The following is a 144,179-nucleotide window of genomic DNA, read 5'->3' as shown; positions in this document are numbered from 1 at the left end:
CAAAATGAGCTGCCCGGGCCCTTCCGAAGGCCGGGGCCTGGGACAGCTGCCATAAGGCCATCTTGAAGAAATTCCAGTACTCTAGACAGATTAAATCAGAAAGTATGAACTTTCTGACGCTCACACCACTGAATATATTTCTTCCACACCCTATTGATAGTTGGTGGAAGAGCGCTGGCTGAAAAAAGTGTAAACAAGAATGAATCTGGAAATGACTCCCTCCTGTAAACCTGTAGTTAGTAGTGTTTTGAGGTCAGATTGGAAGGTGGTAGTGGGGTCATGAGAGATGATGTTGTAAAATTCTTTATCTTTTAGTTGCCTGTCGGCTTCGTTGATATAATCTATTCTATTCATGACCACCACTCCACCTCCCTTGTCTGCCTCTTTTATTATCAGATCCTTATTCTCGGTAAGTTTTTTCAACGCTATTTTTTCCTGTTTGGATAAATTAGAAGGAGGTGTGGCTTTATGAGAATTGGAGCAAAGATTCTTGAAATCTTCTAAAGTTATTTTGTAAAAGGATTCAATACTACTGCTTTTGGCAGATATAGGAAAGAATTCCGATTTCTTTTTAAAGATGTTCTGTGATGTTTGTAAATCAAAGACTTTTTTATAGGGTTGGGTATTATCTGTGTTGTTAGATTCCCATAAATCTTCCAATATTGTCAGCAGTGCGTTGTCGGTAGAATCGAGGATTATTGGTACTGAGCTATCATTAGCTTTGTCCAGGTGTTTTTTGGCAAAAAATCTTTTGCGGCATAGAGTACGGATGTATCTATTGAGGTCCACATATAAATCAAAAATGTTTGGACCCGATGTTGGAGAGAACTTTAGTCCCTTTGATAATACCGACAATTCACTGCTGTTTAACTGTTTATCAGATAGGTTATAAACATATTTTTTATCATTATTTTTATTGTAAATTATCTGTAATTTCTTTTGTAGGAGTTTCCCCCCTCGTCTTCCTCTGGGCTTGGTTCTCTTCTTCTTTTTGGGGTCCCTCTTTGTTGGTATGCTGGAATATTCCAGCGGGTGTTTTGGGGTCTTGCCCCTAAAAAATGATGGTGATAGGGCTCATCATTTTTGTTCATGATGGATTTTTCTTTATGTATATTCTCTCTGTTTCCCTCTATTAGATTGGAACCACTGGATGAGTGATCCAATGTTGAATATCTATTCATTACTGGAATCTCGTAATTCCGTATGTCCACATGTATATTTATACATTTTTTACATTATTGTAACCCCCCTTTATGAAGTACAAATTTCATATGATAATCCGGTTTTTCAACTATATTTTTAATAAATCATATTTTGTACAGGATACCGTTCTGCAAATTCTTGTTTACACTTTTTTCAGCCAGCGCTGGTACACGTTTCTTCTATTTTTTCCTACACTTCGAGGACCTGACAAGTCCTAGTACCAGCTGCAGATAGTAGCGCACTGATCACCTCCCCTTTATAGTTGGTGGAAGAAACCATCTTCTGAGCCTGTAACACCATCTGGACCATGACCTCTGAAAACCCCTTTTTTCTTGACAAAGAGGCCTCAACAGCCATGCCATCAAAGCCAAATGAGCAAAGTTCTGATGCAGAAATGGACTCTGTAGTAACAAGTCTGGTCTCAGAGGAAAATGCCAGCCCGGTGCTGCTGACAACCTGAGAATTAACACGATAATTTGTAGTTTTGGTTTGTAATTTATGCCTAACAGAATTGCACTATGTTTTGTATTGGCTTATGTCTGAACAGCTTGAGGTCTTGAAATTTAAACCCTCAGTCAAACAGGTGGATTTCAAAGTGTGTATGTATATATTATTATTTTTTCTAATTGTTTTATCACCTAAGCGCCCATAAGACAACCTGAGAATGTCTGAGTACCAAGCCCTCCACGGCCAATCCGGGCAGGGAAACGCATGAGATTGATAATTGTTTCGGCCACCTTACATCATTGCCAGCCAGCATTACAGCTACAGGACCTACCCACGTGCAGTGATCACACGTGTGCTGTCCCCAGGGAGCGCAATACCCAGAGAACGGGAAGGGTCTCCAACACTGAGAACAAAAAGGGTCCCCCAGCTCTCGACCTATTGAAGTGTACTGCATATTCCCAGGAGCAATAATTATACCCAATTAAGAGGAGCAGGGCCAGACTGGCCATCTGGCACATCTGGCAAATGCCAGAAGGGCCGATGGCCTTGTGGGCCGATTTTGTTCATAAAGTTCTTAGAACTTAGAGGTTCTTAGAACTTTCTACAGCCACGCCGCCACCCCCCTTCCCCCAGCCGCCCATCATGATGCGGCGCCACTCCCATCATGATGTGGGTTGACAGTGTAACTGAAGGATGCTGTAGACTTCAGCTACAGACCACATCACCCACAAGGCACCACTAAGTCTCCTCCACCCAGTGAGTTGAGCACACCGACGTGGCTGTGACGAGCTCTATGAACCGAGTCCCGCAGGCCGGCATCCTTCAGTAGCACTGTCACCCCGTCAGTGGGGATACAGACGGCATCTCAACGTGTGGCCACGGGAAGGTGCACGGCAGTGGAGTGTGCACCACACCCGCGACGCCTCCCGCCCCAGGACAAGTTATCTCCTGCCCAGCCAGGTACCGGACGGAGCCGCAGCGCACACCAGGAAGAGGGTAAGAGGCAAGTGGCGGGACGCCCCCCCTTGCCCATCCGTATCCCTCTCACCGCACAGCCACATCGCACATTGCGCCCACCAGTTATTGGTGATAACAGCGCGCAGTATGCAGACACCTGCAAACACTGGAGACATAAATCGACTCACATCCGCAGTCCGCGCAGTCCACCCCATCTAAAATACCATAATTTGCCTCCTTTTTTTGATGCCACGCCTCCTTTCTGTGAGGCCACACCTACTGTGTGTGAGACCACGCCCCTTTTTGCTGCACAGCAACACCGCCCAAGGATCCTGACTGCTTTAGGTGGGCCTATGTACTGAAAATTCCAGGGACGATTTCTGGTCCCAGCCCAGCCCTGAAGAGGAGTGAGAAACTACTGCTATTCTAATGCTGAACTTTTGCTACTAACTTATGAGTATTAATATCATACTAATATGGCTGTCAGATTTGTTTAATGATCACCTTGACTATTTAACTAATCAAGTAACTATTTAACTAATCAAGACAGAGTAAGCATTTTAACCATTCTGCATAAAATATTCAATAATAATTTTTTAAACATAAGGAAAAGAGGCAACTTACCCTTACCATTAACTGGAACTAACATCTTTATAAGAAGGATTTTTTTGTCCTTTTACCTTTCATCTTTTTTATTTTATTTCTTATTTTATTTTTATCTTTGTATACCGTCGGTATGTGTATGTGATATTATGTTAAATAATACTTTTTATGGAATTAAAAAATTGTTTGTACTTTATACTAAAAGTAATTGGCTATTATTGACAAAACATCTGCAAACACCTCTAGCGCTGTCTAAAAACCTGTTACAGTTTCTTCTTTACACCCCATTGGGATTGAGTAATCCCATTTAGACTGCAACTGTAGTGTTTGCTCTTTAAGCGCTTGGATTATTACTTTGAAACAGCCAGCAAAGGCTAGCCTTCGCATCGTCCATTCACAAGGGGTACCTACACATGCGCACAGCGTCCCATGTACATGCGCGGTCTGTTGATAATAAGTTCATCGTCTGAATCAGGCTCATTGGGTGGTTACAGATTAGAAGGCAGAGTTGGGTGTTGCATAAGAGAGTGTCTAGGCATGGGAAATACCAATAAGGTTCTGCTTTAATTATCTGCTGTCCTTGGCCAACAGATTTTAGATTGTGTAAATGCCCACCAAGTAAGCCATGTCGCCTAAATAATGATCTGGGCAATTGTTAAAATACACGTATGCATTGTTTAATAAACAGTAACTAAACTGTAAATTGGATTTTATAAGATCCATCCTATTAGGCCCTTCACTTGGCTGAATTCACTTCCAATTGCTTTCACCCCTGTGGAGGTGCGAGTGGTTTTAAGCAAATTCAGCCTGCTGTAAAGAGAGCCTGGTGCCCTGATGATTCGAGAATCATCCGCATGGAATTGGATTGACCCCTGAGAGTCCTAATATCTTGGTCCTTAAAAAAGGTTCAACAACAGAATCTCTTCTGTTTACAGGAATTAAAGTTGTTCTATAGCCAGTGGACAAAGGTAGTTGCAGATACTGAATGACAACTGTGGGCAGGGCCGCCTTAGCAGACCATTTGTGTCATTTGGAATGCCCAGCTGATGCTACTAGGGGCATTCCGTTCTTTTGTGAATGTATTTCATGAAAAATTAAATACATCTTACAGTTATGCTGTATTAGAGGTTTTTAAGGTGGCATTAATAATTAGAAGTGACTGCATATTTATTTAAGAAAAAGAAATGGTAAAAAAAAGAATGGTGTAAATGTATGAGCTATATTACTGCCATAGCTGGGCACATATACAGTACTACTGGTGCACATTCCAGAAAATATAAGTAAATAAGCTTTTGGAATGCAGCTTTGTAAGAGGACCCCATACACTACAACGATTTTTCATGATTTTGGGTTCGTCCAATATATCATTTGTAAAGTGTTAAATTGTAGGTGTTTTCCATCTGATCTGATCCGATCCAATGCGCTGTCCCTTGAGTGTCGCTTGTACTGCACCAGTGATTTATCGGAACAGTCGGGATCCCGACAGTCATTAGCCCGATGTCGGAATCCCGACTGGCCGGACTCAGGCAGCATGGCAAGTGCAACAAAGACCCTTGCGGTCTCGCTGTGCTCGCCACGCTGCGGGCACGGTGGCTCGCTACGCTCGCCACCTATTCTATTCTCCCTCTATAAGGGTCGTGGGCCCCCTCTAAGGTAAAATAGCCGGTGGCCGTCGGGAACCCGTCTGTCAGTGTTTTAACAGTCAGGATCCCGGCGTCGGGTAAATGACTGTCGGGATCCCGACTGTCGGGACCCCATCTGGCACCCGTAATTTTGCACTATATGATTTCCTTTGAACTCCCAAGCAGCTTCCCGGGAGTCCTGCACTATGATTTTGTACATCACTGCTATTTTCACATACAGTATATATCACATGTCATTTATCAAGTAGCAACAGATCGCATGCGATATATCATACAGCAGACACATTACACATTTATCAATGCAAGTCAAGTAACTCAAGTGACAAATTGCATGCGATATACAGTACTAAAATCCTTGTGTCAGCCATGATCAGGGCAGCCGAGAGGTATGCCGGGCCTCGGTAAAATGTTGAGGATGTGGCCTAATCGTGGGAGGCGTGGCCACCTCCCACGATTAGGTCATACCCCCAAAATGTTTAGGGGGGGTGAAAAACACCCCAAAGTCGAGGGGGGAGTGTTGTCGATCTGTCACAAAAGCTGGCGATTCCCTGCAGAAGCCTATGGGCTTCTTACCGCAGCACTGTTTGAGGGATCCGTCACGGATCCCTCCCAGCATGCCCTGCGGCCGGCGCGTCACTCTGCGCATGCGCAGATGGACTCCCGGGTCATAGACCCAGAAGTCCAGTGCCGGCACCGCATCGCATGGGACAGCTCTTATCGCAAGAGCTGTCCCTTGCGTTAACAACCGCATATGTTAGAGCATATGCCGTTATTAATAATGTGATGCCCGGCAATAGAGGGCTGCGGATGTTACAACATCTCTCATCCTATTAAATCTCACCCATAGTATCTGATTGGTTGCCTATAGCAACATTCCATGTGAAATAGAACTTGCATCTTATGCTGCTTCGTTTTAAACGGGTCTTTAAACGGGTATGAGCCATAAAGACCCGTTTAAAGCTGTTTTTGTAACATTCACATTTAAAAACCTGTTTAACCCATATTAAAGGGGGGGATTTAAAAAACGGTGTGGGATCCCTCCCCCCACTGCCGTGACCAGCACAAGGCTGAAAGAGCTGGGGCTGGTATTAAAAAATCAGAAAACCCGGCAAATAGGGGCTTTGCTGATTTTTTTAAACCAGTCCCAGGCTCCAGGGCCGGGGCTGGTTCCCAAAATACGTATGACAAAATGACTAGGGGTCCCCTGTATTTTAAGAACCAGCCCCAGGCCCAACCAGCCAGTAGGGTAATGCCACAGCCGGGGGGAGACTTTTTATACAAGTCCCCCCGGCCAAAGCATTCAGCCCTGTGACCAGTCAGCCTGGCCAGGGATCCTGGTAAAGTGGGGACCCCCCAATAAAGGGGTCCCCCCCTCCAGGACTTACCTGGCCAGGCTGAAACCTGGTGCTGTCCCCGGTGACCCTGGAGCGGTGGTCACTGGGCTGATTAAATGGTGTAAAAAAATAGAATAAACTAAAGTCTTATACTGTGGAACTATGAGTCCCAGCAAGCCTCCCCCACATGCTGATACTTGGAGAACCACAAGTCTGAGCATGCAGGGCATTAAAGGGCCCGGTGGCACTTGTAGTTCCACAGTACAAGAATAGTTAAATAAACACACTGACAACCAAGAACAATAAAAGTTTAATACATACATTACACACACAGCGGAGTATTTAAGGGCACACTGGCACTTGTACAGTAGTTCCACAGTACAAGAAATAGTTAAATAAACACACTGACAACCAAGAACAATAAAAGTTTAATACATACATTACACACACATACTGATACTTACCTATCTTGAGCCCGTAGGTAGGTCCCTGGGTCTGGGGCTCCATGGTCCTGAGTCCGGGGCTCCGTGGTCCGGGGTCCAGGATCCGAAGAAATCCATAGGGGTACCTGTGGAAGAAAATCGTACTCACCAAGGTCCTCCAGCGAAGATCCCGTCCTCTTCTTTCCACCGTATCACCCGGCCGGTACCCGCTCATGGACTGAGGAGAGACGCTGATGTTTCATCTTCAGCGCCTCTCCTCTGAATGATTCTATTGGCCACATAGCGGCCAATCAGGAGCCGAAAACTTGTATTAAAAAGTCTCCCCCCCCAGCTGTGGCATTACCCTGCTGGCTGGTTGTGCCTGGTTCTTAAAATACGGTTGACCCATAGTCATTTTGTCCCCAGTATTTTGGGAACCAGCCTGGGCCCTGGAACCTGGGGATGGTTTTAAAAAATCAGCGGAGACCCTATTTTCTGGGTTTCCTGATTTTTTAATACCAGCCCTGGCTCTTTCAGCTTGGTGCTGGTTATGGCAGTGGGGGGCGGACCCCATGCCGGTTTTTTTTGTTAACGGGTAGAATGAATACCCCTTTCCCACTGCCAAAAAAACGGCTTTTAAACAGGTAAAACACTGCTTTTTACCCGTTTAACAAATACCGGTATTTGTTAAACGGGTAAAGCAACCTGCAGCTCTTCCCACTGCAGCTCTACTCGTTTAAAAAGGCTAAAAAACTGGTAATTTAACACTGCAGTGCTACTCGTTGTTTAAAAAGGCTAAAAAACTGGTAATTTACCGTTTAAGAGCTGCAGTAGCAACACTAATGGGTATGGAAATATATTCCCAGGTGCAACCAAGATAAACAATTGAAATCGGTATTAAGGAATTAATATAATATTTTTGGTTTTACAGCATTTTGTTTTGTTGTAATTTTTTGGTCTGATTTGGTTTCTTGTGCGATTTCCAGACATGTGCGATTATATTAAAAAAAAAATGGCATGAGGTCCTCCCTCCCAAGCACAAACAGCCCCGGGATCAAAGAGCCGGCCCTGGTTTCATAAATTCACGGGGAAAAATAAATAGGGGTCCCCCGTATTTCAAGAACCAGCACCGGGCCCAACCAGCCAGCAGGGTAATGCCACAGCCGGGGGGAGACTTTTTATCCCCCCCGGCCAAAGCATTCAGCCCTCTGACCGGTCAGCATGGGCAGGGGTCCTTGGGAAGTGGGGACCCCCCCAAAGAAGTGGTCCCCCCTCCCAGAACTTACCTGCCCATGCTGAAGCCCGGGGCTGTCCTCTATGCCCCTGGGCAGTGGGCATCGAGCTGATTAGTGTGTAAAAAATAGAACAACTATTGTGTATTTGTGACCGGACGCCTGCCCTTACGCGCTGGCTACACCCTTCGGGTCCACAGATAGTGGTTCCTGGTCTCAAGGGACCGGGCCAATAGGGGATTCCCTGTTACCGTCAGCAACCACCTGTTACTGACTCCGCCCATTACGCAGTGGGCGGGGTTATAGCTGCCACCACCAGACTCCTCCCATGTGGCATCTGGAACCATGGATACCGACTCCGGCCCAAACTTGGGCACCTGAATATTACCTTCTGGAATGTGTGCGTCGACACGCGGCTGATACCTCCCCCCCCCCCCTGACTGGCTTCGATTGGTTCCCCACTGGTCCCGGACCAGATCTCTGCTTCGGTAGCAGGCAGAGCGGAACTCGGAGACGCCGGAGAACAGAATTATTGCCGTAATTCTGTTGGTCACAAGATGAAAGTAGTCGTCTTGAGGCAATTGATGGTTTATTTGCTCAAAGTAGAAGCTCATAAAAGAGCCCTCTCCTAGGTCCCTAGGAGGTACAGCATACAAGAAATGTTACAGCATTCAGATCAGGTAGATTGTACAAAAACCGGGCAGACTTGGTGCCTTTTTATCCAAAATACAACACACATCACCACAGGGGGTAAGCCCATCCTGTGGTCTTTAACCAATCAACTTTAGTGCATGAGACGTGCATGCACTGGGCACATGCACGGTCAGCATTGACCCCTATGGACAGAGGGGAGTGGTTACTCCTCTGAGCCACAGTCCACCTGGGGGACCAGGTACCACCCAGGTGCCGGTCTGTCTGGCTAGGGAGAAGGTTTCCCTCCAAAGCCTACTTCCTGCATTCTGCCAGGGGACAAGCTGAACACCTCTGGCCAAGACGTGAGCTCCAGAGATGGGCAGCCCTTATCCCCTGCCTGCCGACGGAGAGCCCCATGGAACCACTCAGCTTGTTGGAAAGCTGATGTTCCCTGCTACCTTCCCTGCAGCTCCCAGCTTGGAGGCTATCTGGGAAAGCAATCCGTTTTTGGGATAAATTCTGGGGGGAACCTAGCAGCCCACACAAGACTCTGGACCCCCTGGGACACAGCAGTACAGTAAGTGCACTTTTCCTTTAAAATACATTTAAAGCACACGTGTTACTCTGTACACACTGAGACTTTGCACTGCACAGGCTCCACAACCAAACAAAGGGATTTTTGTAAGAACTTACCATTCGAATCCCTTTCTCTGATATGGTCCTGGTGACACAGCTCAACACTGGGATGTAGGAGGGTCCGAAGGAGCCAGGCACCTATCCTAAAGTTTTCAGAGGGTAGGCTCCTCTCCTACTGCATCCCAGACTCTTCAGTTCAATCTTTCAAAGCCACTGGAATACATTAACTCAGTACAAACGTCTGCACATATTATATGCACATTTTTTAACAATAACTGTTTATTAACCAATTTAACATGAACATCATGAACACTGGCATACTTACTGAGCGTAAGGGAGGGATCGCTGTGTCACCAGGACCATATCAGAGAAAGGGATTCGAACGGTAAGTTCTTACAAAAATCCCTTTTTCTCTTTCAATGGTCCTGGTGACACAGCTCAACACTGGGACGTTCCAGAGCCGGTCCTTTGGGTGGGTACGCTCAGGTCTGCAGCTCTCATTACTGCTCGCCCGAATGATGCGTCCTCCGACGCGAACTCATGGAACCTATAGAATTTGGCAAAGGTATGAACAGATGACCAAGTGGCAGCCCTGCAAACCTGCTCAGCTGTTGCCCCATGTCGAACCGCCCAAGAGGTGGCAACCGACCTGGTGGTATGCGCATTAATCCTGGCCGGAACCGGCCTTCCAACTTTTGTGTATGCAAACGCTATATCAGAGCGCAACCACCTTGCAATGGTCTGCTTAGATGCAGGCCAACCAATTTTGTGTATGTCGTACAATACTAACAAGGTATCAGTCTTTCTGACACTCTTAACTCTTTCCACATAAATGCGTAAGGCACGCACAACATCCAAATTCCTCAATTTGTCCCTTTTCCTAGAACCCTCTGGGGGTTGAAACACAGGCAGAACTATCTCCTGATTTAGATGGAAAGCAGAGACTACTTTTGGCAAAAACTGAGGTACCGTCCGAAGAACTGCCCTATCCTCGTGAAATATCAGGAAAGGAGACTTGCATGACAATGCTCCTAACTCTGACACCCTTTTTGCCAATGCCACTGCCAACAAGAATACCAGCTTCCATGTGAGAAACTTAAGGTCCGCCGACCTTAATGGTTCAAAAGGTGCCTTCTGAAGGCATTCCAAAACCAGTGACAAGTCCCAAGGTGCTACTGGTTGTTTGTAGGGAGGTTTCAACCGAGACACCCCCTGTAGTTTGAATTTCTGGTAATATAGCAATCTTTTTCTGGAAGTAGATGGACAAGGCCGATATCTGCACCTTTAATGATTGAAGGCTTAACCCAGAAGAAAATCCATCCTGCAAAAATTCCATCATTTTTGTCAACTTAAAACGTGATGTATGAGCCTTTCGTCTCTCACACTATCGAATGTAGGTCTTCCAGACCCTATAATAATTTGCCGCAGACACTGATTTCCTGGCCTTTATCATGGTGTTAACTACCGCATCTGAGAATCCTTTATTCTTTAGAATGGTGGTCTCAATAGCCAGGCCGTCAAAGTTAATCGAGCTGAATCCAGATGATTGAACGGTCCTTGTTTTAGAAGGTCTGGCCTCAGAGGTAGACGCCACGAGTCCACAGACAATCTCTGAAGCCTCGAGTACCAGAACCTCTTTGGCCAATCTGGGGCCACTAAGATCACCGGGATCGCCTGGGCCTGTATTCTTTTCAACAGTCTCGCCAGCATTGGAACTGGTGGAAAAACATATAGGAGATTCCCCTCCCAGGGGATAGTCATGGCATCCACTGCTTCTGCCAGTGGATCCCTTGTTCTGGCATAAAATCTGGGCACCTGATGGTTGAACCTGGATGCCATCAGGTCCACATCCGGAGTTCCCCACTTCAAGGTAATCTGATAAAATACTTGGGGATTTAGACTCCATTCCCCTTCCTTCAGCTCCTCCCTGCTCAGGAAGTCGGCCTCTATATTCTCCACTCTGTCAGGACTCGGGGGTCCGTGGACACACCTACCGGCAGTGATCGGGTGGTCACACGGACGCCCCGGGTCTCTGCGTCTCTTAGGCGCCGCGAGTCAGGGCAGGGGAGCAGCCGGACGCCAGAAGCTTCCTCTGTGGCTTCCGGACGCCGGGCATCGGGGGTTGCTAGGCAACCAGCCCGGCGCGCTACTTCCGGCAGTAGTGACAGAGCTCCCCGGCGGGTTGCTAGGCAACGGCAGACGCCGGGCGGCTCTAAGCTGAGTCCTGGCTGTTTCTAAGCAGTCAGGACGCTGGGTAGTTGGCGCCTTTTCTTTTGCACCTATCACCAGGGTAGGGACTTGGCCGTTCTGCCTCATCTCATTGGCTCAGCTCACCTTATCAGGTGTCTGAGAATTATCTCAGACGCCGGTGATAGAAGCCTGTTAATTGCTGCTCAGTTGCCTCCGTCGCAGGCAGACTTCTCTGAGGACATTTGGCATACTACGGTCCATCCCAAGACCTTCATCCATCTCACCCTCTGGGTGCCGTGAGTTGCCTTGGGCTACCGCCGTGTAGCATTGTTACTCTTTTGTGCCCTATTGGAGGTGGGCCTTGTTCCTCCTTATCATTTGTGGGAATCGTTCCCTATGTTAGTTGTGGTGGTCACAACTTCCTTTGGCTGTGGATTGGTCTCACAGTTATAGTGTGACTAGGGTCACTGATCGGTTGCGACAGTGTCGCAGTTTCATTTGCATGGTTATCAGTTCTTTGGTATTTTGTTTGTATACCCCTTTTTGGATACCCTGAGGGTTCAGTCCACATACCCCTTTGTATTTACCCTCCCAGAGTTCCTGGGGTCCCCTGCCTCGGGTACATTTTAGTTAGTCATCCCCTTGTTCTCTCCTAGCTTTGGTGGGCGCGTTGTCTCCTCTCAAGACCAGGTGGCATCGGGGTTGGAGCCTGACTAACGGGCTCCTTCGGACGCGGCTATTATTGGCGAAGCCTAGTACCGCACGTGTCCGCCAACGCTAGTCCGAGACAACGGAGGTAGGGTTGGCAGGGGAGTGCCCCAGGATCCTAACAGTATCACCGGCCCTAATTATTGTTGGAGTTTCTCTCTGTAACATCTTCCAACATGAACCCTGCTGAGCAGGTTCAGGGTTTAACCCAGATGATGCAGGACCTCACCCTCCGGGTATCAGTACAGGAAGGTATTACACGTGCCGCCCAGAACACGGTCCCTGAACCAAAGTTAAACCTTCCTAGTAGGTTTTCGGGTGACCGAAGAGAGTTCTTTAATTTTCGAGAGTCTTGCAGATTATACTTTCGGTTAAGACCCAGATCTTCAGGCACCCAGGCCCAACAGGTGGGGATCATAATATCTTTACTTCATGGAGACCCCCAAACATGGGCATTTGGTTTAAAAGCAGGGGATGAGGCGTTGTCTTCAGTGGATAACTTCTTTAAAGCTTTAGGGCTGTTATACGATGACCCGGATCGAGAAGCATCCGCTGAGAGTCATCTAAGAGCTCTAAAACAGGGCAGAAATCCCGCGGAGGCCTATTGTACAGAATTTCGCAGATGGGCTAACGATTGCGGGTGGAATGACCCAGCGTTACGAAGCCAATTTAGACTGGGGCTATCAGAGTCCATCAAGGATAGTCTCTTACAATACCCAGTTCCTTCCACTTTGGATAAGCTCATGGAGCTAGTTATTAAAATTGACAGACGGTTCAGGGAACGTAAAGCGGAGAAGGTGTCTGCAGCAATCCCTCACCCTGCTGTCTATTCTTCGGCAGAAGAGCTGGATGAACCCATGGAAGTGGGCCTGTCTAGGATCCCAGCTGGAGGAGGGGTTCGCCGAAGAAACCTTGGTGTCTGTTTTTTATGTAACAGAAGGGGACATTTTGTCCAAAATTTCCCTCAGCGTCAGGGAAACTCTCGGACCTAGTGAATGGTGAGGAGGTTCGCTCAGGTCTTCAATTGGTCTCCTCGCAGAACTCTATGATGGTACCGGCGAAAATTTCCTGGGGAGATTCCGCTGAGCCTCTTATGGCTTTTATTGACAGCGGAGCCGCAGGGAATTTTCTTGATATTTCTTTGGCTAAAACCTTAGGTATTCCTCCAGTGAAACTAGACAGGGCTATCTCCATTCGTGGTTTGGACGGTAATTCGTTACCTAATGGCCAGGTAGTTAATTGTACACCGCCTATGCAGTTAAAAGTTGGTGCGTTACACCAAGAACACATAGTCTTTTTTCTCACACATTGTCCTATGGTTCCCCTAGTACTGGGTCATCCGTGGCTTGTCAAACACAGTCCGGTAATCAACTGGCAAACGGGGGAGATTGCTAGTTGGGGTTCTGATTGTTTTTCTCAATGTTTATTACACCCGCTTCGGGTTGCCACAGTTTTGAGTGAAGGTCTTCCAGAGGTTTATAGAGACTATGTGGATGTGTTTTCCAAAGGAAAAGCAGATACTCTTCCTCCGCATCGACCCTATGATTGTACCATTACTTTAATTCCCGGGTCCCCATGGCCTAAAGCTAGATTATATGCCCTTAGTGCTCCTGAGACAAAGGCCATGGAAGAGTATGTGTCCGAAAGTCTTTCCAAGGGGTTTATACGACCATCTAGGTCCCCTCTCAGTGCAGGGTTTTTCTTTGTTGGGAAAAAGGATGGTTCTTTGAGACCTTGCATTGACTACAGAGCTTTGAATAAGATTTCTATCAGGAATACCTACCCTCTCCCACTCATTTCGGTACTGTTTGATCAGCTCAGAAGAGCTACCATTTTTTCCAAGATTGATCTCAGGGGGGCGTACAATCTTATTCGTATTAAATCCGGGGATGAGTGGAAGACTGCTTTTAGCACACTTTCTGGTCATTACGAGTATTTGGTAATGCCGTTTGTTTTATCAAACGCCCCAGCAGTCTTTCAGGACTTCATCAATGACGTACTCCGAGACTTCCTTGGGAAATTCGTGGTTGTATATCTCGACGATATATTAATCTTTTCGTCTTCAGTCACCCAACACTACTCTCAGGTCCGTCCGGTGTTACAAAGGTTGCGGGAGAATAAGTTATACGCCAAGTTAGAAAAATGTGAGTTCCATGTTTCTGAAATAGCATTTTTGGGTTACATTATCTCACCCAAAGGGTTCTCCATGGAACCCAAAAAACTTAAAGCCATTTTAGAGTGGGAGCGGCCTAGGAATCTCAAAGCGGTGCAGAGATTTCTAGGTTTCGCCAACTATTATCAGCGTTTCATACATGCATTCGCAGAGTTGGTGGCGCCTATTGTAGCGCTCACCAAAAAAGGAGCCGACCCCGCGGAATGGTCTCCTCAAGCGGAACAGTCCTTCCAGCTTCTCAAACAGGCCTTTGTGGCAGCCCCGGTGCTGCGTAATCCCAACCCGGAGTTACCTTTTTTGGTGGAGGTAGATGCCTCAGAGGTCGGGGTTGGGGCCGTCTTGTCACAACAGGATCCTAACTCAGGAGAAGTACATCCATGCGCCTTCATGTCTAGGAAGTTCTCTCAAGCAGAGGCTAATTATGACATCGGCAATCGGGAGTTGCTGGCAGTCAAATGTGCGCTGGAGGAGTGGAGACATTGGCTCGAAGGGGCTAAACATATGATCTCCATCCTTACTGACCACAAAAATCTCCAATACATCGAGTCTGCCAAACGGTTAAACTCCCGTCAAGCCCGATGGGCATTATTTTTTGCCCGCTTTAATTTCCTTATCACATACAGGCCAGGCGCAAAGAATATCAAGGCCGACGCCTTGTCGCAATCTTTTATGGCCTCACAGGAAGTTCGGGCCCCAGTAGTCCCCATCATTCCTGCCAGATGCATTCATGCGGGGGTTTTGCAAGACTGGCAGACCCAGTTAGAGCAGGTTCAGGGGCAAGCTCCGGAAGAGACTCCGGTCGATCGCCTTTTTGTTCCCTCTTCTTTAAGAAAAGATATTCTTCTTGAGTTTCTCTGAGTTATTCTACAGTAAACTGGCAGGACACCCCAGGATTTGGAAAACACACAAGCTTCTTTCTCGCTCTGTGTGGTGGCCGCAGATGTTGAAAGATGTTAAAGATTTCGTTTTGTCATGTCCGGTGTGTGCTCAACATAAGGTGCCCAGGTCATTGCCATTGGGCAAACTATTACCTTTGGGAACTCCGTGGAGGCCATGGTCTCATGTTTCCATGGATTTTTTGGTGGAATTACCGTTGTCCGCAGGTCACGAGGTGATATGGGTGGTCATGGACCGCTTCAGTAAGATGGCACACTTTGTGGCACTTCCCAGGTTACCGTCAGCCAAGGAATTAGTCGGCTTATTTATCCGGCATGTGTTCAGACTGCACGGTCTGCCCACGGACATTGTGTCAGACCGGGGGCCACAATTTGTTGCCCAATTTTGGCGGTTGTTCTGTAAGGAAATGGGGATCAAACTCAGTCTCACATCAGGGTATCACCCTCAGTCCAACGGACAGACTGAGAGACTTAACCAATCCCTCAAGCAATATTTGCGTTGTTATGCCTCTAAACTTCAGGACAACTGGGTGGAGCATCTTCCGCTAGCAGAATTTGCCTACAATAACGCCTGTCATTCTGCATCTAAAGTCTCTCCTTTTTTCGCGGTGCTGGGATGTCATCCCAGGGCTAATGCTTTGGATCCAAATTTTTTTTCCTCTTCCTCTTTGTCTCCTGCCACGCATCTCAAAAAGATTTGGCGAGAGGTCCGTAATGTCTTGCAGAGAACCTTGCTCAAGGAGAAAAGAAGAGTGGATCTTAATAGGCGACATTGCCCCTTTAAAGTCGGGGATAAAGTATGGTTGTCAACTCGCAATATCAGATTGAGACAACCTTCGACCAAATTGGGCCCTAGGTTTATAGGACCCTTCAGGATTATAAAGAAAATTAATCCTGTCGCCTTCTGTCTTTTGTTACCCCGGTCTTTGAGAATCAATAACACGTTTCACTGTTCTCTCCTAAAACCGTTTGTTGCTTCCAAAAAGTTTCCCCGCAAGACTGGTCAAGGTTCTTCTCCTGTCATGATTCGAGGACAACAGGAGTTCCAGGTGGAGAGAATACTGGATTCTAAAAGGTCTCGCGGTCGACTCCAATTTTTGGTCCATTGGAGGGGCTTTGGACCAGAAGATAGATCTTGGGTCACTGACGAGGACCTACATGCTCCTAGGCTTAAGAAACTGTTTTTTAGACAGTTTCCGCATAAGCCCGGATTTAGGGGTTCTGTAACCCCTTCTCGAGGGGGGGGTACTGTCAGGACTCGGGGGTCCGTGGACACACCTACCGGCAGTGATCGGGTGGTCACACGGACGCCCCGGGTCTCTGCGTCTCTTAGGCGCCCCGAGTGAGGGCAGGGGAGCAGCCGGACGCCAGAAGCTTCCTCTGTGGCTTCCGGATGCCGGGCATCTGGGGTTGCTAGGCAACCAGCCCGGCGCGCTACTTCCGGCAGTAGTGACAGAGCTCCCCGGCGGGTTGCTAGGCAACGGCAGACACCGGGCGGCTCTAAGCTGAGTCCTGGCTGTTTCTAAGCAGTCAGGACGCCGGGTAGTTGGCGCCTTTTCTTTAGCACCTATCACCAGGGTAGGGGCTTGGCCGTTCTGCCTTATCTCATTGGCTCAGCTCACCTTATCAGGTGTCTGAGAATTATCTCAGACGCCGGTGATAGAAGCCTGTTACTTGCTGCTCAGTTGCCTCCGTCGCAGGCAGACTTCTCTGAGGACATTTGGCATACTACGGTCCATCCCAAGACCTTCATCCATCTCACCCTCTGGGTGCCGTGAGTTGCCTTGGGCTACCGCCGTGTAGCATTGTTACTCTTTTGTGCCCTATTGGAGGTGGGCCTTGTTCCTCCTTATCATTTGTGGGAATCGTTCCCTATGTTAGTTGTGGTGGTCACAACTTCCTTTGGCTGTGGATTGGTCTCACAGTTATAGTGTGACTAGGGTCACTGATCGGTTGCGACAGTGTCGCAGTTTCATTTGCATGGTTATCAGTTCTTTGGTATTTTGTTTGTATACCCCTTTTTGGATACCCTGAGGGTTCAGTCCACATACCTCTTTGTATTTACCCTCCCAGAGTTCCTGGGGTCCCCTGCCTCGGGTACATTTTAGTTAGTCATCCCCTTGTTCTCTCCTAGCTTTGGTGGGTGCGTTGTCTCCTCTCAAGACCAGGTGGCATCGGGGTTGGAGCCTGACTAACGGGCTCCTTCGGACGCGGCTATTATTGGCGAAGCCTAGTACCGCACATGTCCGCCAACGCTAGTCCGAGACAACGGAGGTAGGGTTGGCAGGGGAGTGCCCCAGGATCCTAACACACGTCTGGTATGAATATAGCTGAAACTGATGGAACATTCTGTTCCGCCCACAGGAAGATTCTGGACACCCCCCACATGGCCAATTTGCTGCGTGTACCTCCCTGGTGATTCAGATACGCCACAGCTGTGAATCCTTAAAGGGAGTCTGTGAAGCCTGTCTCCCGCCAGAGAAATCACTTTCCAGACAGCTCTCAGTTCCAAGATGTTGATCGGTAAAGCCGGCTCCTCCGGGGTCCACAAGCCCTGAAGACGCAGGTCCAAGACCACTGCCCCCCAGCCCCTGAGACTGGCGTCGGTAGTTACTACCAGCCAGCTCCAGGACTGCAGTGACCGACCCCACTGAAGGGAATCCACGTCTGTCCACCATTTCAGGGAGGACAGCAGGTCGTCCAAATAAGGTATTACTGTGATTCCCCTCAGCCGAAGCACAGCCGCCATTACAGACATTATCTTGGTAAATACCCTTGGCGCTGTGGCCAGACCAAAGGGCAACGCCTAAAACTGTAAATGCAGGTCTCCTATCGCAAACCTCAACAGGGCCTGATGTTCTGGGTGTATAGGAACATGAAGATACGCGTCCTGGACATCCATGGACGCTAAAAATTCTCCCTGGTCCAGGCTTAGCAGCACTGACCGTAGAGACTCCATTTTGAAATGGTCTACCCACAAATGGACATTTAGAGACTTTAGATTTAGTATAGGTCTGAAAGACCTGTATGGTTTGGGAACCAGAAACAGAGTGGAGTAAAAGCCTTTCTTCCACTCTGCCCTGGGAACCGGAATTACCACTCCCTTCTCTAACAGAGAGTGAGCTGCTCCTAAAAGAGCTGTACGAAGCCGAGCTTCCTTTGGTAAAGATGTGGTAATAAATCTTCTCGGAGGAAGACCTTTGAAGGGAATTTTGTAGCCCTGGGCTATAATGTCTAACACCCAGGCATCCTGGTCTAGAGAAGCCCATGCGTCCCTGAAAAGTGATAGATGCCCCCCCACCTTTACCACTGTCGGGCAAATCCCCTGACAGTCATGCGGAGGGTTTGTCCTCTCCTTTGGTGACAGGCTTCTTGTGAAAGGAGCCAAATTTGGACTTCGGGGCCTTACCCCTGGCTGACTGGAACTTTCCCCTAAATGACTGTCCTCGAAAGGACGCACCACCTCTAGGGGAGGGCCGAAAGGACGGCCTAAAAGCAGAGAATCTGGATGTCTGCTTTGCCGCGGGAGCCGGCAGGAATGTACTCTTGCCGCCCGTGGCCTGCTTAATAATCTCTTCTAATTCAGAACCAAATAATAACTTTCCTTTGAAAGCTAAAGTTTCTAAGGCCTTCTTAGATTCATTATCTGCTTCCCAGGCCTTAAGCCAGAGTACTCTCCTGGCATTAATAGATACTGTGGAAACTCTAGTCGCCATTTTGAGTGCTTCCTCCTCCACTTCAAACACATACTCAGCTGCTGCCTTAAGTTTCTCTGCCAGCAGCAATACACCAGGATCAGCATGTAAAATGGTGCATAAATCATTAGCCCACTCAATCATGGCCTTAGAGACCCAGGCTGAAGCAATAAGAGGACGTAGGGTGAATCCCACCCCTTCAAATATAGCCTTGAGGTTACCCTCCAGCTTTTTGTCCACAGGATCTTTGAAGGCTGCGCCCCCTTGTACAGGTAACACAGTAGCCTTAGACAGGCGCGCCACAGAAGCGTCCAAAACTGGCACTTTTTCCCAGAGCTCCGCATGAGACTCTGGCATGGGGTACAAGCTTAGGAATCTCTTTGGCATCTGAAGCCTTTTATCAGGGGTTTTCCAAGCCCCTTCCAATAATTCCTGTAAACCTTCATCAGAAGGAAATGTAACAGCCTCCTTACGCTGTCGTTTAAACACACCTTTAGCAGGAGTTTTATCCTCCACTGAAAGTTTTAAAGCCTGTTTTACAGCTGTAATAAGATCCTCCACCCCTGCAGCTGAGGAATCTTCCAAATCATCACCCTTGTCCCAGGGGATATCAGTATACGCTCCCTCCTCTTCATCTACCAATAAAGGCACCGAGTAAGCCCTCTTAGGAGTCCCTACAGTATCAGCATCCATTTTGTCTAGTAATTTACTAAACCTGTTGATCCCTTTTGCAGTATCCTGCATCACCTGTATGAAGGCAGGATCTGCCTGGGTAAGAGGCAAGGAGCCAGAGGACTGCTGAGATGATGGCATAGGTCTCTGAGATTCTACCAAGACATCACTCTGCCTGTCCAACAATTGCACTAAAGCGTTAACAGACCTGCCCAGAGCACTAGCCCACGCGGGTTCAATCTGCTCTGCCCTCTGGGATTCACTTCCCATGGGTCTCACAGCAGCGCAAGCAATACACAAGCCCCCCTTGGCCATCTGCTCAGGTACAAATTTCTGTGTACACACATTACAAGCGCTCAGTGTAATAAGGGCTCCCTCCCCCGAAACCACAGCTTGTTGCTCAGACATGATGAAAAGTAACCCAAACAGTGCATACAATGTACAACAACGCTTATACAGGGTTAATGCACGCAGTCACTTATCTGTCTGTCGGTTTCAGATGCGGGGAAACGATGCCCAGTAAATCCAAACACTCTGTCAGGATCTGTAAGCCAGCTCAGCTCCGCTGCCAGCGTTCTGAAAGGCGCCAAAAACAGAGTGAGGGAAGGGACCAAGTCCCTGCTGCTGCGGGGTCCGTGACTTTTGGCGCCAACCACCCCCAGTCAGCCGCTCCCTTAGTAGGATTTCCTAGTTCCAGTATCTCCCCCTCGGCTGGGGACCACTTGGAACATGCCTGTAACAACACTGCTGTCCTCTCATAACAAGAGCTCAGTGTGTAAGCTCCGCAGAAAATGGCCGCCGCCATCACGGAGCGCCTGTCCCCCATGATCCCCACCTAAGCGTGAAGCCGGTTTCAGGACGCTCCGGAGCCCAGGCAGCTTCTTAAAAGAAGCTGTAAGCGCTGCACAGGGAGGCCAGACAGCGTCTCCCCTGTGCACAGCGAGCTGACAGGACGCGCTTCTGTCAGCTCCTGCTGCGCTAGCAGTGTGAGGATTCACTAGAAGAATCCTCACACTGTGCCTACCTAGCTAGAGTGAAAATTAATAAAATAATAAAAATCCCCTACTACTATTTCTTCAGCTGCTCCAGCAGCTCTTTAGAATAGCACCCACTCCAGTGGGCACCTAACACGAACTGAAGAGTCCGGGATGCAGTAGGGGAGGAGCCTACCCTCTGAAAACTTTAGGATAGGTGCCTGGCTCCTTCGGACCCTCCTACATCCCAGTGTTGAGCTGTGTCACCAGGACCATTGAAAGAGAAAACATATTTTAAATACATTTACAATATTATACATTGTCTAAAGGTGCCCACAGACGCTACAATTGTACTGTGCTATGCGTTTTTGACTGTACAATGGTTCTATACAATTTTTCTTCCAGCTTGCTATGAGATGTGCACTTGGATGCATGTGATGAACCCATGTTTGTAATGTTAAATTTCAGATGTAGTCTAAAAAGTACGTGCAGCACATACTTTTTTAGACATACAATATTGGGCTCCCGGGAACATAAACACCATCCAATAATTGTACATAAGATGCAATTTGTGCTTAAAAAGTATTCGATAATTGATGCGTCTGTGGGCACCTTTACGCCTGTGCCCAGCACAGGCTTCATTAACCTGCAGCACTGCAGCATGGGACATAAACATACTCACCGGATGTCTTCAGGGCTTCTCTGGGACCCCTGCACCTCTCTAACCACGCTCCAGTCTTCTGTTTACATCTGGGCTCCGCCACCTGACAGGGACTTAGGCACGCCCACCAGCCAATCCCGGACCATAATTGGCTGGTGGGCGGGCCTAAGTTCCCATCTTGGGGGCGGAGCCCCAGATGTAAACAGAAGACCGGAGAGGTTAGAGAGGTGCAGGGGTCCCGGAGAAGCCCTGAAGACGTCCGGTGAGTATGTTTTCTCTCCACAGGTATCCGAGTGGCAACACAGGTGAGTATTGGATGAATGGGCTTCGTTTGTAATAAAGATTTACTGTCAGTGCGTAAGTGTATTTATTGAACTATTTGTTCTACTGTGGGACTACAAGTCTTGAGCCTAATGCTGGTTTTATAAAAATCCTGCGGACCCCTATTTGTTTTCCCCCGTGATTTTATGAAACCAGGACCTGGTTTTGAGCCCGGGGCTGGTTATGCTCGGGAGGGGGGACCCCACGCTGTTTTTTTATTTTGTTTTATCTTTTTTTTACACCAGAACCATGCGATTTACGTTTGCACATTCCATTAAATAAGCGATTTGTATACCTTTCTATGCGAAAATATCTGGATTTTTCCGGCAAGTGAGAAAGTGTGAATTATCGCACAAAAAGTGCGATTTACGGGACTTAGCGCACCCTATTAAATTGGCAATTTCAGCAAAAAATGCGATAACTCCATTTTGTTGACTAATTATCGCTAAAAATCCAAAATCACATCCTATTAAGGGGGAAATTTACTAATATGAAAAACCTAGTTTTTCGTATTAGTATTTTCCCTACGACTGCATACGACTGTTTCAGTCGTATGCAAAGTCGTGTTCCGGAGGGGGATTTACAAAGCAGTCATATACGACTGCTTTGTAACCCTCCGATGTCGTAGGAATTCGTATTAGCAGCCGTATATACGGCCGCTAATACGAATTATTTCTAGCAGTCTGCACGGATCAGTCAGATCCGTGCAGGCTGCATGGTGTAAAAAAAAATTAAATAAATAAATAAATAAAAAAAAAACGGCGTGGGGTCCCCCCCACAGCCGAAACCAGCACCAGGCTGACAGAGCCTGGAGCCGGTAATTAAAAATCAGGGAACCCGACAAATAGGGGTTTCCTGATTTTTAACAACCAGCCCCAGGCTCCTACTCTGGGGCTGGTTCCCAAAATACGGGGGACAAAATGAGTAGGGGTCCCCCGTATTTTAAGAACCAGCCCCAGGCAAAACCAGCCAGCAGGGTAATGCCACAGCCGGGGGGAGACTTTTTATGCAAGTCCCCCCGGCCAAAGCATTAACCCTACCGACCAGTCAGCCTGGCCAGGGGCCCTGGGGGAGTGGGGACCCCCCCAATAAAGGGGTCCCCCCCCTCCAGGACTTACCTGACCAGGCTGAAGCCTGGTGCTGTCCTCGATGCCCCTGGGCGGTGGGCATCGAGCTGATAGAGGTGTAAAAAAAAGAACAAACTATTGTTTTTGACTGTGGCACTACAAGTGCCAGCAAGCCTCCCCAGCAAGCTGGGACTTGGAGAACCACAAGTCCCAGCCTGCTGGGCATTAAAGGGCCCGCTGGCACTTGTAGTGCCACAGTAAAAAAAATAGTGAAATAAAACACACTGACACCCATTTAAAATAAAAGTTTAATACACACATAACAAACATACTGATACTTACCTATCTTGATCCCGTAGGTAGGTCGCTGGCTCTGGTGTCGGCGGCTCTGGGGTCGGCGGCTCCGTGTTGGCGGCTCCTGTGTCGGCGGCTCCGGGGTCGGCGTCCTGTCCGAGGATAATCCATGTTGGACCTGTGGAAGGAAATCCTACTCACCAGGTCCACCATGGATGGTCTTCTGTCTTCATCTGTCGACATCCTGGAAGTCGTCAGCAGCTGCCGGCATCTTCCGCGACGCTCCCCGGCTTTCAGAGCCGGAGAGATCCTCTCTCTTCGCCGTCTGGGCTCAGAATGAATTCTGGCCAATCAGGAGGCGCCTAGCCGCCTAGCGGCCAATCAGGAGAGGTCTCTCCTGATTGGCCGCTAGGCGGCTAGGCGCCTCCTGATTGGCCAGAATTCATTCTGAGCCCAGACGGCGAAGAGAGAGGATCTCTCCGGCTCTGAAAGCCGGGGAGCGTCGCGGAAGATGCCGGCAGCTGCTGACGACTTCCAGGATGTCGACAGATGAAGACAGAAGACCATCCATGGTGGACCTGGTGAGTAGGATTTCCTTCCACAGGTCCAACATGGATTATCTTTGGACAGGACGCCGACCCCGGAGCCGCCGACACAGGAGCCGCCAACACGGAGCCGCCGACCCCAGAGCCGCCGACACCAGAGCCAGCGACCTACCTACGGGATCAAGATAGGTAAGTATCAGTATGTTTGTTATGTGTGTATTAAACTTTTATTTTAAATGGGTGTCAGTGTGTTTTATTTCACTATTTTTTTTACTGTGGCACTACAAGTGCCAGCGGGCCCTTTAATGCCCAGCAGGCTGGGACTTGTGGTTCTCCAAGTCCCAGCTTGCTGGGGAGGCTTGCTGGCACTTGTAGTGCCACAGTCAAAAACAATAGTTTGTTCTTTTTTTTACACCTCTATCAGCTCGATGCCCACCGCCCAGGGGCATCGAGGACAGCACCAGGCTTCAGCCTGGTCAGGTAAGTCCTGGAGGGGGGGGACCCCTTTATTGGGGGGGTCCCCACTCCCCCAGGGCCCCTGGCCAGGCTGACTGGTCGGTAGGGTTAATGCTTTGGCCGGGGGGACTTGCATAAAAAGTCTCCCCCCGGCTGTGGCATTACCCTGCTGGCTGGTTTTGCCTGGGGCTGGTTCTTAAAATACGGGGGACCCCTACTCATTTTGTCCCCCGTATTTTGGGAACCAGCCCCAGAGTAGGAGCCTGGGGCTGGTTGTTAAAAATCGGGGAACCCCTATTTGTCGGGTTCCCTGATTTTTAATTACCGGCTCCAGGCTCCGTCAGCCTGGTGCTGGTTTCGGCTGTGGGGGGGACCCCACGCCGGTTTTTTTTTTTATTTATTTAATTTTTCTATTTTTTTACACCGAAGCCTGCACGGATCTGACTGATCCGTGCAGGCTAAAACGCAAATAGAACAGGAAAATGGTGTTCTATTTTCCTGTCGTATTTGCGTGGGTGTTTTACACCACTAAGCAGCCGTATTATCAGTACGGCTGCTTAGTAAATTAGAAACCACCATTCTTTGAATGGTGATTTCTGTCGTATTCTATCGATGGTGTAGACATTCGTATTTGTAACTACAAATACGAATGTTCCATCTTTAGGACTACGAATTGTTGTATTTTTGGGATTGTAAATCCCGAAAATACAAATTCGTAAAAAAAAGGTGTATTTCTCCCTACGAATACACCTTTTTTCTACGAATCCATTTTGGTAAATGTCCCCCTAAATGTCACCTATTGTCTTTCTCCATGTGAAAAATGTCACTGGATCCTCTTCTTGATGATGTTGCAGCAGATGTACTTAAGCGTTTATCACCCAGTTAAAAAGGCAATTATTATTACCTTTCATGCAGGGCCGCCCACAGCACAAATCCCCCCAACCGGCGGCCAGGTGCGCACAATACACAGTGCAGCCTGCAGAGCGCCGAGCCTAGGATACAGAGGGGCTCGGCGCTCTGCAGGCTGCACTTTGCAGTGAGTGCTACGAGCCCTGGGTCCCAGAGGGAGAAGATGCTGCGCCGTGCCACCGCTGGTAAGTAATAGTAATTGGGGGGGGGGAGGCGGGGTGCCTGCGCGCGCAAGGGGGGGGGTGCCGCTGGGGGCCCGGGATGAAGGTCAGTCCCAGGCCCCAACATTACTAGTGGCGGCCCTGCTTTCATGAATCTTACATACAAATAAAATGTTTTTCTACCTAATTTTTGACCTATCCGTAGCTTCCATCCATTGTCATAATATTTCCTTTAACCCCTTCACGACATTTGACGTATATATACGTCATGGCCGGGAAGTACTTCCCGACACATGACGTATATATACGTCATGACTTTAAACTGTCACTGCGTCTCGAGACGCAGTGACAGAGGGACGATGTCTGCTGTCCCTGACAGCAGACATGTCCCTGCATGCCCAGGGGGGGCTGCGATGTCGCCCCCCTGTCGGCGATCGCTGTGATTGGCTGTTCAGTGTGAACAGCCATTCACAGCGTTTTCCTGTGTTACCAGCGAATCAGACGCTTGGTAACACAGGTGTCAATCACCGCCGGGCGTCAGGGGGCATGAGGGGGTCATCGGTGACGATGACACCTCACCCCACCCTCACCCCACCTGCCCCCAAGGCTGTGATTGGTCCGTGGGACCCACGGACCAATCACAGCCAAGGCGCGACATTTAAACTAACGGTGACTGCGCTGCAGACGCCATTCCGGTCTGGAATAGCGTGCAGAGCGGTCACCGTGCCTATCTGCCGTGATACTGACCTGATCCTTGCTAATACTTACCTGATCCTTGCAAATACCTTACCTGATCACTTGATCACTGCTTGTAGCGTGCTGGACGCTTCCTGGATCTGACTTCCTGAGACTTCCTGCTGCTGCTGCAGTGTGATAGAGAGATAGAGAGATAGAGAGAGAGAGATAGAGAGAGATAGAGAGATAGTGACAGAGAGAGCTATATTGTGTGTCTGCTACCCCCCCTTTTTGGGGGTGCAGGGTTTTTTTATATATAAATAACTGTCACTGCTGCTGCTGCAGTGTCATAGTGATAGATAGTGATAGATAGTGAGAGATAGTGATAGATAGTGATAGATAGTGAGAGATAGAGAGATTTGTGTCTGCTACCCCCCCTTTTTGGGGGTGCAGTTTTTTTTTTTATATATATAACTGTCAGTGCTGCTGCTGCAGTGTCATAGTGATAGATAGTGATAGATAGTGAGAGATAGAGAGATAGAGAGAGATAGTGACATAGAGTGATAGAGAGTGTATATTTTGTGTCTGCTACCCCCCCTTTTTGGGGGTGCAGGTTTTTTTTTATACATATAACTGTCAGTGCTGCTGCTGCAGTGTGATAGATAGTGATAGATAGTGATAGATAGTGAGAGATAGTGAGAGATAGAGAGAGATACTGTAGTGACAGAGAGTGATAGAGAGTGTATATTTTGTGTCTGCTACCCCCGCCTTTTGTGCTGATCACTATATCTGAGGTGATCAGCAACTTTTTGGGGGCGCAGAGGTTTTTTTTTTTATATATATACCTGTCAGTTGCTGCCAGTTGCACCAAAGGTTGTGCACCTGCTGCCCCTCACTGGTAATCAGTGTCGCATCACTGATCACCTTTTTTTTTTTTTTGTGGGTGCTGTGTGGTCTTTTTTTAATTTTTTTTTTACACACACTGTGATTTTGTGGGTGTCCTGTGGCCACTGTGCGCTGATCAGTGACGTACATCACTGATCAGCTTTTTCGGCACAGGGTTGATCTATTTTTTTTTTTTTTTCTGTTGCCTTTGAGCGCTGTTCAGTGACGGACGTTACTGACCAACATCTGTGCTCAATTTTTGGCGCAGGACCTTTTTTTTTGTTTTTTTAACCCCTTCAATTTTTTTTTTTTTGTATAAAGTATTTTTTTTTTCTGCACTACATACACACTACACACTACATACCCCCCGGGTTGAAATAAAGTTTGTACCCCCCCCTACACTATACACGTGTTGAAACATTTCACTACCAGTAACACAAAAATAAAAATGTCATCCCAAATTTCATCCCAAATGTCATCCCAGTCATCCAGAAGAATGTATTCAGTGGAGGAGGCATATGCCATGCTTGCTTCTGATTCTGACACAGCCAGTGAGGCAAGCGGGGAATTTGAAGGATTCGTCTTAAGCTCCTCTTCCTCCTCTGGTGATGAGGGACCCCCTCAAAGACGCCCCCGTAGAGCAGCTGAGACCCCCCCCCCCAATAATTGATCTCGTATGGACCCCACCACCAGACAATTTTGAGCCCCAGGTTCCTGAGTTTTTGGCCATCCCAGGAATCCAATTTGATTCCACAGATCTCAGAGAAATTGACTTTTTCAAATTATTTTTCTCTGATGATTTTATAAATTTAATGGTGGACCAAACTAATTTATATGCCCAGCAGTTTATTGCTCAAAACCCCACGTCATCATTTGCTAGGTGGACCCCTGTAGATGCAGTAGAGATGATGACGTTTTGGGGTCTGGTGTTACATATGGGCATAGTAAAAAAGCCACAAATTAGGCAATATTGGAGTACAGATGTTCTGTACAGCACCCCATTTTACCGTATGGCCATGACTCGGACTCGTTTTGAGGCAATCCATAAATTTATACATTACACCGATAATGCACAGTGCCCACCCAGAGATGATCCCACCTTTGACAGGCTATTCAAAGTCAGGCCGGTCATTGATCATTTCAGTGCCAAATTTGCAGAGCTATACATCCCTGATAAATGTATTAGCATCGACGAGTCCCTTATACATTTTAAAGGAAGGGTTAAATTCCGCCAGTACCTTCCCAGTAAGAGGGCAAGGTATGGCATAACAATGTATAAGCTGTGTGAAAGCACCACAGGGTACACCCACAAGTTTAGGGTATATGAAGGGAAGGATTCAAGAATTGAACCGCCAGAATGCCCCCCCTCCCTCGTAGGTGTTAGTGGAAAAATTGTCTGGGATTTAATGCACCCCTTCCTGGATAAGGGTTATCACCTCTATGTGGATAACTTTTACACCAGCATCCCCCTGTTTAAGGCCCTTGGTTCAAGAGGTACAGCAGCTTGCGGTACTGTGCGTAAGAACCAAAGAGGCCTCCCAAAAACGCACATTGCCCAAGTAATGAGAAGGGGTGAAAGCAGGGGAATATGCACCGAAAATATGTTGTTGGTCAAATATAAGGACAAGAGGGATGTCCTTATACTGACAACAATTCATGGAGACAGTACCACCTCCATCCCTGTACGAGGTACCAGTACCCACACCTCAAAACCAAATTGTATCCTAGATTACAATAAGTACATGGGCGGAGTGGATCTTTCAGATCAGGTACTGAAGCCGTACAGTGCCCTGCGGAAAACAAATATCTGGTACAAGAAGCTGGCCGTGTATATCATCCAGATGGCACTGTATAACGCTTACGTGCTATTCCGTTCTACCGGCCAGAGGGGGACATTTATGCACTTTCAAGAGGAAGTCATAAAGGGCCTAATATTTGGGAACCAGCAGGCAGAGGGCCCCAGTACTTCTAGTACTGGCCCCCGTATTGTACCAGGGCAGCATTTTCCCAACGAAATTCCCTCCACTGCAAGAAAGGGCAGGACACAAAAAAGGTGCAAAGTTTGCTATAAAAAGGGAATAAGAAAGGAAACTATTTTCCACTGTGAAACTTGCCCCGACAAACCCGGCCTATGTATAAAGGAGTGTTTCAAAATATACCACACATCTATGGATTATTAGGTTCATCATTTCACCGTGCTTCGGGGGTCTTGCTAATGCCACATAGCACCCACCATTCATTCCACCAGAATCTGAGCTGCAAAATCCAAAAATCACTCCTTCCCTTCTGAGTCCTGCCATGCACCCAACTGGTATTTTTTGGTCACATGTGAGGCATTGCCGTACTCTGGAGAAATGGGGGCACAGATTTTGCGGTGCTTTGTCTCCTTCATTCCTTGTGAAAATGAAAAATTTTGAGCCAGAACTGCATTTTTGTGTAAAAAAATTTAATTTTTCATTTTCACTGCCCAGTTGTATCAAAATTGGTGAAACCCCTGGGGGTTTGAAATGTACACTATACCCCTAGATGAATTCCCTGAGGAGTGTAGTTTGCAAAATGGGGTCACTTGTGGGGGGGTTCCACTGTATTGCTAATGCAACATGGCACCCACCATTCATTCCACCAAAATCTGTGCTGCCAAATCCAAAAATCACTCCTTCCCTTCTGAGTCCTGCCATGCGCCCAACTGGTATTTTTTGGTCACATGTGAGGCATTGCCGTACTCGGGAGAAATTGGGGCACAGATTTTGGGGTGCTTTGTCTCCTTCATTCCTTGTGAAAATGAAAAATTTTGAGCCAGAACTGCATTTTTGTGTAAAAAAATGTAATTTTTCATTTTCACTGCCCAGTTGTATCAAAATTGGTGAAACCCCTGGGGGTTTGAAATGTACACTATACCCCTAGATGAATTCCCTGAGGGGTGTACTTTGCAAAATGGGGTGACTTGTGGGGGGGTTCCACTGTATTGGTGCTTTGGGAGTCTTGCTAATGCAACATGGCACCCACCATTCATTCCACCAAAATCTGTGCTGCCAAATCCAAAAATCACTCCTTCCCTTCTGAGTCCTGCCATGCGCCCAACTGGTATTTTTTGGTCACATGTGAGGCATTGCCGTACTCGGGAGAAATTGGGGCACAGATTTTGGGGTGCTTTGTCTCCTTCATTCCTTGTGAAAATGAAAAATTTTGAGCCAGAACTGCATTTTTGTGTAAAAAAATGTAATTTTTCATTTTCACTGCCCAGTTGTATCAAAATTGGTGAAACCCCTGGGGGTTTGAAATGTACACTATACCCCTAGATGAATTCCCTGAGGGGTGTACTTTGCAAAATGGGGTGACTTGTGGGGGGGTTCCACTGTATTGGTGCTTTGGGAGTCTTGCTAATGCAACATGGCACCCACCATTCATTCCACCAAAATCTGTGCTGCCAAATCCAAAAATCACTCCTTCCCTTCTGAGTCCTGCCATGCGCCCAACTGGTATTTTTTGGTCACATGTGAGGCATTGCCGTACTCGGGAGAAATTGGGGCACAGATTTTGGGGTGCTTTGTCTCCTTCATTCCTTGTGAAAATGAAAAATTTTGAGCCAGAACTGCATTTTTGTGTAAAAAAATGTAATTTTTCATTTTCACTGCCCAGTTGTATCAAAATTGGTGAAACCCCTGGGGGTTTGAAATGTACACTATACCCCTAGATGAATTCCCTGAGGGGTGTACTTTGCAAAATGGGGTGACTTGTGGGGGGGTTCCACTGTATTGGTGCTTTGGGAGTCTTGCTAATGCAACATGGCACCCACCATTCATTCCACCAAAATCTGTGCTGCCAAATCCAAAAATCACTCCTTCCCTTCTGAGTCCTGCCATGCGCCCAACTGGTATTTTTTGGTCACATGTGAGGCATTGCCGTACTCGGGAGAAATTGGGGCACAGATTTTGGGGTGCTTTGTCTCCTTCATTCCTTGTGAAAATGAAAAATTTTGAGCCAGAACTGCATTTTTGTGTAAAAAAATGTAATTTTTCATTTTCACTGCCCAGTTGTATCAAAATTGGTGAAACCCCTGGGGGTTTGAAATGTACACTATACACCTAGATGAATTCCCTGAGGGGTGTACTTTGCAAAATGGGGTGACTTGTGGGGGGTTCCACTGTATTGGTGCTTTGGGAGTCTTGCTAATGCAACATGGCACCCACCATTCATTCCACCAAAATCTGTGCTGCCAAATCCAAAAATCACTCCTTCCCTTCTGAGTCCTGCCATGCGCCCAACTGGTATTTTTGGTCACATGTGAGGCATTGCCGTACTCGGGAGAAATTGGGGCACAGATTTTGGGGTGCTTTGTCTCCTTCATTCCTTGTGAAAATGAAAAATTTTGAGCCAGAACTGCATTTTTGTGTAAAAAAATGTAATTTTTCATTTTCACTGCCCAGTTGTATCAAAATTGGTGAAACCCCTGGGGGTTTGAAATGTACACTATACCCCTAGATGAATTCCCTGAGGGGTGTACTTTGCAAAATGGGGTGACTTGTGGGGGGGTTCCACTGTATTGGTGCTTTGGGAGTCTTGCTAATGCAACATGGCACCCACCATTCATTCCACCAAAATCTGTGCTGCCAAATCCAAAAATCACTCCTTCCCTTCTGAGTCCTGCCATGCGCCCAACTGGTATTTTTTGGTCACATGTGAGGCATTGCCGTACTCGGGAGAAATTGGGGCACAGATTTTGGGGTGCTTTGTCTCCTTCATTCCTTGTGAAAATGAAAAATTTTGAGCCAGAACTGCATTTTTGTGTAAAAAAATTTAATTTTTCATTTTCACTGCCCAGTTGTACCAAAATTGGTGAAACCCCTGGGGGTTTGAAATGTACACTATACCCCTAGATGAATTCCCTGAGGGGTGTACTTTGCAAAATGGGGTGACTTGTGGGGGGGTTCCACTGTATTGGTGCAACATAGCACCCACCATTTATTCCACCAAAATCTGTGCTGCAAAATCCAAAAATCACTCCTTCCCTTCTGAGTCCTGCCATGCGCCCAACTGGTATTTTTTGGTCACATGTGAGGCATTGCCGTACTCGGGAGAAATTGGGGCACAGATTTTGGGGTGCTTTGTCTCCTTCATTCCTTGTGAAAATGAAAAATTTTGAGCCAGAACTGCATGTTTGTGTAAAAAAATGTAATTTTCCATTTTCACATCCCAGTTGTACCAAAATTGGTGAAACCCCTGGGGGTTTGAAATGTACACTATACCCCTAGATGAATTCCCTGAGGGGTGTAGATTGCAAAATGGGGTGACTTGTGGGGGAGGTTCCTAACTTTTAGCACTTATGGTGCCTAGAAACCTACATGGTGCCTAAAAAAAAATCTCATAAAAAGGAGGCTCCAAAATCAAGTAGGTGCTCCTTCTATTATGAAGCCTGTGGTTTGGTCAACGTGCACACTAGGGCCACATATAGGATATTTTTGAAAACAAAAGAATTGGGGGAATCAATTTTTAGTCACATTTCTCTAGTAAAATCTACTGTATTCGTTAGAAAAATGTATTAAAATTGAAACTCTGCAAAAAAAAAGAAATTTTGAAATTTCACCTACACTTTGTTTTAATTCCTGTGAAACACCTAAAGGGTTAACAAACTTCCAAAATGCTGTTTTGAATACTGTGAGGGGTGCAGTTTTTGAAATGGCATCATTTATGGGGGTGTCTCACATACAAGTCCCTCAAAGTCACATCAGAACTGAACTGGTCCCTAAAAAAATCAGTGTTTGAAATTTTCTTGAAAATTTGAGAATTTGCTAGTCATATCTGAAGCCTCCTAGTGTCCAAAAAAATGAAAAGGAGGTTGAAATAATGATTGCAACATAAAGTAGACATATGGTCTTTGTTAGTTATTAACTATTTTGAGTGGTATGATTATTTGTCTCACAAGCAGAAAATGTGACATTTTGCATATTGCTAAATTTTCCATTTTTTCACGATATTTTGGTATTTTTCACAAAAAAACACAGACTGTATCGACCAAAATTTACCACTAACTTGAAGTACAATGTGTCACGAGAAAACAATCTCAAAATCACTGGGATAAGTAAAAGCAAAAAAAAGTTATCCCCACTTAAGTGAGACATGTCAGATTTGAAAAAAAGGGCTCTGTCATGAAGGCACAAACTGGCTCTGTCATGAAGGGGTTAACATCTTCATTTTTATTACCATCAAACTGTATGCCTTTCCCCATGCTCCATAGTGTATATAGCATAGCTTCCTCAGCTACTGTATTATTTCCCATAATCCTTTCTGGTCTTATTGGCCAGGCTACACCTGACAGACTCTTCACCTTCTGAGAAAATACATTTATATAACAAAGACACAATCAAGCAAAAACATTTTCAAAGAAATGCATTAAATATAAAAAGTTTAAAAGTATAATAAGACTTTTTTACTCTGCATTATAATTAGAAAATGATTGCCCAAGAAGTGTGAAATAATAACAAAAATGTTTCTCGTTCTGGGTGATGTGCAGTCGTTGCGTCGACATGCATTGGGTCGACCACTGAAGGTCGACATGGCTTAGGTTGACACCTGAAATAGGTCGACATGCTTAATGTTGACATGGTTGGAAGGTTAACACAAGCATTAAGTCAACAATCAGGTTGAACATGGGTTTTTCATTTCCTTTTTACACCATGTGCCGACCGGCGGTATTTCATAACTCCAGTCGAGAGCTACCAACAGGTAACGTTTTCCAGGTCTCCTCACAGAATCACAAGTGAAGTAATTAGCTCCACCTGTGGATCTTTTAAAATGTGTCAGTGAGTAACGAGTGCACCTGTGCAGCAGCTAGGTGATCTGGAAAAAGTACACTGTTGGTAGCTCTTGAGGACTGGAGTTGGCTACCACTGCACTAGGGCATGGAGGGAGAATAGAATAGTGGGAGTCTGCTGCTGATTGCTGGCTTCTGCTTTGTTAATTGTGGAAATGTAGTCTTCATAACTATCAGGGCAAATGCCGCTAGTGCAGCCACCCATCACTGGAGAGTCTCTACCAGAACATTACACCCACCCAAGTGTTAACCCGCTAAGCATGTCATGCTTCCAGGAAATCCATGGCACCTGGATCATGTTTACACCAATATCCGAGACGCATATAGAGTGTCTGCCCTCCCTCATCTGGGTCAATCGGACCATATATCTCTATTCCTCTCTCCAAAGTATATTACATTACGACATAGAACAGAGCCAACCGTGAAGGACATTAAGGTTTGGCCTGCGGGAGCTGATGCATTGTTACAGGAGAAGTTTGGACTTACTGACTGGACTTTATTTAGATCTTGGGGGTCCAATGTAGTTAATAGTTTAAACCAGTATGCTTCCTCTGTGCTTGACCATGTTAGCAGCGCTATTGATGGTGTCACCACCTGGAAAAAGGTAACGGTATACCCGAACGAGAAGCCGTGGATGAACAAGGAGGTTCGGCTTCTGTTACGGGCACGTAACACCGCCTTTAGGAAAGGGGACGCTGAAGCTTATGGTATAGCTAGAGCGGCCCTGAAGAAAGGCATTATCCAGGCTAAGCGCTGTTATAAGTCGAAGCTGGAGGATAATCTGGAAAAAGCTGATACCCGTCGTTTGTGGCAGGGCATTCGGGGTATTAGTAATTACAATATGGATAAAGCTAGCTCATCCCTTCATTTAGACGTCTCCTCATTAAATGAGTTGAACCAATTCTATGCTCGGTTCGATAGAGACAATAATGATAGGATAGCTAGAATGCCTCCTTCTGGTCAATCTCTTGTGTTAACATCTGCAGAGGTTCTCGCTGGTCTTGGTCAAATTAATGTGAACAAGTCAGCGGGACCTGATGGCATACCGGGACGTGTACTGAGAGCTTGTGCTGAGCAGTTGGCGGAGGTCTTTACAGACATTTTTAATATGTCCTTAGCTGCGTCGGCTGTTCCCACTTGCTTTAAAAGTACTACCATCATCCCGGTGCCAAAAAATTCCAGGCCGATGAGTTTGAATGATTATCGCCCTGTGGCCCTCACACCCATAATCATGAAGTGTTTTGAGCGGTTGGTGCTAGTACATCTGAAGGCTGGTCTTTCTCCGTCTCTAGATCCATTTCAGTTTGCTTACCGCAGCAATAGGAGTATTGATGATGCGGTTTCATTGCTAATCCATACTGTGTTATCTCATCTGGAGAACAGCAATATGTACGCTAGACTGTTGTTTGTTGACTTCAGTTCAGCGTTTAATACGGTACTGCCAACTAGATTAGTCTCGAAATTAGTGGAGTTGGGGATTGAGGGTTCTTTATGCAATTGGATAGGGGATTTTTTAAGTGATAGGCCTCAAGTAGTCAGGGTAGGTGCAGTGAACTCTGAAATGATTAGGCTGAACACTGGAGTGCCGCAAGGCTGTGTATTGAGCCCATTCCTTTATTCCATTTTTACATCAGACTGCAAACCGGTCTACAGTTCTAATACCATCATCAAATTTGCAGACGATACAACGTTAGTTGGGCTGATTGACAACGGTAATGAATTAGCGTACAGAAACGAGATCCGGCATTTGGCAGATTGGTGCGGTGCAAATAATCTCTTTCTGAATGCCGGCAAAACAAAGGAGATTGTGGTGGATTTCAGGAAGAGGAAGCCCACCCCAATCTTGCCAATTGAAATTAATGGTACATGTGTAGAACGTGTTCCTTGCTTCAAATTTCTGGGGACCCAGATCTCTGAGGACCTGTCCTGGTCAATTAACATTAAATGCCTGGTAAAGAAGGCTCATCAACGTCTTTTCTTTCTCAGGATGTTGAAAAGACATCAACTGTCACAACGTATATTAGTAAATTTTTATCGTTGTGCGGTTGAGAGTATCCTGACCAGTTGTATATCGGTATGGTATGGGAACTGTACCATTGCAGAAAGGAAACTCATACAGAGGGTGATTAAATCTGCCCAACGTATAATAGGCATTACACTCCCATCGGCAGAGGTGATTCAGAGTAAGCGTTGCTTACGTAGAGCAAATAATATTTTAAAAGATGTGACTCATCCAGCAAATGGTTTATTTGTGCTATTACCATCAGGCAAGCGGTTCAGGTGTCTGCGAAATAGGACAGCTAGGTTGAGGAATAGCTTTTTTTCCCAGGGCTATTGTTGAATTGAATAGGGAAAAAGGTGGGAGGGGGGGTTTTATAGGTTTTTAGTAATTATTGTAAAATCGTAACTTGTATTGTTATGGACTCCTGGTTTTCTATAATATGTATGTGTACGGATGGATGCTAAATTGAATTTTGTTGTCCTAAATTAGGATAATGACAATAAAGTTGTATCTATCTATCTATCTATCTATGACCAGCAGCCTTTCCTTGCTGTGACCCATGCACTCAGAGGTCCCATTGATTAGCCGAACATTCAGAGCCACGATCCACCTCTGACTAGACAGTATGTGCTATATAAGAAAATGTTAATAAATACAATAATACAATTTGTGAGTGCTGATCTGACTCCACTATAGCCAGGAGAGACAAGCTGGTATGATCCAAACATATGATGGGCTGATCCTTGAGCTGCAGATTTGTACACCTCCTGTTATTAACTATGATGTATGTAAGTATTTTTCATTAAAAATAAGAAATATCCTCACCTACTCCATCATTTTACATATCACTTATTTGATATGCATTTTAGAATGCAGATTAAGCTTTTCAATGCATTTATATATTGTAAACATAATAAATGGATGTAGAAGCATTCTGAAAAACACTACCACTATGCAAGTAAGACACCAAAGGCTATAGTAACACAAGAACCAAGGACTTATCATACAAAACCCAATCACAGGCTTAAGCACTATAATAAGGAACATAATAGAATGAAACCGTGCTTTTGAAATCGATAAACTATATTTTAATTGTTCACAACTATTTTAATTCCAAAAGCGCCATTTCATTCTATTATGTTTTTTTCTTCCTTAAAATATCAAGGGTTAAGTATCTCTTGTGAAACAGCTGCATATTGGAAAGGTTACAATATGTCACATTACATCAGCATCATATTTGAATAGTTTCAAACTAAAAATGAATTGTGTTTTACTGCAATGCTTTGCAGGTTATGTAGTGCATCTAATGGCTTTCCGTTGGTTCTTTTGTATAACATTGTACAACATGCTACATGTTGGAATGCCAATTTTATAGATCAATCAATACGAACTGATAAATCCGGATGGCTGGTGGTCAGAATGCCCCAACAGTGGCAGCCCAATGCTATAAATACCACCAGGGGTCCGGTAAGCAGGGGCGTAGGGAGGAAAGAACTCAAGCTCCAGAGCTCCTGCACCTCTAGTGTCAGTCAGGGGAATGCAGATAGCTCAGCTCTACCCAGAAGTCCTGATGCAGAGAACGCTAGTGCCTGCCTGCCAGCACTGGTCACGAGCATTTAAGCCAGGGGTGCAGTAGCGCACGCAGGGGGGGTTTCTGAGTACCCAGAAACCCCCCCCAGGAGTCTAAGGGCCCTAGGCGGAAAGCTGAGGGTCCCCTCTTTCCATGGGTACAAGAATTTTTTAAATCGGCCCTTGGAAACCGGAGATATCTGACTTCAAAGCAGCGGTCCCCATCCAAGCCTGTCAATTGCTGTTCCCAGTCAGATATTTCAGTTTCTGTCTGACTTAGAGTTTTCTGAGGGTATATTCCAAAAGCTGGGTCTCTCCCCCTTTGATGGACACTAGTAGCTTGTCTCTACTGTTCCCAGAACCAGAGATATCAGCCTTCCAGCAGCTGGTTACTGCTCCAGCTCCACACACCTGGTATGTAGTTTTATATACTCATTGGCAGATTGCTCTGCCTCCTGAACTCTGATCCCCTAGTCCCCAGTACCATTTGGTAGGTGGGATTCTCTAGTTTTTAATTCCATTAAAATCTTAGAAATCTATTTCTGAGAACTGCAGATATCTGCAGTCAAGCAAGATGTCCTCCCACCAGAAAATTATGAATAATAAGCCCACTCCACTATACACCCTTCCTCTGCATATTAAACATCCTCTACCACCCTGGAAGTTATGTATCAGGACCCCTTTATTCAGCCCAATGCCCCCCTCTCCCACCATCTGTGCAGTAAAGGGGTAATTGCAGGCCCTACATGCTGAGCGGTTGATATAATACCCCCTGCCACCCGGGGGACATCAAAGCTTCCCCCACCCCTACCGCTGGAGGATCGGTAGGGGCCCCAATACATTGCTATGCTCAGGGCTCTACTCTGCTGTTGACGCCCCTGTATGTATGTATGTATGTATGTATGTATATATATATATATATATATATATTTATTATTATTATTTATATACATTTGGTCTATCTATAATACTTTAACTGACCCGGCATATACTGGGTCACCTAAGTGTCCATCTCCGTGCTTTGCTCCGCCCCTCTGGAAACCCCCTTCTGAAAATCCTGCGTTTGCCACTGGGGTGGGGTACCTTTTTTGTGCCAAGGGCCCTTTGTATGGGGTAAAAATCCTTTGGGGGCCATATGTAAAAATTTCTCTTACAATTTGTCCTGCTGCAGCCGTCCCATGCTCCAGCGGCTGCCGATAAATATGACTGACAATCTCCAGCTGCTGTTGATTAAGAGGAATCTCGCGAGAACTACCAACCTCTCGCAAAAATTCCCCTGTACTTGACTCCCGGCAAAGCTGCCAGGCGGGTGGGAGGGCCACTCAGACCAGCTACGGGGGCCGCATACGGCCCCCGGGCCTGAGGTTCCCCACCCCTGATTTAAGCCATCTTGCAACATGCTTGTAACCCTCCTTGGCAACAAGTATGACCCCCCTCCACAAGAGTCGGGGAATGTAACAGAAAGTGCACATATTTTATGTCCACAGACAACTGATGATCTAGACTGGTGCTTTAGCCAAGTCTGGTTTAAACCATTACACCTCGGCAGATTGATGTATTGTATAGCCCCGTACACACGGGGGAGATATATTGCTCAGCCATCTATTGCTAGCAATATATTGCTCAGTTTCTCCTTTTCATCAGCGACCAGAGATGGTCGCTGATGAAAGGGAACCTCTGCCGGTGGTGCCGCAGAGGTAATCAGCTGGTCGCGATTAGAATGGGGCTGAAAACGGGAGCGCACACCCGGCGATTTATATTTCCAGCGATTTCAGCCCCTATCGCCCCTGTGTGTACACAGCTTATGGCTACATACTACACAGATCAGCACTATTAGTGATAGATCACAAGTGTATGGACATAATGGGTATTATAGGATCAACTGTAATTTAGTCAACCACAAAAGCTTGACAGTCACAAAGTCAACATACTGTAGACAAAAAGTCAAGATTAGGTTTTTTGTTTTAAGTTACTTTTTGTGTAAATTTGTAGATTTAAGCTGATAAAGCTGAATAGGTGTACCGCGTTCACTTGCCATGCTTCACACCTAGGCCCTTATTCAGATCTGATTGCAGTACAAATTTGTTCTCAAAATGGGCAAAACCATGTGCACTGCAGGTGGGGCAGATGTCACATATGCAGATAGTTACTTTTGGGTGGGGTGTGTTGAAAGTGAAATCTAAATTGCAGTGTAAATATAATGCAGCCAGTATTTACCCTGTACAGAAACAAAATAACTCACACAAATCTAACTGTCTATACATGTTACATTCTCCCCACCTGCAGTGCACATGGTTTTGCCCATTTTGAGAACAAATTTGTGCTGCGATCAGATTTGAATAAAGGTCAATATGTCTCAGGACACGTTAGTGTTCTCATTTGGATTCCATATAGATGACACAGTATGAAAGTTCAAAAGAAAAAAAAAAATGTGTCGAACTTTTAATGTGTTGAGCAGTGCCATGTCAACTTTTTGACCTATCTTTCAGATTTGTTCCTGGACATAAATACAAATCCTTACATAGAGTGTTCTGAAAGTAAATTTGATATTATTTATATCTGGTGAGGTGATAATTATTGGGGTTGAAGAGTGAATGAATTGAGGAGCACCCTCAGCAGATACATCTGGACTCCAATGAGGGGAGAGTATATAAGAGCTGTACTATATTCTGTAAATTATACACTGCATACTTCTGTACCTGGACTATTACACCTATTCGGATTAATGATATAACATACGGCACAAGCCCACACAGGACTATTACACGTATTCGGATTAATGATATACCATACAGCACAAGCCCACACAGGACTATTACGACAAACAGATAACCCTCTTGTGCTGTAAACTCATTTGCTAATGATCAACGCAGGCAGTACACTGATGAAAAAATACTAAATAAAAATGAAAAACCACCATCAACATATTCCGACTTGTGCAGTGTTTTTTCTTTTGCATAGTATTCTAACATCTGGTAAATAAATCGACAAACTAACAATAAACTACAGGGTTATTTTTTTCTCATAAAAAACAAACAAAATCATTACATTTAGAAAACAACTTTCAATACAGTCATTCTGTACATACAGAAAAAAAAATAACACTCCAGTATGAAGGAGGGGAACAAATATTTCAGTTTGTTCATTTTTAGCGCCTCAGGCTTCAACTCAATAATCTGAAGAATTTAGAGTCTTAAACAAAAATATAGAAAAGTAGATTCTGTGGATCGTTGTGGCTCCAAAGTGAATTTAAACTTCAGGACCTTCACCTCCAGGTACAAGCTATAGAGGAAAGAAAAAGGTGCAAACAGGAGGTTTAGTAATGAATGGATTTGTAATATTTTCTACATCTTCAAATAGCCCTGAATATCGGTTGAGGGTACAAAAGCTGTTCCATAGATGTATGCAATGTAGGCTAGCTGATATTTGCTCCATGATCACACCATAATTATTCTAAAGTGTATAGATATTAATAAGTGAACCTCCCTCTACAGCCTAAAGGCCCATACACACTGGGTGACTGAGCTGAAAGTCGCTCAAAACAACAGTGTGTATGCATCCTCCCCACTCCGTTGGCACTGGGCAGGGGGAAAGCCACTCAGTGTGTATGCACTGAGCGGCTTTCCCCCCAGCGATGAACGCGATCAATCACTGTCCATACACACTGGGCATAGTCGCCCAGTGTGTATGGACCTTAACACTAATCCTTCTCAAACAAGCAGATGTTGTAATGTTGCATTTGCAAATCAGTAAGTTGAGTGCTAAGAAAAATGGGAATATATATATATTTATTGAATAGTTTCTTGTATCTTACCATGGTTATGTTGTTTCCATTGAGCAGGATTTGATCTAGCTTTGTAATTCGCCTTCCCTCTGGTGTGATCTCACTAAAACGCATAAATGTTACAAATATAGTAACTAGTTTATAAAAATCACAAGCATTTTAATTGACTGAAAATTTTAGTCCGAACAAGACCTGAAAATATATTGTGAAATAGCAAATCAATCTAAAATGATAAGTGAGAAAATAGCACCTCCTAGGGTCATGTTTGCATAATTCCAATAAGTGCTTCTAAGCAAACCGAATAAGGTGTGCACACATTTCCAAGTATAATAGCGAGGCCTTACATGCATTCATCTGTCCATCATATATATATGAGAAACTGACTTTAGAACTGAATGGTATGCAACAAAATACTTAAATCCCAATATAACGGTGTACCAGCATATTCTTGATTTGTTGCCTTGCAAGTTATGGATCACATTATCCTATAGGGGTGTTTACATGGTGCGATTTGATTGGGATCAAGCTGAACGGCAAGCAAAAAGCATTTGATTTGGACTATATAGTACAGATCTCTACTATAAAGTCTTGCCCAGGGGCCGAAATACCGGCGGTGCAGCCGGTGCATTGCACAGGGCCCGCCGCAATGAAAGGGCCCACAACTGTGAACTTCATATTTGCCTATACTCTGCAGTCTCCCATTAATGATGTGCAAGTTCAGCTGCGACGGGGGGGGGGGGGGGGGTGGAGCTTGACTTTGGGACGCGCTCAGCAGGCTCCCACCTCATACCTGGAGCCGCCGCGGGAGAGGACAGCACCCAGCGGTGGGCATGGCCTCAGCCTGCTGCCGCTGAGCTGGGAGACCCGTTTGCCGCTGCCACGAACGATGTGCCCCGAGTGAAAGACCCAGCCACTGTGCTGTGCGAAGATCGTCGCTACAGCTGCGTGCTGTGCCTCACTGGGATGGTTGACCACGTCACAGCTGACAAGCTGTGATAGGTAGAATTACCATGTGCGCGCTGAATGTGGGAGAGCAGGGGGGGCTGTATCAAAACAGTGTGAGTGGGGGAGGTGGTGGGGATCTCCCACGGGGGACATCTCCCACAATTATTACTCTTCAGTATCCCACTATTCCTCCTCCCCTCTCTCCCACTATTCCTCCTTTCTCCCACTATTCCTCCTCTCCTCTCTCCCACTATTCCTTCTCTCTCCCAATATTTCTCCTCTCCTCTCCCGCTATTCCTTCTCTCTCACGCTGTTCCTCCTCTCCTCTCTCCCAATATTTCTCCTCTCTCCCAATATTTCTCCTCTTTCCCGCTGTTCCTCCTCTCCTGTCTCCCAATATTTCTCCTCTCTCCCAATATTTCTCCTCTCCTCTCTCCCACTGTTCCTCCTCTCCTCTCTCCCACTGTTCCTCCTCGCCTCTCTCCCGCTATGGCCAGTATTCAATGCCTCTGATTCACCATATTTTCTGGCGAATCAGGCAATTCGCCGGGTTTACAGCAAATTTTCTCACAGAAAAAACAATTCGCCCTATTCAATGGACACAATTCGCTGCAAATGAAGAGCGAATGTCTGGCGATTTGCCGTTTGTGATTCTCCGCGATTCGCCAGTGGTTTTCAATGGGGTTTTTAGTGGAATTCGCCGAGAGTGAAAATGCTGAAAGTGGAGGACTGCTTTCTCCAGTGATTTTCCCCCGGATTCTCCATTTTACATTCGTCATCTTTTTTAGGCGAACTGGAATGTGATCTTTGAAAATAAAGTGTTTTTTATTTTGGTGTAAAAAAATCTGATTTTTTTTCTGTGAAGGGGCATGCTATTTTTATTCATGTCCTTGCAGCACATATATATATTTTAATTTTTTATTTTTTTTTACACATTCACCAGCAGGGGGCCGAGCCGGGAGCCGCTCATTAATATTCATATATTCACTGCACACTGATCCCAATCATTACATATGCACGATCGGGACCAGTGTAGCGGCTCCCTAACACAGCCCCCTGCCAGCTCTAGGGGGCTCTCCCTGTGTCCCCGACAGCCCTCCTTCACCTCCACAGTATCCGGCGCAGGCAGGGAGGCTTCCATCTCCCTGCCTGCAGCCATCCTCCGGCTCCCTGCGGCATTCGCCGGGGGGGTGTGTGTGGGTTAAAATTCGCCGCCAGGGGCAGCAAGCCCCTGAGGTGTTGAATAGGGGGTGAGGGAGGGCTGCAGCCCTCCGGAAGCCGGCGATTGTGCAGCGATTCCAAAACAGGATTCGCTGCACAAGGGGAATTAAAGTATTGAATACCTGCCTATTCCTCCTCTCTCCCACTGTTCCTCCTCTTTTCTGCTCTCCTCTTTCCCACTATTCCTTTTACCAATATTCCTCCTTCTCTCCCACCTTTACGATAATATCGTGGCTACATCTATACTCCCGACCTGGCCACACCAGCAACCATGCTCCCCAATCACAGTGCCCTCCTGTCATTTTTTTTTTATATCTGCCTCTGCATTAAAGTACATTAGCCAGCTAGTCACTACAGACCCATAACTAAGGATCGGGCAGTTCAGGATGTAGGAGGGGAAGCCATAGTTAGGGGACAGTTTCTGCAGGACCAGGCATGCCGTCTTCCCACCTAACGCGATTAATCCCTACCATTCTGAGGACTAGACCCATCCCAGGTCTGCCCAGCTGTCAAATGCTTTGTTACAGGGGAATGGAGATCTGGGCAAAGTCAGTGGAGAAATGGTGTGTTATTACATTTACATTAACAGAATTGGTTCAGCAGGCAGAAGCTGGGCTGATAGAAGATGTGGGCTACGGCAGGGGCACTGCATTCTGCAGATTTTGGCAGTGTAGTGATGTATTGCAGCAACTTGTGGTGATGTTGTGTAGTTACTGTATGTATTGCGGTGATGTGTAGTTATGTATTGTGGTGATCTTGTGTAGTTACGTATTGCTGCATATTTTGGTGATGTTGTGTAACGATATATGCAGCATTTATAGGGATGTAGTGTAGTGATGTGGGGAACATGTTGCTGTGGAGGGGCATGTTAGTGAGACAGTGGGGCCATTTGGGGCACACAGGGGGTCATGTGAGGAAGACGCTGTTAGGTGAGCACAGCCATGGGCACTCACTGAAATAACATACTAACCACCTTGTTTTTCTTTAGTGGGGGCCCAAAGCATATGCTTGCACCTGGGCCTACCAGTTGCTAGTTCCGCCACTGGTCTTGCCTGCAGCGTCCAATTTTTCTATTCGATTTCGATGCAGCGCATCAGGATCGAATCAGCATCAAATGTGGCTGAAAATCATTCATGTACATTTGAATGCAAGTCCCAGATTTACACAACTGCCTATTGATGTTGGGGTTAAAAGGGGTGATGTTTTTTAGAAAAAAAGAACAGGGAAAGAAGACCTTTGTCTAGGGCACGACTTGTATTCATACACATTCAAGTTGTGCACCAGAAGAGAGAGAAAAAACACAACAAAAACTATTTTCTTTCCCTTTTTGTACAGTTTACCAAGACTCTTGGGAGCACCACCAACACATTTAGATAAAGGGAAAAAGTTGCCGGTTATAATTCACGTAAGTTGGATATTTATCACTTATTCAAATCATTAAGGCATAGCACTATGAGGAATAAAAAATCCCAAGACTCCCCAACAATGTTTTTTAGACCAGGTTGGAAAATAAAATGTATGCAAATTTTGACAAAATCAAGTGGATCGTGAGTAAATTTGCTGTTCCACTTTTCAGCCATGACAGCGGAAAAAAAATCAGCACTTTAATTGAATAGGTTGAATGTAAATTTCAGCCTAAAAACAGTGAAAAGTGCAGTTTTTTCCACTGACTAAAAACCCAGCACAGAATTGAATACCCCCTTAAAGTATCTACCAAATGTATAACCTTATTGTGTGCTAAAATTATGCTTTAGATCAGGCATGTCCAACCTGCGGCCCTCCAGATGTTGTAAAACTACACATCCCAGAAGGTCTTGCCACAGTTTTGATATTAGGGAATGCTAAAACTATGGCAAGGCATGCTGGGATGTGTAGTTTCACAACAGCTGGAGGGCCGCAGGTTGGGCATGCCTGCTTTAGATCATAATATGTAGCTGATCCAACACCTAAAACATATTCCAGGGTGCTTGTCTACAGATCTTCATGGGTGAACTTTCACAAATTTTGTGGAGACTTCCTAACTACTAAATCTTATATCTATGGTCTTTAAAACAAACTTTTGGTGCTACTGGAAATGTTCCTATGGTGGAGCAGCGCCTCCAGCGGCGTCATTAACCTGTGACACCTGTTTCGGCAGCAGGTATCAATAAGGATGCCAAATGCATGCGCTGGAAAAAAGGGGTTGTGGCCTCACTGAAGGAGGCATGGCTTCACATCCTCACCACTGTTTCTGGCACTTCAAGGGGTCCCCTAGGTGTGGGCTTCTCCGGTGACTCTCGGCTGCAGTGATGGTTCCTACACTATGACAGGAGCCAGGTGCTACAGGTAATGTTACAGTGCAGCACTCTGCCTGTCCTGTGTGAATGGGGTATTACTGAGCAGGAGTCAGCATTTTGGTGTCAGCACTCGGTGGGTGACACCTGGGGGTGGTTCCCACTGCAGTAGTGATGCCACTGAGCACACCTAATAAAAGCACATTTACTGGTAAAAAATAATATTTAAAATAATCACCTGCATTATATTCAGTTAACGTAGAAAAGATAGAAGTGTTAGTTTAAAATGTTTGAGGCAGCACGGACGGTGTAATGGTTAGCATTACTGCCTCACAGTGCTGAGGTCATGGGTTAGATTCCCACCATGGCCCTAACTGTGCTGAGTTTGTATGTTCTCCCTGTGCTTGCGTGGGTTTCCTCTCACAATCCAAAAATATACTGGTAAGTTATTTGGCTTCCAAAAAAACGAACCCTACAATGTCTGTGTGCCTGTACATGTGGTAGGGAACAGATTGTAAGCTCCACTGTGGCAGGGATCGATATAAATGTTCAACTATTCTCTGTAAAGCGCTGCGGAATAGGTGTCTGCTATATAAATAACAGAGAATAAATAATAAATGTACTTACAATTCTGTGACATCTTCCAGTACCATATCTATACGGTAATGTAAAGGATAAAACAAGAAATACTTTTTTTGGCAAAAGAAAAAACAAAAGCAATTATGTAGTGCAGCACTTACACACTAAAATATTATTAGAGATTTTTTTATTTCTTGGATACCAATCCTTATAATTCTTTTCTAGCCAGTGATACAAAAAATTTGCTTTTAGAGATCACCCCAAACCCAATGTATTCCTGCTGTCTGGAAAGGCATTTAAGACTGTACACAAAAAAAAAAAAAAAAAGGGAAAGCGGGAAATGGTCAGTGGTTTCCAAACTAAAATGTGGTGGTGGCATGGTTATGCTTCTGCCGGGCCACATATTTTATGATTAGCAGCCATGAGCACATTGATCATAAAAAGTTTATTTAGTACTGGGCCACCAATTCGTGGAACACCTGCAAGTGCCCCAGTTTGGAAACCACGGCTTTATGTTAATAACTAAAACTGAATGGAATGGATAACCTTTCCCAACGTTCATTTTGGCTTATTATAACTTTGCTTTGTTTCTTTTTAAAATAATGGCATAGTTCAAACTAGAACAAACTTAAATCAATAATGAATCTTAAAAATATCAAAGTATTAATTTGGTTATACTTAGAGAATACTTCTTGTGATCTAGGTGTGCATCCATCCAAGACTTAACTATCAAAATGTGGTTAAACTAGATTCAAGATGCCTCTAGTCAGGATATATTGAAACATGATTTACAGTCAAAGTTTTATTCCTAAAATGTAAAGATCAGTGTCACTCAGCAGTGGCTTATGGGTATCCCCTGAATGTGAACATGAAGGATCCAAATCAGCATGAAAGGTGCAATGTCCCATTGCAGTTTAACCCCATTAATATACACTGAATACTTACCCTTCAGGTCTGAATATAGCAAATAGCCTTAAAGAGCGGCCGCGAGTTCATCACGCAGAATAGGATTGACCCCCGAAGAGACAGATTAAATTAAGCATGTGGTTCCATCTGTATGGGTGTGGTATGAGCAGCAGACAGGTGCGATTCAGACAATCATGAGACAGACCTCGGAATCCCGACTGCCAGCAAATGGCATGCGATGCGATTTTTAATTGTACAAGCACCCTGATGGGTGCTTACAATGTTAAATGCACACCCATTGTCAACGCCACCCCCACTATCAACGCCAACCCGATTCATAGCGAGTGCAGCGAGCCCGCGAGGGGCGGCGGCACGCGTCCTCCGACCTTTTCATACCCCCACTATCCACGTCGGCATGAAGTTGATCTTAGATAGTGTGGCAATCGCAGCGAGCCACCGAGCTCCGCGAGGGGATGCGGAATACATGTAAAGTACTCCGTGTCCGCTCGCCACGCTTCGGGCTCAGTGGCTCGCCACACTATCTAATATCAACTCCACGCCGACGTGGAAAGTGAGGATAGTATGAAAAGGTCAGAGGATGCGTACCACCGTCCCTCGCGGGCTCGCCACGCTTTGGGTTGGCGTTGATAGTGGCGGTGGCGCTGATAGTGGGGGTGCATTTAACATTGTAAGCACCCATTAGGGTGCTTGTACAATTAAAAATCGGATTGCATCATATGGCGCTATATTGCATGCGATTGTTTAAGATGCACTTCAATCAAAATCGGGGGTGCCGTGCTAGGAAACAAGTACCAACATCGTTTTGCTATTCCAAGTGCCGGGACACAGCACATAGCCCCGCCCCATATTTTGATTGGACCACAGGCCAATCAAATACAATGGATGACGATCGATATGTAAAAATATTGATGGTCATCCATTGCATAGTTAAGCGCTATCGATGGCCAGTTGCAGAATTGCCATCGATGGCCATCCCTAGTAATCTATGATTAACATCACCCCTTTGGGTGCTAGGTAATTGATAAGAATGCATCACCTGTGGTGAAACCTTTCTTATCAATTACCTAGCTCCTCACAGGTGAGGTTAATCCTACATTACCAGTGAAGTCCAGGAACAGAGCATTTTCTCCCTAAAGGAGAGGGTCAGGTAGGCAACCATGAAATAAAAAACGCTGTAAGAGCATCAAACAACTTCAGCCATCACATGTCGTCACATCCGGGTCCTTTCAGTGAAGGGGAAACTAGTCACAACCCACACACACTACTACATATTATAACTTATATAATGCTCCTGCCACTACACAGGATGTGTGAGAGGGAGAGAGACATACACTTAATTGGAAAGGATACTAACAAAGTCATCAAACCCCAGCAGGGTGCCGACGATCTCCTTATCACTCTTCATCACAATGTGGATGCGGGAACCTATACATTTATCCACCAGCTCTGCGGGAAGACAAAGCACACACGTCAGTTAGCCTGGGACAGAAACGACATGCATACAATACGCCGCTAAGTGCAGCATAGCGGTGCCGGTGACTACAAGACACGTACCGAGCGGGAGCAACTGAGAGGGGTTAGTGGTTACGTTGGCCGCCATATCAAGTGAGTGACACCTCCAAGTCCCACGCTGCCGCTGATACTGTGTATAACTGCCCGCCGGTGGCGCCTCTTGGAGCCTCGACTAATCAACTGCCGATCCGGCCTCACTTGCAGCAACACAAAAGTTGCACACCATCAGACTGTATTAATCGAATGGCAGATCGTGCCTGACGGGGTATGGGCGGAGGCTGCTTCTCTCTGTTACTACATACACACTGGTGCTGCTGCTATTTTGTGTTGTTATGGTAGAGACTTGTTCCCATGCAGTATAGGTTACAGGAAGTGACGTTCAGTGAGGGCGGAAGTTGTTAGATGCCCTCACAACGTTTTTAAATTTATGTGTAATTCATGTAGGTGTCGTTTATTTTGTTTTATTTTTGCAGCATTGTACCCTCGCGGGCTCGCTTCGCTCGCCACAGATTTATATTCCCCCTCCAGGTATACGTGGACCCAGGGCATGATGGGAAAATTACCTAAACTGCATGGGATCTAGACACTACCGTGTTTTTGTTATGTAGTAGTAGTTAACGCAGGCGGCAGAGTCGAATAACAGCAAACAGCGCACCCCCCCCCCAGGGCACGTTGCAGCACAGCCAGTGGAACAGACACGTTTGCTAAATGCAGTTTAAGTTATAGCATATATATCAATTATAGGCATACCATACTTTAATCTGGGATGATCATGGTTAACACAGGTTCTGTGGCTTTAAAACCAGGTGAAATAAATGCTTGAAGTAACCAGCCACAAAACCTGTATAAATCATTAATTTCCTGCTCATAGAAAAGTACATAACAACTTTTGATATGCACACCATTCGGGACAAATGAACACGCACAAAAAATAAGGGGATATGGACTTGTTTTTGTCATGCAGTGGTACTATTGTCCAACACTCCGGGATCTGCTGTACAGCCCCCAATCTCCCTCAGAGCTGGCCCAGTTGGTGTGGATGATGGGCGCAATATACACTAAACATCGGCACACCCCTTTCCTAGTTTTGGGGTGTCCTATGGCTTGTGACCACATTGTTTAACAGAAATTATAGGGGCTCTGCACTCACTAAATTAACAGATATATATAATAAATAGTGGAGATTTGGTTCATGAATTGATCAATGTATTTAAGCCAGCAGCCCGCTTCATGGGACCCCACTTTTCTGCAGGTCCTAAAGGTCCATACACACTGGGCAACTATGCCCAGCGATGATTAAAATCATCGCTGCGGGGAAAGCCGCTCAGTGCATACACACTAAGCGGCTTTCCCTCTGCCCGGCACCGACGGAGGGGGGAGGACAGCATTGCATAGCGAAGCGCTATGCAAATCTGTCCTGAAAGCCGCTCATCTGCTGGTATAACCAGCAGATGAACGACTTTCCCGGCGATGCTGTGGGAGCGCGCAGCAGCGCTTATCGCCGGGCCATACACACTGACTTTCAGCTCAAAGTCGCCCAGTGTGTATGGGCCTTAACAGTATTGCTCAAAATGGCTACAATACACATAGCTATCACATTAATGTTAGATTCCTGACATGTTATCTGGTCTAAAGCTCACAGCAGACTATGATTTTGAAGGTGAGCAGTTACCAACACACTGGTCACTAATCATCTAGGGAAATAGTTAACATAAGCTATGCAATATAGGTTAAACCAGGATGCATGAGAGAATGCATCATAACGCCCAACATTACCCTCTCCAGGAGGGACACAATGCTCTGTTTCTGGATTTTCCTCTGAATGTGCGATTGCCATCACCTGTGCCGAACAGGGTAATTGATAAGAAAGGTGCTTCAACACAGGTGATGGCAGTTATTCAATCAGAGGGAAGTCCAGAAACAGAGCATTGTGTCCCTCCTGGAGAGGGTAATGTTGGGAGGTATGACCATTGATCAATTCATGAACCAAATCTCTACTATTTATTAATATCAGTTAATTTAGTGAGTGCAGAGCCCCTACAATTTATGTTTAAACAATGTGGTCACAAGCCATAGGGCACCCCAAAACTAGGAAAGGTGAGTGTCGATGTTTAGTGTATATTGTTTATTAGATTCATTTTTTAAATAGTCTTATTGTAGTCACATTCTCTCATGCACCCTGTTTTAACCTATATTGCATAGCTTCAGAGGCGTAACTAATAATTGTGCGCCCCCCTGCCGAAAGTGCAGGCCCCCCCCCCCTAAAAAAAAACAAAAAAAAAACCAAGCAGCGGGGAGCCGTGGCGCGCGGGGGGGGGGGGGGGGATTGCGGGGGGAGAGCGTGTGTGTGTGTATGTGTGTGTTTGTGTGCGTGTGTGTTTTACCTTGGCCCGCATCCGTCCGCGCCGGGTCCCGGCTACTGCTGCTAACGAAAGTGACACTTGGAAAATGGGTGCCCCCATACAGCAGACGAAAAACTGTCTGCGGTATGGGGGCAGCCATTTTCCAAGTGTCACTTTTTGTATCAGTGAGAGCAGCGCTGCGGCAATAGCCGGGAGAGCTGGGATCCGGACGGTGCACACTGGCAGCCAGACAGTGACTGTCGTCCCGCAGCCCCCCCGGCGCCCACATACCCTCAGCGCCTCCCCGCCACGGCGGGGGCTGCGGGACGATAGTTACGCCAGTGCATAGCTTATGTTAACTATTTCCCTAGATGATTAGTGACAGGTGTGTTGGTAACTGCTCACCTTTAAAAGCACAGTCTGCTGTGAGCTTTAAGGCCCATAAACACTGGGCGACTTTGAGCTGAAAGCCCCTCAAAACAGCCTGTTTGAGCGGCTTTCAGCTCAAAGCCACCCAGTGTGTATGTCCCAGCGAGTGCTGCTGCGCGCTCCCGCATCATCGCCGGGAATGTGTGTGTGTGTGTATATATATATATATATATATATATAATACACACAATGATGTTTCCCTAGAGTGGCACTGTGTACTCCTTGTGGCTCTGTTAAAATAAAAGTAAGTATTAAACAGCACTAATTTTAGAACAAATAGTTAGACCAAAAACATCAAGAAAGGCCAAAACGGTACAGTCCGGACCAGCTCCATGCAGCAAACTCTGCCCCTCGGAAACTTTACCATTTGTCCCTATCTGACCTCTCCTTGAGGGAGAAAATGCTCTGTTCCTGGACCATCCTGGTCATGTACGATTGTCATCACCTGTGTTGAACAGGTTAATTGATAAGGAAGATGTTTCACCACAGGTGATGGCAATCGTACATTACCAGGGAAGTCCTGAAATTCTCCCTCATGGAGAAGGTCAGGTAGGCATTGACAAGCATGCCCCAACGGGTGTGGATCAGTTGGTCTCCAGCAAGTTGTTAGACAGTCATTAGGTGGACATGGGTTAGATCGACAGGGTCATTAGGTCGACAGTCAAAAGGTCGATGTGTTTGTTTGGTACTTGTTTCCTAGCACGGCCACAACGATCATAATCGCGGTCATCGGGGGTAAAATCGGGGCCATCGCGGGCATCGCGGCCGCTAAAAAATCGGGTGCGATGGGCCAGACGCGATGCCCGCGATTTCCCCATAGAGAACAATGTTAAATGGCTCAATTTACCCACGATGACCACGATTTCCCATAGGAAACAATGTGAAATGGCTCAATTTACCCAAATTATCATAGGGAACAATGGTAAATGGGCCAAAAACACCCCTGAACATAAAAATGTCCCCCCAAAAGTACTATACGCCACCCCGCGATCAACATGAACCCGAAGCGTGGCGAGCGCAGCGAGCCCGCGAGGGTCGGCGGTACGCGTCCTCCGACCTTTTCATGCCCTACTATCCACGTCGGCGTGGAGTTGAGAATAAAATAGTGTGGCGAGCACAGCGAGCCACCGAGCCCGAAGCGTGGCGACGCGGACACCTGGGAAGGTATCCGCGTCCCCTCGCCATGCTTCGGGCTCGGTGGCTCGCTGCGCTCGCCACACTATTCTATTCTCAACTCCACGCCGACGTGGATAGTAGGGCATGAAAAGGTCGGAGGACGCGTACCGCTGCGCTCGCCACGCTTCGGGTTCACGTTGATGGCGGGGTGGCGTCAACTACTTTTGGGGGGACATTCCACTGCTCTGTGGGTTTTTTTGGGGTTTCTGGCCCATTTACCATTCTTCCCTATGCTGATTTGGGTAAATTGATCCATTTAACATTGTTTCCTATGGGAAATCGTGGTCATCGCGGGTAAATTGAGGCATTTAACATTGTTCCCTATGGGGAAATCGTGGGCATCGCGTCTGGACCATTTAAGCATTTTTAGGTGCACACGACGCGACCGACCCGATTTTTCACTGTTTTCAATGGAAAAATCGGGGGCATCGCGTCGGTCGCGTCGCAGGCCACTAAAAATTACCCCCGATGGCCGCGATTGTGGCCAAGCTAGGAAACAAGTACCGTTTGTTTTTTACTCAAATGTCAACATGGACACAGGTTAAAGGGCACCACGTGCCCTCGCATGGCTCCCCATTTATTAATCATTAACAATTACTTATATAGCGCATACATATTCCGCAGCGGTTTACAGAGTATAGTTGAACATTTACATCAGTCCCTGCCCCAGTGAAGCTTACAATCTATGTACATGCACACACAGACATTCTAGGGTTAATTTGTTGGGAGCCAATTAACCTACAGTTATATTTTTGGATTGTGGGAGGAAACCAGAGTACCTGGAGGAAACCCACGCAAGTACGGGGAGAATATACAAACTCCGCACAGTTAGAGCCATGGTGGGAATTGAACCCATGACCTCAGCACTGTGAGGCAGTAATGCTAACCATTACACCATCCGTACTGCCCCATGCTTCGGGCTGGGCAAAAAAATCTGAGTGGATGGTAGGGCATGAAATACCACCTGTCGGAACATGTCAGCTCAAAAAACAGTGAAAAACCCCATGACGACCTTTTGACTGTCGACCTAGACACATGTCAACCTAATGACTGTCTAACAACTTGCTGGTAACCCAATGCCCGTATCTCGCTCCATCTGTGTGGTGTCCCTTTTGGGGAAAAGGGTCCGGGTGATGACTATGCAGGGAGGCTGTAAACCTCTCAGTCTACACGACATACGAACGCGTCCACTTAGAGCTCCACATACCTCCCAACATGACCCATTCCAGGAGGGACAAGATGCTCTGTTTCTGGACATCCTTGTTAGTGGCAGTTGCAGGGCTGCAGCACAGTCCCAGTTTTCAGGGAAATTCCAGCGTCCCTCCCGCGGCCGGCAGTGTCCCGCAGCGAGGGGGGGGGGGCTGTTGGGAGTCCCCCCTGTCGGCTGGTGAGCAGCGGTGAATAAACGCTGTGCGCTGGGGGCATGGCTAGAGGCTCACAGAGCCTATGGGTCATGCCCCCATAGTGGCAAAATTGGGGCGTGGGTGAGCCGTGAGTACAAAACACGCCCCTGATATTAGGCCACACCCCCTGCGGCGCACAGTCCCCCGTCCCTCCTCCGGCTCCCAAGAAGGGAGGTATGTACCTGTCATTTTTCAAACCAAGCCTGTAACTTCAGTTCAGAGCTGTTTAGCTGGTGAAAAACCAGACACTTTATCACTTCACCAAGCTTAATAAATCTGCCCCTTTGTCCCTCCTGCAGTGGGTCATGTTTGGAGGTATGGCTCCAGAATATAAATTTATCTAGCTATTTATATAGATATACACACACATACCTACCTCCCAACATGACCCTCTCCAGGAGGGACACAATGCTCTGCTCCTGGACCTGATTACCCTCATCTGTGTTGAACAGATAAATTGCTAAGAAAGGTGCTTCAACACAGGTGATGGCAATTATAAATTAAGAGGGAAGTCCAGAAGCAGAGCAATGTGTCCCTCCTGGAGAGGGTCGTGTTGGGAGGTATGGTCACACAGCTTTATCTACCATATCGAAACTAGGACCCACCCACTCTATTAAACACAGGCCAGCAGCATGATAGGATGCTAAACCGCCATGACAGTACACAGTAACTCGTCACTCGGCTCGGGGCAGTGGGTGGCTGCTAGCGCTGCTAGTAGTGCTTGGTCAAGGGGCGCGTGCGTGGCGACGACACCAGCTGTCAATGTCACGTGATGGGCCCGCGGCACGCAGGGGGAGGGAGGGAGACCGGTGACAGCAAGTTGGGCGGAGGGAGAGGCGGGCACCGGCCGCAGAGTAACACACAGCATCACCGCAGCCAGTGACTGTGTGAGAGCTGCAGGTGGAGAAGCGACGCACCGTAGCCCCGGAGACTGCCCGCTCACACCCATCTTCACGCCGCCTGACAGGAGGGCTCCCCCTGCTGGCTGTGGCAGAACAGGCTGTGCCTCCTCACATATGGATGTCCAGGCTGGCCAGGAGAGCCCCGGGGGGAAAGGGGGGCCGGTGCTGCACATAGTGGTGGTGGGCTTTCACCACAAGAAGGGCTGTCAGGTGAGACGTGTGTTATTCCCCGTGACACCTGCATGCCCTGCCCCAGACACAGCCCCATCGTTCCCTGTCTCCTGTGTGCCTCACCTCCTACTACCACACTAGCCAGGCCTGCCTGCTGCTGTGTATGTGTGGTATATAGGGCACTTCCCTCTTACCTGTATCTCATCTATTCCGCCATCACGCTATACTGCTGTCATTCGCCCTTACTTTACTCTGCGCTGTCAGTATAATCTATTAAATAAGTTATTTTGTTGTGCGTGTTGCTCTGACTTAACTTGTGTATTTCCTGTACATCCGAGCCCTTGGTACTATGAAAATTTATATACAATTCTAGCCCTTGCCATAAGTTCTCCTACCTGACGCATGCATGAGGTTTGGCAGGTTACCTGGCATCCAGCATGTGCCCACTACACTCCTTTTCAGGGTTTTACGGGTGCACTGCAGGCTGCATTCCTGAAGCAGGTAACCTGGAGGAAGGAAAGTGTCACATGCTCCACTGTGGACATTTTTATTTTCTAAATATTATGGACTTACTAGTGCTATATAAACAAGCTGTTCATAAACAAAGAGTATATCTTTCATCAATAACCATTTCAGACCTAAAACCCCATCTTAAACCCGGCTTGGAGCTGGGATACTAAACAGACTGAAACTGGGGCATATGCCTTTTCGTGCATTGGTGATGACATAGGTTCCTCCTGGGTTGTCACCCTTTTCATCGAACCTGGGTCTTCTGACTTACAGTGGGCGCTTGGAGATGATGTAAGCTCCAAGTGCTACTGTCCCAAGTCAATCTGCTCCTTTTAGGCATGGCCTGTGTCCTCTTTCAGACCGGAGCTAGGGCACTGACCCAGGTTGCTAGTCTCAGGAATAATCCATTGACTTTGTTGCACAGCCGAAGCAACATGTCTGTGAAGACATATGCCAACAGACCAGAAATATATTGGTCATTCAGTTTAACAGCCAATTAATTGAGCAGGGTGTAAGCATCGGAACAGTTCATGTAGTGGAGAGCAGCCAATCCCGACAGCGATTTGGCCCAAAATGTTGTGATTTTAATCCCGGATTGGTGTTTCCATTTCTGGTATTTTGGGATTAGACACACACTCAGACACTGCCCGGCTTCTCCCGGCTCTGTGCAGCATGACTTGGTCTGAGGTCACGCTGCGCAGGTTGCACGGCTGAACCGCCCTCCTTACTCTCACCACCCGCACGTAAGTAAATATGTGTGGCCTCTGGCACATGTTTTATTTTTTATTTTCTATTAAGGATGCCAATCCGGGGATTGAAAAAAATGCCCTGGGATTGGCATCCCTAACTTCAGGTTTTATTGATATCATTGCTTGAGCACAGGTGACTTAATTAGTATTTCAGTTATTTTAATTTAACCATCTGTGTTGAAGCCTGGATATCACTTAAACTGGCACTGGTATACTTTATTTGCACATGCAGCTATAACCCTGGTTTTTGCACATGAACATGCGGCACATCAACCCTGGGATTTCTGCATGTGTGATAGAAAACTACCTGGGTCTCTAATACTCCATAAGTTTTTCAAGGGGTTTATTTTTTTGTGTCAATGTCGACACCTAAGTACATGCACCCCTAATTAGTGTACCGCGTTTTCTCACATGGCTCACTTCGCTTGCCATGCTTCATTCCTAATCGGATTCCACATGGGTGGTAAAGTATGAAAAAGGTCAAAAGAAAATCCCCCAAAACTTATGTCAACCTTTTCATGTGTTGACCAAAGCTATGTTGACCCTGCATTGATAGTTTCACCATGTCGACACTATACATGGATACCATAATAACACTTAACTCGTGATTGCAACATGTTCAAAGTATGTCCAGAAAGAGATACTGTATACTCTCTCTTTTTACCCTGCAATTAAAAAGAACCGCAATATTAATTCAATAATTGCAAAACATGCCTTAATTTGCACTTCATTTTACTGCAGCTTTAATTTTCGAGGACCAATAAGCAGAGAATGTGTGGCTTGCTAAATATATCCCAGAATTCCCATGTCAGGATGGTGAAGTGTGGCACGATTGTTTTTGGGATAAAACTATACATTTTCCATGTAGTAATCTTTTCATGATTAAGTATATACACTGGGGCTTGGTCTAAAAGGGATTGCTCTGAATGTGGTGATAGAGAAAATGTGTTTTATAGAATGGGTAAGAAAGCCAGAAGTACTGAAGTCACCATTGCTTCTCTTAGCATCATGTAATTGTGGAAGTACCCCAAAAGTGTATACCTAGATGACTATTGTTAGTTTATTATTGGTGGGAAGAGGTAGCCAATCACTTCTATATTACCTGTATTTGGTAATATACAGGTATTAGTATTGATATATTACAATAATAAAAAACAACTTTATTTTAGCAGAAATAAAGAAGCCAAACAAAACATCCAAACATAAGTAATTTTATTTGTGCTTTAGGGGGGTTAACATGTTCCTTAATATACTGTTGAATTAATTTGAATCTACAAATAGTTATTTTTGGTTCTTATATCCACATTAACATGATCAATTGGTAATGTGTGTTCTATTTTAAAATATGCATCTGAATTCAATATTAGGATTAGTGCAATTTTTGTTCCCCGTATTGTACAAATATCCTGAAACAAAGTAATAACAGGCCTACAACGTGTATGTGGAGGGCTGTCAATATTCAGTTCGAAGGACACACTTTCTAACTTGATTTGCTGCAGTGAAAAACAAGTACATCTGGTTTTTATGTAAATTATAGTATTTTTTTTAAATCCATTGAATGGCAAATGTTTTATAGCACTCATTTCCATTAATATAGGAGCCTAGATTGAGTCATTTTAGCAATAGGTTGCAAAGTTTTAAAATGCTAACCAAGTCTATTGTTAATAGACGGAAAACATTTCAAAATAGTGCTTTTGCGTTTAACAATGATTTATGTTTAATCACTGGCTAAGCATAAGGAAGCAGTGTGAATAATAAATTATAGGTACTTGTGTAGGATCACGGCTCCCACGATGGGCATCGTATAGGAAAAAATCGCATGCGATGTGATGCAATGCCATTTTTCACAGAAATCATTGACCTATGTTAAATGCACCCCAAAGGGCATTTGTTACTGTACCACCCCCACTATGAACGCCAACCCGAAGCGTGGCAAGCGCAGCGGTACGCGTCCTACGACCTTTTCATACCCCCACTATCCACGTCGGTGTGGAGTTGAGAATAGAAAGTGTGGCGAGCGGACACGGATAGCTGTGAATCCCACGAGGGGACACGGATACCTGTGAAGGTATCCGCGTCCCGTCGCGGGGCACGCTGTGCTCGCCACACTTCGGGCTCGCTGCGCTTGCCACACTTTCTATTCTCAACTCCACGCCGACGTGGATAGTGGGGGTATGAAAAGGTCGTAGGACGCGTACCGCCGCCCCTCGCGGGCTCGCTGCGCTCGCCACGCTTCGGGTTGGCGTTGATAGTGGCGGTGGTACAGTGTGAAAAATTACATTTGGGGTGCATTTAACATGTTTGCTACTAATTTAAATACATTTGGATGCATTTGTGATCAAAATCGCATGCCAGCGCATCGCATGGCATGCGATTTTTTTTTATTTATTTTTTTAAATGCATAAAAATCCCGGAAAAATCGCATTGCATGCCACTACATGCCACTACATATGGCTTGCAATGGGAGCCGTGAAAGTATACAAATTATATTTTGAATATGGTATAATCTTAATGAAATAAGCAAGTTGCAAGTTACAGAAAATCTATTGATAATGTATGTTATATTGTGTGATGTGTACAAGTAAATATTTTTACTCCTTTTGATAATACGCATCACAGTCCACATTTAGGGGCTAATTCAACATTGATCGGAAAGGTGCAAATTTAGCCCCATTCTGTTGGTGGGGGATTTGCGCATTTGCAGATGGGAGCAAACGTTTTAGGCAGATTTCACACTTGCCGATATTTATATTTTATAAAGAATTTATATAGGTGGTCCTTATTGAACCAATACTTCCTACCCTCTCAGGGTATCTGGTTGGAAACCTTTCATTTGCAATGCATGTTAACCTTGGCCAGCTGGTGTCAACCTATTGACAATGTAATGTCTATCCTTTAATCCATACCCACTCTCAGTGGCAGCAAACTCCCTGTTGGATCCCCAAGAACCCCCATTGGCAAGAATTCCCTTTGTGGAAATAACTCCTAACTATAGATGCCCCCAGTAATACTTACACATCCCACTCATTCAGTATTGCAGAGTGGGTCTCAGAGGGAACTAATAATCAGTTATCAACCTGATCCCTCAGATAATGGAAAAATAATGCTCAGAAGTTTCTTTTTGCACTGAGCAACATTAGTTGGTACTTGTTTCCTAGCACGGCCACAACGATCATAATCGCGGTCATCGGGGGGTAAAATCGGGGCCATCGCGGCCGCTAAAAAAATCGGGTGCGATGGGCCAGACGCGATGCCCGCGATTTCCGACGTGGATAGTAGGGCATGAAAAAGTCGGAGGACGCGTACCGACGCCCCTCGCGGGCTCGCTGCGCTCGCCACGCTTCGGGTTCACGTTGATGGCGGGGTGGCGTCAACTACTTTTGGGGGGACATTCCACTGCTCTGTGGGTTTTTTTGGGGTTTCTGGCCCATTTACCATTCTTCCCTATGCTGATTTGGGTAAATTGATCCATTTAACATTGTTCCCTATGGGGAAATCGTGGTCATCGCGTCTGGACCATTTAAGCATTTTTAGGTGCACACGACGCAACCGACCCGATTTTTCAATGCATTTCAATGGAAAAATCGGGGGCATCGCGTCGGTCGCGTCGCGGGCCACTAAAAATTACCCCCGATGGCCGCGATTGTGGCCGTGCTAGGAAACAAGTACCCATTATTTTTTTTTTATTTTTTTTTGGCACATGCTCCATGGGAATACATACAGGTGACCTAAGGTGGGAATGCTGGTGGTCAGAATACCCGGAGGGAATCTGAACAGGGGTCAGGTAATACCCCTTTCGCACCAGAAATGCAGAGACAAACCCGGGAATTAAATTCCAGGGACATTCCCAGGTTGGGACCCATTCACACTTGCTTTTGAAGCGGGACAACCCGGGTCGGCACCTTTCACACTGAACCCTGGCTGACCCTGCATTTCTATGAAAAAAAGCATTGGAAATTAGATTATTGATTATTAATAATTAAGAAACAAAACATTTGTAGTGTTTCAACCTTTGTTTACTTGTATAAAACAAATTAAAAGACATATGAAAGCATCTTCCCCTCTAATGATTAATAGCTCTCTCACCTCCTCATTTGTCCAAGACATGTCACACATTGCAGGCTTTCAGGGGTTAAAATGAACTTCTGGGGTCTGTGGTGCTACAGAACATGCACACTGTATGCTGTCTCTGGGCGTGTCTGTGAGTGTCCACCACAACAGGAAGTTGCCCTGCTAGCAAATCGGCACTAGCAGAGGCAACACGGGAAGCAGGGACATGTCCCTGCACCTTTCACACCAGCCAGTAACCCTGGAAGGACCCGGGAGCAACCCTGCTACCTAGCAGGGTTGAATTGCCGGCAAATCAACCCGGGAATTTGTCCCTGGAACCTTTAACACCAGAGCTAGTCCCGGGTTGTTCCCGGACCCAACCCAGGAATTTAGGCTGGTGTGAAAGGGTTATTAGTATACTTACACTGCCCCTCCCCCTCCTGGCCTAATCCTAATTCTACCCAGGTTCGGTATCCTGACAGTTAGGATTCTTTTGCCAGCATTCTAATTAATGTTGGGAGGCCGGTGTCTGTATAGTGAATGCTGGCATCTTGACCGCCGGGATGCTGAATGAATTCCGCTCTAGTATGCCAAGCACATTGCATTCTTGGGTCCAAAATCACCATATTACAGATACATCATGCCAGTGGTGCAGTGTGGACCACAAGAGGAAATCTGACTATTTAAAATGTATGGATCAGGAGGGAACAGTTCAATAAAATTTGAGTGTATATGGTCATACCAGTTAAGGTGCATGTGTTGGGAACTGACCTCATAGAAGGAAGTTAGGATGTTTAAGGAATATGTGGAGGGGTAGGATGGGTACTTCAGAGTATTTTACATGTAATCAGAAATTCCGATTGGACCCAGAAACTGAACTACTAGGACCAACAATATATATCATTTGGGACCCACATAATTATGACCTCCATGTGATCATTGTTCTGTGCCCGCTTTCTGCATTCATATTCACTTGATAGTTACACACAGCATATCAAACACACAAAGTGTTAGTGTAATTATCCCTTGTTTACTGAGTTGTATATTGACATTCCGAACTGTGAAGACGTCTTACTTACATCCGTATTTACTGATCAAACATTCCTAAATATGACCCCAGACATTGTAATGGTGCAATCTGTGACCTGGTAGTTGAACCACACCTATATATATATTTTTTTGTGAAAATAATACTTTACTTTATGGCTATAAAAAGACGCGTGCATGGTTGTGAAACCTTCACATGATCACTTATCTGCTATGCTAAGCTGCTTGGAATAATAATTACAGTGTGAGTTGATTTTCAGGAATTTCTTTTGTTTTTCTGTCCTCTGTTTCTAGTTCACCCTCCCAGAGCTGATTAAGAATTACTTGTTTATTTACTGCCCTGCAGCTGTTTGTATTTTATTGCTAGTAGAAAAGGAAGTTCTGATATTACAGATTGAGAACAATCCTATCGTACAAAGGTGATAGTCAATGAATTTGACCAGTTTAACATCCTAGTTGTTTTATGCCAATATTTTAGATGGATATTAAGGCACAATAGAGTTCTGGAGGCATATGTAATGGCGTTTGAGCTCATTTTCATGGCATAAATGCTGGTTCAGAATATGGGGAATATGTAATAGCAGTCAAGTTTGTTTTTCTTTTTTGTGTTAACGCAGCATTTACAAGGCATGGTTTTGTGTTGTTAATGATTGCTGCTTCAAAAACCATGACTTGTAAATGATTGCTGCTTTAAAATATGTCCATTCGGATGGAATTGCGCGCCTCCGGTGAACTTGGATGCAATTACATATGCACCTGTATTTAGGCATGAAGGTACACATTCAAATGTAGCGCCTCTCAGCCAGCCCAGGGAATCACCAGATTCCCTGAGCTGGCGAATGCTGGTGGAGTGGCGTTGCTTCTGACTGGGGACGCACAAGCGTATCACACGCACACGCATCCCCTTCACTTGGCGGCGGATGGCAGAAACCCTGCCTGTCTCTGCTTCTGGGAGACGGGCAGAGTTAGGGAGGGGTGGGGGGAGGCGGCGGTGGGCTCGGTCAGAACGGGGCGTGCACGCGCCTCCTTCTGCGGGTTGGCGAACGGCAGCGGATGGCAATAGAATCACCAGGAGCAGCTCTAATGAGAGCTGCTTCATCTCTATTACTATAGTTCTATTCCATGGTAAATTTGTAGTTCCCACTTTCTGGGATTTCTTCCTCGTATAATACTTTATTAATTATTTATGGAAATACACACATTTTATTTAATTGCAAGTTTACAACATTTTGTGTGTAATATATTTACTTTGCATAATATTTAACGTTTAGTTGAGAAATAAATTCTTACAACAAATTATCTTGAAATATCCAAATCTAGTTTTTGTCTTTGCCACATCTGTTTGTTAATTTTAAGGAAATGTAGTGTTCATTCTAGCACCTGCCATCTTGAAAACCCATGTTCCTGTTCCCTGCCTGGGGTGTCGCTGCCTGCTGTGGTACAGGTTGAGTATCCGGTATCCGGACATCCCTTATCCGAATTATTCCAAAAACCGTGGTTTTTGTAATCATTCGAATTTTTTTAACCCCCTAACCCTCTTTTCATACTTACCAAGTCCCCGGGCGTCCACAGCAGGCCTCCGGCATCTTCTCCAGCGGTCCCAGGAATGCATTGCGCGATGTGACGGACACTCGCGCAATGCATTCCTGGGATCGCTGGAGACCCAGAGAAGATGCCTGAGGCCTGCTGTGGACGCCGGGGGACTGCGTGGACGCCGAGGGGCCACCGGACACCATCAGGGGACAGGTAAGTATGCTTTAAAAAATATATTCCAAAAACCGAAAAATTCCCCTATCCGGAATGCTCGTGGTCCCGAGCATTTCGGATAGGGGATACTCAACCTGTGTTTGTAGCACAGGTCTGGTTTGCATATCAGTGCTGATATACAGACCACACTGTGCTAGATGCACTACAGCAGGCAAGAGGACCTGCATGGGTTTTCAAAGATAGCGGGTGCTAGAATAACACTAGAAATGGGTGATATTTATATGGTTCATTTAAGTGTGTTTAGTGTCATTTGATCATTTTAAATGTGTTTCGACGAAGAGTAGCGTGTATTGGGAGAGGGGTCTGTTTGCTATTTTGGAACACAATTCAAAGCCATCAATAAATAGTACTAGAACCTTAGGTTAAAAGTAGAGATGCCTGGCATATTAGCCAGCAGAAGTCAATGGATACCTACAGTATATTACTATACAGGTAGTGACTTTCCTGCTGGAGTAGGAAGAAACTCCCAGGGGTCTGAACAAACCTGACTGACAGATGGAAAGGCCATTGATACTTCATGTTCCTAATTGCTAGCTGTCGTGACATATAACTCCTTATTCCAGTGTAATGTTCTCAAACGCTCGCTATCCAACTGCTCTGGAGATAATTATAGGTTTGTGTTACCCAGAAACAAGGAAAAATGGTATCTAAATGTGTATGAACCATGGAACATATAAAGGAAACTGGAAACTCCCCACATTACTATTAGATTTGGCCTGATGAGTGTAAGCTAAATACTTAAACACATGTATCAGCAGAACTGTCCTTCCATTCAGAATGTATTTAGGAGAACCATTTTTATAGTTGCTGCATACCTGTTAGTTCTAGTATAATGCTAAATGTATTAGTACATGTAATGTTCTAAATTTGAGGTACATTTCTTGATATCAACTAGCAAACCGGATTGTTTGTTATTTTGTATGAATTTGATTTGTTTATATTCAATATGGTATTTGCTGTGCTATATAAGAAATTCTTAATAAATGCAATATATTGTTTCTATTCTAATGATATTCAAGAATCCATTTAATCTATACCACTCTTTTGTCTTTGGAAGCCTTAATTTTTTTCTTAAAACGTATGTGTTTGTGACTGATTGACTGACTGACTGACTGACTGACTGCCTGCCAAAAAGGGATATTAAAACTGTATTGGATTGCTTCAACTACTGCATGTCTCTTATGAAACTACAGATATGTATATGTACAGCAGGATATTTGGTGCTGCCATGTTGTTAAATTTTTGTGCCTTTCTGCTGTCCCCTACAGGACATGCGGGGTACATGGATGAGATGAAATTAAGGCATCACATCTATTCTCTCCCATAAATATTTTTAGAAATCTACTACAAGATATGGGTTGTTTGGTTAACAGTCAAAAGGTGGCCCCATATTGGTCGACTTGCATTCGGTCAAAAAGTCAGCATGGCATGAAACTCCCCCTGCGTGCGCTACTGGCAGGGAGATTTTTTATTCCGAGTTGACAGGAAAGGACCGTTTGGGGGAAGAGAACGGGGAGTGGGGACAAAAACGCAATTTGTCATGACCGTTTTCTGGATGTTTATCTGCCTTCAACTGTGTTCATGTGCACAGAGAAACATAGTGTCACTTTTGTACACACTTGTACAATTTAGACTATATATACAATTTAGACTATATATTGCAGATCTGCACTATATAGTCTATGCAGCCAAGACTTTCTGGATGCGATACTGGAGCGCGCATCGGGATCGCAAGGGTTAAAACCTGTGCGATCTGCATGCGATCCAGATGAGATTTTGACTATATAGACAAAATCTCTTGTACATTGTACAAGTGTGTACACACCATTACTCATTATTACATCGATGCTGCATAGGATTCAGTATGAAATACCGGCGGTCGGGATTCCGGCGTTCAAAATCCCGACCGCCGAAATCCCGACAAGAGGGGGACGTGGAACGCCCCCCCTTGCGGGCTCGCCACGCAGCGGGCCCAGTGCCTCGCTACGCTCGGCACGCTAATTTATTCTCCCTCCAGGGGTGTCGTGGACACCCACGGAGGGAGAAAGTGTCGGGGTTCCGGCGTCGGGATTCTGAACGCTGGGATCCCGACCGCCGGGATTTTAACTGCATCCCGCTGCATAAGTGCACGCAGTTTCTGATGACAGGCTCCGGAAAGCATCTATATTTTCTAAACATCAGCTTCACTAGCAATTTTGAGCACGTCCATAACCTGAAAGATTGCAGCTACGTAGGCATGTGTGTACATGAGTTAGGCCCTTTAAAAAAAAACAACAACAAAAAAAACCACCCTTTTTTAAATAATATAATATGCTATTTATTGTCAGTAAACCATCACATGTACCTCTTACCCTTACTAGCTGGGACCTGGGGTCTTTGCAACTGCTATTAGGGATAATAATCACTAGTTATTGTACATAATAAATGTTTGAGAATAGAGGGTCATGAGTACCCCTTATAACTCTAGACATGACACGTGTTTGGTCCCTTTTCAGCTTAAACCTGTCCAGTTGTTGTAGGGTGGGTGTGTGTGTGTGTGTGTGTGTGTGTGTGCAGGGCCGCCGAGAGGCAGGGGGGGCGGGTACATTTTACCTGGGCCCGGGCCTACCAGGGGGGCCCGGGTCCCGACACACAAAAAAAAAAAAAAAAAAAAAAATATTAAAGGGGGCGTGGCCACGGGTCCGCGATTAGGCCACGCCCCCGAATGTGCCTAAGCCCGAGGCGGGCTAGGCGGGGGGCAGGGTGCCATCTGCCCCCCAGGCCAGTATAATTTATGTGTTACAGGGCCGCCCACCTGACTACCAGAGGCAGGTACATGTCATGATGCTCCGTCCTGCCTCCTGCTGCTCCCCATGCCACGGCCGATTCTCACCCATGTAGTAGTAGCAGCACGGGGCTAACAGAAAATGGCTGCCCCCGTAGCTGGCTACAAAAAGATGGCTGCCTTTGACCAATGGAGAGCCAGGTTTCCTCTCCCAGCAATTCCAGAGGCAAAAGAGTGAAAAGGGGCGGAGCTTATCGGGGTTTGCTGCACTGCGTAGTGCTAACTGCACTTGAAAGAGGAGCAGCAGCATTAAAAGAAACCTTATGGAGCCCCCAGAGTCCAGACTGCAGGAGAGAGAGGGCAGAGGTGAGGACAGACTACTACTCCACTCCTTTAGCAATCAATGGCAGGGGCTCGGTTTACATAATAAAGTCTATATATATATATATTTTTTTTTGTGTGTGTTTGTATACAAGTTATATGTGTTGGTATCTTTGTTTTTCCCATTACATATGTTTTCCAATTAAGAAAAATTAGTTGCATGATTTTTTTTTTTTGCAGACATAGGGCCAGAAGCACTAAGCTTTCAAAGTGATAAAATAGAGAGTGCTAAACAGCCAGCCAATCAGCCCTTGTCTGCCATGTCACAGACTGTGTTGGAAAATGTCAGACGGGAGCCGAATGGTTGGTTGCTTATCACTCTCCATTTTATCACTTTTAAAGCTTAGTGCAACTCGCCCCTAAATCCTGTGGGTAAGGGATTTTTTTATTTTTTTTTATAAGCAGCCTGCCTGCCAATGGTGTGTGCGGGTGCAGGGTGGTGGTGGTGTAGTTTGTAGTTAGGGGTAGTGTTTCTGCAACTGCAGGGTTAGGGGTGGTGTAATTTCTGCGGGAGTGGGTGCAGGGTAGGGGTAGTGTAGTGTGATCAGGTACAGGATTAGGGGTAGTGTGTGCGGGGAGCAGGTGCAGGGTTATGGGTGGTGTAGTGTGAGTAGGTGCATGATTAGGGGTAGCGTAGTGTGTGAACAGAGCAGGAACATGGTTAGGGGTGGTGTTGTGTGTGCAGGGAGCAGGTGCATGATTAGGTGTAGTGTGTAAATGGAGCAGGTGCAAGGAGCGGGGGGGTGGGTAGTGCATGCAGGGAACAGATGCAGGGTTAGGGGTGGTATAGAAGAGCAAGTGATGGATTAGGGGTAGTGTATGTGGGAAGCAGGGTTAGGGCTAGTGTTGTGTGTGTGTGTGTGTGTGTGTGTGTGTGTGTGGAAAGTACGTGCAGGTCAGGGGTAGTTTAGGTAGTGTGTGTGTGAGGGATGTGGGGTTAGTGGTAGTATAGTGGGGTTAGTGGTAGTATGTAGGGAGCGGGTGAATTGTTAGGGGTAGTACCTGTCCTGTGCCCGGGACATGGAAGCTGTGTGCAATGCATGGGAAGAGACTAATTAAGCTAATCGGAAACTTTTAATTGCATAATTGCGTGGCCAGAGATGTCAGAGCAAGTGCTGACAATTTTTTTTTTTAAAATATGGATTTTAATTTTAACTGAGCTTAAAAAAAAACTGAATATCAAACTTTTTGCGCATACCGGTAAACCCCACATGTGCCTAAACCACACCCACATTACACAAGCCATTCCCTGAACATTATTGTCATGGCTATGCCCCTTGAAAAGTTGGGCCACTTGCTTGTGTCTGTCCCCCAGGCTGAAAGTTGCCAGCCAGCCCCTGCCGGTCAGCGATGGCTGTCCTGCTCCTGCTCCAAGTTCCTGTTTCACAAGGTAATGCCGCCCGCAATGCATGGCTATGGACAGGGGGAACAGACAAAAAGCATGTGTGTGTGTAACAGACTGTGTATGTATGTATATATGTGTGTGTGTGTGTGTGTGTGTGTGACAGGCTATGTATGTATGTATGTCTATATGTGTGTGTGTGTGTGTGTGTGTGTGTGTGTGTAACAGGCTATGTATGTATGTCTGTGTGTGTGTGTGTAACAGGCTTTGTATATATATATATATGTGTGTGTGTGTGTGTGTTACAGGCTATGTTCTGTATGTGTGAAGGAACAGGCTATGTATGTATGTATATATATATATGTGTGTGTGTGTGTAAGTAACAGGCTATATGTGTGTGTGTGTAACAGGCTATGTATGTATATGTGTTTGTGTAACAGGCTATGTATGTATATGTGTGTGTGTAACAGGCTTTGTATATATGTGTGTGTGTGTGTGTGTGTGTGACAGGCTTTGTATGTATGTATATATATATATATATATATATGTGTGTGTGTTTGTGTAACAGGCTATGTGTGTGTGTAACAGGCTATGGCCCTCATTCAGGTTGGTTCGCCCCCCCGCACGTTCACACAGGGGAGTGATGTTGTGCATGTGCAGCCACTTTGTGTGAGCGGGCGCGGCAAACCGATTATTTGCCGCCCCGATCGCATGCAGCAGTGTGAACGGAAGCGTGGGGTGGTGGATATGGGTTGCGCCGATGGGAACTCCTATGACGTGGGTGCCGGGGGAGGGCAGCTGATGTCACTGGATGTCAGCTGCCCACCCTCTTCTGGTACAGGAGCGCCACAGATCTAAGACAGCAGAGACTGACTTAGATCTGCGAGCGCTTGAGCAATCATTTGATTGTCGGCGACCGCACTGCCCGGCACACAAGCTGCAAATCGATGATTACTGTATGTAAAACATCCGTTCGCATGCGTGAAATCGGAGGTATTTAGATAACCCGCAAAGCTGCAAATTTTGCAGCTTTGTGGTCAATCAGAATGACCTCCAATGTGTGTGAAGGGAACAGGCTACATGGGGCCCATTTATGACGGATCATATATGGAATGCGATCTGGGTGGGACCATACTGCCCAGGATCACATGACATTAAAGAGGTTTAATGGACACAATCCCCCCTCTCCCTCCAGCCGCACATATCGCTGGCCATCACAATGCATCTGCTCTTGGCGCCGGATCTGTAGCTTTGGGGGACACAGCAGATACCGGCAGCTCAGCTCGGCGATACTGCAAGTAGTGGCATCTGCTGCTTCTTGCCAGCAGGTTGAAAGAACTGTTGCCGCTTTCCCTGCTGCGTGTGTGAGCTTGGGAGCCTTATACTCCAGAGGCGGCGCTTCAAATGGGGATGATCGTGCCAGCCACAGATCTTGGGGAGAGGAGCCGTGGGCTGGCCACCCCTGCTGTATGGCATAGGGGTCTGGGCAGCGCAGGGGGGCAGAGGGTCCCTGTGACGGATGGGCAGACAGCAGTGGGGTCCTTGCGGAGGATGGGAGCTATTACCTAGTTCCCATCGTCCGCAGGGACCCTGGCGCTATCTGCCCATCCGTGACCACGACCCCTTACTCCCATGGGCGCAACCCATATCCACCACCCCACGCTTCTGTCCACACTGCTGCATACGAACGGGGCGGCAAGTAATCGATTAGAATTTTGGCTCATTCTGTGTAGCATAATGTGTAAGGGGCAAGTATAAGGGGTCTACTATTGTGTTGCATAAAGGGTATATGGTGTGGTACACACCCCTATATCCTTTAATGGCCACACCTCTTTTCTGTTGCTCGCCACTCCAGGGGGGCCCCGTGACGCTGTTGTACCGGGGCCCAGGATTTCTCTTGGCAGCCCTGTGTGTGTGTGTGTGTGTGTGTGTGTGTGTGTGTGTGTGTGTGTGTGTTTTAATCCAAGTTCGTAAGGTGGGACCTCCAGATATTTACTTTTTACCCTCCATTGACCTGTGGAGAACAATGCTACAATCAAAAGATCACAATGATCTTTTCATTCATTCCACATTAGGGCTGCATTATAGTAAAGGAATCTTTGTGAGCTGAACAAGCAACTGTTCATTACATGCATGAGCTGTTTACTTTGGATGAGACAGGTGTTCACTATATGGAGAGTCTATAACTAGTGAGTTGGAGCTGCTGGGTCAAGGGGTGCTCTGTATTTTCCCCTCAATTCAGCAACATTTTCCAGGGCATGAGTGTGTCTTCCCTGCCTCATAATCCCATGGCGTATTTTTTAATCGGAAGAGACTTTGTAGTATTATCCTATTTCCACCATGTCTGTAGCAGTGAGCACTGTGGGTCTCATAATGGTGATTACTGTACATAGAAAGAAAGTGGTCACTTATAAGAACACTCACGGGAAAGCAGGTCAGGGGAGATACAGGGCAGTTACAGAACCCCGCTGACTAGATTACTGACTTGTAATTGGTGAGGTGTACACATCTGTATGTGTGCTTTTTTTAGTGTTACATGTAGCTGTCAGAAGGCTCTCCTCATAATCTGTTTTTGACATTTTTGGATTACAAGTGATAATGTGTGGAAATTGCAATTTCTTTATAATAAATTCAAAATTTTTATATGAAATTTAAATCATGTCTATTGTATTTTTTTAATTGCTTCATGTATTATTTATGTCTTTGTACAGGTGGAGTTCTCCTATCCCCCTTTGATTTCAGGAGAGGGACACGATAGCCACATATTACCTGAAGAATGGAAGTATCTGCCATTTCTTGCATTGCCAGATGGTGCACATAACTTTCAGGAAGGTATGGCCACATCCACCTTGAAGAGAATGTCTTTAATCTCTAAAGCTGTGCTGGCCAAACCAGTCCTTGAGCTCTAACAGTCCTCATTTTTCCAGGACCACCTAGCTGGTGCACTGGTGTAATCCTTACTAAAGCACCATACACATTAAATGACTAGGGGCACCGCGGATATAGTTAACTGTATTGGCTGTGCTGCTAGTAAAACTAGATCGTTGCAAACACACTGAACCCTATCGGTTACCAATATTGTTCAGTGAAGTCACCCTTCACTGCTGAAGATGCAGGTCATTGGCTAACTCGACCTACATGTTCTGACAAGGTGGGGTGTAGGATATTGAGTGTACACACATAATATATATATATATATATATATATATATATATATATATATATATATATATATATATATATATATATATACATTCTACAGATCCACAAGTTGTATGGAAAACATGATCTGTTGGTATTCAGTATCTCGGGGACCTGTTTGGCCTCCTTTGCTCTAAGATAATTTTTTTACCTGGATATTAATTGTAAACCTTTTATTGGGTTTAAGTACAAAAAAGTTCCTAATACACATATTGATGAACGTGGTATCACAGTGTTGGAATTGCTACCTCGCGTAACCCCATGTATTGTGTGGAGCTCCATTTGGGTTCACTGTTTCCTCTCGCACTGCCAATGCAAAATTGTTTAAACATTGGAACTTATTTACTTCTTCCTACTTCATGGCAGCCCTTTACAATGGGTTAAGGCCCTTCTCCTATTAAATAGACAGCCAATTTTTCTCTTAGAATCCACCCATTACTTGTACATAAGTCTGCCCCTCCCTTCCAAATCTTTTTGCCTGTCTCCTTGATTTGTAGTCAGGCTAGTTGTAGTGTTATTTTGTTGTTTTTTAGGCCGATTGTGCTGCTGTCCCTGTGGTGAGTCGAGGTGGTTTAGCCCTGTTTAATGCTGGCAGCTGGACTATATCCTCTCCCTGTCCTATGCTGGTGGCTGGACAATTATCCCTCTGGGGTACACTGTGACATCCCTGGTTGTGGTGTAAACATGGTACACTAGGTGGGAGCTGGTTCAGCAGCGGCCTCTGATGATGCAAGGTCTATGCAGTCCAAGTCATCTGCATTCTACAGGTCATTTCCGGCTTTGGGTGGCTCGTGTCCCCCTATTGACACGTTCAACGCTTTATGGACAAGCATCTGCGTTCCACCTGCTTGCTGTATTTTGGTGCATGTTAATGCACTCCTAGAGAAGGATGCCTCACCCCAGAAGCTGGTGCTCTCTATGCCAAGGTAGAGCGCACAGGCTACTTTATTTTTATTTTAGTTAGGGTTATTTTTATTTTATATTTTTTTTCAAACTTTGCCCTTCCTGTGACAAATATTTTATGTGGACGGTAGAGAAAATGTGTGGATTGTATTATGGATTCTGCCCTTACCCCCCCAAATACATCTACTCAAATCACGGAGCTAATGGAATGGATAAAGGATTTTTTTGAAAGTAGTAACGAGTCTAGGTCCCAGTCCAGTCTTGATTATGATGTCTCTCCAGCTGTCAGAAGAGGATATTACCGTAATGTCTGGTGAAGTTATTGAAGATGACAGGATGTTTAACTTAGAATTGGTGGAACTTGTCTTGAAAAATTTTGTATAAATCGCATCTACATTGGGACAAGATTAATTGTTTGAGGACAGGTCCAGGAGAGGTAGATCCTTACCAGAAAACAAGATATTTAAAGATATCTTGCATAGGGAATGGCAAAATTTGGATAAACGGATTGGCAGCTTAAAAAGAGTGGAGCATAGGTATCCGATTGAGGATGAGGAATTTCTTAACCCTTTAATAAGTGAAATTGTTAAAATTGGCAAGCAAATTTTTTTTTATTCATCATAATGACCTGTAACCTTTATTTTGAACATCGCTCACATAGGTGTTGGCACACTTAAATGGTAAGGTACTCCTAAAATTGATGCAGCAGTAGCTGAAATCACCACTAGGACCACTATTCCGCTAGAGGAAGGAGCTTTTCTCAGAGATCTTATGGATAAGAAAATGGAGTGCTTTAAAAGGTTACATATATATCTAATGCAGTAGAAATAAAATCTGGGGCAGCTATCGCCTCTATTGCTAGAGCTCTGAGATTATGGTGCTCCTCTTTGCAGGATGATTTACAAGAAAGAATGCCTAGGGATTCTATATGCAAGATCCTTTCTTCCATTCAGACAGCGGTGGATTATATTTGCAAAGCATCACTAGACGTTCTAGATTTGTCTCCTAAATCTAAATCTAAATTATTTCCGGTTTCTTAGCCAGAAGAGCTCTGTGGCTTAGATCCTGGGCAGCTGATTATCATTCTAAAACTAGGCTTACTATGTTGCCTTATGTAGGTTCTCTTCTATTCAGGAGCAAGCTGGATTCACTGATCCAGTGGATGTCCAGAGGAAAATCAGTAAGATTGCCTCAAGAAAGATATAGTAGATGTATGGATAGTCATATAGGCCTGGTCATCCATATAAAGAAGGAAAGGTTTTCCGTTTCTTATTCCATTAACAGAGGATTTCTGAATTTGTAGAACTGGGGATAAAAAACATTCAAGACAAAAAGGGTTCTGAATATAATCACCGAAGGTTATCAGCTAGAGTTTTTCAACAAACCAAGAATAGATACATTTGTGAATTAAAGACTACGAAGTTTGGAAATAGAAGTCTCTGCGCTACTAAAGTGTTTGAGCGACTTAATAAACTCTCGGGCAGTAGAGCGAGTTCCAATAGTAGAAGAAAGTAAGGGGTTTTATTTCCGTCTGTTTATTGTGAAGAAGGCTTCAGGTTGTTTCAGGACTGTTCTGGATTTACAAAGCCTAAACAAGAGAATAAAGAAGAGCATTTCATATGAAAACTTCAAGATCTATTCTGATGGAGCTAAGAAAGAAGACTTTTTTTGTGTAAATGGATCTGCAGGACGCATATTTTCATATTCTAAACAAGCAGGCTGACAGAAAATTCCAACAAAATTCTAGAATTAGCCACTATCGTTTAGAACAGAGAGAAAGTTCTACTTGACATGGCCCTAAGATTATTGGTAATGATGTCCTCAACCATTGGAATTATTCTATGGACAAGATGGATAATAGGACTTTCTAAAGTTTTTAACGGGCTCCAACTGGAGTCCAGACCCCTTTGAAGCATTGGATAAGGATATAAGTATCTGCACAAAAATCTCTATCCTGATGGAAGGACAATTATAGCTGCCCGAGGATTCCCCCAAAGAGCGAGATTTGCAACTAATACAGCAAGCCTGCTGCATATAGCCGTGAGCCTTGCCGCTTTGATGGCCGCACACCATTTCTACCTCACTATTTAAAAATAGCGAGATGGATTTGGCGAGTGCAGGGGATCAGTTGAATATGGAGGTCTGGCTATGACGGCGAGCAATAGGCACTGCTCGCCATCAGCATTAAATATACCATAATGTAGAGCTGTACCACTGGAATACTGTAATTTCCATTATGGCAAATCCTAGGGTGTGTGTGTGTGTAAAAGATTGTTTGACATTCTGACAATAAATCACCAGGTTTTTTTCACCAGAACTACTGTATGTCTCATGTGCGATTTGCTTACAATATTGTGTTCACATATTGTGTCACTTTCAGCAATTTTTTATTTTACCAGTTCATTCTATGGGGGTATTCAATCTGCTGCCGCTATTTCCGACGTGGCAAATAGCGGCAGCTCCCTATTCAATGCTGTCATTAACGACAGCATTGATGAGGGATAACGGCAGAACGGGCCCGACTTCAGAAGCTGTCGGGCCTGTTCTGCTGATACCAGCCGTAGATTGTCGTTATCTGGGCCGCAGATTGACAATCCACGGCCATTTTCGCGGCGGGTGGGACATTGAATCCCGCCTGTCCATCTGAACGAAAACGGGCCTGGATCACGTCTGTCGGCGGATCGACAGCCGTGATCCCACATTGAATACCCGCCTATATGTTGCAGTATTTCTATTTTTATTGTGAATTGATGTTGAGAGCATTTAGATTTAATTTAATATTATTATTTCATCTGCCTTCATATATCTGCATTTTATGAAGCATTACCTGTATTTGATTAAACTTATCCTTACTCTCCATAGATACTGTATTTTTTCACCTTCCACCAAAAAGTGGAGAGCGGAAGACTGTGTATGGTGTCTCTTGTTACAGGCAGATTGAAGCAAAGGTACTCCTTATTTGACTACATTTTCTAGAACTAAATAGTATATTTTTAATGGGCATACTGTATAAGTGCAAACAAGGGTCTCATTTGGGATCCCATGGAAATGGATCTGGGGAAATCTTCTTCACCTAACTGCAACTTCCTCAATCTTTTTGGCTGGGTGGTTTTTCTAGCATCTTTAAACATGTGCATTAATCCTTGATAAAAGATTTACTGATGGCTGCTTAATTATGAGTAATTGCTGCAGAGATGCATTGGGTCCTCCCTGCTCATATCTTTACAGCTTAAAATGAAATAAAAGAAGAAAAAAGAACATTTTATTTTTGCACTTTCATGTGTCCAAACATTGACATATAATAACATATTGTGCAGACTTTTTGCTGGGATATTTTTGTCATCTTGTACTAATTGAAATTCTTGACTCCATTACTCAGCAGAAACCTTGAGTTAATTTTGTTGTCCACAGACCTTGAAAGTGCGTCAAGCAGATGTTACCCGGGAAACTGTACAGAAAAGTGTCTGTGTGTTGAGCCAGCTGGTAAGTTATTGCGTTGTACTTCATTCAGGAAATTCAGTCGTATTAAAGCATCCACAGCACACACAGCAATTTAAGTCAAAATATGGCAAGGATATACATACTAATTTATTGCAAATCTACCAGTGACCAACTTTATGAACTCTCTTTTGTCATTTGAATATAAAAATCGCTATATTGTGGATATATAGAACTATTCTACCCTTCTTCTTAGCATAGGACTGCAATCTTACAGCAGCTAGTCAGGGATTGGTATAGCTGTTTGATAGAATGTTGCCAAACAGAAGGTGGGACTGTACAGTAATGCAGTTTCTGCTGTACAGCATAAAAAAACTGCTGTCAACATACCATTAACATGTAGTAATTAACCATTTGCTGGCTACGAAGAACGCCTGTGTTCTCCTGTGCAGTGGCCAGCATGCTGCCTGCCTTTATTTTCTAGTGTTGAAGCCATTCTTCAGTAAACGTTTCATGTGATTCCTGGTCTTTAGAGCTGCACACTTATAGAGTCTGTGTATAGGCAAGGATGACCTGTTTCATAGTTCTTGCTGCGTTTTTATAGCCTTAGTATAATGTCATCTGGTAAAAGCTACATGGAAAAAAATTTGATCTGATCTTGTGATCAAAACAGGTTTGAATATGGTTGTAGTTTGTGCACCGTCTTACATTGACTATAGAAATGAACACTTTCTTAAACGTAAAACAACAACACTTAGCCCAAAGGCTAAAATAGAAGCGCTGGTAATATGTAACTGGGATCCCTTTTTGCTATACACGTTTGCAGCCCCTTGTTAGAGGATGTGTACCTCAAGCAAACAGGGTATGGGGATAAAGCTCATGCAGTTTACACTGACAGGAGCCTTCAAGGGGCGCAGTTGTGTTCTAGTAGAATAATAAATCACTTAATTCAAAAAACAAATGTTTTTTATTTTCTTTAAAAAAGAAGAAATAATGAAGAAATAATACAATATAATAATGACAATATTGAATATCAGAAGATCAAAAAAGCGAAGTGCACTTCAATTCTAAAAACAAGACATACAAGACTCACAACATATAGACAACAGAGGCTATTAATATGTAGATCCCATATGAGGCTTAAATCAACTCGGCATCCTTTATAAGAACAAACACCCGCAGCATATAGTTACCAGTCCCGTAGTGTGAGAATGCCTGCTGTTTATGGGAAATCCAACCTCCTTATATGGACAGTTCAACCTCTATTTCTGTGGAGGTATTCCCCTGATGTAAGGGGGGGGTTAGGAGGGGGTTCCTTTAGATAGTCAGCAGTAGCCGTCTGTTTAAGAAGCTGATTCTTCCGGCAATTCACTTATAACAGTCACTGGGTGGTGATGAGCAAGCGGGTGCAGGGTCTCCGGCACAGCAACAAAACGCGTTTCTCCGCCTAACAAGATATCAGCGGCTTCCTCAGCTGACAACTGAGGAAGCCGCTGATATCTTGTTAGGCGGAGAAACGCGTTTTGTTGCTGTGCCGGAGACCCTGCACCCGCTTGCTCATCACCACCCAGTGACTGTTATAAGTGAATTGCCGGAAGAATCAGCTTCTTAAACAGACGGCTACTGCTGACTATCTGAGGAACCCCCTCCTAACCCCCCCCTTACATCAGGGGAATACCTCCACAGAAATAGAGGTTGAACTGTCCATATAAGGAGGTTGGATTTCCCATAAACAGCAGGCATTCTCACACTACGGGACTGGTAACTATATGCTGCGGGTGTTTGTTCTTATAAAGGATGCCGAGTTGATTTAAGCCTCATATGGGATCTACATATTAATAGCCTCTGTTGTCTATATGTTGTGAGTCTTGTATGTCTTGTTTTTAGAATTGAAGTGCACTTCGCTTTTTTGATCTTCTGATATTCAATATTGTCATTATTATATTGTATTATTTCTTCATTATTTCTTCTTTTTTAAAGAAAATAAAAAACATTTGTTTTTTGAATTAAGTGATTTATTATTCTACTAGAACACAACTGCGCCCCTTGAAGGCTCCTGTCAGTGTAAACTGCATGAGCTTTATCCCCATACCCTTTCTTAAACGTGAATTCTTAGTTTCAATCGAGAATAAGTAACAAAAGAAGGTTGATTTAGTCCTTTTACTGCTTTTATTTTTCCTTGTCAAAATCTACAATGACAGAGGTACATGAGCTGAGAAATCCTGGCGCTGCTGCTGGGGTTCTTGACTCTTATGTGTTGATCCAGTGTGCTAATGCTAGGCTGGATCATTGTAAGGATATGAGAGAGAAAACATGGAGTAAGGGAGATAATGGGGGAGGATAGAAAAAACAGGCGGATGAGTGTGAGTGATAGAGCAAAAGAGTGAATAAGTTCAATAAAGTAAAAAAAAAAAAAAAAAAACATTTGTAAGTGGAGTAACGGAGCGCTATCTTAGGAGTTCTGCCTAGTGAGATCCCTAGATGTGTATCCCAAGACTCACCCCAAATAGATAAATGTTACAAAGTGGGTGTTGGGATCAACTTTTGGGCACTCCCCTTTTATGGATATAGGGTGAATTGGGGGAAGAGTAAGGTTATAAACGGTAATGGGTTGTTACTTCCCTAGGTCTTCTATGGAGTGGTCTTCTATTCTACCTTTTTTTCTCCAGTGTCTTTCTTTCCTCACATGTAGTGGATGGTATCCAGAAATAATGTGTATGGGAAAAAATAGCAATGTGAAGTACCATCTAATGTTTTCATCCAATTATTTTAAGATATATGGGAGGTTGGTTTCGTACCAAACTCACTTATATCAATAGAAATCACTGTACATAAAGGTATCTTTAAATGACGAAACAGGGTGGCATACCCGTACTCGCGTAGTTGCATAAAAATTGAAGCTCATCAAGGTTTCTTTTGTGAATTTATTCAAAATATCAACACAATGAAGTTCAATAAAGTGAAAGTAAAGCCAGCCACATAAGTGTGTTGTGAAGCATTGAACAGATCCAGTTACTCTTTTAGAAGACATTTCTCTGGATGCGAGCTATACAGTATGCTTTCTGAGCTTGCATTATTTAGCCCAGCCCTCTGGGCTTTTGCTTCTTTTATAATGCACATACTGTAGCATTTCCTGTTCCCAGTGCAGAGCCGCTCTGTAAAGCTTGGCAAAGCGTTCAGTGCTTTTCATCTTGACACACAGTGCTTACCATAACTGCTCTGTACTGGTGTACATAATGTAGAAACTCTGTTTCCTAAAGAGTGCACCTGTCTGACCAAGCTGTACACATTTCTTTCTGATCACAAATGCTTCCTCCTTTTTTAATGGAGAATGTAATTAAAATACTGTAACTTAATAAAATAGTAGGCTTTAAATTAAACTACTACATAAGAGATTCAGATAATGGTGTATATTCAATGCTACCATCAGTATTCAACTTAACTAATTCTAATTAGCTAATTCTAAAAAAGCGAGGTGGAAACGGCATGTGTGGCCGCCAAAACAGTGATAAACTTACTGCAATAGCCGTGAACCTCGCAGTTTGGTGGAATCCTGGACGAAAACAAGCCATCTTCGCCATAAAAACCCCCTCGTTGGCCGCAATGAATACATGCCAATGTATTTAATGTTTATACAAAAATGTCATTATGATTAAGTTTAATTTTATTTTCTGCATTGCAGCCCCTGTATGGATTACTTCAAGCCAAACTTCAGTTAATTACTCACGCCTATTTTGAAGAGAAGGATTTTTCTCAAATATCAATTCTTAAGGTGTGTATGTACAAATGAGTGACTCAAAGAAAGCACAAGTGACAGACCAAAAGAGAAGCTAATTTATAAATAAGAAATCTCATAATGTATTGGTCAACCCCCTATCTGTTCACTGCGGATTAATGCACAAAATGCATATTATCCTAGCTGCATACTGGATAATGGCAGTAAAAAGATACTTGGGGAAATATCTTTATTTGGATCCTTTTAAAAATTGTTCATTCTTTAACATCCACAAATCTGTGAATTATTGTCACTTTGTTTCCAAAATTAAAATTTGAATCTGGGATTCCGACTGTTGGAACATCCCGACAGTCAGAATCGCAGGCTGTTTTTGTTCCGTTCGACAGGAACTCGACAGTAGGAATTCAATGTTCCAAGTGTCGTTAAGTCCAAGGTTTGTCCAAAAAAAGGCTGTGGATTGTCGAAAACTGCTGAGAATTCGACAATCTGTGGCCTTTTCCAACAAAACAGATCCGACTTGTTTTGCAGTTGGATCAGTTTTGTCGGAAACTGCCTTCAATGCTGTCGGAAATGACCACTTTGACTAGTCGCTGAATGCTATTTCCACTGGCGGAAATAGCATCCGGGATTGAATACCCCCATAAGGGGATTAGTTTGGAAATAACTGCAGGGATGCAGTTTTTGGTATATTTAGTATTATGGGAAAACACAGATTTTCTTTTTCTTTTCTCTTTTTTTTTTTTCGAGCTGCCTTTTTATATCCTTTTTGAAAGTAATCAATTATTTGATCTCTGTAGTAATAAATTTAACCTGTTTATTTGTTAGCTTTCTTGATTTTACTTCATTTTTTTTATCAAACAACCTACAAAGGAAGCCCCGGGCACAGTGTTGAAGACACTGCTATTACAGTAGTTTAAGCTTTCAAATTCACCATTACTTGAAATATTGTAGAATCGGTTCCCTTGCTGCTGTAATAACCATACTATATTGTGGTTTGTGGCTTTTTTGTGAAATAACTGTGGGCTTAGGGTTGCTGTCAATTATATTCTGTTGTTAAAGCAGTATGTTATTGCAGGCATTTAACAATCTGGTTACAAAATGATATAATCCTCATAGGTTCTTTTCCAGAACAGATGTATTTAAAATTCCAGGTATATTTTTTTTTGTGCTGAATTAGCATGTTTTATGCATGTCAATTTTGAAAGCTGATTTTAAATTTCCAAGTAAATTTATTGAAGGGATATTTCCAAAATGTAAGTGTATAGACAGGTGACATGTATGCATAAGTTTAAAAAAAAAAAGGAAGAAATCCCTAATTATTTAGGAGACTATTTTGTTTTTGTGTTAAGAACATTTGGGGCTTTATACACCACAATACCCATCAATATTTAAAATGTACTTGGAATCATGCTGTGCAATACCTGGATCACACAAGCAGCAGGGAAAAACTGGTCTGGCAATGCATTCCAAAAGATTACATAAGGGGTGGGGCTCTCATGTACAGAAAGTAAATGTTAGTCTCCCGGAGTTATTTACATAGTTGCACTGTATTGATCACTGCAATATTTCTTCAGCCAATATGGGTCTGTTCAGAAACAGACTGCAATACTGTTCTACTGAATACAAAGAATCTCTTTCTGAAAAGCTGTGTAAAAAAGTGTAACAACCACACTCTTTTATGGACTTTTAATAAGTAGACTTCAATGTGTGTTTCTCTGAACAGACCCATATCGGCCACTGAATAGTGACCACTTTGTTGGCACCAGTCCCCTATTGTTGTGTATCTGTTTTTATTTGATTCTCAACAACAGGGAATCTGTAGGACAAAAGGCTATCTAATTCATTAACCCATGTGTGTGTGTGTGTGTATGTTTATATGTATATATATCTCAAAATTAACGATAATTACTCTTGCTTAATATGTCTAGTACATAATGTATTTTTATTTTTCAGATCAGTGTATATTGTAATGGTTTTTATGAACTGTCTCTCTTTAAGGGGTGTGTACACAGTACGATTGCCTTGCTATTGGATCCCGTGTCTTGCCTGCAAAGTCTATTTTTCTATTTGATTTTAATGCTGTGGGGCTGAATTGAAATGCATTCGATTGCCATTAATTTCAATTTCTTATATAAGCAAAATCGAATAGAAAAATAAACCACATTGAACTGTGTGTATGTGCCAATTAAACTAAACTGTTCTCTTGATTGTATTTGTTTAGTAAAGACAGGAAATCCTACTAACCAACATCTAAATCATCACACAGGAATGACTGTATATACTTTGAAACATGTTATATATATATATATTTTTTTTTTTTTTTTTTTTTTTCGGACAGGAGTTATATGAACATATGAATGGCTCACTGGGAGGAAGTGGATTAGAGGTGTCTCAGTTATATCTGGGTAAGCTGCTTTTTCTATAAAGCATATACGCTTTCACTTAATCATTTTTTGAAGAAACTCAGGGAGCCCAAGGTGTGCTCCCACCACCCAGTGTGTGACTAAAGCTGTGCGTAGGGGGTCGTGCGATCGAAATGGACCCTCTCCCAAAGGAGAAGGGCCCTGTTACTCCCCTAACCCCTCTCGGCCATAAGGCCGAAGAGGGAAAAAAAGGGATTGGTGGGTCCTCTTCGCCGAAGCTTAGAGACCCACTTTCCTCAACCCTCGGAAGGGTTAGGATGGTGGGTCCTCCGCAACCGAAGGTTTGGAGATACCTGCAGTAGGCTTCCCTCTGCCTTGCGTTTCGGGGTCACCCTCGAGGGACCGAAGCTCTCCCCAAAAGGAGGAGAGCTTTGGTACATTGGGGAATGGATGGCCCACAAGGGTCAAGCCACACAACCCCCAAAAAAGTGTCAAACTACAGAAAACAAAGAACGTGAAAAGTGACAAACGTGAGAAGGAAAATAAATAGAGACCCCAGCCATAAGGCCGGGGTGGGGGTTTTAAAAATTGTCCTACCCCATCCAAAAAAATGAGGTAAGGTCGTGAAGCCTAACCTAGAGGGAAAGTGCGCAGTGCAAGTGCCATACTAGTGCATGGTGATTTGGGGATCACCCGTGCATGTTCGGCACCCCCGAGTTTTCCCTGGGGCACAGTGCAGCTTCGGACTCCAGGCAGCCAGCCAGTCAGCGTCCGACCAAGTGTTTCTCTGCTCCACCAGCAGGCCCTTTCCGGCCCCTGGCATGGGAATGGATACTCCACCGGGCTTTTTGATGAGTCTCCCCGCAGAGGCCAAATAGACCAACTGAAGGAGAAGAAAACACCTACTATGTCCCGACGTTTCACCTCTCCCAGGGATTGAGTACTTGGCTGGGCTTTTCGCTGTCTCTCCATCTGAAGGCTGCAGACCCCCAGACCAGAGAGCAATCTACTTGGTCCCAGCTTTTACCATCTTCCTGGGAGTGGATACTAGATCGGGCTTTTTGAGTGACTCTCCCTCAGAGACTATAGACCCCTGAACAAAAGCCCCAACTACTAAGCCCGATGCTTCTCCCTTCCCTACCAGTGGAAAGAATGGTATTCCCTCCCCCAGCAGGGCATCGATACTCAGCCAGACCTTGCATCCGCCCAGAACATGAGGCAACAAACTACTCCTCAGCTCAGTAGCAAGGTGGTTTGGTCCAGCCTTTCTCTATTCTCTGTCAGGGGGCGGTCCAGACCCACTGATAAGAACAGAAACTACACTTGATCTTGGCCAAAAGGTCGAGAAGCTTTCACTTAATACCATACTTGCCTACCTGACCCTCTCCATGAGGAAGAAAATGCTCTGTTCCTGGACTTCCCTGGTAATGTATGATTGCCATCACCTGTGGTGAGCTAGTTAATTGATAATAAAGGAGTTTCACCAAAGGTGCTGGCAGTCAGACATTACCAGGGAAGTCAAGGAATAGAACATTTTTTCTCTCATGGAGAGGGTCAAGTAGGCAAGTATGCTTAATACGGACATAGAGCCAGATTCAGTAAACCAAAATAGTAGGATGTTTTGTGTCTGGAACAAACCATGTGCTTTTGCAAATACTTTTATATGGTTTATCTGCAGAGTAAATGCTAAAATATTTTTCATGTTGTCTGCAGCTTCATTTTTATACTGCAATTGAGTTTTGAGCACACCCCAACCAAATCGAAATCTCTCTGCACATGTTACAACTGCCCCACCTGCATTGCAATATGTTTTTGCTCCAATGCATGATTTTTATTTTTTTTGCTTTGCTAACAAAGTTGAATGAGGCCCACCCATTCTATGCTGCGTCTGTGGATCATATGAGCATACAGGAGGCGTGCATATTTTTCAACCGCAGCTGCATCAGACTCTACATCAAGCACACAGTGGCACCCTGCAGCCTTAGTAGGTACTCTGCCACTCTGTGAATAAATGAACTAATAGAAAAATACTATGTGGAATAAATGATGTGCAGTTCAGAATGCAGGAAATGTGCTAAAGCACCGTGCGTTTTGAACTAGGGCCCTCATTCTAGTTGACTCTGTAAACTGCGAAGCTTACAGCTTACCACGTACCAGAGAGCACACCCCACCACCGTATCCACTCGCAACCATGTGAGGGGTATGTGTCATGAAGAAATCATAGGATGGTTGGCGACCAACGAATGATTTCTCTCCCATTAGGACATGTGTGGGGCATGTTCCGATAGGAGAGAAATCATTTGGTTGCCGACCATCGTATGATTTCTTCAGGCCACGCAAATATCAGTAGAGCCTGATTTATATTTGCGGGCTTCCAGCCAAAGACAGGGTGGGCGGCTGAAATCATGTGCACACCTCCCACCCACAATCCCATGGGGAATCCCATTAAATGCTGGGTGGTCACATGGGTGACACCCGATTCTGCAGCCCCGGCCCGCATCGGTCTGTGCAAACGGATCAGCGACTATGCAAGTCGCCAAATCACATGCACAATTCATTATGCGCTTGCACAGATTAAAAGCATCTCTACGCTGTGCAAACACGCGGGGGAGCAAATCAATCAAAATGACCCCCTAGATGCGATGCAATTTAGTTAAATTATGCGCAGCATATACTTTTTGTGATGTGCATGGAGCGCACATCACATCTGGTAATTGCACCATGTATGGGGGGCAGTAAGTGTTTTATTTCTCGGCTTAAATATTTAAAAATATATTCTTACCATTTTTCCTTTTTCATATATTCCCAGGCCTTTCTCCAAGAGATCTAATGCTTCATTTTAGACTTAAGGTACTATTTCATTGTACAGGTTGAGTATCCCGTATCCGAGTATCTGTTATCCGAATTATTCCGAAAACCATACATTCCAGAAAGTGAAAAAAAATTTTTTTTTGCTAAAAACTCACTGGGGACATTTGTAACAGCACTACTGGTGACATGATATGTAACTGGCACTATATATGTGCAAGAAAATGATTGCTTGGCATTCAAATTCAATATCTGAGATAGTACACAAATTTTGTTTCATGTTTTGAAACCTTGTTTTTTGAACAAATAAAATATATTTGTGTGTATTTTATGTGGTAATAAAATATATTTGTGTGTATTTTATGTGTTTATACAGCAAACATGCAAGATACTTCAAAATACATAATTGAAATATTAAAATATTCCGAAATACGGAATAATCCTAAATTCTCCTGGTCCCGAGCATTTTGGATACGGGATACTCAACCTGTATTGCTTAATGTTCTATAATTTTTCTAGCTGTCACCAGTGTGTTCTTATTGCAGAAATCTGAATCATTGTAACCAGAAAGTACTAATTTCATTCAAGAATGCTTGAAAAATTAGCTTTCATTAACCACCACTCCCCTCCCATGTTCTTGATTTGGGGCACGCTTAACTGTTTTTGTTTTTTTTGGTACCACTGTGTGCCACAGCTGTTTGATTTTAACTGGTTATGGTTTTTTAGATCTACAATGTCTAGGTCTATAGTCATAAAGTCTACAGGGTCAAAAGGTCGACATGAGTCTTTTGTGTTTTTTTTTTAAATGGTGTCTATGTCGACATAGATCCGTGTGGACACCGTCTAAGTGTACCGCATCCCAGCTGCAATGCATTGGGCTTTTGCAGCAAAAAAAGATGCCTGAGTTTTACAGGACTTGGCCACTCACGCTGCATAGTTTATTGAGGCTTCATGCTATTTATTTAGTAATTTATCTAATTTTTTGTATCTTTTTTTTTATACAGGTTTTAATTTTGTTTAAACTGATCCTTCTTGAGAAAAAGGTAAGTTGGTAAATTGTACCAAGCAAAATGTATAAATGTCTTAATGTATGTACTTTTTTGTATAAATCATCCATATATAGTGTGTTAATTGAGATACAGTATGTTAGTTTCCTATTTGGATAAATGTTTGTGCTTACCCTTTTGTTCTGTTATTGGTGTATTTGCAGTGGTTATCAATGTGTGTTTGTCTTCTATTGGTTAAAATATATTGTGTCATTTCTACAAAGGAATTGTAGATCTGTGATCTGGAGAAAGTTGCATTCATTTAAAACTATTATTATTATTATTATTATAATTTTATTTATAAGGCGCCACAAGTGTTTCGCAGCGCCGTACAAAGGAACAATACAGGGAAACAAAACTTGGCATAACATTGAATAAATAACAAAAATACAGTACAAATAAAGAGCGCCACAGTTCAATACACATTACAGCTTGGATATAAGTAGTGAGGACTCAATCAACATACAACTAGAGGCTTGAGGCCAATGATGGAGAGGAGTATGCAGATGAAGATGGTCACTGAGTGTTGGAGTAAAGGAGAGCTGTGAGTGAAATGTGAAGAGAAGTGGGCTTTGACAACAGGAGGGAAGAGGGCCCTACTCGGAGGAGCTTACAATCTAGTAGGAAGGGGAGACAGACAGATTACAAGAGGTGCAAGCGAGGGGGTGGTGGTTAGATAGCAGGATGTAAACAGGAAACAGGCAAGGGGTCGGAGAACCAGCTGGTTTATGCAGTGGAAGGGTACGCTTTGATGAATAGGTGAGTTTTCAGTGCCCGTTTGAAGCTTTGCAAAACAATATATTTTCTACGAGACGCGCACCCGGTTTACAAAAATATATATTTTCTTAAATATTCATATTGCGTCAGTCATTATATGATGACCAAAATTATTTTATTTTTTTTAAATCACATTTTTACTCTTTCCAGTTTCAAGTATATGTGATCATATTTGATTGGTAAATATACTGATAACTATATTTCCTCTATTTTTAGCAACCATTACAATAGGTAACTTCACTTTTATGTTGGATAGATAAATATTGGTAGATCAACACCCTCAAGGGAATTGTAATGTAGCTCCTCTTCTGTGTTTTTTCCTGTCTTTAGCATAGGTAATTTAGTAGTGTATATGTTTTCTTTAGTGCTGGGGTTTTATCTTTACAGCTCAGGTGATGGATGCACTATCTAATGCTGCTATCCTAGGAACATACTATTCTGTTACTGTTGTAGCAGGTCTGGTTGTAGCTTTCAAAAAGAGCATGCATGGGCCAATACTAGTATTCAGGAAAGGGATTCAGAACTGCTGTGAGTGTTTCCTTCTCTTTGGAACATGTGCACATGGAGGAAAAAGCATCTGGGGAGCAAGATGGAGCCTGAGCAGGTCCCCAAACTGCTGGATTAGTGGTGTTTTTATATGGTGCACTTAAGTTCCAGATAAGTGATAAGTATTCTACCTTAGTAGTAATAAAAGGGAGCCTGTGGGAATCCGGTTCAGGCTGAATAAGAAGGTATTGCTTGAATGAAATGCAGACCTTAGACTAAAGGAAAGCATGCTCTCCAGAGCAGTTTAAAAGTTTATAGCTTTGACGAAAGAAACATGACTAATGAGGTTCTTTATGCGAAGCAACGAGTTGAAACACCAAGCAGATAGGCCCATTTAGTAATAATCTAGAAGTTAGGTTTGTGGATGCATTTTGCATGCTCTGGAGTGTAGCATAAGCAACTACGGTAAGTGCTGAGACATAGGTAACCTATTTACAAATCCATTCAGTATAGATTTGCAACAGATAACTAATGATGGCTGTCAAACCAAGTACACAGATTGGGGGTAGCTGGACCCAAAGAGATGCATACAACTCTGTATAAGAGCAAATAGTTCAGTGAATGCAGTGTGGGTGCAATTGCAGTCTACGTGATTTAAACTCTACAGCTTCACCTCCATAAAGAATTGGTACAGGTCTAGTGTTCCAATCTAATTCAGTGTTGCGCTTTTAGACAGACATAATTTCCTCAGCAAGGTCTAGTGGCTTTAAAATGCATCAGGTTATGACCCTAGGCAGCAGACTGTCCAAAAGTAGCCTAGCTTATCACCCATTTTAAGGGGCAATTCTATTTGGAGAAAAATTAGACTTCATAATACTAAAGTCCTGATGAGAGAAACTACCACAGGAACAGAGGTCTCAGTGCTTTCCCACTTCATCAAGTCAGCAATTTAAAGTTGCAAGAATCCTTAAGCCAGAAAGACAAAACAGCTTGCAGAGTATCCTCCTACATCTAGGTCACTCTTTGGAGCTTTCAAGATTAAAGTTTCATCAGTATCGAAAATGGAAATATATTTATACAATCCAGGACTATTTATCCAGCATAGCTGGGGTCTGGCATTATTAATTTACAGACTTCTCAAATCAACTGCCTCAGTTCAGATCTTTTGTTCCAGATTATTCCGTGTCAAATTATCCTCAGATGCTTTTTGCCCTATTCGGGCCAATGTTGTCAATATCACACTTATGCATGGAGTTACTAAATTGTATCCCCATGATAATCGGCATCGGAGATTTTCTCTTATCCATATATTTTCATGATGCCTACTATCAAGTTGCGGTTCAGCACAGGAAGTTTCTCAGATTTGTGGGACAACCAGTTAAATCCCTGGTCTGGCTTTCAACCTGGCAACATCTCCATGAACCTTTTTTAGAGGTGTCTTGCTTGGAAATGTCTGACAGAACTATGCAAGGAAGCAGAAAGAGATTTTCCACACCATAGCTAGTCTTTACTTTTTGTAGATTCTACTGTAAGGACTCTAAGGGGGTATTCAATCTGCTGCCGCTATTTCCGACGTGGGAAATAGCGGCAGCTCCCTATTCAATGCTGTCATTAACGACAGCATTGATGAGGGATCACGGCAGAACGGGCCCGACATCAGAAGCTGTCGGGCCCGTTCTGCCAATACCGGCCGTGGATTGTTGTTATCTGGGCTGCAGATCGACAATCCACGGCCTTTTTCACGGCCATGCCCCCTTTTGAGTCGAGTGACAGGCGGAACATTGAATCCCGTCTGTTGTTCTGCGGTCAATCTGACCGCAAACGGGCCAGGATCACGGCTGTCGGCGGGGATCGACAGCCGTGATCCCACATTGAATACCGCCCTTATTGTGAGACGTTCTCCAACACAGCCATTTAAATGTTTGGTCATATACTGTAGCTTTTTCTATCTTAATATTTGGGTATTACATCCCATTCTAATATCTGTAATGGAATATTGGTGTGTGGATTAGCTCACCGACATTCTGGACATTATCATGTTGGCACATGCACAGAACTGTTCCATCTCTGAGTGTTGTGGGCATGCAAGCCACCTTCCATGCTCGATTATAGTATGCAGATGAATATGCAACAGATCTTACACCCAGCAGTATTAAACATCTGCAAATCCAGATACTAATGGTGATGGCTATGGACATAATTACAGTGGGCATACCTGCCTTCCACATATAGCTACACTGGTACTCGGCATACAAAGACAGATTCTTACATTTGCATATAGAAGTAGACCAGCTGCTAGGCTGTTTTGAAATTAGATTGCATGCCTCCTAATCAGGGTACAAGAAAATGTGCGCACAAAATACTTTATTTTTATTAATCTGATTACTATATACTCCATTGTGAATTATTTTCCAACCATACATCAAAACTGCATTTCCCCAATCAAAAACTTTAATTGGCATTGGCAATCTATCAGGAAATCGGTGAATTCTGCATGTTAAATAAAAAAATCCCAGATTTGCTGATTCTGGTCATTTTTTGTTGTAATTAGAAAATCAATATGTTGGATTGCCCCAATTACTAAACCTGGGTGTCAGCCGAAAAAAGGATTTGAGGCAATACATCAGAGTATAGGCCCCTTCAGGAGGTGGGGAAACTGTGGTATTGTGTTTAGTGTCCTGCTGGTTGAGAGTTAACTAAATGAAAAAGAAAATAAATACAAAAAAAATCATCATATTGCCTAACTAACCAGCATGATGCAACCTTTTGTCATTGTACTTGATAACCTACTTACACTTGTCATAATTTCTAATGCATGGTCTGAAATATTGTGTCTGACTATTGACTACACTCGATTTACCAATATTTCTCCATGTCTCTACCAGGTCCTTTTTTATGTCTCTCCTGTTAACAGATTAGTGGGGGCATTGATGACTGTTTTGTCTCTCTTCCCAGGTCAGTACATCTAAAGATACTATTACTAATGCTTTAATTTGTTATCCGCAGCTTTAAAATGTGAAAATGTTAATTCACGATTTGCTCATTTATTACACTTACAACGTAGTGTTGCATATAAGTAAATGTTAATACACTGCACTGTACTGCAATTTAAGATATTGTGCACCTCATTTATGAAGTACACTAGTTCAGATGTGTTTGGAGGTGCTGTCACTGCAGTCAAATGGAAGCCGCAATGATAATACTAATGTGTTAAAGCAGCAGGAGACATCTGATGTAAGTAGACACCACCTGCTTACATTAGTGATCCCAGGTCTGGCCTAGGAGCGTTGGGTCACCTGCGACACAACCCACTGCTGCATGACTGCCGTAGATCCAACATAGAGCCCATCAAATCTCCATCACAGTCTACAGATGTAGTGCTACTTACATTGCAGACCCTTACTGCACATGGGAAGTATGTGTTTCTGGTGCATGCGTAAAGTACTAAACATCAGTACTTTATGCTACTGAATGTGCAGCACTTCCATCCACATCAGAATGCTTCCATGGGTGAATAGCTTAGAATGTCTTATGCTTATGTGGACATTGGAACTGCTATTATGATGTAATGTGCCTATTTTGTTTTTCATGGGGGTTTTTTGGTTCTATTTTGTTTTTATAAAATTTGCATAGAAATGCAGTTCTCCATCTCCAAGTGGGTATTCAATATGGGATTCCGACTGTCAGAATTTAATGTTCCAGCTGTCGAGTGTCGTAAAGACTGCGGAAGGACAAAAATGGCCGCTGATTATCGAAAAACTTCAATGAATTTGCCAATCCACGGCTATTTCCGACAAAACAGATCCAACTTAAAAAAAAAAATTGGCTCGGACACCCTTCAATACTGTCGTTAACCGCAGCATTTGGGGATGCAGTTAGAAATCCCTGCGGTCGGTATCCCAGCATTCAAAATCCTGTCGCCGGAATCCCGACACTTTCTCCCTCTATGGCGAGAGCAGCGATCCACGTCCCCCTTGTCGGGATTTCGGCGGTCGGGATTCCAGCGTTGGGATTTTGAACGCTGGGATTCCGACCTCCAGAATTTAGTACCAATTCCCAGCATTGAATAGGTGAGTGCCGATATTTCCCCTGTCTGTAAATATCCGCACGTATTGGATAGCCCCCTTAGGCTGGTATCCAATTTCATGCAATCCTTTTTTGGCTGTTTAAAAAGGGCCTGATAACGTGAATTTTGACCAATGCTTATTATCAAGCTACTATGTCCAATTTCAGGCTGTTTTTATTGGTTAAAAAGGACGCATGATGTGCTATCGTGGCTCCAGCAGTTGCTTATCAGATTATCCTATGGGTACCTGAAGCTTAATCCCTGATAACTGATGCATAAATTATCACTGCTTATAGGATACTGGCCTAAGTCACAACTGGGAGACTCAAAATATATCCCACTAAAAGTGTACAACAAACATGAACCTCAACCAGCTTCAAATAAAAAGCTTCTGTGTAGGGGGACAATATATGAATAGCAAATAATGGTCATAATATATATCAATTTGTCATTCCACCCCATTTTCTCTTTCAATTATCCTGGTGACACAGCTCACATTGGGATGTAGGAGGTCCATCGGAGCCAGGCACCTAATGCTAAACTTTTCAGAGAAGCAGGCTCCTCCCTTCCGCATACCATCATGCCTCAGTTTGTTTTAGGTGCCCACTGGAGTGGGTGCTATGCTGAATGGGCTGCTTCCGCAGCTATGGAGAGTTGGCTAGGTGTTTATTTTTTTTATTAATTTTTACACTTCGTTAGGTAGGCGCAGTTTGAGGATTATTGAAGAATCCTCGCACTGAGAGCGCAGCAGGGGCTGACAGAAGTGTGTCCCGTCGGCGCCCTGTGTACAGAGAGACACTGTCTGGTCTCTCTGTACAGTGCTTTTAACTTCCTTGCAGGGAAATTTTCCTGGGCCCTGGAGGACCCCGGAGCTGGCTCTCCACAGAGGGGGATCGTGGGCGACAAGTTCCCTCCGCGATAGCGGCCACCATCTTGGTTGTGGCTTACAGGCTGAACTACGTAGGGGATTGCAGCCTGTCACAGGAGCCTGGAGGATGGGCCATTCCAAGTGATCCCCAGCCAAGGGGAGACACTTGGAAGAGGAGAGATCTCAGGACAGGAGCGGTTACAGGAGGTAGATGGTGCCAAAGAGCCACCCACCCCGCTGTAGCAGGGACTTTGGTCTCTTCCTGCACTCTGTTTTTGGTGCCTTTGGAAGCACTGGCTGTGCGGAGCTGAAGGGAAGATTCCTGACGGTGTCTGATTTCTCCTGGGCCTTGCTACCCCCGCTGACCAGAAAGGGTCCCCAGCAGACAGATAAGTACTGGCATACATTGACTTAGTACTGTTGCCTGACATTTTGCACTGTGTTGTAAACATGACTGAAAGGCATTCTGCTGGTATGGGGAGGGAGTCCTTACCACATTACTTAATTGCAAATTCTGTGGGCTTGCTTTAACCCCTGAACAGATGACTCAAGGGGATATTTGCCCTGTGTGTGTGAAGCTGGACCCAAGGGAGCACATGCTCATAGGGGGGGGGGGGGGACAGCCTGAACCTGCGTGGGCTGCGGCCCTGGGCAGTTCTGTAACTGCTTTGGTCAATGTTTTAAATAAACAAAGGGATGAGCTGGTTAATTTTCCTAGGCCATTGTGATCCTCTCAGTAATCATCTGGCTCTATTCCTTTAACCCAGGCGGAGCCTGCGTGTCTGCAGGTGATGCAGGATACTGCTCAAGGCATAGGCAAACTAAATACCTTTATGGAGCAGTTTTCAAAGGAGCCGGAGATGGCCTCTAGGCTTATCATAGCTTCCCCTCCTGTGCTATAAAGGGATTCAGAGGAGGAGGGAGAATGCGAGGAAGAAGTGTCATGGGACCAGAGGTCCACGAGTAACACATGTTGGTTGGCCATAACCTTGTACCAAGCTCACCTTATTATACAAGAAGCTTCCCGACAGACTTGTAGGGATAGCATGATCTGTCACTAATGAAAGGATAAATCGCCATACATACCAGTAACCAATTTATTGCACATCCCTAGACATGGGTACACACCAGGCGATTTTATCTAGCACGCATTAGGTCACATCTGAGGGGGCCTACTCAGTAGGGATACCCGATACGACTCTGATGATCTTTCTTTTACGATCCCCATGGCAGCCATAACACTGGGATATCCTCCCTTCTCCTAGTTCAGACGGAATGTTTTTCAGGGACCGCCCACCTTGGGTATAATAGCCTCCTCCTCCCTCTCCTCTGTGTCTTTTCTTTCTGTCTCCGTTAGTTAGACAGTACAGGGTATTTATTTTTGTTTAAACGGGTGCCTCAGAATCAGCCTCAGCTGAAGGGTAGCTGCCCGGGAAGAAGAAGAGCTGAAAGGAGTGTGGACTGGGTCCTGCCATATAGCTAAGTATACCTGCCTAGAACAGCTGCCAGCATGACAGCGCTACTTGGTACCTGTAGTGCGCCGGAGCGCACGCGGGTAGGAGGCGGCAGGAAGCTTTCACTGGCGTGGAGACCGGGCAGGAGCACGGGCGCAGCAGCGTCTGGGGCTTGGCTGTCTTACAGAAGTCAGAGCGGCAAAAGAAGGTATAGGAACGCCGCAGGCAGAAGGGGCGGAAGCACGCCGATGCCGCACTTCCGCCCAGCGTGCTCACAGGTGCACAGGCTAAAATCATCCCCCGGGTACTCGGCTGGATGTGTTGGTTCCACATGGCTATGCTTCAAAGCGGCCAGAGCGGGGAGCGCAGGGTTAAAGCGCGCTATTTAAACCTGTATTGCCAGCAGACTGTCACTCGTGTCAGGAGTCTGCTAAAGCTGGTCAGAGATGGAGTTACCTTCTTCCCCTAAGCCTGATGATGCCCAATTGAGGTAACCCTGGTTTTATGGGCATTAGATTGTTTATTTTAAGAGTAGATAGTAATTATTCTTTTTATTATAGTGTGCCTTCTTCACCTGTGCCTAAAAAGAGGACTGCAAAGAAGAAAGTTGTGTCATGTACTTGCATGACCTGTGATATGCTATTCTCATCCGTGGACAAAGCCACAGTGTGTGGGAAATGCTTGCAAACCCAGTCAAAGATCACTAAACAAGTGGAACAAACGGATGTATTAAAAAACTTGATGGAATGGATGAAGAATTCATTTGTATCCAAGGAAGAGTTTGTACAGAGTCAAAATCCTAAGAGATCCAGAGAGCAAGCAGAGTTAACACAAGAAATAGACGACTATCCAGCTGAAGTCGGGGAAAAAGAGGATTCTGAGGATGAACCTGGGGAAATTGAGGATTCCAGGTCGTTTAATCTAGAGATAGTAGAAAGTTTACTAAAAAAGATCTACAAAGCAATGAATTTTAAAGAGCCAGTGGACACGGAGGAAGATAATCCGTTGTTTCAAGACAAAGCTAAAAAGAACAGGTGTTTCCCAGTACATAAGATGATTAGGGACTTGATAACCAAAGAATGGTCAAACATCGATAAGAGAACAGGAACAAATAATAGATTAGAAAAGATGTACCCATATAAGGATGAGGAGCTCCTCAATTGGTGTTTGGTCCCTAAAGTGGATGGTGCAGTTGCCGAAATTGTGTCCAGAACCACAATCCCAGTAGAAGATGGCGCGACATTTAGGGATCCTATGGACCGAAAGATGGAGAATGCTTTACGCAAAGTGCATGCTACAGCTGCTACATCTCTCAAGGCAAGTGTGGCTACAGCGTCGGTGGTGAGAGCGCTTAGGCTGTGGTCAACTAACTTGCATACTGACATTGAGGAGCGTATTTCAAAACAATACTTGCTTAAAAATGTAGAGATCATGCAAAAGAGCATAGAATATTTATGCGAATCCTCTCTAGACACAGTCTCTTTGGCAGCAAAAGCGATGGCAGCTGGCGTTTCGGCAAGGCGAGCCTTATGGCTGAAACCATGGAGTGCGGACGCAGGGTCTAAGAATAGACTGATCACGCTCCCGTTTGAAGGTACCTACCTGTTCGGTTCTAAGCTGGACAGTATGATCCAGAAACTGTCTGGAGGGAAATCAACCAGGTTACCCCAAGACAAAAGAAATAAATTCCCTATTCCGAATGTCGGCAAACAGGGCTATAGAGAGGCGAAGAGCTACAGGCCGGGGCGGCCGTTCTTCAGAAGAGGCGGCGCCAGTACATCCAGGCAGTCTTTCCGCCAGTCCTTTCGGAGAGGGGGAAGGTCATGACTACCCACTGAAGGTGGGAGCGAGACTATTAAGATTTGCGGAGATCTGGAGAGAGACCATAAGGGACAGGTGGGTACTGAACATTGTCAACAATGGGTACAGGATAGAGTTTGTAAAAGTGCCCTATTGCAACAGGTTCCTGGTCTCAAAGACTCCGAAAGACATAACACAAAGGAAAGAGCTACTATTGAAGATCCAGCAGTTACTGGAAATAGAAGCCATAGAAACAGTACCAGAAACTCAGAAAAGGAAAGGGTTCTACTCGAACCTGTTTTTAGTGAAAAAGAGCACAGGTGGTTTCAGGACCATCTTGGATCTGAGGGACCTCAACACATGGATAAAGACTCTGAAAATTCCGCATGGAATGTGTGAGGTCAATTATGATGGGGTTGAAGAAAGGCGAGTTCTTAGCATCAATAGACTTGCGAGATGCCTACTACCATGTGCCAGTGTGTCTTCAAGACAGAAAATTTCTCCGATTTTCGGTGATGGGAAGTCACTTCCAATTTACATGCATTCCCTTTGGCCTCAAGACATCGCCCAGAGTATTTACGAAGGTGTTGGTGACCCTAATGGCAGAATTGAGGCAGCAACAGATCCAGATCTGGCCATACCTGGACGACCTTCTGGTGACAGGAGAATCCAAAAGAAGGGTGCAAGAAGACATCGAGACAACGATCAATTTCCTTCAGAGACACGGATGGATAATCAACCTAGAGAAGAGCCAACTGGTCCCATGTCAAAAGATCCAGTTTCTGGGGTTGAGAATAGACACTGGAAAATTTGCGGTGGCATTATCAGTAGAGAGGTGCGTGAAGATCCATCACCTAGCAAAGTCACTGTTTCTGAAGAAGAGATCTCCTTTGTGTCAGGTATTCCAACTACTAGGCATGATGGCATCGTGCATCCAGGTAATACCATGGGCCCAGTGGAGGATGAGAACTCTCCAATGGCAGTTTCTTCACTATTCAAGAGACAAGAGCAGCGAAAAGCAACTTGTGTCCCTGCACGACAAGACAAAAAGGTCACTACTGTGGTGGACAAGGGGTTTGGAGGCAAAGTACACAAAGCTGGAAAACCCGGAGTACCTAATTCTGACAACAGACGCAAGTATGTTGGGCTGGGGTGCTCATCTTCAGTCAAGATCGGTGCAAGGAATCTGGTCGACAGAAGAGAGTCAGAGATCCTCCAATGTGAGGGAGTTGCTAGCGGTCTGGAGATCGATAGAGAGGCTGTCCCATGCCATCCTAGGTTCACACCTAAGAGTCATGTCAGACAACAGGACTGTAGTCTCATACCTAAACCACCAGGGTGGCACAAGAGCAAAGAGGCTGATGATGATCTCAGAGAAGATTCTGACGTGGGCAGAGGCGAATCTTCAGTCAATATCAGCGGTATACATTCCGGGAGCAGAGAATGTACAAGCAGACTTCCTAAGTCGCAGGGAGGTGCTTCCCGGAGAATGGGAGATAAGCAAAGCAACATTCAACTCAATTGTGACAAGATTTGGTCTCCCACAGATAGACCTCATGGCGACGTTTGGCAACAGAAAGGTGAAGAAATTCTGTTCCAAATTCTATCACCCACAAGCCCTAGCTATGGACGCTTTTTCAATAAAATGGAAATTCAGGCTGGGATACGTATTTCCACCTATCCCGATGATAGACAGGGTTCTGAAGAAAGTAGCAGAAGACAGGGTGGAGGTGATTATCATCCTACCGCACTGGCCCAGAAGACCGTGGTTCTCAAAGGTACTCAACATGAGGATACAGGAACCATGGAGCATACCAGTACAGACCGACCTGCTGACGCAAGGACCAATCTGTCATCCAGATCCAGCTATATTTTCCTTAAAGGTATGGAAATTGAGCGGAAGGTGCTGAAGAGGTACAATCTATCCAACCAAGTAGTAGGGATGATGCTGGAGGCCAGGAAGAAGGTCTCATCGTTAGCCTACTATAAAACTTGGCTTAAATTCCTAAGCTGGGGAAGCTTTGAGGAAGAATTCCACGAAATACCGACTTCAAAAGTACTACAGTTTCTGATGGACGGCTTCAAGATGGGCCTAGCGACGGCTACGATTAAGTCACAAATCTCGGCCTTGAGTATCCTGCTAGACCGTAGTCTGGCGGAGGAGAAGATGGTGAAGAGATTCGCTAGAGCCATGAGAAAGATGCGTCCACCGGTAAGATCTCTAGTAGCCCCATGGGATTTGAACCTAGTACTACAAGTTCTGGCAAAACAACCATTCGAACCTTTACCAGAAATTCCGATGAAGTACCTGGTGTGGAAGGTGGTGTTTCTCATTGCGGTAACATCGGCAAGGAGGATTGGGGAACTTCAGGCCTTATGGATTGAAGAACCCTACTTAGTCATCTTCCCAGACAGGGTAGTTTTAAGAACGAACCCGGACTTCCTTCCAAAGGTGATATCATCTTTCCACCTAAACCAGGATATAATATTACCAAGTTTCTTCCCAGACCCAGAGACTGAGGAGCAGAAGACTTTGCATATGCTAGACTTGGTGCGAGCTATTTCCACGTACAAGGAAAGAACGGCCAGCATAAGGAAGACAAACCACTTATTCATCATACCAGAGGGTCCAAGGAAGGGCTTGTGTCCAGCCAAGCAGACCATCTCCAGATGGGTCAGAGAAGTGATAGTCTACGCCTATCAACAGGAAGATAAAGTAATACCTTCTATCATAAAGGCACACTCTACCAGGGCAATCTCAACGTCATGGGCTAAGAAGGCCAAAGCGTCGGTGAAGGACATTTGCCTTGCGGCAACATGGTCGTCGCCCCATACGTTCTCAAAGCATTATGCCCTGGATATAACAACTGCCCACTTTGGGAACCATGTGTTAAATGAAGCTCTATCAGTGAAAACTAACTGAATAGAGTAATAAATTTTACGTGCATATATCATGGTCTCCCTCCCTTTTGTGATAGCTTGGGTATGTCCCAGTGTTATGGCTGCCATGGGGATCGTAAAAGAAAAGTGCGAATTATAACTCACCGATAATTCCTTTTCTTGTTAGAGATCCCATGGCAGCCATCTAGATCCCTCCCAGATATATGTGTTTTTCAGAAACCGATGAGACGGAGACAAACGAAAGACACAGAGGAGAGGGAGGAGGAGGCTATTATACCCAAGGTGGGCGGTCCCTGAAAAACATTCTGTCTGAACTAGGAGAAGGGAGGATATCCCAGTGTTATGGCTGCCATGGGATCTCTAACAAGAAAAGGAATTATCGGTGAGTTATAATTCGCACTTTTTGATCTGTAACGAACGCGCATTAGTGTAACAGTATAATAAAGTTACCGGACAGAGTGGCAACAAAGTGTGTTGATACTATTTTGATTCTGACTAACATCCTTGTCGAATGGCATATACCATTGACTAACATTTCACTGGACTCACTTACCTATACAAGGTCTTCTGCAGACTCGCAGTGACAATAATATCTGTCACTAGAAAATTACCATAGACAATTAAGGGTACAACCAATTTATTGTAAAAACTCTGGATACACACCAGGAGATTTTGATTAAGACGCACACAATCACATGAGATCAAATTTCAAGGGGATCCACAGAACAGAGATACACTCTGTAGATTATTGAGGATTGGAATAAAGTGCACACACGTATCAACTCCACAGTGAGAATAACTATAACAAATGATATGGAATGTGCCTAACTCCAATCGGTACTAACTAGAGAATTAAGGGATAGTGGGGTTCACTAAGCAGGAGAAAACTTCTTGTTGTTTTTTCCTTTTTATTCTTACCTCAGTTTCTACCCATGTATGTTGTGTTTTATATGTCGCCATTTTAAAAATTAAACATTAAAAGTTACTTTTTATTTTCAACAATCTTTTCTTCTCTTTCAAGTGCGCCACACACATGACAGTCTTTTCTTTCCTTCAAAATTCGGTCTTGGGAGTGGCTGGTGGTCACCACAGATGCCAGTCTCAAGGGCTGGGGCGCAGTGACTCTGGATTTAAGATTCCAGGGCCTGTGGTCCAGGGGGGAGTCAGTACTTCCAATAAATGTACTGGAATTACGGGCAGTCTGGAAGGCTTTGTTTCAGGCGGAAGAGAGACTAAAGGGTTCTCCCATCCGTATTCAGTCGGACAATGCCACAGCGGTGGCATATTTGAACCATCAAGGGGGCACACACAGTAAGATGGCGATGCTGGAAGTGTCTCGGATTCTTCAATGGGCAGAAAACAATGTGCCGGCAGTGTTTATTCGGGGAGTCAAAAATGTGGAAGCGGATTTCCTGAGCAGCTGCTAGAAGGCAAATGGGCACAGCATCCTCAGGTGTTCCAGGAGATTGTGGACCTTCGGGCTCTGCCAGAGGTGGATTTGATGGCATCAAAGTTCAATTGTCAGGTACCCTGGTTCTGTTCCAGGACCAGGGATCCACTGGCGTGGGCGGTGGTTGCGATGACGATGCCTTGGAACGTCAAGTTAGCTTATGTGTTTCCTCCATTCCAACTGATTTCCCGGGTTTTGAAGAGTGAGATCCCAGGGGACTCATCTTGATACTGTAGCTCCGGATTGGCCAAGGAGATCTTGGTACTCCAACATTCTGAGGTTATCAGCACCACTCCATCTTGTTCCTTTTACAATTTTCTGAGATATTTGCATTGTTCCTAATTGTTCAAGTATACAAGGAGAAGACTCCTAAGAGGGAGGTCGAGCCCCCACCAAGGGTTTTTTCAGGACTCTTCATCACCTCCACTGGCTCATCCACCTTGCCAGAATTTCATTGAATGGTAATATACATCGCTACACAACTTATCATATATAAACAAGCCATTTTATATGGAGCTCCCAAATACACAATCAATAACCCTGTGATACTTTATATGCTCATCACTTATATGTGTCATTAAGACATAATTTTATATGTATTTATTTTTACATTTGTATGTGTCAACATTAAATTGTGTTTTTGAACTGAGAACCGTCTTGTCTATATATTGGTACAGCCAGCGCTGGCACATTTTCCCATTTATCTCCTGAATTAGGTGCATGGTTGCTGCTACATCATACAGTATTTCGTAGAGGAAGCACTCCCAACCACTCCCAACTACACCTATGAATAACATACAGTACCTCTAGCTTTTCCACTAACTCTGATGTACCACTTTTGAAGGAAATCAAGGTGCTCAGTAGTAAATAAAAAATAATGTGACGGCAGATACATTAAGAACCACTTGGCCCATCTAGTCTGCCTTTTAACTTCTGATTTAAAACTGATCATTTGGTGGCTGACCATCTTCATGCTATAAATGTGTATATCATGCTAAATATAAAATATTTTATGCATTTGATTTCTGAAGGAACGGAGTATATTGGTTTTGTTTTGAAATGACACTTCCTCTAATGAACATTATTTAAATTTTCAGTTTTTTATCTATTTTCCCATCACACAGGCATGATTGAGCACGGACTTACAGACAGTTCACATTACAGGCCTCGACAGAGTGTTGCAGATGAGGGAGAATTTCACGCAGTTCCATCATCAATGGACTGGAGCCCTACGGATCCTTCTCAGATTTCTAGTGCAAAAGATATAGACAATGGAGCCAAAAATGACTGTTTAATAGAGGACAGCAATTCAGAAATGCTGGCTTCTGAACGTGAAGTGGACACTAATGGCAGTGTGGAGCATCTTAGGCCCCCATCTCACACATCCCCTGAATCTGTGGAAAGTGACTGGGAAACACTGGATCCAAGCATACTGGAAGAGTGCATTGCAACAGATGAAGGGGAAGTGTGGAATTTAGGGACGGGACACTCTGAAACTCTTACTAATGACACAATCAGTTCCGGAAGTGTTCCCATAACCGTGCAGCCTCAGTCTAAAACAGGCCAGTCTGTATTTGTTCCAGGACTAATATCTGGACTAGAAGAAGACAAATATGGAATGCCTTTGGCCATTTTTACTAAGGTTAGTATGGTGGCAACGAATAGTATAGACAGACTACACAAGATTTAACAACCTGGCATAGTTCCGGTGGGCAAGAAAATAGCTGTTGAAACAAACTGCTTCTAGTTAAAGATTATTTTTTTTAACGAGGCAGAAAAGTTTACATTTATATTGCTAAAGCCAAACGTATTGTGGCTCATTCTGGGATGCATTTGCGTCTGCATCTTTTCTTGGCAATTTTCACACCAATTTTGACAAATTCAATTGGCACAAAAAGCATTAACAAACATTTTTCCATCATAATGTTTAATGTTTACTTTTTATAGGAATGATTATTTACACAACATTTTTTATTTGACTTTATATAACAAAGTACCATATATACTCGAGTATAAGCCTACTTTTTCAGAACATTTTTTATGCTGAAAAAGCCCCTCCTCAGCTTATACTTGAGTGAGGGTCCCACTTGAGTCAATACGTTTTCCCATTTTTTTTTTTGTAAAATTAGGTGCCTCGGCTTATATTTGGGTCGACTTCTACTCGAGTATATACGGTAAGCTACGCTATTTTGCACATCTCGCACAGAGCTGCTGGAACTCCTATTTTCACAGATGTTGGCATTTTTAGCTGATCTTTTTGCGCATCTCCCACAGATGTTGGCACACAAAGGGTTAACCCATTCCCTGATGTAATCCTTGTGACAAAATGTGTAGGGTCTGAGACACCCACTGTAAGCATCTGTAGACTCTGAAATATCGCTTGGTGTGTCTTTAGTCACACTTGTCCTTGCAGGTGCATTTACTGAGTATAGCTTCTTAGTTGAGCAGGTCAGTCTTTGCATGCAACTCCTCCATAAGACGCAACATCTTTGTCTTTTAAGGTACTACCATATTGCCTTGCAATCGCCATCCTGGAATTCCCCTACAGATATTTCCACATACATCCAGCCTCCTTTCTCATTAGGCAGCCCTGGCGTGCCTTTTTTTTTTTTCCCCCATGGAAATGCTTATTTGCGAAACAGAACACACAGTATGCACAATTAAATTGATGGTATGCGGCACGCTTATATTCTGTGTGCAACTGTGATTGTATCTGCATACTACATGCTACAGTGTTTTCCAGGAAAACATTAATGTAAAGTTCTATTTCTTATCGAAATACAGCCGCGGTCACACATTTAATATAGGAATGTTGTATTTTAATCAGCAGAAGCTGAAGTTTGTGCGTCCCATTAGCTCAGTTTTGTGAATAAAGACACATTTTAATGGAAATAATCTATCAAATATTTTTTATTATTGTTATATGCAGTAACTATAGTGTGCTGATTTGTTGCTTTTATGGTATGATGTAGCCCAACCCTGTAGTGATAAAATGTATTAATCGCAAAAGCTGTTGACTTCTTCATAGAGAGCGAATAGTATACTGTATGAATAAGCCCAGTGTGTACATAATGTAAGCATTTTTATAATCCTTGATACACAAATACTTCTTTAAAACAAATATAAATATGAAAATAAATTTCCAATATGCGCCAGTTAACCATTATAAGGCAATAGTGGGTACTTATTACATTCATCTGTGAATGTCCACTTCAATGCAGCTTAGGAAAACAAGTGCATCTGCTTAGATACAGTATAGTATAAGTGTGGATAATTGTAGAAGTCTGGTATCCTAAGATCTGAAGATGTGACTTTAAAATGTTGCTATTTAAAACCGTATGAAAATATGACCTATTGCTTTTTTAATCCTAAATGAGAATATTTTTAGATGACTCATAGCCATATGCAAGTCCTGTATGATTTAAAGCAACAAGACCCTTTCAAGATTCCATTTTATCATAATTTGTTTAGTTTATCATTGTATTTTTAAATGTTATCATTAGTTTTTACATATGCCTTGCATTCATATTATATTGTATATTGGGTACTTAAATTTACATTGGGTAATCACCAAGCAATAGCTATACAGGTACAGTTATGGGGGAGATGGGAAGTGTAGTCTCCTCTCACCCATATTTGGAACATTTTATGAAAAATAGGGCCTCCAACTTCATGGAAGATCTATTCCTTAGCTGCTTGGTGTAGGGGTTAAGGTCTGGTGCTTACCCTGATCACGAGAGATTAGCTTTTATGAAAGCCTCTAGTTTTAAAGAGTGGATCCTCTTTTAAAATACAAATGATCCTATTTTTAGCCAGTACCACCATTGGTTTACAATACATCTTCTTTATTGCAATGTTTTTATTTTGCTGCTGTTCTGTAGAGATCTCTCTTTCTTTCTTTCTCTCTTTCTCTCTCTCTTTCTTTCTTTCTTTCTTTCTTTCTTTCTTTCTCTTTCATTGTGTTAAATATGTTCTATAATTTCAGGGGTACTTGTGTTTACCATACATGGCACTGCAGCAGCATCACCTACTTTCTGATGTGAGTGTTCGTGGTTTTGTAGCTGGAGCCACTAACATCCTCTTTCGGCAACAGAAACATCTCAGTGATGCCATTGTTGAGGTTGGTAATGTACTTCCAGAAATGTGTTTTTCTTTGTTAAATCTGTATTTAACAAGCCAAAAAACAGGATATTAATGATTGATCTCTCTGCTCCTACCCCACCTTGGCTTCAATTTACATTTTGTAACTTAATTTATTTGGAACGGGAAAAGGGGTTTGCATGTAGAAATTAAAGGGGTTCCCAGATAAGGGGATGAGCACCATTTTTTTTTTTTTTTTTTAAGCTAGATTTTTTTTTTTACCTATGTGCTGTTTTAGCATGAATATTAGCATGAAGTTATCTTTGTACCTCTTTTTGGATCCACAGAAGTGTACCGTAATGCCACTGCAAAGCGGTGTTACACCCAGCAAACTTCGCTGTGCAAATTGGACTTTATTGATGATATATGTGAAAAACCTTTCTATTTTTTTTTTTTTTTTTCTTATGTACAATTGCCTGAAAAGTGCAGCGAGCACTATTGTTTTACAAGGGTTTTTATAATTCTTACACTCTTATACTTTTTTTTAAAAGACGTTTTGCTGAATTTAAAAATAAATACATTTACTATAAGAATATATACATAAGACTGACTCTAGAAAAAATATAATACTGTAGCCCAGAGGTTCCCAAACTTTTTTGAATCACGACACCCTAGTATATCTTTTCATTGCACCCCTAGGCGAAAAGTTTGTTACTAAGAATAAAAAAATAATAATTAAATTTTAATTTGTTGTGCTTAAATGTTATTCTTAAGTCCAGTTATGTGGTGAGGAACATGATTCATATAATTGAAAGCCACAAGCACTGATTTTGCCCATTACATTGACCATAAACTATTTTGAATTGGTTATGGAACAGCAACCTGAGGCACCGCTGCAAGTGCTGAGGCACCCCAGGGAGCCTAGGCGCACAGTTTGGGAACCCCTGCTGTAACCAATTTCCTTTGCAACTATCCACTTATTAGCTATGACAGTGGTTTTGAATGAAATATGTCAGTAATAAAAATTCTTGCTGTGGACAAAAAGGTGAGCTTCAGACTGTCTACCATTTAGTGGTCAACCTAGTGACCTAGACATTGTCAACCCAGGGACCGCATGCGAAGATACCTGGCATGAGTGCAGGGGCTGGCTGGCAAGTTTCAGCTTGGGGGGGCAACACAAACAAGTGGCCCACCACCACCGGTTACGCTTACTAATGGTTAGGGTTAAGCTATAGTACATCAGAGTTTACTGTTGGAGGGAAGGGCGGGGGCAAGGCTGTTGGGAGGGATGGTTAGGATTAGGCTACAGGAGGGAAGGTCAGGGTTAAGACTGCGGAAGGGAAGGTCAGAGCTTAGGCTTCGGGAAGGAGGGTCAGGGTTTAGGCTGCGGGAAGGATGGTCGGGGTTTAGACTGCGGGAGGGATGGTCGGGGTTTAGGCTGCGGGAGGGCAGGTTGGGGTTTAGGCTGCAGGAGGGCAGGTTGGGGTTTAGGCTGCGGGAGGGCAGGTCGGGGTTTAGGCTGCGGGAGGGCAGGTCGGGGTTTAGGTTTCTGGCTTAAATGTCAGGGTTTTGCTGGAGGAAAGGATTAAGGTGTAGGCTGTGAGAGGAGAGGGAGGGAGGTTAGGTTAAGGCTGGGGGGGGGGGGGGGTGTTAGATTAAGCAGCACACTCAGCCTTTCCTCCCTTTATCCCCAGCAGCCCAGCATGACTTATGCACAACCCCTCAGACCCCTCCACTGTCACAGGTAGTGCTTCCCTGCAGATGCCTTTTAAATCACCTCCAGGCTGTAACCCCCATCGCCTACCCCCCCCAACCCCCGCCCGCCAGTCACCATAGCGCAGCGCACAGGGAAGCATAGTAATAATGACAGCTGCACAACCAGCCCCATCCTCGCCCATCTTGGTGTGACTTGTGCCTCGGGAGCCTGCTGATGCGTGCAGGATGTCGGAGTCGGACGGCGCTGGCAGTGATGCGCTGTCTATACGGAGAAGCTTGGGAGATGTAGGAGGAAGCACCTCACTTCGCAGAGCGGGAGGAGGTGGAGCTCCTCAGCTTCCAGTTAAATTGAAGCTGCTCTGTATTTGGCAATATAACAACTTCAGCCGCTGGTGGTATAGCTCAGCGGCCGGGTAGCATCCTATGTCTCCCGGCCGTCAGATGCAAGAGCCAGGCCCAGAAAACTGAAATACACCGGCCTGGGGGGCATGTGGCTCCCTGACCCCCGGCCCAGCCCGCCTCTGCATGAATGACTAGCCGGCTCCAATGCGACTCTGCCAGTGTAGGATGTCTTTTGTGCTGAAATTCCTTCTGGTCCTTCCTAGATGCACCAGGAGACTGCTGATTAATAGAAGTATAATAAACACTGTGTGATGGAGCACAACAGAAATTGTATTGGAAAATACTGTGGCACTTTGTATACGGACCGATTATACAGAAGTCACACATCAGATTAATCAGCGCAGTCCATAGCTGTGCCCTCTCTGCATTATATTCTAACTAGGAGGGGGGGGGGGGGGGGTTATTCAATCCCAGAATCCCGGGTCACAACTGTAGGGTCCGTTCCAGACAGTCGTGACCCTGGCCCATTTTTCTTAAGCTCGACCGCGTATTGCCAGGCGGGATTCAATGTCCCGCCTTGACAAAAAGGGGGAGTGTCCGCATAAACGGCCGTGGATTGTTGAGATCCGGCCGTGATCGCGACAATTTTAAGGACCGCTTTTGAAGTCGGTCACGTTCTGACGATCTGCCTCTTCAATGCTGTCGAACAAGACAGCATTGAATAGGTGCCCGTCGCTATATACCCTGTTGGAAATAGTGGCTGGGATTGAATACCCCCTTTTCGTCAAAAATTACCCCAGATAATAAAATTTTGCAGAACCTAGTGCACCAACATGGGCTGTTAGTTGTATCTGCAGCATTGATGTATGAGGACACATCTAGTTAATTTCTGGAAATGCCAATGTTTGCTTTAGAGCTTTTAATTTTAAATGTTGTTTTTAACTCTGAAAAGTGAATTTGTCAAAATAGGTGTAACAATTGGCAAATCTTTTTATTCATCATAATGACCGTAATATTTACCTTTTTTTATATAGGAAATATTGGGTGAAATGTAATAGTGTGAGAGATTGGTAAGAATCTCCAGTTTTTTAAAAGCGGCAATCATTTTGCAGTGTAAATTATTATTTTTTTCACCCATAATCTTTTTACACAACATTTTTTAATTTGAATATATATATATATATATATATATATATATATATATATATATATATATATATATATATATATATATATATATATATATATATATTTAACAAACTTGAGTGACACTGGCATTTTTAGCTGCAATTTTGGAATTTCTAGCAATTTTTTGTGCATCTCTCAGATTGGCACACAAAGGGTCAAATTCTAGAATTAGTCTTGATTGAGAACAGAATGCATGTTCATACTAATATCAATTACTATCATTCTTTTGCATTACAAGGTAGATGAAGCTCGGATCCATATTCATGACCCTGAACTGAGAAAGATCCTGAACCCTACAACTGCTGACCTCCGATTCATTGACCACTTGGTAAAACATGTCACTGAAAACCGGGATGACGTCTTCCTTGATGGCACAGGCTGGGAGGGAGGAGATGAATGGATCAGGGCACAGTTTGCTCATTACCTGCATTCTTTGCTGTCTGCCACTGCCCAACCAGGTAGTGTAGTCATACATTCCTAACTGTCCAAGCACATTATATTAAGACTATAAAAATTTTGATCTCACAATGAAATTTTCATTTAAGCAAATCATGTGTTCTACAACTGCCACAATTGCTTTTGTCCACAGACAATGAAAAGATGCTGTCCGACTATGGGCCTGCTTTCATAGGAATGTGGAAAATCACACACAACTATAGAGTATGGAACAGCAATAAACACCCAGCTCTTGCAGAAGTGAATCCAAAGTACGATTATAGATCCTAGAAACTAAAAAAAAGAATAATTGTAATGTATGCATGCATTTAGTGTGTCCCATAATTCAGATTTTATTCTCTGATTTCTTATTATATGTGCCCACACAATGGGGTGTATTCAATGATTTATGCGAGCTGTGACAGCGAGCAGTGCTGCATGCTCAATGTCACAGCTCACATGGTCAGTATTCAACTGACCCCCCCCCCCTGCATATGCCGTTTCCCCCTCACTAGGTTTTTGTAGCAAGGGGCAATCTGCGAATGTGGCCGCTAAAACAGCGAGGCTTGCGGCTAATTGCAGCGGGCTCCCTGCATTAGCCATGAGCCTCGTTGTTTGGGGGAATCCTCACCGTTCTGTGACAGTGAGGATTCCCCCGGAACATAGACTAGGGTGAGCAGCCAACGCTTGGGTTAAACAGCATTGAATGCGACCCAGTGTCTTCCTGGGTATATCCTTTGCTATGAATATTCCTCTGCTATCATATTATCTATCCTGAAACATCATTCTATTCACCCATTACTGTGCTTCCTGTAAAATATCTATTTCTCCACTTTTTCTGTGCTTTATATCCCCGTATTATGGTTATGAAAACATTGCTTAAGACCTTTTTAATTGTCCTACTTGCCTTGCCATAGTTTTAGCATTCCCTAATAGCAAAACTGTGGCAAGGCATGATGTTTTACAACAGCTGGAGGGCCATAGTTTGGACATGCCTGCTGTAGGGGAACTTCAGACGTTTATTTTAAAGCGTGTAAATACACACAAAAACGGGTATTCAATCTTCACCAATATTTCCATTCACTAGTCAATCCCAGGCTGAACTCACCGCTGCAGATTTGGCTCTTTGGAAAGCTGAATCTAGATTTGTGGAAACTGATGCAAAATGTGTAAATTAGTGGCCATTTCTAAGTAAAAAGATTTGCAGATCCATGCAAATAATAAAAAAAAAGAAGATTGAATAGATCAAATTCAATCTGCACAAAAACAGATATTTATGAGGATCAGAAGTATCGCCTGGGATTAAATGCCCGCCAAAGTGACATTTTATAAATTCCCTTAGATCAGTGGTTCCCAACCTTTTTTGTCTCCCGTACCCCTTGATTAGGATTTTCATTTATGAGTACCCCCTCGTGAGAAATTTTAGGGGGCGTGGCCTAAAAAGGGTGTGGCCTCTTTTGGAGGGAGAGAGAGAGAGAGATCCCTGTGTGTATATCTCTCTACCCGCTGCCATCCCCAGTACAAGTGTAACCTACCCAACCCCACCCCCGCTAACCTGTCCCAGTAGAACAGATACCTTAAAGACAGCCGGGGACTTGTCTTCTTGTAAGCTGCGGACCCGGCCGACACCGTCCATGGAAGTAAATGAGGTGAGGTGCTCCTGGAACAGCGGGTTCTCCCTCACCTCCAGCCGCCGCTCAAGTGTTACACACCGGGGCAGTCACTTTACGCGCCGGGGCAGTCATTCGTGACATCAAGCCAACAGGAAGTAAAAGCCAGGGAGGGAGGGAGGGATGACTACAACATCCAGCATGCACTGGGGGACGGCGGCACGCACTGAGGGGGGAGCGCAGAGAGACTGCGGTGGGTTGGGGAGCCTGGAGGCTTTTTTTAGACACCCGGATTCCCTAGGTAGGAGAGATGCGCAATGCACTCTCCTCCCCTCAGTCTCGTCTGACTGCCGCGGCCGCCATTACAGGCCGGGCCACCACGTACCCCCAGGGGTATACGCGTACCACAGGTTGGGAACCACTGCCTTAGATTATAGGTCATTTGATTACATTTATACAATTAACAATGTATTTAATACAAAAGTGTAGTGGGTCTACACTTAATATCATATCCTATCCAATTAGCTATCCAGATACTGCCTCTAATGTAACGCCGAGCAAGGGTTGGGTACAGTAACTCTGTTGTAGTTTGATCTTTTGCTACCTGTGCATGTGTATAAACGTATAGTCCCTGGTTACACTTTATGCTTCAGTCTGCAAGATGTTGTTTTTACCATTGTTTAATATTCACATAATATCCTAAGTGCAGCAGTGTTCTTTCTCTTTCAGTCATCCATTCCAGGGCCAATACAGTGTGTCCGATGTAAAGTTAAGATTTTCACAGTAAGTAAACATATGGAAAATACAGGTTTATTGTCATTGAAGTCCTCTGTGTTCATAGATAATGTTTCTGTAGATTATTACTAACATGTTTCTACTGATTCATTTTTGATTACTGTAAAAGCACTTATTTTCGCGCGGCTTTAATTTTCGCAATTTTCGCGAGCCTTCCGTAATCGCGAAAATTAAAGCCGCGCAAAATATTTCCCTCCCTAAAGGGCGCATTTATCATTCTATAGCGATCCCGGCATGATGACAACGCCGGGCATCGCATTGCGGTATCATCTGATACCGCAGGGATTTATCATTCTGGGGGTGCAGGGACAGGGCTCCAATAGGAGCCCATCCCTGCGAAGCCCTAACCCGGATGCCGGGGAGTCAGCGCATGCGCGGTTATGCGCTGACCCCCGCCGACCCCTCTGACTGCACTGCCCCGCTCGGCAGTGCCGATAGCCCAGGGGTGCGATGCCGGGCTGCCCGATGCTGATACATCGGGCAGCTTCGCATCCCCCATAGAAACCTATGGGGGATGCGACCGGTAGTTATCCGCAAAATTTTCCACTCGCAAAAACGCAGATTCCTTCATTATCGCGAAAATTACTACTCGCGAAATTAAGTGCTTATACAGTATGGGGGAGTTTTTATCAAAGCTTGGAGAAATACAATTGTGAAATATAATGAACTACCCCATCGGCTCCTACAGATGTATCCTCTCACATCTTGCCATAACTCGGGGAATCACAGCCTGGTGGCTTAGTGTACATTCACAATGAATGCCATGCCATGTGTTGTATTTGGGTAACACTAAAAGAGGACATCTGAGATGTTACTACAGCTTTCTGCTTCAACTCTGTCTTTAAAGGGATGTCCAAACACGGGCGATTGTTCTAAGTGATTTTGACTACATCATCTAAATCCCTTAGAACATAATGAACTACCCCATCGGCTCCTACAGATGCATCCTCTCACATCTTGCCATAACTCAGGGAATCACAGCCTGGTGGCTTAGTGTACATTCACAATGAATGCCATGCCATGTGTTGTATTTCGGTAACACTAAAAGAGGACACCTGTATGTTTTTCAAACCCAGATAGACGTATGAATGGTCATTATGTTGGATAAGCGATATCTGCACTGTTATTTGCACTGATCCTGCTTTTTTCCTATGCTATGCACCCATGTCATTATTAGCCCTGCTAACTACAAGATAGCATGCAGGTGACAGGGGGCATTGTATGAACGCCTATCAGTATCGACAGCTGTAGGGGTCGTTGCCCATACACCATAGCAAGACAGTGCTGACCCTGATTGCGGAGTTTTCTGGTTGCATGTGAGTTCTTGTGCATGTCCAGTGAGCTGGCCGGGAGAAGAGACAGTGCATCAGCACTAGGCTGAAGCACTCTGGGGGACTGGCAGCTAATGCCAGAGTCTGGCAGCTATGCCCATCTTGGCATCTGAGATGTTACTACAGCTTTCTGCTTCAACTCTGTCTTTAAAGGGATGTCCAAACACGGGCGATTGTTCTAAGTGATTTTGACTACATCATCTAAATCCCTTAGAACATGGGTCTTCAACCTATGGCCCTCCAGATGTTGTGAAACTACATGTTCCAACATGCATTGCCACATTTTTTCCTATAAGAGCATGCCAAAACTGTCAGGGCATGCTGGGAAATGTAGTTCCACAACATCTGGAGGGCCACAGGTTGAAGACCTGTGCCTTAGAAGATTTGCCTGAATTGCCCCGTGTGTGCACAGCGGGCGATAGAGATGCGTGGCCCCAAAGCATCACTGTCACCCAGCCAAATAGTCAGTGCAGGTAAGAATATTCTTGTTAGACTCTGTATTTGGCCACGGCTCCCGGGGCTGGCAGTATGGCCATCTCTCTGACTACATCTTGATACACACGTGGCTCAGCCGAAATCGCAAGAGCTGAGTCCCATGTGTACACTGCTTAACACTTAAAGCAAAGGCTGATTGTATGGTATTTTATCTCTCACAATTTTATTTCACTCTGAGCTTTGTAAATTTCCCCCTAAGCGCCTACAAAGTACAAACTGTTGCTAAGCTTAACTGAAATGTAATTTTACTTTAAAGCTCTGTACAAAACAGTGAAAGGGGGAAGAAAATAGGCAATGCTGTTGCTACCACGAGTCGGAGCATGGTACAGACTGGTAAAGCTGTAGGTAAGAGAATACTTTACAACTTGATCTGAAATTAAAAGTATTTATTTTACTGTGTCTTAATCCCCATACACACTATATGATTTTCTTTCCAATCTGGCTGGTTGGAACAAGAATTTGGGAATGTCTGGGAACAAATTGCAATCAATCATTTACTCTCAAAAACTGGAAAATAGACAGAAATGACCAGATTTTCAATCCAACCAGTCAGATTGGATAGATTATTTTATAGCTTGTATCCACCTTGAAAGAAGTCTACACAGGGCAGAAATACTTCACTTTGTTCCAATTATAGACCGATTTGCCCTACTTAGCACCGACCTTAAAATCTATTCTAAACTGATAGCCAATAGACTAGCCCCCCAATCCCTCAAATGATACACCTAGACCAATCGGGTTTCGTCCGAGGCAGGCAATCAATGGACAACACCAGACGTGTCTTTGATCTTGAGTACATTGAGAAAGCGGTGAGGAGGTCAATCTTCCTTGCCCTTGATGCTGAAAAAGCATTTGACAGGCTCCACTGGGGTTTTTTCCAGGAATATTATTGAAAATTAGTTTGAGAGATGGTATTTTGTCCTCCATTTTAGCTCTATATACAGATGGAGCGTCAGCTGTTCTTGGCCGTCGCTCGCCAGATCCCCTGCGCCGGCGATAGAGACAGGGACGCGCGTGCGTTTCACACGCACGTGCGTCCCAGTATCATGGCGGCTGGGCAGCATCTCACTGCCCATCTCAGCTTCAGGGAGATGCTGCCCAGTTCGGGGGGGGGGGGGGGTCGTCTCGTGCGCGCGCCCCTGGCGGTAGCCGGCCGCTGGCAGGGCCGGTGATAGGATCGCCAGCCCCTGCAAAGTTAAAGCCGGCTCCATCTGTAGCTCCCCAACAGCATCTGTCTTTAGTAATGGCTTCTTCTCATCTCCCTTTAAGATTTCAAATGGTACTAGACATGGATGCCCATTGTCCCCCCTAGCGGTTGCAATAAGCCAATCATTGGAGTTTCCAGGGATAATAGTGGGGTCCTCCACCCACACACTGAGTCTGTTTGCAGATGATGTTTTATTGTTTATTACAAAACCAGCAATGTCCCTACCCATCATTCACGAGATTATAGAGAACTATAGTGCAGCATCATTTTACAAACTCAACACTACTAAAACATAAGTGTTGCTATTTAATATAGACGCCTGTAAACTTTCCCAGTTTAAACAACTTTATAGATATACAGGCCCTGAAGAAGAACTGCGATGCATACGCCGGCCTCCACAGCCGTGCGGTTGCTCCCTTAGCCTTCCTACACCCTTGTCTTATTTTAAGGACTCTAATGTTTTGTTAAAATTGTGCAAATGTGTTTCTCTGTCAGTACCTCAACAATCAGCATGAGGCACGGTGACCTTAGTTGATTGAGGTCACCCTGCCTGTCCCATTGTACAGATACACTGGGAACTGCAACCTGCACAGCTCACCTGATAACCTGACACGGACCGGGTCACACCCGCGTGTCCAATTATATTGCCGCACTTATCCCCTTCAGGTCCAATATTGAAATTGTGCCCACCTAACCACCTCACGAATCAGTACTCTATCTATGTTTAACACCATATATTGCAGTGAATAAAGCGGAGACCATAAGCCACTAATAGGCTAATGCATGGTGAATCTTACACCTGCAGATCAACCAATCGACGCGGCACACACCAGGCGATATCTGCCTGCTGGCTTGATTACAACACATCCGCAAATCACTGTGTTGGTCCAACAGTAGGACCGATATGACACAGTGAAAAATATGAGCACTGCCAGTTAATCAGAAACGCAGTAGATACTGTAGCATCTTGCAACATATGTCTCATTATCTGCAGACATACATGCTCAGTGTAACAAAAACACAAACAGACACAATTTCACATTGGGTAAAACGTTTATTCATGTTCTCATCTAATACAAGACAGTGACCTGAGACACCAATGGGGACTGGGTTTTGCGCATAGCACTTGATGAGTATTTGACAATAATGAGACTCTGCATACAGACAAGAGGGTACTGATCGATAAGATTTACTAATATATAACGTGTCCCCCGAGTCACATACAGGCTATATAGCCGATACTTAGGGAAAGAGACGCATTGATAAAAATTAACAAAGCAATTTAGAAAGAAAGTGCTAAGGGACACCGCATGAGCCCAAGTTTTTAACTTGCACTATATTCACTTGTCTATGTTTCATGTAGTTTGTCATATCGCGCAGCTTTTTAATAATTAACCCAATAAAAGGTATATTTTAGGTCTCAAATTTATTCTTGTTGGTGCACCACTACAGAGACGAATCTTTTTTTCTTTTTCTAATTCTTGCTTGTGAAGCTGTGGTAGCACACCCCCATATATTTCATATAAAATATCCATTACTGTACTCAACGGGGGGCCTTATTTCCGAATACAAAAACCAATATTGTGGTCCTGTGTGATTGACCTCCCAAAACCCTGTCTGCTATCCAATCGATTTCTATGCATTTATCATAATGGCTACATTTCTCAAATTTACCAGAAGCCAAGGTGTAGTAACTACTAATGTGTCCTCACAAAATGGCCATCTTCTGTTATGTCTTGGGACATATATTACACATAACAGATTAAGGGTCAGAAAAAAGGTATTTTGGGAACAATTTAGGCTGCAAAACAGAAAATCATTAAATCTAGAGAGGGGGTTGTACATAGCACATCGTTTGGATATATCTGAAGAAAGAAATTAGGTACATGGGCTGGAGAAAGAAAGAGGCATATGAATCCATATGATCTGTTAGTGGGATGCGCTATGGATCCTTAAACCTTATTCCGCCTGGTTTATGCCCTTGAAATTGACCTAGACTGTAAGGTTATTACTGTAGACATTTTTACCAAAATAGACAAGAGTTAAAATGATAAATGTTCAATAGTTCATGATATGGTTATAATAATGCATTAAATTACATAAAAATAGAAACAGACAACTACAAATATAGCTGCATTCATCGTTGCAATGCAAGACCACTCTTACCTGTTTTGGCATGGCAATGTCATACCCATGGTGCAGAAGTTCTGTTGCGCTTTACAATAAGAGACCGTGATACAACAAACTCGATATATTTACAATCTATATTGTCTAGTACAGGGGTTCCCAAACTTTTTGAATCACAGCACCCTGAGCATTTTTCGCAGCACCCCTAGGCTAATGAAGAGGGATTTGATCGGTGCGCAACTAGCTGCAGCTGGTACTGGGATTGTCAGGTCCCAAATTAATACAGGTGAAAGAACAAGGTGGTGTACCAGTGCAGGCTGACAAAAAAATGTTGTTGATGAGAACGGTATCTTTTACAATATATTTTATTATAATTAATTAGCTGTAGTTATGGAATTCCATAATTTAATAAATATTAAAAAATGATAAAATACATGGACATTCAATATCGCACAATTTGTTAATCATCACAATGCAAACTGACATTTGTATAGGGCATAAACCATGAGGACATCATAGTTTGTTGACTCCCATTAATTACCTGCTCGACTGCCGTGACCCCCACAATACCCCCAATGACTGATGTAATGTATTTGTTATACATACTGAAAATGATGTATATAAATCATGGCAACAAAGTACTAGGACGGTTCCAATAGCCGTATACGTCCCCGTCCCGTCCCCCCCATATATGCTGTATATGAAGCATTAATTGTTATCCCACAAGCCATTTCCCCCACAGTACACTCTTTCAGCGTACATTTAATAATTGAAAGATCTGTTCTTATTTTTATTTGTTTTTGTTTTTTAGCATTATTATTACTAATCATTGTTTCAATCTTTCAGTCATTTATATTAAGTAAGATGTTACCCAACAGCCACAAAATAAGCATAATTTATTTTTAGATATTTTTTTATAAAAAATCCTGGTAGTTTTACAATAATTATATGTGAAACCAGGGAGAGTTGGGATGTGAAGTACACTGATTTCAGGTGACTAATGTTGCTGCTTGCTGAAGCTGAGCAATGTGAAGGAGCCCACACACTAGAACGATTTTTTTTAGCCGATTTCCGATAAATCAGCTGATATATCATCCGATGTTTACCGATAATCGGTCGAAAATCGTCCGGTTTCCGTCCGATGCGTGCTCCCGTGGATCTTTTGCTACATGTTCTGATCTTACGTGCTGCATGAAAGATCAGAAGATTTAACCAAAGATGCATAGGAACGCACGCGGGATTTTAAGAAAAATCTTTGGTAAAGATGTGCGCTTGCCTGAAATCTTTTGTCCAGGACAGGCAAAAGATTTGAAGCCTAATTTATGCGCACATCTTAAGATCGCAGATATTTCTAGTGTGTGGGCACCTTTACTTTGTGAGTTTGATTGCTTTCTGAACCAAAGTGTGACTTTGCTTCCTTCTGCTTGTACAGGTCAGTCTGTTGGAGGAGCTCTCATCAGTGCAAAGTCGGCCATGTCCTCCTGGCTTTCTACCTTCTCTCAGCCATCAACCCAGGAACAACCGGAAGAAAAACAATGAATAAAACATGAACTATTCTCTTCCTCTCTGATGTCTCCTCATTGTGGACTTTGTAGTTGCTCTCTATATTTACATCAGATGTTATCCTTTGATGTAATAGTTTTAATAGATGGGTTTAATAGATGGGGTTGGTTGTACTATGGAAAAATCTAAAATCGCATTTGCAAGTAACTATTATTACAGTTGACTGTATAGCAAGTTTACATTGTACATGGTGTTTCTACTTTATGGTAAAATCTACTTCATTTTATGGTTCTCATTTACAGTTAGTATTTCCATAAAACTTTCCTAGAACATTCGATCCCAGATAAAAGGTGTTACATTTAAGATAAGGCTGTAGTATTTCTACTCCAAAATTAAAGAGCAAATCTGCTGAATATTCCGCTGACTACACTATTACACAATTTATAACCTAGATCCGACTTGTTCTCCTTGTTGGTGTAGATTTTAAAGCGTGCTCCTCCGTATTAAATTCAGTTTACAACAATCTAAATGTTTCGTTTAGTATAAATATTTGCTAGACCTAATCTTAAATTGTTTAAACAAAAAACAAATGATAACTTCTTACGTATAGTATTGATATCGTCATATACTGTAACTTTGTCCTCAGAAGATTGTGAGATAATAGCTTATATCCTCTTGTTTGAGCTTGTTATCTGTAGTTTCCAATCTAGTTCTTGGCCAGTCTCCCATTCTATGCACAGCCTCCACCTCGAATATTCCTAACGTCATGTACTGTAATGTTACTGTACATGCATTTGTACATTTCTAATTAAGTGTCATAATATAATAAAAGAGATGGGTGAAGGATACATAAATATGTGAGGCACACTTTGTTTTCTTTAAATATGTTCTACCTATTTAATATATAGTATATAACAGTTTCTACCCTTTTGATTTCAGAAGTAGAAACTAAAACTCCAGTTTTCAGGAACTGCTGCTATAAACTGTTCGAAATACAGTTCTCTCTATGGAAACTATTGTTGTGTACCGTTTCTGAGCTGCTGTTTTTATTGTTTTTTTTGATGATCATTAGCACAATTGACTTGTCTTTTTAATTTGTATTGTTTGCTGGATAGATTTAGATTTTCAATTATTTGTATGACCGCTGTTTAGGATGTTAGACATATGCAGCTAGTATACTGTGACTTTACATTTGTTGTTAAAATGTATCTGTTATCTCCATACAAAATCACACTAAGTTCTGATTAGGGTTTGAAGATCAAATCAGAATCTCCTAATGTAAGCTTGCTGCACAATGAATTCAGAGCATGCCAATTGCACTGCCTTCCTCCAGCTTCTAAACATGTGTATGTATGAAGGAGGCTCCATCTGTGTATATATAATGCATATGCTGAAAGTAGTTTTTGTCTTTTTATGAGAAATTCAGCTAAAATTATTAAATTAAGTAAACTTGACTTATTTTTCCCCCTTCAGTTAAGACAGGATTGTGTGTGTGTAATTTACATTATATGATTGACAGCCACCAGCACTGGTTTTGCTTGTCACATGGGATCATAAATTAATTTAATTTTGTCCTGGACTAACAACACTGGGCACCACTGGGAATGCCATGTCACTTGGGGGCAGATTTATTAAGCTTGGAGAGGAGATAAACTGGAGATAAAGCGGAGAAAAGGTAAAATGAGAAAAAGCACCAGCCAATCAGCTGTGTTTGAAAAAGACAGTTGGGAGTTGATTGGCTGGTGCTTTATCTCCTTTTACCTTTTTTTCCGCTTTATCTCCAGTTTATCTCTTCTCCAAGCTTAATAAATCTGCCCCTGAGTTTGGGAACCACTGTATTAGTGGATGCAGCTAATGAAGCATAGTATAAAAATTTAGACCGCAACACGGCTTACACATTTTATTTGGTAATGCTCAGCTTTTTAATCAAATTCATTTATATATAGAAAGGGACCATTTATTTTTATGTTTTTCCTTGGGAACTTTTTTCTTCTGTTTTGGGCATTTGCTGATGATGGAAATGGAAGGAGCTTGATTAAAAGGCGGGTAAATGCAAAAGTGATCATTTTCTAGAAAAATCTCTAGCTTTATCTGTACCTAGTTTCTTATTATTGACTCAAATGTTAATTCATGGTGACAGGTTCATTTTAATTCCAATAGTTAGCAGATTCTAGAATTCAGATGCACAGATTTTGGTACTTATATGTTAGTTGGGCGCCCACTAAGCTATTTGCTTAGTTTTCCGCATCCCCTCGCTACGCTCGCCACGCTTCGGGCTTGGTGGCTCGCTGCGCTCGCCACACTATATAAAGTCAACACCATGCCAACATGGATAGTGGGGGTATGAGCGTACTAACTATAGTGGGTGCCCATCTAACATAAGTACCCAGATTTTTTTGTTTGTTAATGTTTTAGTATGTATATGGGTTGATTAGATTGAAATGTGTACTGTACATAGTGAAATATAAAGATTTTCAGAACTGAAATTTGATTGTCTAGTGTGGCTACAAAATCTACAGTATATATGTATGAGCCTCTGTAACTTCACTCCCATGTTTTCTGATGTCTGTTGTATTATACTTCAGATTGCTGTACATAAGGATTAATGTAAGCCTCACTTTTCACCAAATTTGTTGTCGACTCCATTTTTATTTGCAGCAAAAAAATTAATGCATTTAAACTATAGAACATCGGAAATTCCAAAAATACTAATTACATATTGCAGTGTGTGTGTGTGTGTGTGTGTGTGTGTGTGTGTGTGTGTGTGTGTATGTATGTATGTATGTGTATATATATATATATATATATATATATATATATATATATATATATATATATAAGGGTAGGATATGGTTAATCCAATAAGGGCACTCACCAGAGTCTCATCATGAAAGGTTTATTGGTACATTACCAGTCAAAAAAAAAAAGCGGTGTGGGTCTACGTTTCAGCCACCAGGTGGCCTTTCTCAAGACACATCAGCAGTTGACGTCTTCACAGCACAAGAGTCAGGATAGAATGTACCAATAAACCTTTCATGATGAGACTCTGGTGAGTGCCCTTATTGGATTAACCATATCCTACCCTGCTCTACATTTGGGACACACTGTGTTGCCTTAAAGGAGCACCCCATATTATTTTTCAATGCTGGCTGGGAGTGCGGAATTCAAAATATCTATATATATGTGTGTGTGTGTGTGTATGTAATATATATATATATATATATATATGGTACTTGTGAGTTATCCGGACGCCCGATTTCAAAATCGGGTCGGATCGGGCACATCGCATCGCATGCGACCATCGGATGCGATGCGATGCGATGACCCGATTTTTCCATAGGAATCAATGTTAAAATGGACTGAGTCCATTTTAACATGGAATTCAATGGGAAAAAGGGGTCCTTTTCATACCCCTACTATCCAAGTGGGCATGGAGTTGGATATAAACCTGTGGCGAGCGTAGCGAGCCACCGAGCCCGAAGCGTGGCGAGCGTAGCGAGCCCCGCGAGGGGACACGGAATACCGTCCCCTCGCGGGGCTCGCCACGCTTCGGGCTCGGTGGCTCGCTACGCTCGCCACAGGTTTATATCCAACTCCATGCCCACTTGGATAGTAGGGGTATGAAAAGGACCCCTTTTTCCATAGGAATCATTTTAACATTGATTCCTATGGAAAAATCGGGTCATCGCATCCGATGGTCGCATGCGATGCGATGCGATATCGCATCGCATCGCATCTGATTGTATGCCTTAACTTAAGGCATACAATCAAAAAATCGGGCGTCCAGATAACTCACAAGTACCATATATATATATATATATATATATATATATACACACACACACACACACACACACACACACACACACACACACACACACACACACACACACACACACACACACACACACACACACACACACACACATATATACATATATATATACAAGTTCCAGGGACAGGCACCCTCCTGCAGCTGCAAACATCCACCGTGGTGCTTCCAGCCAAATATAATAGATAGAAGTGTCCAGAGGGCGAGCACCCACGGGTTTTTCAGATAAAGTAAATCACTCCATTCAGGCAACAAACGACATGTCGTTTGTTGCCTGAAGAAGGGCATAATAAAGCCCGAAAGCTTGCTACCTCTTTGTATGGAGTGATTTACTTTATCTGAAAAACCCGTGGGTGCTCGCCCTCTGGACACTTCTATAAAATATATATATATATGCAGGAATGGTGCGGCACTCACGGCGTAGTAAAGACACTCTTACAAGAGATGTGGTCAACGTTTCAATTTTTATGGAAAAATTGTCATCAGGATAATACAAACAAGCATGCAGTGATCTTATATAGGTGCACATCAAGGTAAAATCAGGCGGAAGGGGTGGGGGAACCACACCCTCCCACTGGTGAAGGCTGACGTCATAAAAACACAATTATGCAAATCGACCGCTGTACATTACTCACCCAAAATTAAAATTGATACCACCAATGAAGTTATTCCTTGGGTGAATAAATATAATGTGAACTCTGAAGTGATCACCAAAGTAGTTAAATCTCAATGGCCTATAGTGCAAAAAGATACAATACTACCATTCACAAATAAACGTATAATGCCGTGTTTTTCTAGAGGCAGTAACCTCAGAGATAAACTTGTTAAAACTAATGTGGTTTATCATCCCGAAACTCCAGACCGTAGCTGGTTGGCACCAGTGAAAAAGGGATGCTTCAGGTGCATGTGTGTTACTTGCCAATATTTACTAACAGGCGATACCTTTAATCACCCGCATACTGGCCAAAAAATTAAAATCCAGCATCACTTTTCCTGTGCATCCTCATACATGGTTTATCAAATTATCTGCCCTTGCAGCTTGCAATACATTGGCAAAACCACACGTATGTTTAAAGAACGTATGGCCATGCACAGGTGCTCCATCAGACAAGCCCTAAGTATGGGCAAAAGTGAGCAAGCGGTAGCACGGCACTTTGCCGAACTCAAACACCCTGTCTCCAGTTTGCGTTACCGCATGATTGACTGTGTTCCAATGTCTATCAGAGGAGGTGACCGGGCATTGAAATTGCTCCAATGTGAAGCGCGATGGATACACCGTCTGGGTGTCATCGCCCCTAAAGGGCTTAATGAACAAATTACATATTCCATCTTTCGCTGAATTACCCAAATTTATTGTAATCATTGTTCTAATGCCATTTTGTTGTCTATTACTCGTGTTTATATTATGTCTAATATTACTGCAATTTTCCTGTATTTGCTATTAGCAATTTTTAACATTTTTTTTTTTATACATTTGTTTTTGTATTCACCCATTACCATGGTAATGCTTATGTCACTTTTAGCCCACGCCTTTGTCTATGACGTCAGCCTTCACCAGTGGGAGGGTGTGGTTCCCCCACCCCTTCCGCCTGATTTCACCTTGATGTGCACCTACTGTATATAAGAACACTGTATGCTTGTTTGTATTATCCTGATGACAATTTTTCCATAAAAATTGAAACGTTGACCACATCTCTTGGAAGAGTGTCTTTACTACGCCGTGAGTGCCGCACCATTCCTGCCTACATACCCTATCTTGTGAGGGCACTGGCTACAGTTATCTACTTTCACTGGGAGTGCCGATTCCTGGACCTCCCTCTCCCGATATATATATATATATATATATCAGATAAAACATGCTCCTGCTCCAATGGTTCTAGATCAATACCATTCTAATATTCTCTACATCAGTTTTTATGCCAAATTCCAGTTCCCCAGCTCACATAACGCCATATTGTTGTGGTCCCAGCTCACATCGTGCCACACTACAGTGCCTGCAGTAAATTACCAATGCAACAATCCCATCTGGAAAATGAGCCACATGATCTGTCTGTGTAATTAGATGACTGCCTCTAACTACCAGCATGTGTGTGAAATTTTTGTGAGAATAATGGGGCAATCCTGGAATTCTGCTGCCTTACTTTCGAAACCTTGGGTCAATCTGAATTGAACCTGTTAGAAATACTGGACAAGGGGTGTAGTTAAGAAAATTAGGGCGCTGAATGTTGCTGAGAGTCTTAATAATACTTTTCTTGTTCACGTGGCTCTCGCTGTTGAGAAGTCTTTCTGTCACCTTCCGTGTTTGTTGTGTTCATATGGTGAAAACATAGAATAGAATATGACAGGGGTTCCCAATCTTTTTCAAATCACTGCACCCTAGAGTATCAGAATTTTTCCACGGCACCCCTAGGCCCAAAAATAAATATATATATATATATATATATAAATGTCCAGGATGCGGGTGGCACTCAGGTAAAAGATCACGAAAAGCAGTGTTAAGTTGTCAACGTTTCAGGGTTACCCCTTTTATCAAGACATGTCTTGATAAAAAGGGGTAACCCTGAAACGTTGACAACTTAACACTGCTTTTCGTGATCTTTTACCTGAGTGCCACCCGCATCCTGGACATTTATATCATTTATTTGGCTGGGCACCAGGACTGTTGTTCTTTCTTACTGGGGAGTGCCGGAGCCTGTGGGTTCGTTTATATATATATATAGATGGCAGTTGTGGGTTGGCGCCCTTTTTTTTTTAGACCTTTAGTGATTGGGTCTATATAGCTTTTTAACAAATTTCAAATTAAAAAGTAAAGTCCAGAATCTATAAATATTTATTAAAAAGTCTCTTGTTCCACACTTCAGTGGTGATTGTTTCAGACCATAAAACGTTCAGTAATATATTTCACAATAGCGAATAAACGATCCCTTTATATATATATATATATATATATATATATATATATATATATATATATATTTATTAGTGGTGGACAACGATTAAAATTTTTAATCACGATTAATCGCATGAAATTTTTGCGATTAATCGCACTGATAGGCACATAAGTGCCGCTTACCTAAAATCTTGTTGCCAGGGGTTCCATGCTCGTTGCCAGATGGGATTACATGCTTGTTGCCAAGGGAGATTGCATGCTTGTTGCTATAGTAGGTTTCATGCTTATTGCCAGGAGTTTACTTGCTTGTTGCCAGTGGGGTTACTTGCTCCATTCAAGGGGGGTGGTCGGTTACTTGCTCCATGCCAGGGGGGAAGGTGGGTTCCTTGATCATTGCCAGGGGGGTGGTGGGTTACTTGCTCCATGCCAGGGGGGTGGTGGGTTACTTGCTCCATGCCAGGGGGGTGGTGGGTTACTTGCTTCCTTCCAGGGGGTGGTGGGTTCCTTGCTCGTTGCCAGGGGGGGTTCCTTGCTCGTTGCCAGGGGAGTGGTGGGTTACTTGCTCAATGCCAGGGGGGTGGTGGGTTACTTGCTTCCTTCCAGGGTGGTGGTGGGTTCCTTGCTCGTTGCCAGGGGGGTGGTGGGTTACTTGCTCCATGCCAGAGGGGTGGTGGGTTACTTGCTTCCTTCCAGGGGGGTGGTGGGTTCCTTGCTCGTTGCCAGGGGTTGCATGGTCCACAGCGCTCCCGGAATCCGCACTTCCGGGTAGCGCTGGTCACTCTGCACATCCGTGACAGACGCTAGAGGTAAAGGAGCACCTCTAGCGTCTGTCTCCTTCACAGCGGCGGCCATATTTGGAGGGGCGCAGGGTCTCCGTCAGCATGTGGACAGAGACTCTGCACCCCTGCGCTGCAGAACCGTGCCCGGCAGCCCCCATCTCCCGATCCCTGACACTGCAGCATCCCCAACCCGCCGCCCCCCCCCCCCCCCTCGCATTAACGGCGATAATAAATTTAATCACCGTTAATGTGCTGGCGCGTTAACGCAATATTAACGCGTTAACGTGCCCAGCACTAATATATATATATATATATTAGATTGTGTTTATATGTGCTTCTTAGGTTCAGTTATGTGGTAAAGGGCATGATTTGCTTCTGATTGTACACATTTTATGATTGGCAGCCACCAGCACTGGTTTTGTCCATAAATAATTTGAATTGACCAACCTGTAGCATCCCTGCAAGTGTCCCGAGGCACCCCAGGGAGCCATGGCACACAGTGTTGGAACCACAGGGATATGGATATCTTTAATGTGGCGAAGCGGGTGGGTACCCATACTCACTGTGGGTCTCGGTGCTTAACCACCACCCGTTCTACATGTGAATGATATGATATACTAAAATCCATATGAACACCACAAACACGGAAGGTGACAGACTTCTCCACAGTGGGAGCCACATGAATAAGATAAGTATTATCAAGTCTCTCTGCAACATTCAGCGCCCTAACTTTCTAACTACCAGCAGACTGCAACCTAAAGTCTGCAGTACAGTACCATATCCATCAAGACCTCCATACTGCCATCCACTCATTATATACATGACTAGGATGCATTTACCTGGGGTGGAACAGCTGTCATACCATAGTGCAGGTGTCCTAACTCATGCTCAGGTAGGATAAAAACCTACCGTGAAGCATGTACACGGTACTGCTCGGAGATGGGATCGTAATCCCATTGGTCATGCAGTCATATTCAATGGTGTGTGAGCAACATTTCAGAGAAAGCTATGAAGCTATGAGTTTGGTGCAAAGGTAAGGCTCCGGGACCAGTAGCAACGACACCTACTATAGTTACGCCCCTGCAGTCAGGCATATTCAAACCCTCCCTTATCTACTAAATTAGGTTCAATACACCAGGGGTTCCCAAACTTTTTGAATCACGGCACCCCAAAGCACCAGAAAATTTTTCCCGGCACCCCTAAGTTAAATAAAATTGTGTTTGTAACTCATACTTCGGATCAGTTATGCGGTAATGGACAGGGTTCACTACTGTCTGTCCCCATTTTGACTATTATATTGGACATAAATAAGTTGAAATGGTCCTGGACCACCAACCCAAGGCATCCCTGCAAGTCCCCCAAGGCACACCAGGGTGCCACGGCACACCGTTTGTGAACCACTGGAAAGAATCTGCTACAGGATCTCTTTGAAAGTCAGGCTTAGTTTTACTGTTCTTTTGTGTTCTATATGTACAGTACTGGCTGGTGCAATCAACATGTGACACTGCTGATTGGCTGCCTGGGTGCTGCACAGCTCGGTAAATATGTTCCCCATGTTTGTGTCCCTTATTAGAATGCGTCTTGCGCATATCTGTATGTGTGATGTACATCTGTACTGCCATTGTTGCCTGTTCCTTGTACTGATAACCCTTTGTATTGCAGTATGTGCATTGTTATTTTTAATGTCTGTAAAGCGCCTTGTATGTCTCCAGTCATATATACTGGCAAACGCTAAATCAGTTAATGATATCAATCAGGTGCTTGAGTGGGAGGAGTAAAATGGAGTAAAGGCCCCCACACACTAGAACGATTTTTTTTGGCCGATTTCCGACCGATTGTCCGATATATCGGCCGATTTTTACCGATAATCGGCAATAATAATTAGATAAAACACATTGAGGCAAATGTATTAAGCCATAACGAGATAAATGCAAGGGTGATAAAGAGAGATAAACGTCCAGCCAATCAGCTGCTAACTGCCATGTTATAGGCTGTGTTTGAAAAAAAGTCAGTAAGGAGCTGATTGGCTGGACGTTTATCTCTCTTTATCACCCTTGCATTTATCTCTTGTTAAGGCTTAATACATCTGCCCCATTGTTTCCCCCAGCACACTGAATGATGCCAGTAACCATATTTAAATACTACGGTACATGATAATAGAATTCAGGGTGCTTATGTATTATCTGGGCGCCCAATTTTTTTTTCATTGCATGCCACTAATTAATGCATGCGATGTGATACGATTTTTCATTGTAAAGACCCGATTTTTCATTGTATAGTCACCCATGGGTGATTTCATGCCCCCACTATCCAACTACGCATGGAGTTGATTTCATATAGTGTGGCGAGCGCACCGGATTACTTTACACGTATTCTGCGGCCCCTCGTGGGGCTCGCTGCGCTCGCCACACTTCGGGCTCGCTGCGCTCGCCACACTATATAAAATCGACTCCATGCGTAGTTGGGTAGTGGGGGTATGAAATCACTAATGGGTGACTATACAATTAAAAATCGGGTCTTTACAATGAAAAATCGCATGAATTGTATGCCTCTATATTGCATGCAATGCAAAAATCGGGCGCCCAGATATTACATAAGTACCGAATTCAGAGTTCTTGGTTACATATATTTGCAAATACATGGGTAAGCCCCCAGCCATTCATCAAGGCTTCTGAGTGTGTTGGGGGGGCGTAGTTCTATATCTAGGTGCATGGTGCAACACCCCAAAAATCAATCCAGAAAGCCCAGAGAAACACACCAGTGAGAAAACTAAAGTGTTAATAAATGTTAGTATGAAGAAGCCAGAGCGATATACAAAAAAAAGACAAGTAATGAATGCATCTGAAATATTAAAGACATAAGCCCCGTACACACAGGGGATGTATCGCAGAGTGATATATCGCTCAGTGTCCCGTTTGTATCAGCCACCAGAGATGGTCGCTGATGAAAAAGAAACTGCCAAGGGAGCCCGGCAGTGGAAATCAGCGATCACTACAGGGGGGGGGGGAACGGGAGCGCGCACCCGGGGATATATCGCCGATGCACACTCCCATGGCGGGCAATATGGTCGCTCAGTGACCATATTGCCCGCGATATTGGACAATATCGCCCCCGTGTGTACACAGCCTTAGTGTTAGTGAAGACATTACCCTTTCACACCTCTGACCTGAGATATTGCCGGGTTGCTGACATATCAACACGTGTGAAAGTGCTGTGTGATTGCACCAAACCTTATAACTGGGCTCGAGCAACCTGGCAATTTGACCTGGCTAATAGGAAAAGTTAACCCTCTGTATAATGGGCGACCCGGGTTTAATGTGAAAGATTTTTAAATGTTCACCTTGCTCTTCAGTAATATGATTATGGCTGCAGTTTGGTTCCATAAGGAAACCACACATTTATACATAGAATGCAAATATTTAGACCAGGCAAAACTGGTGCTTGTATTTGTTAATTTTCAGATAAACTAAAGTACTGTACTCTATGTTCTTAAACAGCAGGTCTGATCGCAAAGTATCTGTAAAGTAACAAATTGCTAACAGCTATGATACAACAAGAACTGATTGAGCAACTTTCTATTGTTAATGTTTTATATTATATTGTATTCAAGTAGTTATAATATACAATGTATTCTAGTGCAGCTTTACATGTGACAAATATAGGGGGTTATTATGGTTGGTTTGCAAAAGCAAATTCCTTCTTTAATGGACAAAACCATGTGGACTGCAGGTGGGGCAAATGTAACATTTGGGTACATTTTTTTATTTCTGTGCAGAGTAAATACTGGCTGCTTTATTATTACACTGCAATTTAGATTTCAGTTTTAACACACCTCACCCAAATGTAACTCTCTCTGCACATGTTACATCAGCCCCACCTGCAGTGCACATGGTTTTGTCCATTAAAGAAGGAATTAGCTTTTTCAAACAACCAGAATAATCCCCATAGTTACCATGTATTAAAAAAATGTAAAGGGTATTTCTGAGTCACAAACTCCGCATTGCTTTATTATCTTTATACAACCCTGTCAGCAGAGGCGGGCTGGGTCGGGGGGCAGGGTGCCATGTGCCCCCCAGGCCACTTTATCGCCAAGGGCCATGGGCCGCCGTATAGAGCAAAATGGCCCTGGTGGTCCAGTGTATATTCCTATGCAGCTGTTTCCTACAGGGCTACAGATGCTCTGTAGGTCCAAAATTAACTACAAAGCAATCTGTGATACGGCCACGCTGCCGCACATAGGCAGCCGTATCATCACAGTAAGATCTTCTGCATGGTGTCTTGTGTGCAGCTGGAAGCTCCCATGTGACAGGTGAGCACAGCATACGCAGCAAGCCATGCCGGGGGACGGGGAGCCGCAGCATGACACATTAATTAGTTATATGGCCGAACCTGCTGATAGGGGCCGTGTGTCAACCAAGACCACCCTCTCAAGATTTAATTTTGCTCCCCCATTATGAATTAATCAATAAATAAGAATAAATAAATAAAATAAAAGTAGTTGTAAATGGGAGCCCCTCTATTAAAAAAGATGCTTTCATAATTCAATTAATTATAAAGATATAAGTGGCCCTCATGTGGGACATTACACTTCTTTACACACCATATCTTCTTCACACACCATATATGGCTCACAGCCACTGTTTCTTTATAATTACATTTAATTTATGAGTAAAAATTTGAATGTGCAATTCACTACACAGTGGCTAGATTGATACTGCACGCATTCCCCGAAATCAGCGAGGTCTTATACATACGATATGCAGACATGGCATGTGGGTTAAGCACATTCACACACTGGGCAGGCATCACAATGTATGATAAGGTTGATGTTATGTTAACGCGTTGCATGTTTGTTTTTGTCGTTGTTCTGTTACCTAGGTAACGGATGCCACGCTAACTCTGATTGACGAGGCGGCTCACGGAAGAAGATGGCCGCCGCAATATGAGCTTGAAAACGAGGCGTGAGCCGCGGAAGCCCGCAAAACTACACAATATAAAAACCGGCAGATGAGGAGACAGGGTATCCAGCTGAGGAAGCCGCCGAGCAAAGTAGAGGCGGAGCAACGCGTTCTGGAGCCTGCTCTAGCCAGATTATTGCCAGTCACCATCACCGTGTGGATTACAAATATCCCATTGGGGATTTGGACACTAACGGGGACGGAACCAGTACCTGGAGCTGAACTCCTGTCATTAAGGGAGTGGACATCCACTGCGAAATCATAAAGCAGTTCCTGCTCAGATATAGGACCTGGTATCTATACCCAACATAACAGGAGTGACAATTCCATGTGGACTGGTAAATATTTGCTCAAAAAGTAAAAAGCTTTATTGTCTCATGAAAATTTACATGCAGCCATAAGCCTCATAGCCAGCCCGTGTCTAGCTACCTTATATGTTTTGTGTTGTATGTCTAGTGTGTCATATTTGAGTGTAATATTTTATATGTAAAATGCGCATCTTTTGATCTTATTATGTATACCATGGTTTTTCATTAAATAATATAAAGAACAATATATTTCTCTAAAAGAGTCTTATTGGGAAATCTTGTTGAGTGTGGCAGCGCCATCTAGTGGGGATTTATTGTCTCCACACACCTCTTGCCAACTCTGATTGACGAGGCGGCTCAGCTGACTCCCACAGTTCCGCTGACATCACCCACCGGGTAAGAGCGGGCGAAAGACGCAGTGGAGAGGAAGACTGCATGCTGCACGGAGGAGGAGGGGGAAGAGGCGGGTTTAGCTTTAGTTAAGGCATTTATACACATATGTTCCCACTGTTCACTATATTGATGTTTTTTGGCTTGACAAAGGGGGTCTACCCCGAAACGTTGCCTACATGCACCAATATTCACTTATACCTGAGTGCCGCCCGTCTCTGGTACTACATATTGACGCGGGAGGAATCCTGCTCATAGGATGGCACCAAGGTAAGGTAACGTTAAGCAGCAACAGTGAGTGCCGGATAAAAGTGATTGATGATTGATATATATATATATATATATCAATGTCCCAATAGGTCCGGCACTCAGAGTAGCAACATAACTGTCTACATACAGATAGTGGTAGATGCTCAAATTACTGTAGTCATTAAAACCATTCAGGTGCATGCAAGGGAGGGGTTAATACTGAGTAAGTAAGACAAGACATTGGTTCCCCCAGCACACTGAATGGTATTAGTAACCAATCTTGAACACTACATGATAATAGAATTCAGAGATATTGGTTACATATACCTGCGCATGTGTATGATATGCCCCCAAGCCACATCAAGGCTTCTCTGTATATTGGGGGTCTCTAGCACTATATCTAGGTGCGCGGTGCGGCACCCCAAAAACTATCATAAGCTAAGAAGCCCAGTGCGTCACGCCAGTGAGATACTATAGTTTTAATAATTAGTGATCGGAAGCCAAAGCTATATATAAAGAGAGAGAGAGATAAAATATAAAAATGGAATGCAATTAAAATATGAGAGAGATAGTGTTAGTGAGGGGAAAGTGTTAATAGAATGTAAGGGCATGCCGCACTAAAGCCACCCAGCTCAACCAGTCCAGGAGCACCGCACCCCACACCACCGTTACCCTAAATTGGGTCGACGATTAACCAGCAAGGAGCCACTTGATAATGGCTCCTTACTTGATATATCTGAACTACTGTAAGAGCTACCTACCTTGAAGCAACCCCAGACTACTCCATGTGGCATATCAGGACCTTCATCTCCTCCTAATACAAGCTCCTTTCTGCCTCTAACAATATACATACAAATAGTGGTAGATGCTCAAATTAGTTCAGTAATACCATTCAGGTGCATGCAAGGGAGAGGTTAATACTGAGTAAGTAAGACAAGACATTGGTTCCCCTCAGCACACGGAGTGGTATTAGTAACCAATCTTGAACACTACATGATAATAGAATTCAGAGATATTGGTTACATATACCTGCGCAGGTGTATGATATGCCCCCAAGCCACGTCAAGGCTTCTCTGTATATTGGGGGTCTCTAGCGCTATATCTAGGTGCAGGGTGCGGCACTTCAAAAACTATCATAAGCTAGGAAGCCCAGCGCGGCATGCCAGTGAGATACTATAGTGTTAATAATTAGTGATAGGAAGCCGAAGCTATATATAAAGAGAGAGATAAAATATAAAAATCATCATGTAGTGTGCAAGATTGGTTACTAATACCACTCAGTGTGCTGGGGGAACCAATGTCTTGTCTTACTTCATTAGCAACATAACTGTACCTTGCCCGGGTGCTCGCTCCAGGTGGGGCCTGCACCTTTATTAGGTAGATGTCATATATATACACCAACCAAACACATAGCCCCTCCCTGTATCTCAGCACCATTTCTCCCCTTGTGTCTCCAGTGCCATCCATCCCTTTATATTCCACATTTATATTTTTTTTATATTTTTTAGTTTTTCACTACATTGATAATATTGTAGTCCTACTTCACTAACAAAAGCCACAGCAGCACCCACACCCCGCCTCCACTAACAATGAGTAATGCATACACCTGTGCTCCTGTTCTGTGCTGGGAGCTTTGTCTGTGAGTAATGCAGACACCTGGGTTATGTGATGGGAGCTGTAAGTAATGCAGACACCTGGGTTATGTGATGGGAGCTGTAAGTAATGCAGACACCTGGGTTATGTGATGGGAGCTGTAACTAATGCAGACACCTGGGGTATGTGGCCTTGTGCACTCCTTCTCCTCATGTCCCGGTATAACGGTTTCCTGGAGGTCACCTCCATTGCTCTCCTGCAGGTCTGGCTGCACCATGATGAAGTGGTCAGTGTGTAGTCTTCCTCCGGGGCCTGGAGAGCAGCAGCCTCATCCTTTGAATAGTTTCAGGCCTTACCCAGGAATAAGACTCCGCAGGCCCTCTCCAGACAGCCAGCTATCCCCACCACTCCTCTGACCCTCAGATGATTTAGCAAAAGAGAAAATGTGCGAGGTCCTGACTTTAGGGAAGCCAAGGCTCAGTTCCAGTGGCAGGTGGGAAGCAGAAGCACCCAGGTCCCATGTTAGCACTGTAGCCCTGCTGCTGCTCCCTGCAATGCTGCTGTGTGGTCTGCACTATTATGGGAGGCAGACACTGGGGATGGCTGGCTCTGGGCCTGGCACGTGTGGCTGCTGACTGGAGCAGCTCTGTCGCTGGCCAGATGCTAGGCACCAAGACACATGACCATCAGCGCATGGAGGGGTATGTAGTCCTGCCCCCTGCCTGTGCCCATCTTCTCAGTACGAGATGCAGCCAATAGTTTGTCACTGCCACCAGTGCGGAAGTCAGTTGCATCATTATATTGCCAGGAGCTTGGAAAGTTGGGCTGGCGTTCCGCCTCCTAAATGAACTGATGGAACTTTAACCCCTGTGTGTGTATAGATATATCCAGGGCTATTTTTCAGTAGGCTCCAGCAGGAACTGAGGCCCTTGTTCTAGTTCACTCTTTCTGACAAAATATTTCTTAGATGGACAAAATCATGTGCACTTCAGGTGAGGCAGGTGCAGAGATAATTAGATTTGGGTGGGGTTTTACACCTGCCTCACCTGCAGTGCACATGGATTTGTCCATCTAAGAAATATTTTGTCAGAAAGAGTGAACTAGAATAAGGGCCTCAGTTCCTGAAAAATAGCCCTGGATATATCTATATACTGTGTGTGTGTATATATAGATATACACCAACAATAGTGTCTTCAGCGCCCTATATATGTAATGTCTTATTAAAAACAATTAAATATATATATCAAGAAATACGCTTGTGGCTTCTTTCCTGAAGAATATTTTTATTTTCAGATAGCATCAATCCATATCCGACGTGTTTCGTCTCCCTCAGAGACTTCAACAGGGGTTTTGTTTAGAATCTTGAATGTTATTACTTGTGCTAGTCTGAATCAGACAGTTTTCTGGTCTTATGTATTGGGACTCCCAATTGGTGCGGCCGGCAGAAGAACCTTTAGGCTGGTAGGCTTTAGCTTCATATACTTAATATGGTGTGTAATTGGCCTGGGCGGATGATTTAAGATAGGCTATAATGGTGAGAAAGGATTCGTCCCGTCTAATTTTTGGGGAGTCTCTAGCTCCACTGTGGTATTAAAGTTTCTCAGGCTCAGAGACTGTTATTAAAACAGTTACCACAAGTAATAATTCAGTGTGTGTGTGCTCCTTGGAGTCCTGCCAGCCGATCCGATATGATATCCCGGCGGTCGGGATCCCGGCGGTCGGAATCCCGACACTGGAATCCCGACCGCCGAAATCCCGACAAGGGGGGGACATGAATCGCCCCCCCTTGCGGGCTCGCTGCGCTCGCCACGCAGCGGGCCCGGTGCCTCGCTACGCTCGGCACGCTATTTTATTCTCCCTCTATGGGTGTCGTGGACACCCACGGAGGGAGTGAGTTTCGGGATTTCGGCGGTCGGGATTCCAGTGTCGGGATTCCGACCGCCGGGATCCCGACCGCCGGGAAATTAACCGCATCCCCTGCCAGCAAGTCTTGATATATATATTTAATTGTTTTTAAGAAGACATTACATATATAGGGCGCTGAAGACACTATTGTTGGTGTATTTTTGTGTGGGTTCTTACTAGTAGGGAACCAAGTGTCAACAGCGACAACATATTTTTATTAGCGCAACTTCGGAGATTGTGTTTTGTATATGTATGTGTATATATATATATATATATTTATATATATATATATATATATATGTACTGCCAGTGAACACTAGAGACTACTCAATGGATCAAATGACACTTTAGTGTGCTAAAAGAGGTTTTAACAGAAGTGAAAGCAATGTGAAAGCAATTTTTGCAGGGACACTGATCTGTTTCAACCTGCTGGAGAGGGATCTGTAAAGATAGAGATTGAAAGTGAAAACTGTCACTGCTCAAAGTGAAAGTACATTGCAGAAGCTGTCATAGGCTTTTAACTAGTTCACAGGTTCTCAAACACGGTCAGCAGGACCCCACGCAGTGCATGTTTTGCCGTTCTCCTCACAGAATCATAAGTGAAATAATTAGCTCCACCTGTGGATCTTTTAAAATGTGTCAAGGAGAAATTAGTGCACCTGCTGGGTGACCTGGAAAACGTGAATTGTGTGGGGTCCTGAGGACCAAGTTTGAGAACCCCTGAACTAGCTATATATAATAATAATAAAAGGGGATGTAGTAAGTGAGTTTCCACAATTTAAAAGTATATATAATGTGCGTAGCATTTTTAAATACTTTTGTGCTCATCAAATAAGTGATGTTTGGATATCTCGTCCTTGTGGTTTACCAGGATGCTACCTGGCTCCCACAGATTAAAGCAAGGTCCAAACATCAGTGCTACGCAGTGTTAAGAAAGGAAAACTCCAATTAAAATTTTGGTACTTGTTTCCTAGCACGGCCACAACGATCATAATCGCGGTCATCGGGGGTAAAATCGGGGCCATCGCGGGCATCGCGGCCGCTAAAAAATCGGGTGCGATGGGCCAGACGCGATGCCCGCGATTTCCCCATAGAGAACAATGTTAAATGCCTCAATTTACCCGCGATGACCACGATTTCCCATAGGAAACAATGTGAAATGGCTCAATTTATCCAAATTATCATAGGAACAATAGTAAATGGGCCAAAAACACCCCTGAACATTGAAATGTCCCCCCAAAAGTAGTTGACGCCACCTGGCCATCAACGTCAACCCGAAGCGTGGCGAGCGCAGCGGTACGCGTCCTCAGACCTTTTCATGCCCTACTATCCACTAGGGCGTGGAGTGAGAATAGAATAGTGTGGCGAGCCCAAAGCGTGGCGAGCGCATCGAGCCCCGCGAGGGGACGCGGATACCTTCACAGTTATACGCGTCCCCTCGCGGGCTTCCCAGGTGTCCATGGCGACACGGACAACTGGGAAGCCCGCGAAGGGACGTGTTTACCTGTGAAGGTATCCGCGTCCCCTCGCGGGGCTCGCTGCGCTCGCCACACTATTCTATTCTCACTCCACGCCCTAGTGGATAGTAGGGCATGAAAAGGTCGGAGGACGCGTACCGCCGCCCCTCGCGGGCTCGCTGCGCTCGCCACGCTTCGGGTTCACGTTGATGGCGGGGTGGCGTCAACTACTTTTGGGGGGACATTTCAATGTTCAGGGGTGTTTTTGGCCCATTTACTATTGTTCCTATGCTGATTTGGGTAAATTCATCCATTTAACATTGTTTCCTATGGGAAATCGTGGTCATCGCGGGTAAATTGAGGCATTTAACATTGTTCCCTATGGGGAAATCGGGGGCATCGCGTCTGGACCATTTAAGCATTTTTAGGTGCACACGACGCGACCGACCCGATTTTTCACTGTTTTCAATGCATTTCAATGGAAAAATCGGGGGCATCGCGTCGGTCGCGTCGCAGGCCACTCTAATTACCCCCGATGGCCAAGATTTGTGGCCGTGCTAGGAAACAAGTACCAAAATTTTAAAGTGGAGTTTAATAAAGTGCATAAAGTAAAAATAAAAAACTAGGGTACTTGTTTCCTAGCAGGGCGCCCAGTACGCTGTAAGCGTACAGGTCTATTCTCCGTAGTAAAATCGCATTGCATCTCATGGGCCATTTTAGTGCCGTGCCATGCAATGCGATGCAATTTTTTAATGTAATTTATTCACTGCTCTGTTGGACCCAGGGGATCGCATCGCACCACCCGCAAAATCGCATGCGATCACATGCGATTTTATAGGGTGCGATGCCATGCCATTAGCTATATACTTGTATGACATACAATGAGGTTTCACTGACCCCCCCCCCCACACACACACACTATCCATGCCACCCCGAAGCGAGTGCAGTGGAACGCGTCCTTCCGACCTTTTCATACCCCCACTATCCACGTCGGTGTGGAGTTGATTTTATATAGTGTTGCAAACCGAAGCGTGGCGAGCGGACGCGGATTACATGTATTCCGCATCTGCTCGCCGCGCTTCGGGCTCCGTGGCTCACTGTGCTCGCCACACTATATAAAATCAACTCCACGCCGACATGGATAGTGGGGGTATGAAACAGTTGGGAGGACGCGTTCCGCTGCGCTCACCTTGCTAGCTAAACTACTAGCACCCACATCAAGGCAATAGTACAAGATGTCACGGGGATCAAATGATTTATAATTAATTTATCCTCATTTTTCTAACTATCAATTATGTAATTCATGCACGCAAACTTCAAATTGATGGTGGACGTGTTAATAATATGTTTGGAGGAAACACCACGATATTATGATCCCCGTTTCTATATACTGTACACAGAATTCCCATCCTATTAACATAGAAATTACAAGCATGCACAGTGTCTTCAAAGTCATTTTATGCATCCGAAGCATCACACATGCGCAATAGCTAACAAAACTACTAGCACCCACATCAAGGCGATAGGACAAGATGTTGCGTATGCGCAATTGAATAAAAGACGGAGCACAGCATTTCCAATCGCGCGAGAGGAGAGTTAACCTTCCGCGCGTGCGCAATAAGTCCTTTTACCCGCAATCTCAGTACCATGAGATGCGCAAGACTTAAAGAAGATTGCGCATGCGCCGTTATGTGCAATTAGTTATTTTACCCGTGATCTCGGCACCGGGAGACATGCGACATTAGAAGAGTCTCACGCATGCGCGGTATGCGTTAATTTCAGAACCCGGAGGATGAGATATCCAAACATCACTTATTTGATGAGCACAAAAGTATTTAAAAACGGTACGCACATTATATATACTTTTAAATTGTGGAAACTTACTTACTACACTAGAGAACGCTGTTTTCTCATCCCCTTTTCCTAGTACACATTTTTTCGAGACATTACAACAACGCCTCTGCGGAGAAACATAGCGGCCACCTTTACACAGGGTTGTGTTTTCGGAAGAAGTACTTCCATCAAAAGAAATTTTAACTGGACTGTTGTTGTGAGCAAATCAGAACCTTTGGGTAGAAGCGCAGAACGGTACCCCCCATTTCTCCATAATCTTTAGTCTGTTTAAATCGAATACTCCAAATTCCTTAGTGGGGGCAACACTTATTGTAAAGTGATAAAACTATTTTGTTTTCATTTGTTTAGATTTAATTTTGCTCCATGTGTTTTGTACTGTGTATATTGTATAAATGCATTCTCAAAATATTGAGCTTGGTTAATCTTCCTTTAAATTGTTATCACAGATTGTACAATTCAAAATTCTGAAGTATCTCAATCTAGTTGCTTTTTAATTAGACTCTCCTAGTTCTTTAAGCACTTAGGGCCTGATTCTAGTCTGATCACTCGTTTCCGATATTGGAGGTTTCAAACCAGTTGCGGTGCCTTATAAATAGTATATTCAACGGTACTTTTGTATTATCATGGCGCCAATTATGTAGTTTTGAGAATACCAATACACCACTATGCTGGCTACGTAAACTACGTAAATTACGTAAACTATGTAAGTTACGTAACTTGTTCAGGAGCTGTGCTATGTAAACTATGTAACTTACGTAACTTGTGCAGGAGCTGTGATAATACACAATGGTTCATATCCCCACTATCCACGTCATACCCCCAGTGTGCAAGTGGGCGTGGAGTCAAATTTATAAAGTGTGGCGAGCGCAGCGAGCCACCGAGCCCCGAAACGTGGTGAACGGAGGCGTATCGGCGTCCGCTCGCTGCTTTCGCCACACTTTCTAAATTAACTCCACGCCCACATGGACACTTGGGTATGACGTGGATAGTGGGGATATGATTGTGTTAGTGGGTGTTGTGTGTGTGTGTGTGTGTGTAGTGCATTATACTTACCCTCAACGATGTCCCTGGCGCCAGCGTTCACCTCCTCCGGCACTCGGCTCCCGCACTCGCGTCCTCCATGACAGTCCCCGACTGCAGCAATGTACGCAATTAACGTAGTGCCGCTGGGGGAGCAGGGAAAGCATGTGGTGCTCCCCCAGCGGCAGTACACTGAATTACGTACATTGCTGTCGCCCCAGGACGCATCTCTCCCTCCCCACCGGGTTTTGCGGTGTCCGCCGGGTGCTGCCAGTATCTCCCCCCTCCAACCACCTGTTGCTCAAGCCCCGCCGCCTGCCCTTCAGCCCGCCGCCAAAGCCCTGTCGCAGAGTCATTACAAAGGCACATATTAGCAGGGCGCCCGGCTACGCTACACTGACAACATAGCCTAAGGTACGTTGTTAGCATAGCATAGCCGGGCGCCCTCCTAATACATAGGTACCTATTCAACACAATTTAACAATTAAAGAACATACTTATATTAAAACGGTAGCTTGTCCAATAGTATTGCTCATTATTTCACATCTGATCTTAGAATATATGTATATATATATGTATGTGTGTATATATATATATATATATATATATATATATATATATATATATATATATATATGGGGAGAGAGAGAGAGATAATTGTACATCCTGAAATTTGCTCATTATGATGTTTGGCTTCTACTCTGCTAATCGTTCATGGTAGATTTCTAAATGTATTTCAGATTTACAGTGTTTTTGTTGTGTATCCCACGGTGAATAATCTCTACCAGACAGTTACGTAACTGGACTGATAAATATGTCAATCAAAATTCAGACACTTCTATGCAGATATGTCAAATTCAATTGACAAAAGTAAGTGGTAACATGCTCCTAAGTAACTCAGATACTCGGGCAATGTAATTCATTATCTTGAATTACATCATAATATTTCCTATGTTGTAAAAGCCAACAATGTGAAACATATCTAATGAACTTCAAATGATGATTAAAACCATCTTCTATTATTTTCTAATAATTTATTGAGTATGTGCTTTTCTGTGCATTAGATCAGATGTATTAGCATGTTGTACACACTCTTCATATGGTACTTTGCATCCCAAAAAAACAATTGATACAAGATGTAGAGACAGAACATCCAGTCTTCCTAGTGAGAAGTGTGCCATGTACTGATACAACAGGGAAATGTTTTCCCACGTCTTCATGAGGATTTATTTAGACTGTGATTTATCTGCATCTTATGGATGCGCTTTGCTCCAAAGTTTACGCACTTATTCCGTGCCAGTGGCGGATTCTACGAGCATTACATGGAGCTTTGGCAATTATCTGTAGGGAACTCCAGACAACATTATTGGCACAGATATCGGCTGGACAAACTTTAAACTGTCTTGGGGTTTTTATGTTTATTTTAGCAGATATTTAATGGAGTTTACTGTGATATACTTTATTTTCAAGGCTCATTGTGCATTTTTATTAGACTGGAAAATCAAAAGTGGTTTTTAGACTGGATGTTAAGTATATGAAAAGGCAGTGGACCATTTGTATTACAGATTATCTTACTGTACTTAGATACTATGACACCTTGCAACCTGAAGACTGTACTACAGAAACTCATGGGTCAAACTCTTTTTTTAGGCTCTTAAGTGCAAATACCAATAATATTTCAAATAACCAGACAGGATAGCTATATCCTGTATCTGTCCGATACAATTCAGGGCAACAAAGATTCGTCCTCAGATTGAGTGATTATTTGGGGATTTATAGGATGAAAAATCACCAAAATAATGTGATAAGGAGCAGTAGCATACAGCAGGGGTTCACCACAGTGAACTTTTTCATCCTACAAAATAATCACTCAATCTGAGGACGAATCTTTGTTGCCCTGAATTGTATTGGACAGATATTGAAATACCCGTCTACGGATACTCTTATATAGGACAAACATAGTTATTGTCGGTTGCATTCTCTTCCCCTGATGAAGTCATGACATGATGAAATGCATTGGGCTCCATGTTTTTAGACCAAATTGACCAACTGAACTGAGTTGTACCCACATACGATTGTTCACCACTTGTGTACATTTGATACCCTGATATGGGCTTTTTATATGTTTGTAAATTTTTTATTAAACGTTAATGTCAACTTAAAGTGATTGTTTTACTATCAAAAGCGCCCTCTGAACCCCTCCCTTTTCCATATATATATATATATATATATATATATATATATATATATATATATATATATATATATATATATACAATGTCTCTGTAGGCTAAGCACATCCCCATAAACAGTCAAACTGTGTCCGGTGCCAGCTGTAGACTGTTACCAGCCAAATATAGATACTCACGCTGCCGAAGCAGCCGCAGCAGCACTCAGGAAGAAAGTCACTTGAAGCAGGTGATAAACAGCAACGTTTCGATTTTATTTCAAATCGTTATCAGGCTTAACAAACACATAAAAACACTGACCTTATATCCCCCTCCAAGTGTAAGACGCACCGCTACGTTTCCCGCGGTCCCCGCACCAACGTCATCAGAGTGCGTCGTCCACGCGCACAGAGCCATGGCAACGCATCACAGCCAGGAACGCGTTACCATGACGCCGGCGCTGCGTGACGACGTCACCTCGTCAGATTTGTACATGGAGAACCCGCCGGTCAAATGCACGGGCGGATCTAAAAACATAAAAACCCTCAGACATGGCTTATAAGAGGGAAATATGCGGATCCAACATACAAAATACAAGGTGATAATGCTGTAATATCAAATACATTAAACATGATAAGACGATGTCAAATAAATAAAGAAATATATATAAATGACAATCATGACACAATATGTGGATAAAGCAGTAATAAGTACATAACACAATAGAGTTAAAGGAAGGCATGCAGACCCAAATGGTCATTGAGGCCATACGGGTGCATTGTCCTAAGCCGGTGAATCCAATGAGATTCACATTGGATCAGGGCTAAGGGACGATTACCACCACACAAACGTGGAGGTATGTGATCGATTATGATGTATTGAAGATTGGCCATACTGTGACCAGCATGTGCAAGTTGCCGTGCTACAGGCTGGTCACTGGTACCCGAGGACAATGCAGCTCGGATGGCCATTCTATGATTGGCCATTCTTTCCCTCAGTGTACATTGGGTTTTACCCACATAGTGGAGACCGCATGGACAGGAGATAAGATACACAATGTACTTGGTTGTACATGTGACCCTGTGTCTGATCTTATACATTTTACCACTGAAAGGGTGGAAGAAACTGTCACCAATCTTTAAACTCCTACAAGTTATGCAGTTGAGGCATCTGAAACAGCCATTGCGCCTACCAAGGAAATTAGACACAGGGACAGGGTCAGGAGAACTGGAAATATCTGTCCTCACAACCCAGTCCCTGATGTTTCTTCCCCTGGTGCAGCAAGGCATCAGGCGGGTTTTAGATAAATCAAGGTCCCGATCAGTACTAAGAATAGGCCAGTGCTGTTTAGCAATGTTCTTAATGCCAGGACTCAGAGGACTAAAGTGATTAACCCAAGGCATAACATGTGTGTTATCATTCTTGGACACAGACTTAGGAATAAGTAAAGATGCTCTGGGGGTACTCAAAGCTCTAGTCTTGGCCTTATTAAGCAACTCCAGATCATAGCCACGCAGCAAGAAATTCTTAAGCATGATATCGATTTGTAAACTAGCCTCAGTAGGATCACTGCAGATCCTGCAGGCACGAATGAACTGGGAGAATGGGAGGCCGTACTTAAGGGGTGCAGGGTGGAAACTATATGAATGCAATATAGTATTGCGATCAGTATCCTTTTTGAAGAGGGAGGTGGAGATAGAACCATTCTCCAACCTCACTGCCACATCAAGGAAATTAACCCTAGAAGCACTGATAGTATAGGTAAATTTAAGGGGTGAAGGGGAACGATTATGTTGATCAATAAATTCCCCCAGCTCGGCCTCCGATCCTGTCCAGATCATGAAGATATCGTCGATGTATCTGGTATAGAAAAAAATCCTACCAGATACATCGCGATTATCGAAAAAAAAATCTTTTTCAGCCACAAACATGTACGCATTGGCGTACGATGGGGCCACATTGGACCCCATCGCACATCCGGAGCGCTGCAGAAAAAAACAACTGTCATGAATGAAATAGTTATGTTTGAGTAACATCAGCAACAAATCACATACAAAGACGTCAGATGGACCTGCAGGATCTGCAGTGATCCTACTGAGGCTAGTTTACAAATCGATATCATGCTTAAGAATTTCTTGCTGCGTGGCTATGGTCTGGAGTTGCTTAATAAGGCCAAGACTAGAGCTTTGAGTACCCCCAGAGCATCTTTACTTATTCCTAAGTCTGTGTCCAAGAATGAAAACACACATGTTATGCCTTGGGTTAATCACTTTAGTCCTCTGAGTCCTGGCATTAAGAACATTGCTAAACAGCACTGGCCTATTCTTAGTACTGATCGGGACCTTGGTTTATCTAAAACCCGCCTGATGCCTTGCTACACCAGGGGAAGAAACATCAGGGACTGGGTTGTGAGGACAGATATTTCCAGTTCTCCTGACCCTGTCCCTGTGTCTAATTTCCTTGGTAGGCGCAATGGCTGTTTCAGATGCCTCAACTGCATAACTTGTAGGAGTTTAAAGATTGGTGACAGTTTCTTCCACCCTTTCAGTGGTAAAATGTATAAGATCAGACACAGGGTCACATGTACAACCAAGTACATTGTGTATCTTATCTCCTGTCCATGCGGTCTCCACTATGTGGGTAAAACCCAATGTACACTGAGGGAAAGAATGGCCAATCATAGAATGGCCATCCGAGCTGCATTGTCCTCGGGTACCAGTGACCAGCCTGTAGCACGGCATTTTGCACAGGCTGGTCACAGTATGGCCAATCTTCAATACATCATAATCGATCACATACCTCCACGTTTGTGTGGTGGTAATCGTCCCTTAGCCCTGATCCAATGTGAATCTCATTGGATTCACCGGCTTAGGACAATGCACCCGTATGGCCTCAATGACCATTTGGGTCTGCATGCCTTCCTTTAACTCTATTGTGTGATGTACTTATTACTGCTTTATCCACATATTGTGTCATGATTGTCATTTATATATATATTTCTTTATTTATTTGACATCGTCTTATCATGTTTAATGTATTTGATATTACAGCATTATCACCTTGTATTTTGTATGTTGGATCCGCATATTTCCCTCTTATAAGCCATGTCTGAGGGTTTTTATGTTTTTAGATCCGCCCCGTGCGTTTGACCGGCGGGTTCTCCATGTACAAATCTGACGAGGTGACGTCGTCACGCAGCGCCGGCGTCATGGTAACGCATTCCTGGCTGTGATGCGTTGCCATGGCTCTGTGCACGTGGACGACGCGCTCTGATGACGTTGGTGCGGGGACCGCGGGAAACGTAGCGGTGCGTCTTACACTTGGAGGGGGATATAAGGTCAGTGTTTTTATGTGTTTGTTAAGCCTGATGACGATTTGAAATAAAATCGAAACGTTGCTGTTTATCACCTGCTTCAAGTGACTTTCTTCCTGAGTGCTGCTGCGGCTGCTTCGGCAACGTGAGTATATATATATATATATATATATATATATATATATATGCTTGTGTGTTGGCCGGCACTCCCAGAAACAGGTCCAAATGGATGCTGACCCGGTGCCTTCCAGTGCGGACCCGTGGGTCCCAATGCAGGGTTTTGGGGAATCAGGCGGCACTCTCGGTTTTGATTAAAAAAAAGTGAAGCAAAATTTATTTTTCCGACATGTTTCGGGCACTGTATGCCCGTCCTCAGGGATATATATATATAGAGACAGAGGGAGCGATTCGGTACTCTATCCTCCAAGTAACAACTGACCCCGGGTGCCGACAAAAATATTGGTAAGGAATTCAAAAAAGACGCGTCACTCCAGGGGGAATTTTCATCCGATATAATGAAACAAGATGCAGGTGCACCTGCATCTTGTTTCATTATATCGGATGAAAATTCCCCCTGGAGTGACGCGTCTTTTTTGAATTCCTTATATATATATATATATATATAGATAGATAGATAGATATAGATATATAGATATATATATAGATATAGATACAGATACAGAAGTACCAACACACTTGCCATTCCTAGGAATGGGATGCAAACAGCAGTGACCACACAGTCTAGTAAATACAAACACAGGGGGCCCAGCACTCACTACAACAAACTAACTCACCTTAACATTCAAATAATCAATAAATAAATAATGGGGTTTTAGTTCATGAATTGATCAATGCATTATATATATATATATATATATATATATATATATATATATATATATATATATATATATATATATATATATATATATATAGAAAGTCCTGGTATCGGCACTCGCCCCTTGCTGGTGATTAATGTAGCCAGGTGCCCTCCTGGGTATGCGGGTACAATAGTAGTAGGTAGATTGGCGGCACTCACGGCGTCAGGAAATGAAGACACGCTACCATACCTCCCAACTGTCACGATTCCGTCGGGACAGTCCCGATTTTCGGGTCCTGTCCCGACGTCCCACCCGCGGCAGGCATTGTCCCGCTGCGGGGGGTGGCAGTTGGGAGACCCCCCAATGTAGTAGAATAGACGCTGTGCGCATGCGCACAGCGTCTATTCTCGTATGAAAATGAGGTCGCGGCTAATTAGCATAAGCCGCGCCCTCATTTGCATACGCCACGCCCCCTTTTCGGGCGCTCGCGCGGCTTCGCCGCGCGAGTGTCCCTATTTCTTAACATGAAAAGTTGGGAGGTATGCGCTACAACAAGGTGAAGCTTAACGTTTCAATTCTTGTATAGAATTTTCATCAGAAGAATTATATATATAATCCAATTGCTATTGCAATTTCACCCTCTATATTTCACACCTTTTCTTGGTGCCCACATATCTCTGCTGCTCATATAAGCAGCAGTGTAGTAATATAAGCTGCCTGTGATTGGTTATAAGTCTCAATGAAGTTGGACTGTGACTAAAGGAGAAAAGTCAGGGTAACAGCATTCTTACTGTATGTCTTTCATGTTTAGAAAGATGCTGTGCATTAGCTGCGCTATAAACCAGTGACGTGCAGAGCCACACCTGTCATACCTCAGTATACTCTAAAGTTGTGACTGAAAACAAAATACTTATAATACAAAGAAGATATTTGTAACTTATGAATATCATCTTTGTATTATTTTAATATGATTTTTTGTCAGATTTGGCCAGTGCTCTTCTGGAAATACAAATACTGTCAGGGAGTGTCAGCTATAAGCTCAGCATCTCCTCTGATAGAACTGCCCAGGGCAGGGTCACACTGTTGCCAAGAAAACTGCAAGAAAAAAGCACAATGGGAGGCAGGTATCAGATATGCCACACTGAAGGCTTGATGCAGTATCAGATCACCTATGTGGAAGGTTTCCCAGCACTCATACAGGAGCAACCAACATGAAAGAGAAGCTGATGATCAAGACAGCTAAAATGCAGTGGAACATGTTGCTTCCTTGGACCAGAAACATAGTAGTGGGGAGTTGAATCTTAATTTTGAGTGTGTCTACATTTTGTTTCTGTAAAATAAAATTTAAGAGGATGTATGTAAGTAATGGACAAAAATAACATAGCACATTATGTCTAACAGTAACCACCAGTCTCCTATGCAGCAAATGTGGCATCATCATAGGGGTGGGAAGGAGAGCCTATAATCA

The 144,179-nt window shown here is 44.1% G+C and overlaps 2 protein-coding genes across 2 annotated transcripts; one reads left to right on the top strand and one right to left on the bottom strand.

The window, feature by feature from the left end:
• Positions 1 to 39,767: 39,767 nt before the first annotated feature.
• LSM5 (LSM5 homolog, U6 small nuclear RNA and mRNA degradation associated) lies at positions 39,768 to 48,349 on the bottom strand. Its single transcript, XM_083188440.1, has 5 exons — positions 48,058 to 48,349; positions 47,854 to 47,949; positions 45,625 to 45,652; positions 40,589 to 40,661; positions 39,768 to 40,056 (listed from the first exon to the last, which is right to left on the bottom strand). The coding sequence occupies exons 1-5, from the start codon at positions 48,101 to 48,103 to the stop codon at positions 40,024 to 40,026; spliced, it is 276 nt and encodes a 91-aa protein (XP_083044566.1). The 5' UTR covers positions 48,104 to 48,349; the 3' UTR covers positions 39,768 to 40,023.
• Positions 48,350 to 54,159: 5,810 nt separating this feature from the next.
• On the top strand, positions 54,160 to 116,841 carry AVL9 (AVL9 cell migration associated). The gene is made up of 16 exons (XM_083188439.1): positions 54,160 to 54,477; positions 69,760 to 69,880; positions 74,015 to 74,100; positions 74,564 to 74,635; positions 78,273 to 78,362; positions 80,665 to 80,731; positions 83,499 to 83,539; positions 84,502 to 84,540; positions 88,692 to 88,761; positions 99,470 to 99,987; positions 102,331 to 102,465; positions 105,910 to 106,129; positions 106,261 to 106,378; positions 108,446 to 108,499; positions 110,594 to 110,682; positions 115,104 to 116,841. Exons 1-16 carry the CDS (start codon positions 54,382 to 54,384, stop codon positions 115,208 to 115,210), a joined length of 1,923 nt encoding a protein of 640 aa, XP_083044565.1. The 5' UTR covers positions 54,160 to 54,381; the 3' UTR covers positions 115,211 to 116,841.
• Positions 116,842 to 144,179: the final 27,338 nt, after the last annotated feature.

This window comes from Crinia signifera, chromosome 5 (genome assembly GCF_055691185.1).
Source record: "Crinia signifera chromosome 5, ASM5569118v1, whole genome shotgun sequence".
NCBI lineage: Eukaryota > Metazoa > Chordata > Amphibia > Anura > Myobatrachidae > Crinia > Crinia signifera.
The sequence above is the reverse complement of the archived record's forward strand: the minus strand, read 5'-3'. Positions and strand labels throughout refer to the sequence as shown.

Excerpts from the sequence above, each read along its gene's own strand:
- AVL9 (XM_083188439.1), top strand. The coding sequence starts at position 54,382 with ATGGATGTCCAGGCTGGCCAGGAGAGCCCCGGGGGGAAAGGGGGGCCG. Across the intron at positions 106,130-106,260 it reads GTCTGCCACTGCCCAACCAG|ACAATGAAAAGATGCTGTCC; the intron begins GTAGTGTAGTCA and ends TTTTGTCCACAG. Across the intron at positions 110,683-115,103 it reads ACAGACTGGTAAAGCTGTAG|GTCAGTCTGTTGGAGGAGCT; the intron begins GTAAGAGAATAC and ends CTGCTTGTACAG.
- LSM5 (XM_083188440.1), bottom strand. The coding sequence starts at position 48,103 with ATGGCGGCCAACGTAACCACTAACCCCTCTCAGTTGCTCCCGCTCG. Across the intron at positions 47,950-48,057 it reads CTCTCAGTTGCTCCCGCTCG|AGCTGGTGGATAAATGTATA; the intron begins GTACGTGTCTTG and ends GTCTTCCCGCAG. Across the intron at positions 40,057-40,588 it reads ATGGAAACAACATAACCATG|CTTGTACCTGGAGGTGAAGG; the intron begins GTAAGATACAAG and ends TTTCCTCTATAG.